At 43.0% G+C, this 144,179-nt stretch overlaps 1 protein-coding gene across 1 annotated transcript; it reads right to left on the reverse strand.

Moving 5' to 3' along the window:
• Positions 1-9,106: 9,106 nt before the first annotated feature.
• syndig1l (synapse differentiation inducing 1-like) lies at positions 9,107-86,749 on the reverse strand (the record flags this gene model as incomplete). Its single annotated transcript, XM_080744464.1, has 3 exons — positions 9,107-9,265; positions 27,042-27,179; positions 86,240-86,749. 3 exons carry the CDS (start codon positions 86,747-86,749, stop codon positions 9,107-9,109), a joined length of 807 nt encoding a protein of 268 aa, XP_080600590.1.
• Positions 86,750-144,179: the final 57,430 nt, after the last annotated feature.

The raw sequence follows: 144,179 nt of genomic DNA on the forward strand, positions 1-144,179 counted from the left end.
AGGCTCCTCTGGCTCTGGGGCGTTGGTAAAAAAGGATAGCACATTGTTATGGAATTCTTCCGCCTGTGTCACAGAAATGGAAGTTCGGTCAGTAGACCAATCAGAGACAGTATTCCTTCTTTCCCAGAGGCACTTTGCTTTGGCAATGTAAACATTTGTCTCCTCATGCCAATAAAGCTCCTTTGGATTGATTTAAGTCCCGCAAGACACACTTTGATTGGCCAGTAGTCATTTGAATGGCAGCGTGTTCATTGCAGTCGCTGCAGCGGCGGATGAAGTACTAGCTTTTTATATCTGTGTGTGTGTGTGTGTGTGTGTGTGTGTGTGTGTGTGTGTGTGTGTGTGTGTGTGTGTGTGTGTGTGTGTGTGTGTGTGTGTGTGTGTGTGTGTGTGTGTGTGTGTGTGTGTGTGTGTGTGTGTTCGGGAATATCATTCAAAAAGTGAAACTTTTATTCTCGATTCATTGCGCATAGAGTGAAATAGGATATTTATTTTTTGTGTTTGCATGTTTTAAACTTGATGATTATAGTAGACAGCTCATCAAAAATCCATATATATATTCGAATATTACATGAGACCACTAAAAAGCATAATGCAGAAATGTCGACCATCTAAAGAGTAAAGGTATGTGAATGTATGCACTCAATACTGGGTCTGGGCTGCAAGCCAAAGTTTAAATAGGGCTGAAGTGGTTGTATGTTTTGCAATACTAATCAAAATCTACAAAGTAAAAAGTCTACGGCGCTCTCCTCTCTGCGGTTTTATCAATTCATGAGGTTTCTGCTTGAAACAGAACCTGTTCACTGTGCTATGTATTTTGGCAAAAAAATTCAAGTCCCCCGAAAGCTAATGAGACTCTTTATCTGAGCTGACTATCTGTCCAAAACCAAATTCAGTGCCTCGAGCTATTTCATAAATACCCTAGTCTCCACATTAACATAATTGCCCTTTTTATGAGGCCGACGCGGAGCCAAAGCTAAGTCATGCACCAGTCACTATGGGGTAGGGCGGCGGAAGGCGTACATTTCATATTTTAACAATGCATTGCGTTGTTTCTTATTTTGGAGCTGTAAGGATTCATCACTGATGATGACCTCCGTGGGAGCAGGGGCTCGCTTGTTTTTTTTTCCCCGCCTGCTTTTCATTTTCTTTTTGCCTTTTCATTTTCTGCCCTGCTTCACTGCTAGTATGAGATTCTGACAGTGTAGCCCTAAGGCACGGTCTATTCCCCAAAAGAAACATCTTTCAGGGGGAGACGGGGAGTTTGAATCGTCAGGGGCAATATTCATTACTTTTAGAGGCCAGCTGACATGGCCTATTGGTTTGGTCAATATACTGGCCATTATTTGACTCTTTTTATGACATCAAGTCTTTGCACTTTTTTTGCAATATGTCGTTCAAAACATCGGCAATGGGTCGTCATCTAGGACTCTCCAAAATCGGGATCGAAATCTGGCATTGGTGGGGTCTCGGGTTGTAATTATTTTGCCCCAAATTCCATCTGCCAGCTGGGAAGAACAATGTGAGTCTCTTGCAACAACAATCAAAAATAAAAAAGGATTTGATTCAGTAATCAAACAGCGCCTCAGTATTCACGTCTTCCTTCTGCAATAACCAATGTTGCATAGTCTTCATTTAAAGCAGAGAACAGCAAACAACAAACAGACAGAATGTTTGGCAGCTAAATGAAAAGAACAATGGACTGCATTGTAGGCCCACTGTAATTAACTAATTGTCGCACAACAGGAGAGATGTTCCAAGCTTGTGTCTGGTTAATCTGCCTGTGAACATTCCAAATGGAGGCTTGTGCGGCTCCAGTGGCAGCTTGTGTTGTAAAGTAAATTGTCTCTCTCTAAATGGAGGTTTTTGTGAGCATTGTGCAAACCCAGGAGTGAAATATGCAATACAGCTTAAAGTTGGCCTGAGAGGAAAAACATTGCATTCCACCACCATACAGCCACACTTTTAGAAATGCAAGGCAAGCAAGAGCTCATTTCATTGTTTCCTCAGACAGTCTAACCCAACTGATCCTATATGTGTCTCTCCCTTGAAATCTTTGGGTTCTGTCCACTCATGTGGGCAGGCACAGTAGCAGCTCCACAGATCTGACACCTGACAGGGTTGATATTATTGTTGCTGTCAGCCAGCAACCTTTTATCTCCCTATTCTAACTTTTTCTGTTTACTTTTTTAGTAATGTTATGCCCTACTTGATCATAGCATCAGCATCAAAAGAAGGAGATCTGCAAGCTCGAAACAGCTTGTAGATCTGCTACTTTTGCACTTTTATACTTTTATTCTGTGCATGTTCTACATGCACAGAATAGGGATAGGGCTTTCTGTGCATGTAAATTCTGTGAATTCAACAAAAAGAATGAAAGAACATGCAATGAAAATTGAGGAACATAGGCAAAACTAGAACATTCTGCAAAAACACTAGAGCATTATAATAAAACGTTCTGCTAAAAACAAAATATTAGGTAGAATTAGAAGAACATTGGGCAAAGAATGGCCAAACTAACTTGCTCTCATGCAGCTACAGATCAGAAAGGCTACAAGAGGATATGTTTAAATATTTTCTTGCTGTCTTGTTTTTCAAGTAAACCCACAGAACACTGGAGAGCTCAACAGCGCTCCTTTGATCTTACATGCTTATTAATTCAATCTGCTGCTGTGTCTAGTCTTGTTGAGCATCGCCTGCTGCAAAAGACTTCAGACTCCAACCCCTGGAGTGCTCCGCGTTCCTTGTGTCACTTCTTGTTGCCTATCCATTTAGCTAAAAAAATAGAGCAGAAATGGCAGATCTAGAAGCTCACAAAAACTGCGATGTGAGGCGTTGTGAGCTTGTAGATGTGCTATTATTACTCTCTGCCTCTTTTTGTTTTTTAAAGCATTTCACAATAAGGGTGAATATTAACCAGAGGGCATGGCTATTTGCGTGAACATTTATCTTGTCGTTTGTTGACTAGCTAGGGTGTGTGCGTGCGTGTGTGTGTGTGTGTGTGTGTGTGTGTGTGTGTGTGTGTGTGTGTGTGTGTGTGTGTGTGTGCGTGTGCGTGTGCGTGCGTGCATTGTGCTGGAGTGGAGACATACTGACACTAGGTCAGTCAGTGACACACTTCCTTGTCCTGGGAAAGATTGGGAACCCCTGCACGGCGGCCATGTTAAGTAAAATCACAGAGAGACACAGGGCTTTGCTTTAAAGAAAGAAAGTTATTCCTTTATTTTTCATTACATCTTCATGACCATGTCATTATTTGCACTATGTACATATTGTATTGTCTTCACTCGAGTTAGGGAATGTCCGAAAACCATACATGGAACCAAATTTAAAAAACGTTTTTCTTTTTCTTTTGGCTGGAGAGCACGTCACAAAGATACCACTATCACCCAGGTATTGGGGGATTTCCTCTGTGACACTGATGTTACGGCACAACGTAGCCTATAACTGCATTGAAAACCACATAACTTGTAATATGTTTCACAATACCAGGTTCCCCCAGAAACGGCAGATAAAAACATCATCTGAATGACACGCTATGTAACACAAAGCATATTTTTTTATCATCATCATCATCGGTAGCAGCAGCAATGAAAACTGATTTTACACTCTGTGGAAAACACAAACACACGCAGTCCTTCAGTAGTCCTACTGTGCGGTGCTGCTGTGACGGGAGTTGCCACTGTAAAAACATTGGAGAAGGTTCGAAGAGAGTCCGTGTTGATAAGGAATCTACCAGCATGTAAATCCACAACTGGTAAATATGGTCATCTACACCTGATAATCACCTTAACCAGGCACGTGCACACATAGACATCAAAGGGGGCTTGAGCCCCTGCCCCTTTATCCTTCTGTAAAAAGCGCCCTCTCCAGTCCATGAATGCAGTTTTTACTATGGTGAAAGAAATGCCAATGCCTCCTTTCCAAGAGAATTGCCTTGTCCAAACTCTCCTGAACTTGAATGCGGCATCTTATGTTGAAAGTATTGCCCTCTCTGTGTAGAAATCCATACCATTAGGCCACATCTCCAGTAGTTCAGTGTGGTACCATGCACTGAAAATAGCCTTGGAGGACTGCTATTTTCGATATTTCCACCAAAAAGCCTTTTTGGAAATTTCAGCCCCTGCCTCTCTAACATTCTCTGCTCGTCCCTGACCTTAAACAGCTCAGGGTTTACCAGGTGTCATGTTTACCAGCATTGGTTGGCAGTTATTTCAACTTTTATTGATATATGTTGTACTTTGTGATTTGCACTTGAATAATTTACTTAGGTATTTTATTGAAGCATGTACTTAAAAAGTAAGTGCTCCAGTACTTCAACTCAAGTACGAATTTGACTGAGCAACCCGTTAGGGTTCATTAAGTTTCATTTTACTCTCAAGAGTTAAAGATCTATAAAGGTCCATTTGGTTACCAACTCTCCCATCATTTAGCTGGAACACCTGGAACCCCCTCCAGGACCACTGCTGGTCCCCGGACCGCTGGTTGAGAACCACTGTACTGGCAGAGGTAACTGTAAACGCTGTGGGAGAAGGAGAGGTCACATAAAACGGGGAAAAGTAGCAGCCCACATGACGCATGGGTTTTGTGATGTCATCTGTAGTCATAATAACAGCGCAGGGTGTTTACCCATCCCACAGCTGCTGTTGAGTGTCTGAGGCTGCAATGTTTATCGTTCCAGACAAAGTGCTCTGATGATCCCCCACCCCCACCCCCCCACCACCTTCTGGAGAATGTGGGCAACTCTTCATTATCGCTCTTCATCATCACGGCGGAAGTGTGGTTCGTGTGTTTATTCTAAATGGTTTCACAGCGCTGTAAGGGGTGTGCAAATGGGTTGTTTATTCTCAGGGGTTTGACAGCACACGGGTGAAATTCATCTGCTTGTTGTGCTATTTCAGGACTGCGTTCCACACAGAGCTCGGATGCTGTCAGAGAAAGGGAGTCGTTATACGGAGAGCTAATTGAGCACCATAAATGTCAGGTATGACTAAGGCAGGACCTGTTTCGGGGGCAACTAAGTGTGGAATATTGCCTCTTTAGGGCTTTGCTGCATACTCTGGTGGGTGTCTGGCAGAAGAAAGGAATATCACACGACACCTCCTATAGTTCAAAGTAACACAAAAACCTCTGGAATAGTACAGATATTAAACAAGCCCTTCAAGACGTGGGTCTGGCACAACATTTTCCTCCCTAAACTGGAGACATAATTCAATCGGTGAGAAGGGGAGACATAAACGTGGTGTGTGTCGATGCTTAACAATTTGAGATGCTCTCGGCTGGAAGCTGAATTGAGGAATGAGGGTAAAAGGCATCGGACAGTTTGTTCATTTATAATTGATTCTGTAATTTAATGATCTGACGAGACAAATTAGCTCTGAAAGGATGATGCCAATCATGCTTAGTACTGTCGGAACACTGTAGATGCTGGCATGCAAAGAAGAACTGCTTACCGCCAAACTTTAACTTGTTGCCCCCCCGCCCTCCCCCCGGGGGGCTGGAGGAAGCACCACACCGCAAAAAAATGGTACATTTTTCACACTCTGTGGCATATGGTTTGACGGCGGTAAACATTATTTGGAGAGCCACCGAGCCACTCTCTGGATCGGACACACAAACCGATAATAAAATGGTTGAAAAGAGAAATGCAATAAAAGCCAGTGTTATTGTGGTGGTGGGTCATTCCTTTTGATTAGATCCACCCATTAGTAGTCCCTTAGTGTCACTTGTCCCAACTCTGCTTGCTGATTGCACTGCTGGTAAACATTACCGCCCTCAAACTAGAGGTCTAAAGCTGATAATTCTGTTGTACGATGGTGCCGCTCACTAACAAGAGCTGGTCTGCAAGCTGACATTGCGTCACATCAGCTTGTAGATCAGCTCTTTGTTGGCAAAGAGTGGTGTCGGAGTGGTGTTAAGTAACTAAATACTGTACTCAAGTACAATTTTGAGGTATTTTTTTTACATTTCTTTACATTTCCAATTTCCAATACTTGCACTTCTACTCCACTACTTCTCAAAGGGAAATATTGTACTTTTTTACTCCAATACAATTATTTGAAAACTTTAATTACTAGTTGCTTTGTTGATTTTGATTATTATTACAAATCATACAATTGACCACTTGAGCCCTATATAAAACGCGGTGTAGTGCGACGGGTTGCGAGCTTGTAGATCTGCTGTTTTCTATAAGATCTTTATACATTTTGGACTTTTGAAAACTTGAAATGCTGGACATTCTGCATATTGATCACTTTTGCTTTTGGTGAGAATATTTTGATGCCTATACTTGAATACGTGAATACCGGACCTTCACTCTACATTGCAGTATTGATACTTTTACTTAAGTAAAATTGGAGCATGTACTTTTTCCCACCAATGCACCGTCATACGGCAGAGTATAACGTCACTGTCGGGCAGAAACCTTGTATCTCCAAGTTTCAAGTTTGTATGTTTTTTTACCAAGTAAAGCCCGGGGACTGCACATAAATCCGAAGGTTCATTAGTCTGAAGGTTCATTAGTCCGAATTTAGTTAGGGTTACTGAGGTTAGGGTTAGAGTTAGGGTTATAGTTGGTCATTGGGACTGCCCCATAGGTCGAACTCCAGTTGGGTCGAACAGCGTCGGCAGGTTAGATAATCACCCGCGTCACGGTTACTGAGGGTAGGTTTAGGGTTAGAGTTAGGCATTGTTTTACTGAGGTTAGGTTTAGGGTTTGGGTTAGAGTTTGGTGGTCGATCCAAAGGGTGTTCGACCTAATGGCCGTTGGGCATAGTATTCTTAACAAATTCGGACTAATGAACCTTTGGACTAATGAACCTTCGGACCAATGCCATGGCACCGTAAAGCCCTGCTTCATCATACAAGGCTGTCGCACAAAAGTAGTGAAAACAGCCGATCTACAAGCACACAACGCCTCGCACTCGCATGCTTGTAGATCTACTATTTTCACTAGTTTAGTTCATTTTTTAAATGCTAAATACAAAATGAACGGTCTTGGACATACAAGGTTTCCACCCGACAGCATGATAAATTAGGCTCGAGCGTTGAATGAAAGCTCCAGCTGTTGCTGCGCAGGCCTGCCTCCATCTGACAGCATCTCTCTGATCGGAGTCCTAGACGGCGTGCCGCAGCAGGAACACTCTTATCATTAGAACAGATTTGTGATTCTTTCATAATATTCTGTTACAGCTCCTTTTGTCTCACTGCAAACTGGAAGTGTGACCCTGTCCATCTGCTCTGGTCAAAACTGTCCAGGTTCACGCTGAGCTGCCAGACAATGCAGAAATCTTGTTTTGGAGACATTTGAGCGAGATCAAAAATTGGTGCAAGTCTTGTTCTTTGTTGTGTTGGCAATAATTGTCATCGTGAGACGTGAACTTCTGAGCATCTTCTGTCCCCAGGGCATGTGTGGTCCTCATTCCAGAGACAATTATACACCCCTTTAAGCAAGGTTAGAGAGGTCTACAGACGGCACACACACACACACACACACACACACACACACACACACACACACACACACACACACACACACACACACACACACACACACACACACACACACACACAGTTCTCTCAAGCCAGGCAACTCTGCCACAATATTCAAATGCTACAGAGTCTGCAACTGCTCCTTGCAAAAGTTGCTACAGGAAGCTGCCATCTGTTTGTCCTTGTCCCATTCACAAAACAACTATAAAATAAATTAACCAACATACTGTACTTCAATGACCCGGGATCTCATTAACCCTGACCCCCCCACTACACCAAATGTAATCTTAACCCTATGGACTGCCAGGGTGAACTAGTGTCAAATTCTTTCAGCACTTCCAAAGTACAAACTGCTTGGGTGGAAGCGTTTGAAAATTGTGTGAGACAACAGTCTGTCTCAAGAGACACACATAAACATGAAAACAAAGACTTGCTAACATCGATGGAGTCAGCCTCTGTTGCACATGAATAGACATTGTTAAAGGTTCAGGACCATGTTTTTGTCAGTGGCACAGTCTAAAATACAGGGTTCACCGTTGTTCTCTCGACCCACATAAGCCTGTCTGTTACGCTTGACAAGATCTGATACCGGTACCTGTTGATTTCTTTTGACAACCTCTCCCCTTGAATCCTTCTATATAATGATGCGCTCATTGTCAATAGTTTGTTGATCAAGATGCTGCTGGACATGAAAACCCTCCCTTGACAGGGAGTGTCGTGGGAATTCCATGTTTCATTAGTTTCCTCAATATGTTCAGATGGAGAGCATTGGCCATGTCGTGTCACATGTAGGACCATCTGTTCTCTCTGTGTTCTTGGAGTTCATAGAGGGACAGCGGCTTTGTAAACTCTCTGGACATTCAAAGAAAAGCATACAAGGGCAAATTGACATGAGGGATTGTGACTTAGGGAAGGCTTCCAGTTTTTGAGAGAGTCTGTGGTGCCAACGACTAGGGCGGGAGAGGCTGGAAAAGCTCTAAATCCTCAGAGACTGTCCTCTATCGCTGTGTCGTCCCTTGAAGTTTTTGCTTAAGTTCCACTAATTGGCTGCCACATTTTATTCTCTGCCTTCCCGACTCAGAAGTCTCTGGTGTCACTTCGGATGCTAAAAACACCCCCGAGATGCGACGAGGGGAACATTCAGACAAAACGGCTCTTTATTTCCGGGTGGGCTGTGTTCTGAGACGCCGCATGCCAACTGGCAGCCAAACTGAAATGGCGCCGTCGCTCAGGTATACCCAACCATCCCCCACCCACCATCTTAAAAGGAAAAGTTGCACCCTCTCCCCCTCCCCCCATCGTATATACCCCCATCCCCCAAGCAACCGCCCTCTCTCCCCTCTCCTCCTTCTTACTTGACCTTTCTCCAGTCACTGTAGCTAATCTCGGTTGACAGGGGGGCTAGAGGGATGGAAAGAGAGAGGAAGAGAGAATGGAGATGATGGGGGGGCGGAGGAATGTACATCCCTAAAAAAATCCAGTTGCCCTACAGCAGCAGGAGTAGTAGTAGTCTTAGTAGCAGTAGAAGGAGGAGAGCTTGCGGTCCCCAGAGGACTGTTTGTCTCTCGATATCCCGGGCGGTGCTGGGAGGCAGGTGGAGCCTGGCTGGCTGCTGCTATATGTGTCCTGGTTTTGAGAGGTAGGCGATGAGGGCTACCACCACCCCCACGTACACCCCCGTTCCTATGGTGATGGAGAGGGCGGCCAGGAAGAGAGCCCGTCGGGATGCGATGTTGGCCAGCGGGAAGTCACCCTTACTCACTGCCTTACTCGTCTGGAAAAGAGAGAGAGAGAGAGAGAGAGAGAGAGAGAGAGAGAGAGAGAGAGAGAGACAGTGGCGTCAATTCGGAAAAGCTAAGGCATGGCAACATGACTGGTGTCTTGCACGCGCGCCTTAGCAACAGGCATGATACATTTATTTTAAGAAGTACATTGTATTCCCCCCCCCCCCCCCTACGGTTTCTTGGGCTGTATATGGCAGCCTGGAACAGTTGTTCAAGTGCAGCTAAACTTGGCATGTTAGTAAACGTGCCACAATTAACAACAATGCATTGCACCTGTAGCTGACCTGCAGAACCTGGGAATATACCATCTTGTCAAGATGGGGAGAATACAAGTGTGGAGAATATAATTATAATACCTTGTTAAAGTGACCATTTTGTTATATGGCAGGTGCATACCTGTGCCATATCCAATTGACGCCCCTGGAAAGGAAGTGAGTGAGTGAATGGGTTATGGAGGGGAAAAGCGACCCATTTTCCCGGAGGAAAGATAATTACAGAAGCTATTTATTATTTCCCCCTGTGGTGTGCAGGAAGGGGATTGGACTGGGAGAAAGGGACCACATGCTGAGGGACACAATAGAATTGAAGAAGGGGGCTCATCGTGTATTGTTAGAGAGAAAAATGGCAGTCGCCGCGAAAATGTCAGCGATAGGAGGAGGTCAGGCCCCGCATCTGAGCCATCGGTATGATGACGCACCGCCACGGCGTGGCAGCGGATAAATTCGTGATGTGTCATTCGTTTCCGGTGAGAACTGTTTGGATGTGATAAGTGTTGGCCCTTTGAGACGGCATGGAGACAGGAGGGTGGGACGTCCTCTCGGTGTTAGGAAGAATTCACAGCCACAAAAGAGGACATTTTATCCTACTCAGCATCAGTCTGCAGTCTGCACAGGTTACTCTCTCTCTCTCTGTGTGTGTGTGTGTGTGTGTGTGTGTGTGTGTGTGTGTGTGTGTGTGTGTGTGTGTGTGTGTGTGTGTGTGTGTGTGTGTGTGTGTGTGTGTGTGTGTGTGTGTGTGTGTGTGTGTGTGTGTGTGTGTGTGTGTGTGTGTGTGTGTGTGTGTGTGTGCGCGTGCGTGCGTGCGTGCGTGTTTCACAGCCCACTCAGCAAACTAGCAGCAGTAGTCCCTATTTTTAAGCACTTAAACCCTCTATTCTTAGTGAAACGGACCTGAGTTACAACTCTACTGTTCTTGGTCTGCTCTTGTTTCATTCTATGTCATTAGGGTTCCAAGCAAGTCTAACATATATGGAGATCCCTGATGTCATCAATAGTCACACTTGCAAAAGAATTCCGTCCTTGTCCCTTTTAAGCCCATATATGGAGATCCCTGATGTCATCGACAATACATATCCGGGAATGCCCATATATGGACATATTGTGTAAAGTTTTGTGATTATAGGTTAACCCTTCAGTAGGGATGGGACAATACACGATATTATCTTTTATCGTGATAAAAACCACTCACAATAATCGTATCGTGGAGATTTAATTTATCGTGATATCGTCCTCCGTCATGCACTGGGATGAATTCACCTTTTATTTGCTGAACTGCATATCCGGTACCACTTAAACCCTCTATAATTGGTGGGGGGGAGTGGGACTGAGTTACTAGGGCCCAAGGTGGAGGGGGCCTTAATTATTTTATACTTTAGCTATTGAGAAATAGCAGATATACAAGCTCACAGCGCGGCACTGCGCTGCGAGCCTGTAGATCTGCTATTTTTGAAAAGTATGAATATATGTTCCACGCCCTGTTCAAAATGATCTCCCCATTTTTAATTTGGAAGAAGTCACAGAAAACGAGGTGACAAACATTGTCAGATCACTAAAAGCATCCAAAGCTAAAGATGCACATGGGCTTGACACAAACTTTCTTAAAACAAATATTGACTCTCTGGTGGCACCAATCACACATCTGGTAAATCTGTCCATAAGAAAATGCACTGTCCCAACTCAGTGGAAAGCTGCTGTTATAACACCTATATTCAAATCTGGCTCAAAAACGGACATATCAAACTATAGACCCATAAGCATCTTACCTGTTATATCAAAAGTGGCTGAAAAGTGGATTGTAAAGTCTATTGTTAAACATCTAGACAAAGGCTACACCCCTCTGCATCCTATGCAGTTTGGGTTTCGAGCCTTCCACTCCACTGAGTCAGCAAATTGCTTATTCATTGAAAAGTTAAAGTGTGCTTTAAACAAAGCCCCATGCGCAATGGCAGTATTTTTGGATTTCAAGAAAGCATTTGACTCTGTCAGCCATCAGGTCCTCTTGTCCAAACTAACACATTTCAACTTGTCCCCAGAGGCCATCAAATGGTTTACATCATACCTATCAAATAGAGAACAGTGTGTTAGTATAAATGGCATCAAGTCTCCTTATCACACTTGCTCGGTTGGTGTCCCCCAGGGATCAATAGTAGGACCAATTCTGTTTTCTCTGTTTATAAACGATCTACCTGATGTATGTAAAGATGTACATATTCAGATGTACGCAGATGATGCTGTTATACTGACTCATGGAAAGAGCTATGCAGAGGTGTCAACGGTTTTAACTTCTGTTCTGACCAGCGTTCAGGACTGGCTTACAGACTCATGCCTGCTCCTGAATGCAAAAAAGACGGTCTGCATGGCTTTTTCCAAAAGACCAGTTGTGATGGAATCATCAAATGTGTTTCTGGGTGGAGAGGAACTTGAACTTGTGTCAGAGTTCAAGTACCTCGGGGTCATGTTAGACTCAACCCTAACCTTTAAAAAACATGTAAAAAAGGTTACAAACACAATCAAGTTCAACCTTCAGAACTTTAAACAAATCACACCTTTTTTGGCAGTTAGTGCTGCTAAATCGTATCTCCAATGCATGATCCTATCACACATTGAGTACTGTTTCACAAACTGGTCTTGCGCAGGTATAACGACTCTCAAACCCATTGAACAGCTATATATGAGTGCGCTTAAGGTATTCGATTGGAAACCCCACTCATATCACCATTGTAATATTCTTCAGAGGTACCGTTTTTTGAGTTTCGCTAATTTTAAGGTTTTTAAACAGGTCAGTATCATATATAAGACACTAAATGGTCTATGCCCACCTCCCCTAAAGGAATTCATAAAAAGGAAGCCTGATAGAGGACTCAATACTAGAGCAATCACTAGAGGGGATTGCGAAGTACCGTACCGGGTAACCGCTTTTGGAAAAAACACCCTTTCAGTGCAGGGATGTTCAATCTGGAATGACCTACCTCTAACAATAAGAGACTGTTTGTCATTTCCATCCTTCAAGTTCAATCTAAAAAAATGGTTAGTTGACAATCAAACCTGTGACCATGTATAGTTCTAAGAGTACAGCTCATGCCATGTACGTATATTTTTAACTATCCTTTTTTAATGTAGGGTACTGTTAGTAATATGTGTTGTTTTTTTTTTTTTTTTCTTGGTTCAGGAAAAATAGTATTTGTATGTATGTTCTTAGGCGCCCTCTCCTAATGTAGGGTTACTGTTTGTTGGTATGTATTGTTTTGTCTTCATGTGGGGACTACGGATGAAATTTAGCATTCTTGCTAATTCCGGCTTATTTACATTGCATTCATGTAGTGTTCATTAATATGCATTGTCCCGTCTAAATAAACAAATAAAGTAAAGTAAAGTAATGTATTTTTTAAGCAAACTTTTGTAACTCAAATTTTGCTTCTGGGGGGGGGGGGGGGGGGGGTTTGAGATGGGCGTCCGTGGCCAAATACATATAATTTTGGGGGTCCTTCATATGAAAACGTTTGAGCACCACTGACATAGAAAAACCTTAGAAGGTTTTGAAATATTCAAAGACTTTCCAAAAAAAAAATGAACTTTCAAAAATAGCAGATCTACAAGCTCGCAGTGCGGCAGCTTGTATATCTGCTATTTTTCAATAGTTAAAGCACAAAATAATGCGTTGTGAATCCTTGTACCCAGGGCCCAGAATCTGGTGCGACGCCCCTGCACTCAGCTAGGGGTGGAGCGAGGGAAGTGACTCAGAGAGCCAGTGCCATTGATTGCCGCGTTTTCCAATTGTCTAATTGTGCTCTCTCCTATTTATAGTAGCACGCTGTATATCTGGGCCCAGGGCTACAGCATACACGCCACAGAGATAGAGCTGTCTTCAATGTTGCAAAGTTGTAAAGGACTTTGATTTAAAGGCATGTGCAAGCTGCAGACCCAGCAAGGCTGGGCCACATGTATATAAATTAGACTTGGAGCACCATATAATCCTGTTGTTGTTGTTGTTCATGTACTGTTAGCCTGCGTGTGTGTAGTAAAGCTGTGCCCGAGGAGTCTTAAATAGCCGATTGACAAGCTAAGCTTTCCCCACAATATGGATGCTGGGGTTTAAGTGGTTCGCAGTCTTTTTACAATAAATGCGATAAATCTCTGTGAGTATGTAACCCGCGTATCTCGAGAACTGTTCGTCCCAACCGGCTTCAAATTTGGCACGCGCATTCCCAGCCGCAGCGGGGAGTGCAGTGCCCGGCCTCGACCCAACCCGATACAGCGTTTTCCTGGAACCGGCACGAAAGTTTGGAATCTCCGTATGCAGAGCTGATGTCTGACAACAGGGTTTTCCGGAACCGGCACAAAAGACTCTGACATGTACGCCATATGAGTCAGCTGACTCATGGGCACAAAAGGGACACAGTCAGAGGCACAGACAGATACAGAGATCTCCAGGTCTCCCCAACTCTCCAAGTCTTTAGTAAACAGAAACTACATTTTGGTGGGACACCAATTTCATACAATCAGGAGAGAGAACCCATTTATCAATATAGACTGTGTTTTATTTTATTGTTGCATTGCCTGTTTTATGCTGTAATGCTTAGTTTTTCTCAGAGAAAGGACCAAAATGGAAATAAGACTCAACTGATGTTACGGTGTTTATATCCTTGACGTTTCCCTGAGAAGCATGCAGGTGTTTTTCTTTCCACCATGACGTCTAATAAATCTAATCAAAGCGTTGCAGTTTGCATGGTTTGTTTCATCACGTCCAATTTCACTTGTTTATCCCGTATCTTTCTGATTGGATGAAATTGGTATCACGACCGTAAAGTCTGTTTACTAAAGAGCTGGAGAGAACTCCTGTTAATGAACACTTTAGTCTACAGCAGTGATTACAGCTATTTGACACTCAATTTAACAATAGCAATTAGGGATGTCCCGATCGGATCGGGAGATCGGAAATCGGGGAGGTCGGGGCCGATTTCAAAAGATCGGAATCGGGAGAAAAAGATCGGGAAACACCTTGTCTTTATATATTTAAAAAATATATAAGCTGATGAGCTTTATTTTGAATTTCTTTTGATACAATGCTGCACTAAGTGAAAAAAGAAGCTTGGATAGAATATGTGATCGGGATGAGGATCGGGAGCAAAGAAATGTGATCGGGACATCCCTAAAACAAAATACCATCCATTAGATAATGTTTATCTCTCTCTTTTTGACTTTTTCTTCTTTTATTTATTTAATAATGGTAAAAAGAAACATCAGTAACCGGTGATGTTACTGATGTCTGCGTCAGGTTCTACAAAGGGAACATTTTATTGCACTCAGCATCACCCAGCCAGCATCAGAATATACAGTGTGTTTCACAGCTCCTCAGCAAACTAGCAATACATAGAGTACACTTTGACAGGTCTAGTTATTAAAAATACATTATCAAAAGACTCCAGTACGGGTTCCATAATAATATGCTCACCTTTGTGAATTTCACAGACTTTCTTTTTCGGGAGGACTTGAAAACTCCAGCTATGCACTATACACTGATAAGTGTGTCAACTTTTAAAAGTTTAAACAAAATGTGACAAGACGAATCACTATGATTAATAGTGTTATTTATTATTCATTTGAGAGGCCATGTGATGTGACATTCGTTCCGTGTGACTTTCACATCTAGTTTTGTCAGCACAGTCTAATAATCACATCAACAGCTATTAGCGTCTGCGTGTCAAATAGCTATTAGCAGCCACTCCACCGTCTGCATATCGGAGTGTGTTTATGACGCATCTGGAACATCTATGGAACCTTCAGTGAACACCAGGGACCTTGATGTACTTTTTGACATTCATATTCATAATTTCCACTTATGTAAAAGCAGACAGTATGCGCGACTCACATGCTTCTCAAAGAATTAGGGAATCCGTACTTTGATTTCCCCTGGTTAAAAAAACAAACAACCCCTAGTGTCCCCATTCTGTCTTCTGTGCATTTCATAGACTAATAGGCAAATTAAATGAAAATAACAGATACGAGCTCACAACACGTCGCAATGCTTTGCGAGCATGTAGATCCGTTATTTTTAGCCAGGAGATTTAGAATAGAGCGGGGAGAAAGGAGGGGACCAAGTATAGGCCCCTTGGGGACCCCATGGTCAACAAAGTATCTAAGGTATGTGAAGTGGTCAAATGTCTGAACTGCATCAAATGTAAATTTTGTGACACAATTTAGCACTTTTCCACAGACATGGCCCAACACCACACCACTCCACACCGCCCACTTGTGCCAGGTTTTCCACTACAAGGACCTGGGTAGAGTGGTGTGAAAGTGGTACTAAAAAGTATCCAATCCAGAGTAGGTCTGAGCTAGGCCAAACAGGGTCAAACACTTCATAATGACTGATAACTCATTGACTTTTCATTTAGATCACCAGGGTATAGTTGTAATACATGATAATAGATTATATTGTGTTATAATCACTGTTATAATCTATTATAGTGTATTATAATTATCATAGTAATACATTATAACAGTTTATAGTGTATCATAATCACAGTTATAAACCATTATAGTGTATTATAATTAGGATAGTTGTAAAACAAATTTATATTGTATTATAATCGCAGTTAAAAGGGGGTACTTTTGTGTAATGGAAAATGAAAATATTTTTATGTGGTGTGGTGTGGTGTGGTGTGGTGTGGTGTGGTGTAGTGTAGTGTGGTGTGGTGCTAAAGCTGCAGTGAAAAGGGGGCTTTGTGAGACAACAGAACAGTTTTGTAAAGACATCTTTCTCGTATCTGTATCTTTCGGACATGTAGGCCTACGCCAGCTTCTCTATACCAGTGGTTGTCAAACATTTTAAGTTCCATGACTCAATGTCATTTGTACACTCTCAGGGTTAAAGACCCATAGCTGTATAAGGCTCCCGTTGGACCCCTTCAAGTAACCTGGGGGTCCGTGTGGACCCCCACTTTGAGAAATGGAGAGCAGCTGTACGGATGCTCTCTTGGGGTCGGTGGGATTCGGTGGGTGAACACGACCGCATGGCTGCGGTGTCTGTCTGTCTGAGAAATACTTTATTAATCCCCGGTGGGGAGTTTTAAACGACAGCTGCTCTGATCAGCAAAGCACACCCATGGTAGCAAATAATATAGTCAAACATATAAAGAATTAAAAACAACATACGAAATGTGCACATCTGTAAGCTTTCGTCAATCCAATCGATTACACGCTCCCTAAGCGTTTGTCAAATGCATCGAAGGATGGAGTGAATAAGTAAACACAGACAGTAAATTATTCAGTGTATTTTTCCCTCCCAGGTGTTATAGCCGACGCATCAACAAAGTAATTATTAAACAAACCCTGTTATGGAGTTCCAGGAGACCTCGAAGGTAGAAAGCAATATTTCTTTTAAATTCACATTACGGCCCTCCGGCAAAGATTTCTGTTAAAGAGAACAGACCCAACCATCTAAAGGAACCTTAATGTGACGGTGCATGGGCTTTAATTGGTCTCTGTATCACATGCAGGACAGCGAGTCGAGTTGAAAGCTCTCGGGGCTCAAACGGTGTTATTGAACTTCTTTTGTTAAACACCCCTGCAATTAATTGATTAATCGTTCCATTCCAACCGCTTCTTCACGCGGTAATTAAGTCAAAGCCCGTTACCATGTCTCCTGCAGACTGGCAATTGCGAGGACTGAATGCAATTAATGTCGATGTTGAGGATGGAATTGGAATAGATAGACATGTGCTTGTTGTCTTTCGTTTCGTGTGTACGTTTGTTGGCGTGTGTGTGTGTGTGTGTGTGTGTGTGTGTGTGTGTGTGTGTGTGTGTGTGTGTGTGTGTGTGTGTGTGTGTGTGTGTGTGTGTGTGTGTGTGTGTGTGTGTGTGTGTGTGTGTGTGTGTGTGTGTGTGTACGTGCTCGCGTGTGCTCTTCCTCTTTGAATGCGCCTGAAAGGCGAGAAATGGCTTGAGGCATTCATCTTGCCAACCTTGACAAAATGATTGAAATGTGTCGTCTTGGTAGCAGATAAGACATTCCACCTCAGAAGGACGGAGGCTCATTTCAACTAATAATTCCATGCTGCTTAACAGCCTGAGAAAACACAGCCAAATTCATTCATTCAACTGCATGAAACAAACCCAACATGGACCCCTCTCTCTCTCTCTCTCTCTCTCTCTCTCTCTCTCTCTCTCTCTCTCTCTCCCTCTCCGTGTCTCTCTCTCTCTCTCTCCCTCTCCGTCTCTCTCTCTCTCTCTCTCTCTCTCTCTCTCTCTCTCTCTCCCGCTCTCATTCATTAATTCATTCATCACACACACACACACACACGCACACGCACACACACATGGACATGCATTCATCCACCCACTCCCACTCCCACTCCCACACACTCCTGCCTGCCACACACACAAACACGCGCACACACGCGCGTGCGCACTCACACACGCGCGTGCGCACTCACACACGCGCGCGTGCGCACGCACACACACACACACACACACACACACACACACACACACACACACACACACACACACACACACACACACACACACACACACACACACACACACACACACACACACACACACACACACACACAGAGGGTGGAGTGTCCGTTCAGCTCCATCCTCGGTGATGACTCACATCCTGCTACGACTATACAGGGGAGACCTCATTAGCATAACTGTGGGATGAAGTACCGCAGCATCTCTCAAATGTAATGCCTAAACCTAACCTTTTTACTAAACCTAACCTCAGTAAAACTATGCCTATATACCTAACCTTATTCCTAAACATAATTCCAGTAAAACTATGCCTAACCCTATACTTGTTCCTAAAACCTCAGTAAAAGAATACAAGAATACAAGGACCTCTGCGGGGGGGGGGGGGGGAATTAAGTTGAGTGTGCTTTGGGGCGAGCTTTCCGGTTCCCCTGGAACCCCCTCACGGACCCCGTGGAGGACCAGCGCTCCACGCTCTCCATGGAGGATGGGTTGATCTGCATGAGGCACGAGGTGAACATTTTTTCATTGCAGGTTCCAAGCAAAGGAGTAATCTTGCTATTTCTACGTGTCATTATTTCGACTACCAACGTCGGCAGGTTAGCTACTCACCCGCGTCACGGTTACTGAGGTTAGGGTTTGGGTTAGGTTTAGGCATAGAGGTTAACATTCACCCACGTCGGCAGGTTAGCTACTCACCAGCTTGGGCAGGTTAGCTTTTCACCAGGTTAACATTCATCCGCGTCGAAATACTGGGACGTAGAACAAATGTTATGTCGAAATATCGACACGCTCCCCCAAGCAAAAACCCTCAGCCTATCAACTGCCGAATATTGAAAACCCATTTCCCCGTTCTCCGATCTAAGGCTCACACAGCTCATTTTCTGCCTCAGACATCGACGGTATTCAAGTCCTTATCAGCTGCGTTTGAGGGCGGCCGCGTGGTGAATCTTTAAACTCAAGCAGAAAACTTTTCACAGAAGCCTTTGTGTTTGAAAATTGACTTCAAAGAGCTTGGCAGAATGGAAGATGGAAGTCCTTGCAAGATAAGTAAGCTTGTGTGTGTGCACGCACGTGTGTCTGTGTGTGTGTGCGCGCGCAAGCATTAGGTCTATGTGTGCCTGGGCCTATGGGCAATATGGATTGAATATACATTTTTACAATGTGCTTAGATATTGATATTGTGGGGATGACTATTGATGTTTTCACAAAACATTAACATGTGACGAATGATTAAATGTTTTTTGTCAATAATCATCAGTAATGCCGGTGTAACTATAAAAAGTGCAGGTTAGGTTATTGCGGGCCAGCAATATTTAGAATGCACTCTCTGTAGGCGTAATATACTGTATTATAAATTTTTTTAAAAAAAGCCTGCTTGTGGCTATAATAGGCCAATGTGAATTTCTTCCTCTGCCTAGTGGGAATGTGCGTGCACAATTTCATGGCAATCATACCCTGCATTCATGATTTGATGCATTTTGTATGAAACGGATCACTGCTGCAAACTTCAGATGCCAATCCTAGGCAATCAGGATGAATGAAAGATCGAACAGATCCGTCTTGGTCACATGACTATAGAGATAACATGTACCGATTTGCATGATGTTCGGACAAAACTCTGTATAGTAATAATGGGCCTCCTGGTGGCGCTATAACAAGCCGATGTTAAAACCTTCGGGCAAAGAACAGAGGTTCTGCTCTGACATCCAGGGAGTAGTGTGTGTGTGTGCACAGTTTTGTGTCGATCGGGCCAACTGTGCTGGAGATCTGCTGTTCACGGACGGACGGACGGACGGGCCACATTAACTAAGTGGGAAAAGAAAGAAATATAGAACAGCATATTATAGTAAGAGGATTGCATCACGGTGCTGTAATGCAGCCTTTGAAACCAGGAAAGGCAACACATTTCCTCACAATTTTACGATACTTTCCAAGGTGACGCCTGCATTTCACTATTTCCTCAGTCAAGTGCTGTCTGTCTGTCTGTCTGTCTGTCTGTCTGTCTGTCTGTCTGTCTGTCTGTCTGTCTGTCTGTCTGTCTGTCTGTCTGTCTCTCTGTCTGTCAATTACTCTCTCTTTCAATGTTTCTGTCAAAATGTCTTTCCTTCTTTCTATTTCTCTTTCTTTCTGTTTGTCTCTTTTGTTCTATTTCTCATTCTCTGTATCTCTCTCTCGCTCTCTGTGGGATTCCTCGTCACTGTCCAATAGAAGGACAGCTCTATTGATCTATTAGCCACAGACTCCATTACCTGCACTAAGCTGTACTGTTTGTAAAAATGTCCAGGGCCATCAAAACGTCAGAGCTGATCCGCCGTTATATCCACGTTGTCCTTGCAACAGTTCCCTTGATTCCGTCAGTTGAATAGTCTCATATTTTCATCTCAGTTCAGTTATCATTCAGAGCTGGGTTTGCTTTGCTGAGCGGAAATACGTGCCTCTTTATTTTTTTCATGGACATGTTTTATCCCTGCTTCTGGTCAGACTGAATTAAATACGTTTCCTTCTGGGAAATGTAAAAACTGTCAGACATGTTTGATATTTACATTTGATAACAAGAATTTACATGAACCCAGGCATCCACATCTTTTGCTAAAAGAAAATCTTTTATAGAATAAATAGTCGTTGTTTAAACTCAGAGCTTAAGCTTGTAGATTTGACTATGTTCACTATTTGTTGTACAACAAAGTAGAGGAGGGGTCTTCAACAGGGGGTCCGGGACCCCTAGGGGGTCCTCAGAGTTACTACAGGGAGTCCTCCAAATCGTTGTGTGATAGAAACCTTTTTTCCTCCCTTTTGAACCCTAATGTCCATATTCTGAAAACTTTGCCAAAAATAGCAGATTGGCTATTTTTGGCAAAGCGGTTTGGTGTAGAGGGGAAAAAGAGCAGACCAGGGGTGTCAATTGGGTATGGCAGGGGTATGCAGCTGCCATACCCTAGGTCCAGGGGGGGAAATACAAGTTACCTTTATTAAATATAAATCCATGAGTGTCTCTTTGTCTATCTGTATTGTTGTTAAATTACAGTAAAATAACTACAAAATGTAACAAAATGGTCACTACTGTAGCTGCACTTGAACAACCATTCCAGACTGCCATATCCAGCCCAAGAAACTGTAGAAACATGGGGAAATAGAATGTACTTCTTAAGGTATGGCAACATGATGACTGGCTTCGCGCGCGTGCAAGACACCAGTCATGTTGCCATACCTTAGCTTTTTCTGAACTGACGCCACTGGAGCAGACTAAGTACTGAGTGAAACGTCAAGTTTATTAAGTATTGACGGTTAAATATCTGAAAACTAAAATTTACATGAATCCAAAATACACTGATGATTTTGCTGTCAAAATGATGAAACAATATGGAATCTATGAAAAGGTTGTGCGGGTCCCTGCTTCAATTCTCTCTCAGGTAAGGGGTCCTTGGCCTGAAAACGTTGAAGACCCCTGAAGTAGACTATATAGACCCATATAGTAGGACTTAAATGCCCCCCTCGCTGTGTTTTCATTACAAATCGAACTCTGCTACCGAGGCAGGCAAGATGGTCGATTGTGAGTGGCAGGTAGGTTAAAAGAATACGCCTGTGTTCATCTTTAAAAGTCTGGATTATTATACCTGTTGACCTCTTCTTGGCACTGCTTTAGTGAGTTTAGTCTTAACTCATTGACTGCCAAGGCACGAGTTTCACGAGTTATTACAGTACTCCCAGGCTGCCACAGCCCGAGTTTCCCGAGTTGGAAGCCATTTTGAAAAAAAAAAAAAAAATGTTTTTTTTTTTTTTTTTCAAAATTTTTTTTTATAAAAAAATTTCTAAAAATGCCTCAAATGTATTAGGCATGATCGCAATTGCGAAATTGCATGTTTAGCCCCATAACAAACACATCTTTCAAAATGTCAAAAATGGCTGTTTTGTCTGACTTTGAAGGCTTGTATCTCATGAATGCCTGAACGGATATCCAAGCGGATTTTTTTGTTTGAAAGCTGTTAAAAAGTACTACACATATGGTGCATGATCTAGGCATGGGCGTGCACGATCCGTGCACTAAAAATTGATCCGTGCACTAGAAATTTGGAAGGTGGCAGTGTTTGTTTTGTCTGACTTTGAAGGCTTCTATCTCATGAATGCCTGAACGGATTTCCAAGCGGATTTTTTTGTTTGAAAGCTGTTAAAAAGTACTACACATATGATGCATATATGGTGCATGGGCGTGCACGATCCGTGCACTAAAAATTGATCCGTGCACTAGAAATCTAGGATAGTGGCAGTCTGGTACTTGGGGGCCATCTTGAAATGGCATTCAATGAGTTAAAGGAGTAGTTCACCCCCAAAATGACTTTTTTTCTATTGATTACTCATGCCATGGAGAGTAGAGTTCAATAATATTTTTTGTTTTTTGTCACATTCCTAAGACAAAAATGTGATAACAGTAAATTTACCCCCATTGTTTCTGGATGGTGACCCGTTTCGAAACGGGTCACCATCCAGAATCAATGGGGGTAAATTTACTCAAATCAAATTTTTGTCTTAGGAATGCGACAAAAACCAAAAAATATAATTGAACTCTACTCTCCATGGCATGAGTAATCAATAGAAAAAAGTCATTTTAGGGGTGAACTACTCCTTTAAGGCTTCTCAAGTGGCAGTGAAATGAAGCCGAGCGGACCAGGTTATTGGACGATGAAATTACGCTGCTATATCTTAACCTGACAGATCTGGACTGTTCCCTCTTCTCTGAGAGTTGAGACAGGCAGAGAGGAGAGCCGTTTGTCCATCCATCCATCCCTACACTAAAGCATCACTTCCACACAATTACCCAGGAAGAATCAAATTAGCTCCGGACAAGATAATTCACTGACTGCCTTCATCTCTCCTCAGACTGCGAGCTCCCCTGCTGATAAGCGGGCTAAACTCTTCAGCCATTTGATGGACTTTATCCTCCAAGATACATTATGAAGCTCAACAGCTGTGTGTGTGTGTGTGTGTGTGTGTGTGTGTGTGTGTGTGTGTGTGTGTGTGTGTGTGTGTGTGTGTGTGTGTGTGTGTGTGTGTGTGTGTGTGTGTGTGTGTGTGTGTGTGTGTGTGTGTGTGTGTGTGTGTGTGTGTGTGTGTGTGTGTGTGTGTGTGTGGCGGTAGGGGCTCAGGAGGTAGAACAGCAGTCTTGAAATATGGAGGTTGTTGGTTTGATTCCCGGCTCATCCTTGCTAAATCCTCCTTGAGCAAGACACTGAACCCATGACTGCTCCCCATGAGCAGGTTGGTCCATTGCATGGTTCCCTCCGCCATCGATGTGTGAATGTTGAAGTACATTGTAAAGTAAAGCGCTGTGGAGAAAAGCGCTATATAAATGAAATCCATTTACCATTGTGTGTGTGTGTGTGTGTGTGTGTGTGTGTGTGTGTGTGTGTGTGTGTGTGTGTGTGTGTGTGTGTGTGTGTGTGTGTGTGTGTGTGTGTGTGTGTGTGTGTGTTTGTGTACAGCAGTGGTAGAGTTGTCTGTGTGTACACATGTACAACACATTACATGTTACTGTAAGGTGGCACATGGAATTGATTGGTGGTAAGACTTTCACAGCCCTCAGAAGAGATTCTGAGGGCTGTGTGCCTGATTGCAGTGGAGGGGGAGGGGGGTGTATAGTAAGCACATTTACTCAAGTACTGTAGCCTACTTAAGTACAACTTTGAGGTACTTCCGTTTTTTGTTTAGAAAGATGTTTACACAGACTTTTGAAGCAAAAACTTTTAGTTACTATTACTACTTTTACTTAAAAAATAAACCTGAATCGGCCTACTTCTTCCACCAGCGACTGATTGGGAGTGGTGGAAAGTAACAAGCGGTAAGTACATGAAGTACTGTAGCCTACTTAAAGGACAACTTTATTTTTTTACAACAAGGGTTCATATTTTAGATTGTAATTAAAGAATATAAAAGATGAGTGTTAAATTGATTTAATTTACTTCTTTCTATTGTTTTAGAGATTCTTATTTCAGTGGTTGGGGGCATGCGTGCAAGTGGCTAAATATGTCATTTCACACAGAATAAGCCCATTCCCAAGATACAACGCAACCTTTCATGGTTGGGATGTGACTTATGGGGGCTAGAAGTGTTACTGTAAATAGCAATAAAGAAACTGCTGGTTTATTGTGTCTAAAAAGACATATTTAGCCACTTGTACACATGCCCCATGCGTACACATGCCCCATGCGTACGCATGCCCCATATTTTGGCACGGTAAACGTGATAAAACAATAGAACGAGGCAAATGAAAACATTTTAACACTCACTTTTTCTTTTCTCTAATTACAATCTAAAATATGAACCCTTGTTGCAAAAAAACTAAAGTTGTCCTTTAAGTAAAATGTAAGTACAATTAAAATTTTGGCTATTTGAAAATAGCCGAGCTTGTAGATTTGCTACAATACTTTTGTACTTAACAGAGTATTTGCAGTATTGCAAATTTGACATAAGTAAAAGAAAGTGAGTACTTCTTACACCACTGACAGATTGACATTCACTTACTGCTAAAAAAAGAACAAAACAGGTGGTATAGAGTCAGAAGCGATTCAGTGTGTGTCCATTATGCATGCCTGCCTCAGAGCCCCATATCGATCCTGAGGCTTCACAATAAGATACTGTGCTGCTGTTGTACATTGATTGAAAGCAGCAGGGTTCACAGGGCCACTTCTCAACGGCAGAGGAAACGCTGTCACTGTGAGACAGAGAGAGAGGAGCTCAGCATCGCTGCAACGGGTCAATAGTTTCTCATATTGCACTTCCAGTTATATATGACTGGTCTTTGAGGACCTTGTGGAGTGTCTAGGAGACAATCTATAGTCTAGGCTAGCGCTGCTGCTGCTGTCAGGCAGGTGAAGCACCCCAGGGGGGACTTCCATCCACAACACAACGGGGCTGTCTGTATGATGGCCTGCAAATTAGGAGTTTTATAGCTGGGAATTGACTTAACTGTGATCTAAAGCGGGGGTCTGCAACGTTTTCAGGCCAAAGACCCCTTAGCTGAGAGAGAGATGAAGCAGGGACCCCCACAACCTGTTCATAGATTCCATATAGTGTCATCGTTTGACAGCACAATCATCAGTGTATTTTGGATTCATGTCCATTTGTGTTTTCAGATATTTAACCACTTGAACCATCAATACGTAATAAACTTGACCTTTCACTCTGTACTTACTCTGCTCTTTTCCCCCTCTACACCAAACCTTTTGCACCCTGTATCTCTCCAAAGCATTAGAGTTTATTAAGTAAAATCTGGAGACTAGTACAATCACTGAAAGCTGGTTTTATAGCAACTACACTACACACAACTCAGATAAGGTGCGATGACACACACACACCGAACATCGATGGAGTATTCTCTGCGGATAACCCACATTCTGGAGGATAAAACATACTTGTTTTATCCTATGAATAGTGTATACATACACTATTCAATAGTGTATACATACACTATTCATAGGATTGGATACAAAATGAGGGCAAAAATAGAGCAAAGGAGGGAAACTGTAAAGCTCCTTTTCGGACATATTTGGGGGGATATAAAGTATAATTGACGCGTGCATTTATAGAACCGAGGAAATCTTTCTGAGGATTTAAACCACACCACGATGTGGGACATGTGGACAGGGACTTTAGCTTTGTTATGACACTGAGTGCTTATTGAGTACCATTACCACGCTGTGTTGAAGCCTATTCCCTGTCCGTCCGGAGCCATACCCAGGCCTCGCATGCTGTCAGTGCAGACAGAATGTGATGAGGTCTAACATCCAAGGCCAGGAGGCTCGGTTGAATTCTTCAAGCCTAACCGCATGAAAAATACTTTCCCATCTGGACGTCAGTCAATGTATGAAAGCTTCAGACTCCACCTGCCCCAGCCTCCCTCCTGCAACTGTCTGGAGGTTTCTTACTCTGTGTGTGTGTGTGTGTGTGTGTGTGTGTGTGTGTGTGTGTGTGTGTGTGTGTGTGTGTGTGTGTGTGTGTGTGTGTGTGTGTGTGTGTGTGTGTGTGTGTGTGTGTGTGTGTGTGTGTGTGTGTGTGTGTGTGTGTGTGTGTGTGTGTGTGCGTGTGTGTGTGCGTGCGTTTCCTCGCACGGCAATTTAGATGCTGCAGATTAGGGTCGAGCCGATGGGCTATGGCAGTGGTTCTCAAACTTTGTGGGGTTTGGTAACAACATTTTGATTCGAAAATACTGACAGTCCAGTGTTTATGTCAATATGTTGAAAAGTAAGTAGTAAGCCTGCTTTCTATTCAGTAACAGTTGTGCTAGTCAAAATTTGTACTTACGGGTCTGGCCGATATACCGGTCCGACTCTTCAGTTACCTGACAGGTTCACCTTCTACCTCACAACACCTGAAAGCAGGTTCACCTTCTACCTCACAACACCTGACAGCAGGTTCACCTTCTACCTCACATGGCTGTTTGAGAGCCAGTTTTCCAACCACCTCTAAGACGGGGTGGCATGAAGATAAAGCCTGGACTGTGATTTACAAGCACTCCTTAAAGGAGGCTTTCAAGCTGCTGGCAGAGCGTCAAGCTGCTATTAGAAATTGGCCCTGAGTTATTGACGGTTTGCACGGTAAATAAGTGGCCCTGAGTGGATGTTAAAAGAGTCAAAGCTAAGTGCTTTTTATATATGATGCGCGTGATGTTTTACGTGTGTACGGATGTGTGTGCTCGCTGGTGTGGGCATCCGATTGTGTGCGCACCTGGGTGGGTAGCTGTATGTATTCGTTTTGTAAATGTGTGTGTGTGTGTGAGAGAAAATGACATTTGCTGTAAGGCCAGATCTGTGTTGTGTAGTTGTTTTAATGGTGTGCGTGTGCGTGCGTGTGTGTGTGTGTGTGTGTGTGTGTGTGTGCACGCGCACGCGCATGATCGTGTGCGCGCAAACATGTGCTTGTGTGAGAATGTCCTTTGCTGCAAGGCCAGATCTCTGATGTTTTGATGTTGTGTAGTTGTGTTGATGTTGTGGTGTGTGTGCGTGCGTGTGCTTACCCCCTGTGAGAAGTAGAAGGCTGCTATTCCCAGAGGCCAGAAGCAGCACAGCATGGAGAAGATAGCGAGCCCCAGGTGGTCTCTGGGTGGAACCACTATGAAGTTATCTTCACTCTCACTGTCGCTGGAGCAGTCTGTCTGCAAAACAAACAACAACACTGTCACTGGAGCACTGAGCAGTCTGTCTGCAAAATCAAATCAGTACAATTCAGAGTAGACCCTGGCCATATACTGTAATATCGTCTCTGTCGGGTGTAAATGTCGGGAAAATCGCGCTCTTTCGATGGGTCATTCTATCGACAACCAGCGTCGGCAGGTTAGCTACTCACCCGCGTCACGTTTACTGAGGTTAGGGTTAGGGTTTGGGTTAGGTTTAGGAATAGAGGTTAATATTCACCCACGTCGGCAGGTTAGCTACTCACTTGCGTCGGCAGGTTAGCTTTTCACCAGGTTAACATTCACCCGCGTCGATAATGGACCGTTGAACAGATGCTATCTCCCGTAAATGTCATAGGTCAAGACTCAAAACTTTTCAGGATTCAAATTCGAAAACTGCAAAAGTAGGAGATGTACAAGCTCAAAACGCCTCGCTTCGTGCCATGCTACTTTTGATGCTTTTTTACGCTGTATTATGATCGTGTAGGCCTTGTAGGGCGTTAATTTACGAGTTTAAATCTCTCCCGATTTTAACTTTTTTTCTCCACCAGCCGAAGGCAGGGGGAGAGTATGTTTTCGCCCCTGTCCGTCCGTCCGTCCGTCCGTCCGTCCGTCCGTCCTCCGAGTTTGTTACCAGCTAATCTCCGGCACCGTTGGCCCGGTCACTGCCAAAATGAGCACACACACACTCCCTGGATGCCAATTCAGAACCTCTGCCCCACATTTTTCAAATGGCCCTGTTCTAGCGCCACCATGAGGCTGATGTTTGCAAAACACATTTCTGTACACTACTCCTACAGATTTTGTCCAAAAATCACGCAAATCCGTAGACAGTATCTCTACAGTCATGTGATCGACACGGATATGTCCGATTTTCCATATTCCATCCTGATTGGCTACAATTGGCTTCCAAAGTTTGCAGGATTGCTCAGTTTTGAACAAAATGCTTCAAATCATGAACACAGCGTGCAATCTTGGTGAAATTGGGCGTGCACGTTCACACTAGGCAGAGGAAGAAATGCCACCTCAAATTTCTCAAATCAGCCTCATGGTGGCGCTATAACAGGGCAATTTGTGTGGCCTGGTGGAGACCTGTGCTCGGAAGAGAACTGCTTCTAGTTGTGTATTTTTTTTATTATTAGATTTTTTCCAGTTATTTCTGAGGTTATTGCCCAACAACAACGATCTAATATGCAGTCTACTGAATGTTTTCTGACGGCCTGTTCCTGCCTGCTGGGTGATTTGTCCTGCAGCCTCTGGTGAGTCAAATGCAAGGTGAAATGGTGCTCTTCTATCTAGGCCAGTGGATTCTGCCCCAGGCACACCAATGGGCAAGTCACAATCACACCTGTGTTCCCATTCATATTCATGTTTTCACTCTGCAAACATTTATATTTTATTTACTAATGCCAAATAAAAAATAAATACAAAAATAAAAATAACCATGAGCCCTATTTAATACTTTCGTAAATTAAAGAATAGATGCTATTTTCAAATAAGTAAGTATAAAATATGGTTTAATTGGCCAAATCTAAATCTGCAAACTAACTTTAAACAAAAGTTCAAAATAGTTTGGAAGTATGGGAAAATAAGTTGAAGTAAAAATACATAAAAACTAGTAGGCCTACACAAGTAGTACAGCACTTGAAAAAATGTACTTAGTTACTTTACACCTAAGCAGCACAGGCTTACTTGATTTTTTTCTCTGGCAAAACCTGGCCATGTTGACTGATTCAGACCAACCAACTATATGTGATGTTAAGATGGTGGGTCTGACAACATTAGACTACTCATACTGTAGACTGCAGTTAACGGTTAATGTGTGTGTGTGTGTGTGGGTGGGTGTGTTTTGATTCAGCACCTGCTGGTGGTGAAACAACTGGTTCAAACGTAACAAATACATTCACCTTGCTCGGCTTCTTTGCTGCTCACTGTGGATAGACACACACACACCGTGCCAATTTTAATGTATTTAGAATAAAAAACAGAACCTAGAGATGTTGATATAATTATAGAACAACTGCTAAAGACAAGGAAAACAAAAACGGCAGAGGGAACATAAGTGTTATTATTACATAAACGAAAGTGTATGAAAGAGACAGACAGATGTGTTTTAGATATAGTCCTTAGATCTTTAGTTTGAATGTAATGTAATGTACGAGTTTACTACTACTTTCATCTAAGGCTAGCGCCAGCTGAAATACTTCCAACATAGTCATGACGAGTTACAACTTAAATCTTACACCTCCCGTTGCTGTTAGTAGGCGTAAAGTCCTCCGTACGATAGCTGTTGCACGGCACGTCACTTTGAAAGGTGGCATAACTTGGAGGAGCGAATTATGCCAGCTGTTTTGTGTCGGCACCGCGCTTTCCGTGATAGATTACACCGCTTGGACATTTATGAGGACTAAGATTTATGCTTGTGCTTACGTTTTCCACGAGCGGAGATACAGAGGATTACCGGCCTGCTGGCAGCAGACCTGGAACTTGAAACGTGAGACGAGCCTCTCAGTCCTTTCCCTACGAGTGTGTCTGGCGCTAACAATTTTTTGCTACAGGATCATTTCCAAACTTTGGTTGGTGATTGGAGTGCATAAATATAATGCATGTAGAGCTACAGGAGCGGTCACACTTTAATTATGTCAGCGCTTTATAAGACTGTTATGTTTTCCAACTCAGCGATCAAATATGGCCATGCAGGGCCAAAGCATGACGGCTTTATCCTCGAGCAGTGTAGCACAGTGGTTCTTAGACATTTTCATGTCCAGGAGGACCCACAAATTAATATGTATTCGGCCGCAGACCCCCATCTGAAAATGCTTTGTTGCAAGGACCCCCCATATGAGATTTTACGGTGTTGTTTCAAAAGTATTCCAAAATGTAAAAAATATATATACCGGTATATATAATTTTAGAAAATAGCTGCAAGCTTGTAGATTAGACAAAATAGCTGATGTACTGTCTATAGAAAGTGGTCGAAATGATTAACCAATTTCACTGGGGACCCCCTGGAACCCCGTTAAGGACTATACTGGGGGTCCCCGGACCCCACTTCTAGAGCTACTGCCTGTGGAGAGACTTTGAGGCATGCAGGAAACCAGAAACCCCCGGGAAGTTCCTGGGAGGCTGAAGGTATCCCCTGAGAAAAGCTAATGACCCAGTTACGTTAGCTATAGTATTTTAGCTTTACTTTGAGCCATTTAGGCGTTTGATCTCATCGCTATCACGTAGCAAAAGAGTTCAAAGATAATATGGGCATGAGAGACTTGTTTTTGCACACTTTCATGGAGCATGACAGGCTCTAACCGACAAAATAGCATTGCATTAAAAAACCATTAAACTGATTGACAACAAAAGCGCTTTATTTTCTGAGAGGATCATAACGTGGTAAATTACACTGCAATTATGATGAGGAGTGCTCATCACAGATTAGCACTCTACATCAACCTTACACACTGTAAGTTTTAGTCCTTGAACAAATAGTGTTATTATTTTGCTAGTGCTAATGAAATACGAAAGCCCTAATTTGCGGTAGGCAAACAACCATGTCCCACATTGATCAGCTTGACTGTTTTCATTCTGTTTATGTCATTTGATGGCACGGTAATAAACAAGGCATGGCGAATAGATCTTTTCACTGATTGGACTCAGAAAGTGAAAACATAATTTTCCGTGAAAGTATTTTGTTTTGTGTGGACTTTACACCAGTGTAACTAAGATTAATCTTATGTCTCTGTGGTGCAACCAAATCTAAACAGCTTCAGTATTTAACTGTAGTATCTAAACTAGTTAGATACTGAAGATTAGAATAATTTTGTCCCCATTGATTTCGGATGGGGACCAAAATGCATTTGGGTCCCCATCCGGAATGGGGGTACATTTACTATAATCAATTTTGGGGGTGAACTACTCCTTTAAACCACAGCATCTGTATTATTCTGGGTGAAACATTTGCAGAAAATTGCAAATCTATAAGCTCACAGTAGATGGGCTATTTTCTGATGTGGAGAACAGAAAATACACTAGTATAGAGCCCATGAGGGACTCATGGGCATGTCAACTACATTTTTCAAACAATACAGACAATTAAAATGTACCTTTGCCGAAAATAGCCGATCTACAAGCACACAAAACGCTTTAACTATCCAGAATATGGACACTAGGGTTCATGCATGGTTAAAAACTGAATGAATGATTGAATAAATGAATGAATGTATGACAAGCATTGCTTCTATATCATCTGTGCAATGTTGCTAAGTCTTGTTCAAAGTAAGAAAGTAATAGCCAGCACTCCAAAGTACTTCTAGGGCTTTTTAATTCATAGATGCACGGACAGTATACACGGACACGTTTCACCATCAAGCCTTCCTCAGCGTGTATGAATAAGTGTTGTTCATGTGGTGTGAGTGATGGCTCACACTGCTGGAACAAAGTTAATTTTGTACTACTTTGTTCTGCTCCTTGGGACTAAAATCCTAAAAATCCACAAGGAAGGAGTTGAAATTCACTGTGCAGTGGGTGGGTGCCAGGAAAGGCAAAAAGCGCACCACCCGATGCACTGTGGCACGACAGCTTAACTAATAACACTGTAGAGACCCTGATGTTAGATAGGAGAGTGTGGAGGGCAGCGATCCAGGAGTCCCGAGTTGGTGTTGGCTAGACCACACACTACAGTATACTGTACGTGTGTGTGTGTGTGTGTGTGTGTGTGTGTGTGTGTGTGTGTGTGTGTGTGTGTGTGTGTGTGTGTGTGTGTGTGTGTGTGTGTGTGTGTGTGTGTGTGTGTGTGTGTGTGTGTGTGTGCGTGTGCATGCGTGTGTGTGCGTGTGCGTACGCCCGCAAACACTGTAACTGTGAACTGTACAGGGAGGATGGGTTAAGCTGTGACTCACACCGTTTAACCATTCGTTTCAGAGAGTTTATGTTCTTTATAGATAGGTTTCCAAACCGTGACACACAAAAAAGAAAGGTTAAATCGACTCTCACTCAACACAAACATGATAGAATAAGGTCATCATGCTTTGGTGAATGTGGAAATAGGACACTTTCCTCAAACAAAACAAACGCACGGCTAAAAAAGTTTGCTGCAAAGTACAGTTCTGCCCCCGGGGGATCTTGCATTCACCTATGTCTGTCTGTCAGTCTGTCTGTTTGTCTGTCGGCTAGGCCAATCATGCGTTACATTTATTGTGCATGCTGCCAAAATGACGTGAGAAAAATCATAAAACGGCAAAAATCATAAAACACTTAAACTATCTATACTTAGTAAACTAATACTTTGTTGATTGGGATCAGCTCTGTACTTGGTCCACTCTCGTCCCTGCTCTACACCAATTCTCTCTCAAAATAGCCGATCTACACGGTCACAACGTGTTGCGATACATTGTTGATCGGCTTTTAGCGGTGAATGCTCCTTCCATTATAGGGCTGCTAGGGTTCAAGTTGGCCTAGTTAAAAGTTTTGAACAGAGTCTACCACAGCATCCTTCCACACCGTAGAGCCGGGGTCCTCAATAGGCGGACCGCGGTCCATGTCCGGACCCAGGCGCACCTCCGTCCGGACCGCGGCACATTTCTGAGAAATCTCCGCACAGTTGTATCTGACAATCGGACTGACTGTGTGTGATTTGTGTTTGTGTGTGCGTGGGTGTGTATGTGCTCATTCGCTCAAACACATACACAGGCTCACAAGACACACCCCTACGCCAATTTGCAAGCCCACAAAGCGTAGCGGGTGCAACGTGCTGTGGACTTGTAGATCAAAGGTTTTCCTTCCCTCCGAAGCAGCGCTCTCCATGCTGCTCCCCCCTCCCCTCCCCTCTCCACACACTCATGCCGCTCGCTGCCTGAAAAAGTTGCTAAAACCTCTTGGAAACCATTGCTCCCACTGGATTAATAACTTAGAGATCTTCTACCTTTGGCTGTTCAATTGGAGAGGACAACAGCAACACATTAATATCCACGATGTAAGGCTCCAACTGCTTGCATTAGACGAGAAATGGTCGCGAAACTCGCGATGCGTGATGATGCGTCTTTAACAATGTGATGTGTCGTCGCATATTATTGCCAGCTATCCTAGGCTGTGTTAGGTTAATAACTATGACTCGTTGACCCTGATTTGACTGGCCATTTGACATAGGCAACCAGCACAGTCTGGCTTGTGCAGTACGTGTGTCAACTGAATGTCAAGTAATCCTCTCCCCCTCACGCTAAGTTTCACTTTATTTTCCATTCTGAACGACAAGCCTAATATTGCATTCATGCTCTTTAGTTTCCAATAATTAAACTATAAGCCAGTGTTTTTTGCTACACAATAAATGTAAATAATGTAGCCTACTCTACATGCATAAATAATTATCCATTCATCCATCCATCCATCTTCAACCGCTTATCCAGCATCGGGTAGCAGGGGTAACAGTTCCAACTGAGATTTCCAAAGTTCCAAATAATAATAATAATAATTAAAATAAACAATTCTAATGATTATAAAATAAACATACATACATACAGTACATACTGTATAAATGTATCCGCCTTATTTCGCCTTCGCCTTTTTTTTCGGACCCGGACCTGTTTCAAAAAAATATTTCTGGACCTTCAAGATTTGTATTTGAGGACCCCTGCCGTAGAGTATGTACAGTATATATGCTGTGCCTGTAAAGATCCAGTCCTTAATCAGCAGCCTCCTTCCCGACATTAGAACAGTCTGAATCCATTCTGCTAAGGGTTGAGCAATGTCCTTCAGGGTGTTGGGGTCCCCCAAAATAAACAGACTAGGGTTGAATGGAATAGTCACCCCCTGGGTAATCATTTTCTTTTACCAACGGAGCAGCTATTAAGATATCTCGACAATATTTGGAGTTAAATCATTAAAAGGTGACACAACCTGAACCTCTGGCCAAAGTTAAATTGTGCTTTACTGTAGTTAAACAACCACAAATGTCAGGTCCATGACTCTTATGTACTCTTAATGAGAGCCTTTTCAGCATCCACAGCTGAATATGTTCAAGTTTGTGACTCAGTCAAAAGTATTAAAATGAAGATGAAAACAATTAAGCCCATTCTATCTGAATTGAAGCCATTGAAAGTGACATAACTGCTATAATTAGGATTCTGGAGGACTGCTATAGTTGGCATGCTATCAAGGTGGTTTGCTATAATCTAGTTCAGATTTTATAGTTCTGTTTTTCTTTTTAAAATAATATCTACATTCATCTGCTTGATAAGTGCTATATGCAAATCAGAGGCCACTGTTTAAAAATGAGTTTCTTTTTCTGTATGCTGGACTTGCTCACCCATGGTTTGTTAGGGTACATTTTAAATTGCTTACAAGAAATCGTCATTTCTCTAAAACAGGCAGCATAATGTGTTCATATGTGAGCATGTTACATCAATAGGGTTGACCAAATCATGACCACATCACTGTGTGGGGGTCCCTGCTTCATCTCTCTCTCAACTAAGGGGTCCTTGGCCTGAAAGCGCTGAAGACCCCTGATGTATACGGTATATTAGTCGTGGCAGCATGTTTGTGATTGTGAAGAGACCAAAACAATTGTCCTTGTCGCTGCGGCACATCAAAGTGTCATGCAAATCATGCTGTGTTACTGGCAAGGTGACCTGGCTGGATGGGAGACTCCCGGCCAGTCTGGCCCTGCTGTTGTCTGACTCTGGATGTGTAGTTGACTTGGCCTCGGTCCAAATCCAGTGTGACCTGTCCCCTCTGCTCTTTATTATTTAGACAGAGAGCTGCGTGACTTCTGAAGAGGACTGTTACTTTGTGAAAGTCTCTGATGTGATGATAACTTTCTTGACTTTGGCATTCTCAAAATATAAGGAATTCATTGTTGATTTGATTCTGACAGCATAGTAATACATCAAAAGCCTGCATTATACACGGCGAGGCCGATCAAAGAGTTGACACATACCTTACAAGTGTAAAGAAAGTGTTTTATGTGAATAGTTGGTTGTCAAACTGAAAAAACAAAGAAACCACTTCCATCCTTTTCATGTTTGTGAGACTATTTTATGTAATTATTCATCAAACATTAATTTAAGAATCCAAAAGATTAGTTTTGGGGCTTTTATGCCTTCATTCATAGGACAGTAGACTGACAGGAAATTGTCAGAGAGATGGGGAGTGACACGCAAGAAAAGGACGCCAGGAACGGGATTCGAACACACCACTCGCTGTCAGGCTGGCATTGTAGTCTAGGGTGCCCGGACCGCCACGCTGGCAGCTCGGGACGATCCATGCTCTAGTTCATGGGTCTTCAACAGGGGGTCCGGGACCCCTAGGAGGTCCTCAGAGTTACTACAGGGTTCCTCCAAATCTTTGAGTGATAGAAACTTTTTTTATCCTTTTTTATACAGTATTAACCACTTGAACCCTTGCGTCCATATTCTGAGAATTTAGCCAAAAATAGCAGATCTACAAGCTCACAAGATCTCGCCCTCCGAGGCGTTGTGAGCTTGTAGATCGGCTATTTTCGGCAAAGAGCTTTGGTGAAGAGGGTAAAAAGAGCCGACTAAGTATAGAGTGAAAGGTCAAGTTCATTAAGTATTGACGGTTCAAGTGGTTAAATATCTGAAAACACAAATTGACATGAATCCAAAATACACTGACGATTGTGCTGTCAAACAATGAAACTGTGGAATCTATGAACAGGTTGTGGGGGTCCCTGCTTCATCTCCCTCTCTCAACTAAGGGGTCCTTGGCCTGAAAACGTTGAATACCCCTGCTCTAGTTAAGTGGGATGTCTGTGGAAGACAAGAACTGCGTAAATGTTATTGTGTTTCCTCTAAGATAATCAGAGCCCCGCGAAGAAACCTGTGCTCCCTTTGGGAGAAACAGGTGGCCCAGAAAGCATAAGGAATTATTAGCCAACCTGGTGTGTCCAGTCATTTCACCGTAATGTAACAACCTGACCATGTTGTGTCTACTGAAACAAGTAAGACACCCTAAGGGCAAGAAGCGACCGTCAGGTCGTGCTGAAACAACACACACAGACACACAGGGGTCCATTAAACAGCATGTTATAGAACTGCAGCCCAGTTGACAGAGCTGTGTTCCGTTAAACAGCGTGTTAAACAGCAATTCCCCCCAAAGAAGAAGACATGAACTCCCTAAACAACAACGTGTTATAGAACAGCGACAGGAGAGACACAGCTGACTGAGCAGCGTTCGGGTAAACAGTGTGTTAAACAACAATCTGAGCTGTCTGTGAAAGCCACAACCTTTTGTGACCTGCCTTTATGGATGGACTCTGCTGAACCGCCTGAGAACTGGGGTCGGATGCTTCAAAGCGTCCATGCAAAAGTGGGGCTTGGCGGACGGAGCAGCATGTGAGTGTGGGGAGCCGGAGCAGACCGCTGACCACGTAATCAACGCCTGTCCTCTGTATAAACACCCTCTGAGGCCAGCCTCTTCAATGTGGGACCTGAGACGAGGGCGTGGCTGTACGCTACTGATCTGGACATCTGATGATGGCACACGAAAGAAGAAGAAGGATGGAATGGGAGGGAAGAACTATGGGAGGGAGGAACTGAATTCGATAGGTAACGAAATGTTGTGTATTAGCGTGACTCACTGACGACCTGTGTGTGTTTGTAGTCCTGCTGCTCCAACTCCAGGATGAACATCTCCAATGCAAAGTAATTATGTTGGTTAATAATAGGTTTAACATACTGTTCTGTTAGAATAGAGGGATGGCGTGGTTGTAGCCGGTGCATCTGTGGCCATCAGCTTTGATGAGCAGCTCTGAATTTGTGTATTGTATTGTATTGTATTGTATTGTATTGTATTGTATTGTCTGAATGTGCAGTCTAATTGTATGAAAAGTGTAGTCTAATTGTATGAAAGTGTAGCACAATGAAAGTTTAGTGTAGTCTAATTGCATGTCTGTGTAGTATAATTGTATGCAGGTTTAGTCTAATTGTCTAAATGTGTAGTCTAATTGTCTGAATGTGTAGTCTAATTGTCTGAATGTGTAGTCTAATTGTCTGAGAGTATCTAGCCTTTAAACACAGGGTCCAATTTTCCACACGGAAACTGACAATAAATGATTGTCTCTATGACCTCATGAACACCTGTTCCAAATTTGTTGACAATATTGTCCAGTTTATCCACACGGAAAATCGGACCATGTGTGCAAAGGCCTTCATTGTCTGAATGATTATCTATCCTTCTTATCTCTCTCTCTCCCCCCCCCCCCCCCCCCCCCCCCACACACACACACGCGCGTGCGCAGTGCCTTGCGTGTTCTCCATTTGCTTGAGGTGATTTCTACAGCCTTGCTGTGTGTCAGCGTGCAGTGGTTTTGCTTCCCTGATAAAAGTACTCCTTGACGAGAGCACAAATTCATGCGGGCGGGGCCATTTTCCCCTCTCCAAACCTAGGGGCGGAGATAGCGCATTTCTTTTGTAGATAATGGGACTGGATGGGGAACGGATGTTTTGTTTCTGGGTTATTTCGTCTCATAGCAACTATTAGCAACGGTAGCTTGATCGAACGATAGACAAGAGCGATCTTAATACGCTGATTAAAAAAAATAAAAACGCTAAAACAGAGATCTCCTTCTTAGGCAGAACTTATTTACCAAAATCATAAACCCCTGACAGGAAAAGTGTTAATTGTGCTGAATGTGCAGTTTAATTTTCTAATGCTTTTCTAAGGAATTTTATATCAGGGCCACTCGGATATTGACAGATCCTCTTTTTAACTCTAGGAGATAAGTGTGATTTGGTATTCAATAGAACTGCATAACTGCTTCTGGAAACAAAGGAAAATACCTACATGTTGGGGTTGCAAAGTTATATAAAAAAGAAAACGAAGTGTCATTGTTGTGTCTTCAGGAACAAGGCATATTTCACAGAACATTGTTTTGGATATGGTGGCTCACTGGCTCATGCTGTTAACAATACAGCATTGAGTCACGTTCCTTGTAGGCACCAACATTAATGTTGAAAAGTAAAGGACTGTATGCAGTATATCCTGTGCCAACACAAAGTTAAGGATAAGGATGTGTGTGTGTGTGTGTGTGTGTGTGTGTGTGTGTGTGTGTGTGTGTGTGTGTGTGTGTGTGTGTGTGTGTGTGTGTGTGTGTGTGTGTGTGTGTGTGTGTGTGTGTGTGTGTGTGTGTGTGTGTGTGTGTGTGTGTGTGTGTGTGTGTGTGTGTTTTAACTCCTTGTGTGCACTATATATAGGCTGTTGGTAAACCTATAGGCAAAGCTATAAGCAGCCAGGAGGATCCATGGATGATGACGCCTTTTCAAACAGCTCCAGAATGCAGTGCAGATATTATCATGAAAGCTCCAAGGCACAGCAGAGCCGGCTGTGCAGAGATATTGTGGTGTGTGTGTGTGTGTGTGTGTGTGTGTGTGTGTGTGTGTGTGTGTGTGTGTGTGTGTGTGTGTGTGTGTGTGTGTGTGTGTGTGTGTGTGTGTGTGTGTGTGTGTGTGTGTGTGTGTGTGTGTGTGTGTGTGTGTGTGTATGTGTGTGCGAGAGAGAGAGTAAAGGATTGTGACTGTATAACTATAAACAGTATACGGATTGTGACTATATATAAGGATCATCATGACTGTATACGTATGCTGTAACAACAATAAGTAAAGGATTGTGACTCTATCCTGTGCCAGCAAAAAGTAAAGGGTCGTGACTGTAGGCCTATCGATGGTGACTGTATACATATCCTGTGACAACAAAAAGGCAGAGCAGCCATGTGCGCAGCGAGCTGTTTGTGACAACCCCGTTGGTTCTGAGATATGCAAATTCTGCACATATCAATAAACAACAGATGGTAGGAGCAAAAAAACCACAAGAGTGTTGCATTTCAGACGTGAAACGCTTGAAAATCGAGCACCCACCATCATCGCCGCCACCACGCCGCGCGTTCCCCGGAGCCTTGTGGAGTCATTTCATGCTTCACGCAGCGCTCGCTACGCGGCAGGCAGGGTTACAGGATCGCTGTCGGCCATGCTGGAGTACTTTTACTCCATAGTACTCACTTCAGTACAATTTTGTTTATGAAAGTATATTGTAGCTGTCGGGCTGAAACTCTAATCTCCATATTTTCTTCTCTGTTCTTTTTGTAAATGAATGCCCTACTTGATCATACTACAAAGTCACACAAAAGCATCAAAAGGAGCAAATCTGCAAGCTCAAAGCGCTGTGCGAAGCGACGTGTTTTGAGCTTGTAGATCTGCTACTTTTGCAACTTTTGAATTTCAATACCAAAGAGTAACAGTTTTGGACATATGAGGTTTTCACCCGACAGAGACAATATGCTTTATTATACTCCACTACATCTCAAAGGCAAATCATTGAGCTTTTTATTTGACAGCTTTGGTTTTTAGTCACTTTGCAGATTTAGATTATTCGTATGAAACATATTAAGTAATAATTGATGATGTAATATTATAGGTTAACCTAGCCAGCGGCACATTAAGTCATTAAAACCATTCCCACCTTTAATTAACCATTAATACATTACTAATTACAATCCAGTAATGACCTTCTTCTGCATAATGATACACTACTTTTACACTTTCTATATGCATGGTATTGCTAGTTTTCGAAGTAAAAGTAGTATATCGTAAGTTATTCCACCACTGCTGTTTCATACAGCTTCACATGCAGTCTTGAGCAGCTACTTTATCTACTTAAACCCAATACGGTGTTGAGCAGAGTACCTCAGGGCTCTATACTAGTGGATTTACTCTTTTCGCGGAAAATAGCCAATTCACAATCTTATCGATCTGCTAACCACCAGACCAAAGGGGTATCCCTGTGCATGGCGGGAGATACTAGACTTTTGAGGCCATCAAGCTAGGGGAGTGAGTCACTCTGCTACCCTACTCACCCCTCTTTTGACCTCCACTCACGGGGAAACCAGATCGAGGTCACAGCACCATTGTAACCCCCGGGATTCGAACCCGGGTCTCGCACGTGGAAGTTTAAAATAACCACCGACCAAAGGGATACCCCTGTGGAACGGGGGAGATACTAGACAAAATAGGGCCCCCCTGAGTAAAAGTACAAAAGCATTGGCGTACAACTATATTACAGTGAAGTGTACTTTTACTCTTTGAAAACTTTAGTCGCTAGTTACATTGTAGATTTAGATTATTATTACAAAACATACATTAACCAACTTCAGCCCTATGCGTCATGATGCAACGCATTGTGAGATTGTAGATCTGCTATTTTCAAAACATTTTATACATTTGAAAACATGAAATAATGATACTTTCTACTTTTGGTATTTTAAGTACATTTTGATACCAATACTTTTGTACTTAAGTACATTTTTAATTCCGGACTTTTACTTGAGTATTTCTACATTGCAGTATTGATACTTTTACTTAAGTAAAATAAATGAGTGTTTCCACCACTTGGGTAAATGTACTTAGTTACTTTCCCCCTACTGCCCCATGTGAATGACAACCAGGCTCCAGCTACAACAGCAGTTGGTTCAGGGACGTGCAGGGCATGTTAGAGAGGCAGGGGCTGAAATCTCTAAAAGGGCTTTTTGGTGAAGATATCAAAAATAGCAGACCTCCAAGCTCACAACGCGTCGTGCTGCGACACGTTGTGAGCTTGGAGGTCAGCTATTTTCAGTGCTTGATACCACACTGAACTAAGCATAATCAAGTCAATACTGGAGATGTGGCGTATGGCATGGATTTCTAGAGGGCAATTCTTTCAACATAAGATGCTGCATTCAAGTTCAGGAGTGTTTGGAATTATTGTAATAATACATTCTTGAATGCTGCCTTCAGGTATGGCATGGAAAGGGGACATTTGCATTTCTTTCACCATAGTAAAAACAGCATTCATTGTCTGGAGAGGGCACTTTTTACAGATGGATAAAAGGGCAGGGGCTCAAGCCCCCTTTGATGTCTATGTGTGCACGTGCCTGACAAGTGACAACAGCGGTTGGTTGTACTGCTAGGTGGAGCAGGGACCATAAAGGAAGCAATGCATGCTGGGTAGTATGTTGGCTGTGGGTCAACGAGATGGAGGAGAACGAGACGAGAGAGGAGGGGGGAGAGAATGAGGGGGTGGGGGAATTATGCCGTGAAAGAATATTGTTGATGTTGGGCAGAAACCTTGTATCTCCATATTTAAACATTTAAGACCTGGAAAAAGCTCACAGCGCGGCACCGAGTGCTGCGCTGCGAGCTTGTAAATCTGCTAATTTTGAAAAGTCGTGAAAATGTGTGCAAACCTCTGAATATATATGTGTTTTTAGAGCGAACACATTTGTAACTCAAATTTTGCATCTGGGGGTCCCTGGAACTAAATATTTTGAGATGGGGGTCCGTGGCCAAATACATTTTGGGGGTCCTTGACATGAAGAAGTCAAGGACCCCCAAACATAGAAACATAGTTTTTTTTTTTTTAAACATAGAAGGATTTAGAAGACATTTATAGAATCGGGACAAAATATTCAAAGACTTGCACAAATCTTCAAGATTTTTCAAAAATAGCAGATCTACAAGTTCGCAGTGTGGCACTCGGTGCCGCGCTGTGATATTTTTTAATAGTTAAAGCATAAAATAATGCGTAATAATGCGTTCCCTGTCTAAATGGGTTAAACATTTTATACTGTTGCTATCCAGCAGAAATATCTTATCTCCGTCTTTTAACTTTTGGTGTTTTTTCATAAATGAATGTGCTACTTGATCATACTACAGGCTCACACAAAAGCATCAAAAGTAGCAGATCCACAAGCTGGAAACGCGGCGTGAGGCAAAGTGTTTTGATCTTGGAGATCTGTTAATTTTGAATTTGAATCCTGGGAAGTAACAGTGTTTGACATATGAGGTTTCCACCCGACAGAGACGATATACATTGAGCTACTTAAGCCATACTAAAGAGCCATAATACTCGGCACTGCAACCCGCCGCTAATCTGAGGAAGAGAGCTATTACCGCCCTTCCCCCCCATACTATACCCAACATTTCCACTTTGGCAAGCTGCCAGTGCCTCACTTAAAGCACATTATGTACAAGCGTTGTAACTTTGTTGTTTGTAAAGCCCCTAGGCGTGGATTTCTGGACTTTGCAGTGTACCTGACCAATTTGGAAATCCATCCTTCCCTCCTTCGTGATAAGTTCCAGTGATGGACAAATTGGTGCTCAAACTCAGTACTTGGGTACTATTGAACACTTGAAACCCTATAGCTATCCCTCTTCTGGGGGAGTACATTCGGCGAAAATAGCAGATGTGACATGCTGTTGTCTGTTTGTAGATCAGACATTTTCGGTGAAGATATTTAGTGTTCGTGTAGACGCTACATTCCCAAGTGCTCTCTCTACACTGTAGAGTGCTCTACAGTGCTCTACACATAACCCTCCCCACACACATATGACATCAGTAAATACATTGGAAAAACACTGCACATATACACATTGTCATACACACAATGTCCTGTAGCAGCAGCTAGCACCGCTATAAAAGAATAATACCCTACATGCAATCATCACGACACAGCTCACACTCCGCATAATAATGGCAGTCTGACTCCACTTCCCATGGCCTTAAGCGAAGACACACACACACACGCGCGCGCACACACACACACACACACACACACACACACACACACACACACACACACACACACACACACACACACACACACACACACACACACACACACACACACCACAATCTCTGCACAGCCGGCTCTGCTGTGCCTTGGAGCTTTCATGATAATATCTGCACTGCATTCTGGAGCTGTTTGAAAAGGCGTCATCATCCATGGATCCTCCTGGCTTCTTATGGATTTGCCTATAGGTTTACCAACAGCCTATAGTGCACACAAGGACCCCCAGTTTGATATGCATTAGACCAGTGGTTCTCAACCTTTTTTTTTTTCTGTCAAGGACCCCCAACATTATATGTATTTGCAGCAGACCTCCAGAAGCAAAGATTTGAGTTAAAAATGTATAAATATATAAATATGTATTTTCAAAAAGATTCTTCACAATTTGTCTAAAACAATATCAGTTCTACAAGCTCACAGCACGGCACGAAGTGACAATATTTAACCAATGAAAAGCATTAACAAGAAGCGTGTGGCTAAATGATAACTACTGTACACTGGATCCCAGTGGCGTCAGTTCAGCAAAAGCTAAGGTATGGCAACATGACTGGTGTCTTTCACGCGTACCAGTCATGTTGCCATACCTTAGCAACAGGCATGATGAATTTATTTTAAGAAGTACATTTTATTTTTCCCCCCCTGTAGCCAAGGTATGGCAGCTGGCATACCTTCCCATACCCAATTGACGCCTCTGATTGGATCCTTTCCCCCCTTTCTTGAAAAGTAACCGTTTTGGACATACAAGGTTTCCGTCCGCCAGCGGCGATAATGTGTCTGGTATGTCATCTTTACAGGGTCTAGCGCACTGCAGAGAACCTCAAGCCGTGGTACAGACAGACGGACAGCGCTGACAGACAATCGGACACGCCGGAGGCCCCGCGAGGTCGACTGGATCTACAGCGAGGTCATTGCTGTTGACCTCGCCGCGCGGCTCGAGGAGATGCGGAGCTGATGAAAAGAGAAAAGCCATGCTCGACCCCTGACCCCTCGGCAGAGCTGTTTCCCGGTATGATTTATTCTCAGATGATTACACCGCCGTTACCAGAATCCATCTGATGCTAAAATGATTCCAAACCAATACTCTGGTTTGAAAAGCAGCAAAGCCAAAGGTGTCAGTTTGTAAAGCTCCATGGAGCATCGAGAAGGCTCTTTCGGGATTAAAAATTCACAGCTGATTTGTAGGGTCGTCTACTCTATGTGTTTTTGTTGAAATAAGTGTTAAATAGCTCTCTATTCCGATAGTGATCATTGCTATGGAGTGTTTAACAACAACAGGGCTCTCACCGTCTACCCAGCTATTTAGCAAATAGAAAATACCTTTTCAGGTCAGGACACCAAATGGGGTTTCTCTCCAGTGCATGTATTTTCTGCTTATTAAAAGACCTGGAGCGATGGGGGGACACCCCTCTTACTGAGCTAACACTCTATAGCAGGGGTGGGCAACTTTGATGATGGAGAGGGCCACTATATTTTACCACTCACTCCAGAGGGCCACAATGCATATACATAGCAAAAATAGCCGATCTACAAGACACGTTTTGAGCTTGTAGATCGGCTATTTTTGCTATTTTTGAATTGGAATCATGAAAAGTAACTTTTTTAAATTATTTTATTTTTAAATTTCAAATGCATTCATATGTTCGTATGTTCATTTTATGAATTTAAATACAAATACATTGGACATCAAAAATACAATAACATTTTAATACTAGTCATTAAGCTACTAATATAGACAAGTAATTAAAGCGGGTAATTCTTCCATGTTTGAAATTGAAATCAATAATATATCAGTATTCCGATAGTAACCTGCAGGCCGCATTAAGTGGAGGTGGCCCCTGGGCCACCACAGTTGCCCATGTATGCTCTATAGCAATGATTACTGTCATAATATAGATATTAAACTTTTAACAAAAACAACTTTCAGTGCCTTTAAAACCTGTTTACAAAGCGTCGGCCTGCTTTGTATGACTAGCTTGTTTATCCTTTACACACACACAGCCTCCCCCCACTCCCGTCCATACATTAATGCCTAATGAGTATTTGCGCGCCGCCGGTGTGAGCTGCTCTGCGGCTATGGCTCGCGGCTCGGCGTGCGTCCTGTCAACACGGGGGCGCCGCGTGCTGACAGCTAGCGCAGCGCTAATGGATGGCTTCAACGCTCCGTCGTGACAACGTAACGGGGAAGAGGCCCTGTGTCATTTATCTGTCACTAAATTGCTTCGCACAGCAGCACAGAGGAAATGTGCTATTTGCCTCTGAGATGAAGTGTGGAGTAGGATTAAAAGTATGGAGAATTGGAACATACTCCAGTAAAGTAGAAATACCTCAAAATTTTACGTAAGTACTGTGCTTGAGTACATGTACTTAGTTACTTTACAACAGGGGTCTTCAACGTTTTCAGGCCAAGGACCCCTTAGCTGAGAGAGATGAAGCAGGGACCCCCACAACCTTTACATAGATTCCATATAGTTTAGTTTGACAGCACAATCATCAGTGTATTTTGGATTCATGTCAATTAGTGTTTTCAGATATTTAACCACTTGAACCATCAATACTTAACTCTTTGCGTGCCAGCGCCCTCTAGGGGCCAAAGAATGCCAGCGCATCTCTCATAGGCGAGCGCTTTAGCTTCCAGGACTTCAGCTTCCAGGACCTGACGTGCTCACGTTGATGCACTGCATGGAAATGTCCCGGATGAAGATGCTAACAGAATGGCTATTCCCATTTTGTCATCTAAAAGATCATTTTTGGGCGATTTCGCCGTAAATAAACCTCGCGCCGCTTTCCTAAAACACAAAAAAGAGATATAAGCCTTTAAAGATGCGGTCCTTCATTGGATTAGGCGGAGATTGGCGATTGCGTTCGCAAATTACGGCCGGCTGGGACGTTGTTAGCTTTCGGCTAGTAGCTACAAAAATCAAGCCAGGCTTCAGAAGGCCTCTTATCATTTTATTCATTTAATTAAATAAAGCCGAACTACTTCGGGATCGGCACACTCGTGTACTCATCGGAAGCGGCGCCGAACATCGGGTGAACATTGGGGAGCTCAAAAATGTATTTTAAACCATTTTTAATGGAATATATCGTCGGACAGAGTAGAATGGCTAACTGGCTAGCGGCTAGCGAGCCAGGACCACCCACGACTCTACAAGCAGCTCGGGGTAAGTGAATTAATAAAAAAAAGATTGTATTGGATTGAAATAAAGCCGAACTAGTTCGGGATCGGCACCAGATGAGTTAATAAACTTGACCTTTCACTCTGTACTTAGTCTGCTCTTTTTCCCCCTCTACACTAAACCCCTTTGCCAAAAATAGCCGATCTACAAGCTCACAACGCCTCGCAGCGCGAGGCTGCGAGGCGTTGTGAGCTTGTAGATCTGCTATTTTTGGCTAAGGTTCTCAGGAAAAAGGTCAGGTTTCTATCACACAAAGTTTTGGAGGACCCCCTGTAGTAACTCTGAGGACCCCCTAGGAGTCCCGGACCCCCTGTTGAAGACCCTTGCTTTACACCACTGCCCCTATCTCTTTTCACCCTCATGCATGACGTTGTCGCGCACCTAAAATAGCAAGTCCTGCAAGCTCACAAAGTGTTGCGGCGTGAGACGTTGAGAGCTTGCAGGTCTGCTATTTTAGATGTGCGACACCAGCCGCGCGACCAAGCATAAATCAGGCCTCAGATCTTTTCGCTTTATTTTCAGTTCTCCATTTTATGTCGCTGACAATGGCCGCTAGTCCTGCGACTGTGGCTGCTCTGGTTGGCTTCTGTTTGATGTATTGCAGGTAATCATGTTCAGATGAATTGTGGGGAGGGGGATGGAACATGCAGGGGCGTCACAATTGTTCTCCCCTTTAGAAGTGGGACCAAGTTACTAGGGCCCAAGGTGGAGGTGGAGGGACCTTATTTTATACTTTAGCTATTGAAAAATAGCAGATCTACAAGCTCACAGCGCGGCACCGAGTGCCACGATGTGAGCTTGTAGATCTGCTATTTTTGAAAACATACATATGTATATTTTAAGCGAACATTTGTAACTAAGATTTTGCTTCTGGGGGGTCCCTGGAACTAAGCTCCGTGGCCAAATACATATCATTTTGGGGGTCCTTCACATGAAAAGGTTTGAGCACCACTGACATAGAAACATAGGTTTTTCAAAAAACCTTAGAAGGATTTGAAATAGTCAAAGACTTGCACAAATGTTCACGATTTTTAAAAAATAGCATGAAATGTGAGTGAATCCTTGTACCCAGGGCCCAGAAGTTTGTGCGACACCCCTGGGAATATGATTGATGATGGAATTTGTTCCATGCCAGTCTCTAGCTACAGGTTCTCCCGCTTGTTGGTGTATTACTGTTGATGTTGTTGTTGTTGTTAATGTTGTTTTTGTTTTTACATTTGTGTGCTGCAGACGTTATAGCAACACACAGCGAAAATCTGGAACGGTCATTTAAATCAGTGGTTCTCAACCAGTGGGGTCCCCAAATTATTTTTGGGGGGTTCCCAGATGTTTAGCTTAATGTGAAACATTGTTTTCTAAACTAACAGTAAACAAACCAACATAAAGTGTAAGTGTATGCACATTTCTAAAGTGACAATTTAAGGACTTTTTAATACCTCTTAAATGGCCAAATTGTCAAATATTAGAGGCAGAAATTGTGAAAATAGCCGATCTACATGCTCACAACGCCTTGCAATGCTTGTTAGTCTGTCTACTCTGTCTACACTCTACATCTCAGAGGTACGCTGGGGACAGTTCAGAAAGGCTTTCTCTTCTTGGAAAGTTTGCACCCTGAAACAGAAGCCATTGCTGCTTCAATGATAATCTGTGTTAATTTACAATGACGTGAACATTCACAGCGTACAGTTCAACTACCACTGTTCCTTTGACGGCACGTCGAGCTCACACTTGTGCTTCTCCAGGCTACTGTGAAATTATGTCATGTCTGTGCTGTGACTGTTAATGTAAGCACATTTAATGAGGTGTCACCTCTTAAATGAGATTCCGCAGGCCCTTCGCGTGACTGAGGTGTTTTGTGTATAAGGGGAATGTGCATGGGGAATTGTATGATTTTCCACCACCATTTTAGAGAGATAAAACATATATATATATATATATATATATATATATATATATAGCCCTTGATGAGGCCCAAAGCCCAAACAAGCCTTCATCCTAAAAGTTTGTTCCCCATCTCTGATCAAACCAGACAGCTATGCTCGCAGCTTATCTATAAATTATCAATACATTTTCAGGTAACACATATATATGCCATACTCTTGATAACTTCCACATCCACAGCTTTTTTCTTTTCTTTTTTTTTGTGCAATATTTGGTAGGGTCTTGAAGTCTGTCACAGTCAATAAATAATAAATAGGCTACATTAAAATGTAAAACAAATTAAATATACATTTCATTTTGAGCAAAAAAAAATGCCTTAGACAGCGTTTCTCCTTCATAAAAGGCAACTAGGGTGAACATGCACTTAAGACTGTACAGTACCTTATGTCATATTTTTTCTTTATCCCCAACACCAAGAGAGCCAAGCAGTCCCCAGTGGCTGACATCAAGCTAAATGCATTGGCTACAGAAACATAAAGCATGATGCGTTTGATACAAATATATTCCCCAAAGCAGTGCTTCTCAGATTACTTGATTTCAAGGACCCCCCAGTTAAAGTAGGTGTGCATTATGCCACGGACCCCCATTTGGTTCCATTTTGTACAGTCTTGGAGTTACAGACCTGTAAGGGTCCCTTTGGTTACTATCAATCATTTAGATGGGGAACCCAAGGGGTCCCCAGACCCCACTTAGAGAAGCACTGCCTTTGATTGTACCTTACAAAGTAAGGTACAATCAAAGGCAGTGCAAAGGCAGTAAGGCTTACTTTATGTCATCTTTTATCTCCAACACCCAGAGGCTAACATGAAGCAAAACGCATTGGGCTACAGGAACATGTTACTGGTTATTTCATAACGCTCTCAGGATACACAGCCTGTCCCTCCCTTCCCCAGAACACCCTGAACAACGCTCCAAGCATCCTTGGCATCCTCTCCACCCTGGCTCCCAAGCTGTACAATGACCTCATCCTCTTCCCGGAGCTCTCCTCATTCCTTGTGCAACATTAAGCCGGCATCATAGTCGCCTGGGCGGTGGAAGGCTTTAGACCGCGGTGTAGTCTTTTCGAGTCTTTTTGAGTCATGAAACTACAACGTTACAGCATTCCTCGCGGTGGAGAGCTTTACACCGCAAGTCCCAACACATCTCTCTGTTTTTACTATCAGACAGACAGGCTCTACACCCCGTTCACTGATTGGTCGATCTAGACCAGTCAGACTCAGTCACAGTGTACAGGACTCCACCGTGAGTGACTATGATGTCCTGCACTTATTTTCTGACTTGAGGTGGAAAGCTTTCCACCTCAAATTTGCGGTGGATAGCTCTCCACCGTACACTCTGATACGGGCTTTACATGCCTATTAGGGGTGTGTGTCTCCCTTCCAAGACGATACGATACGTATCCGAAACATGGGCTACGATTCGATTCAGAGATGCTCCATATTTGTTGAAATATAATGTCCATGCATTTGCTAGATAATCACAATTTTTTACACATTTTACACAGCTTTAATTTCTTAGCAAAATCGTTATGTTATCGATTTTAAATCATAGAATCGAATCGTATCGCCATGAATGAACCAATATCGTCCATGTATCATATCGTTTACCATGTATCGTGATGCGGATGGTATCGCTGTTAAAATGTATCGTTACACCCCTAATACTGTATAGACAGACACAAGGTTTACTAAATTGTTTTTCTTTGCACTCAACTTACATGACCAGCATTTACCCTCTTGTCTAAGGTTTACGCCATTTATTCTGTTCTCATACTCTGCAACTCTGGATAAGTGAGTCTAAATTGTGAATTTTCAATTGTCGGTATAGAGTGCTAACCGTGAGAGGTTTGCAGGACAAAGGAAAACGGAAACTACTTCACAACCCGACAGCAATGAATTGCTTGCCTGAATACATAAGAGGAGTCAATCAACAAAGGCTGTGTAGATGGAAATCACAAAGCAAGGAACGCACACTTTAACCGCACTTGCAGCCCAGACGACGTTCACCTGAGAAAACCCGAGATCAAGCATACACATGTCAACTTTTAGAGCCGGTTCCACAGGGACAGACAAGTGGAGGCACGGGTCACAGACCTGTCAGTGGCCTCTCACTGGTCCTCCCAGCACTAATTACATTTCAACGACAGGGGCCGCATATCCACACACCGCTCAGGACTCAATACCAGCCCTTCTGTATAGACAAGAAGCAGTATACTGCCTTAACCACTTACACCCTGCTAGACTTTCAATGTTTTTCAGACCAAGGACCCCTTGGCTGAGAGAGAGAGAGAGATGAAGCAGCTAGGACCCCCTAATACATTTTGTATACAATTGTGTAGCAGATTACACTTTTTCACAGATTTTATGAATAGCTTTATAGATTGTTTAATACCACTATCATCATTGTTGCATGTAAAGCGTCTTTGGGTACTTAGAAAAGCGCTATATACATTTGAGATATTATTAATATCTCCATATACATGGATCTTCATGTATGGGTATCAGAGATCTCCATATATGGGTAACTGGTCCGATATCCTGACTACTAATTGAAGCCGAGGCCGAATTGACCCGAATCGCATGAAAGAGAGTTTAGTAAGCAGAACATGTGCTTTTAGGTCAGACTAGCAATTTTATAAGACCAAGTTTACAGAACAAGTGAAATTGAACGTGATGAAACAAAAATGTGAATTGGAGCTGGGGCACTATACATTTGAAGCTGAACAGTGGGTACTCTCTCCTGACTGGAGAGAATAATTGGCAACCGAAAATTTATTTTCTGTTTACTTAAGAGTTGGAGAGACAGGGAGACCCTTGTTACAGAACAAACACTGAATCGATTTTATCCTACTATAGGAGCATTCACTTTTTCCACACACAGAGAAAATGAAAAGAAAACTTTGTTTTAACAATAAAATATCACTTGCACTATCTTTAACTGTGATTCATACTTCATAGAAGTTGCATATCTACAAGATCACAACTTATGAGCTTGTAGATCGTCTATTTTTGGTACGCGGCATCATGGTACGATGGGGCATAAATTAAGCACCACCTGCATTAGAATTCAACCCCACTCCGTGTCCCGGCAGTCTCCAGATGGCGGTGTTAAGTTATGCCAGGCCGGGGGGTCCACGGGACCCCCGAAGGTTACAGGGGTTCCATCTTAAGGGTCTCTAATAATTTATCAAGCACAGTGGCAGGGCACGCAGTAATGGAAAAGGTGGGCATAAAACACAAGGTTTATTGAGCTGTTAATGAGGCCGTTTGATTTATACAGCGGGGCAGAGCTTATGGGAACCGTTGCACTCTCAAGAAGCGCCAAAGGAAGCCTCCATCAAGACCAGGTCAGATCATGTTTGACAAGACCTCAGAACTGCTCTGTTGTCTATGACAGTGGTTCTCAACCTTTTCAGGCTGTGAACCCCAAAATAATCATATTTTAACTGGGGACCCCTCCCCCCACCCTACAAGCGCTAAGAGTTGAGGCAATACATTTTGTGTAACACGGTTCTATTGTGAAAATAGCAGATCTACATGCTCACAACGTCTCTCGTTGCGAGGTGTTGTGAGCATGTAGATCGTCTATTTTCAAAATTTCTGCCTCTAATATTTGACAATTTGGCCATTTAATTTGTCATTTTAGAGGCATTAAAAAGTCCTTAAATTGTCACTTTAGAAATGTGCAGATACCCTCTATACACTTAAACTTTATGTTGGTTTGTTTACTGTTGAGTGAGAAAACAATGTTGCACATTAAGTTAATCATCTGGAGACCCCCCAAAATAATCTGGGGACCGATCCACAGGTTGAGAACCACTGGTCTATGACAGTAGTTCCCAAACTGGGGGACAGGAAATCTATTTTTGGGGGTTCCCAGGATGATTACCTTAGTGTGCAACATTGTTTTCTCACTCAACAGTAAACAATCCAACATACAGTATAACTGTATAACAGGGTACCTGCACATGTCTAAACTTGAATGACCTTTTTAATACCAAGTTGGCAAAATTGTAAAATACTACGTAAGAAAGAGCTAAAAATTGATCTATAAGCTCACAACACCTTGCAGATCTGCTATTTTCACAAATTATCACAATATATTTCTGTGGAACCGAGTCAAACAAAATGTAATGCCTCACTGCCTATATTCCAAGTGCTTATAAGGGTTTGTTGGTATAGTAACAAATTACATTAACATTTTTGGATAAGTTGTAGTTTTAAGAGTAGTTTTAAACTAAAGCAACATGCTATTGACATTTACCTTTTTTTTTTCTCTCAATGTTTGGAAACATTTGAATATAATCTTTTTTTTTACACAAATCTTCTCTTATGGGGCCCCTGGAACATAACCTTTTCAGATGGGAGTCCGCGGCCAAATACATATCAATTTGGTGGTCCTTGACATGAAAATGTTTGAGAACCAGTTAAAGGATGACATGTTTGTTTTTACAACTATAAAGGTACCCCAATGTGGAATTAGTAGTGTTGCAGGCAACCATGCATGCTGCAGGTGGCTTTGGGACCGTGTAATACTTGTAATGGTTTGATTAGGAAACACGTCACACTACATTCACACCGCCATTCAAACCAAATTGGCCTGGGGGAACATGGGGAAACGGTACTGTCTATAAGCGAGACGGGTCGTCTTTATTAGGACACCATAAAACTGAAATGGTTTTCATTTGTGTTACAGTGTTATGCCGACTCTGCACGTTCCTCCAATGATCTCATCATTTAGGCCATTTGCTTCAAATGTAAGATAAGTCACGGGTAAACCCTGTCATTAAAAGTGGAATTGGTTTCCTCTGCCCGGCTGCCCTGCTTCTCACCTCAATCACATTTTGATAAGTACTTAAAGGAGTAATACAGACCAAAATAGGACCCCCCCTGAATGAGAATGTTTCCACAGACGTTCTTACCTGGTTCGGTTGATATGTCTCATTTCTGCCCCTGTTCTAAGATCTGTAGTTTAGTCCCCACTGCTAAAACGGGCGTATCGCCTCTATCCAAAAGCGCACATTTCGTCCGCTTCCAAAAAAAAATATTTTATGAATCGTCCAGACATGCTTCCTACAGTCACCACACACAGTGTTTTAGCGAGACGCTCTGTGCATTGATGTAAACAAAGCAATGCCACTTCCTACCTCGGGTCTGAGAGCTAGAGCGGAAGTCTCGCGAGAATCTCGCGAGAGCTCGAGGCAGCATTGCTTTCCTTAGCCCTGGTAAACAGGCTATTAACCTTTCACAGACTACAACAGCGTGTCTGGTATGTCTGGATTCATAAAAAAAATTACGCCCGTTTTAGCAGTGGGGACTATTCTACAGACCTAAAACAGACCTGAGTTGCAAATCTACTTGGACTGATTTCTTTCCCTGTCTATACCAAATCTATTTGGTATCCCAAACATAGCCGATGTACAAGCTAACAATGCGTCGCGTTGTGAGCTTGTAGATCGGCTGTCTTTGGCGGACGTTACCCCCAAAATGAGCATGCTGGAGTTCAGGTGGTTAATTCAAAGTTTGTAGTATCTAGAATCATTCATTCTTCTTATTCAAATACATATATAAAATTCCCAGCCACCCCAGAAATGGCTGTGCGCTTATTCTGCCAGGAATATTCTGTTATTTCAGGAATATATTATATATTTACAGTGATATGACTGCATTGATTTTACCACACCACCAGAGAGCGCCACGGCCTCAGTGATTCTGATATGCGGATGTAATAGGCTCAATATCCCTATTGACTTGTGTAAGCGAAAATTAGCAAAAACATCGTTCCCGCGGGGCGCTCCACGTGTGCGATTGGTGCACACCGATATAAGCGTTCGCATGCTCTCTATGCACACTCCCTAATAACGTTTTACCGAATGAAAATACGACCTACAGGAGCAGAGATGTCGACTTGAAATTGTAGTGTGTCGCTATGATAAAAATAGCTATGGCGACCCGGAAGCGATCGCGCATTTCTGGTTTTGGTTCAACGGCCGTGATCGTTTGGGATATCGTTTGCGGTGCTGCGATACGATAATCATTTTCGTTTTTACGCAAAAGAAATCTAAAAAAAATGTTTTTAATTACAGAATACGTTCGAATACATTCATGGCTGATTTGGACTGTTGTCTGGGATGTTGTTTTGGCTGGGGGTGAGTTAATCTCGACATGTTCTGTTTAGTGCATGGGTGAAATAGGCTCTCTCACCCCTCTCCCCTCCTCCTCCTCCCCCTCTCTCTCTCCCTCTCAGTATGTCAGGGATTAAAATAGCATCCCCCCACACATTCAATCACCAATACCACACTGCAGTGCACGCAAACACGCACGCACGCACGCACGCACGCACGCACGCACGCACGCACGCACGCACGCACGCACACACACACACACACACACACACACACACACACACACACACACACACACACACACACACACACACACACACACACACACACACACACACACACACACAGAGAGAGAGAGAGAGATAGGGTTTAGCATTTTAAAGCTATTAACCTTTAATACGAAGATTCAAAGTTTAAGTAGTTTAAGCCATTTACTTTCAAAGTGGCTATCTGGGGTGCTCCAGGGGTCCTTGAAGTTTGTTATGTGTAAAACTGAGTCAATTCAGTTTAAACCGCAACATTTATGACTGAATCATTTGAAACAGGGTCTATTTCCTAAAGAAAGTACATTTGGAGGTCCATGACAAAAACAACAACAACAAAAAGTTTGAAAACCCATAGTTTAACCTCTGCTGTCTCTATTTTGGGTATGTCATTATAAGCAAAAATAGCCAATCTACAAGCTTACACGAAATGTTGTGAGCTTGTAGATTGGCTGTTTCCACTCTTCTCCGTACAACCAAGTATAACGCAGGGGTTCTCAGAGTGGATTCCAGGGACTCTGTGGGTTCCTTTATGGGGGTCTAAATTGACCCATACAAGTCTGTAACTCTGACATTGTACAAATGGAACAAATGGACCCTAATGGGTCCATTTGATTCCATTTGGACACTGTCAGAGTTAAGGGAAGACCTTGAAATTTGAAAGTTTGAGAAACACTGGTATAATGTATAGAGCTTAAGTGGTTACGCTGACATTAGTACAGCACACATCAAAGCCAACCTGCCACACTAAATATTTGTCTAGTCGCGAGCGGAACAAGTGATGCAGCTGACACTGTATAAGCAGTTGAGTGGCAGCGTTCGAGACACCTGGGATTTCGTCTGTACCCACAGCTCACAGCTCATATCTCCTCCTGTCTGCTGACTCCAGACCAGACTCCCCCGACTGAAATTGCAGTAGCATTAAGGCTGAATCGCCTGGCATCAATAATTGAGCGGGTAATTGATTACCCTGCGGTCTGCGGCCGTTTAATACTGAATATGATGAGGCGGCGTGGCGGTATTACACGTTCACACCCATTGAAGAGCCGTCAGCCACTAATAGAGACGGACTGAGAGGAGAGGGGCCGCTGACAGGCCCACAGGCATGGATCTTTATGACGTTAAACGCGTCAATCACTCCTCTGCCAGGGGGGGTGATTCACATCTATAGGGAAGTGGTGTGGGAACAGGGTTCGAGTTATGTGGGTGCCAGTAGGGGCTTAGCCCCCATAGATAAAGTCTGGGACCCCATAGTCAAAAACCCCTATGGGGTCTCTTTTTTTTCCCAAGTGTGTTTTTTTTTTTTTTTTTTTTTTTTTATTATTATTTTTTTTTTACTGACAGTCCCACATATCATACCTAAATGTCCAAATAGATAAACGTATTCCCACCATACATTGCCGGCAAATATCGAATTTTCATAACACAAGGATTTTCAGTTTCACAGTGCAAGGAGTGCAGTTAACATAGGTGCAATACAGCCAGCCGCCTGCACTGTTTGTAGCGGGGGCGCTAGCGAGATAGAGATAGTTGAGAGGACTGAATTTTGCACAGTGAGGAAGAAGAGAGACGAACGCTCCGTGCAGTGAGCAGCTGAGGAGAGGGGACTGGAGTGGACTAGTGGAGGAGAATACGTTGAATCTTGTCTTCATTTTACAATGTGAAGTTAATTTGAGCAACACAGCACTGTTTGTGTTTAGTGGACACACATACTGTACACATGCTGTTACCCAAACCACGCATGCACACCCACATTAATAAATAATTATGAGAATAAAAGTAGGCTATGTAATCATTATTAAAATTATAATCATTATAGGCTTCACTAAATGGTCAGTCCATAAATGTAGGCCTATTTGCAAATGGAAAGGGGGGAAAACAGCTCGTTTACAATTCACTTTTGCTACCTCTGAAAGAAGTAAATATCATGGAATTAAATTTATATTGGAGGTGAGTGAGAAAAGGAACAAATATTGATGGTTAAACTTAAAACTTAAAAGTAAGACTGAACAATGACATCACACCGTTTAATCCTACTATTAAACGGAGGGAAGTAGGGGTGCTGGGGGTGCGGCCGCACCCCCTCCCCCACGTCCCACCGCACCCCCTAAAGGGGGGTTGGGGGGAAAATATTGCCGATCGGCAAGTAGAGGCTCTGACATCAGTGGCGTGAAGTAGGAGCTATTGGCTACTTCTATTTCCAGTACAATTTCAAAATAAACATGTGTTGAATGATCGATTGTATAGACAAAAAAAAAAGAAAGGCTCTTGTTTTGAAATGTGCTTCTGGGCACAGGAAATGGCTTTCAAAGGACTTCCCTTTTAACTTGTCTGTCTGAACGTCTGTCTCTCCGTGCGTAACTGATGCGTCATGGACTCGGTGGATTATAACAATACGGCCATAAAGGAATATACAGAACACCAAGACAACACAACCTAGGCTTTGAAGGCATTAAACATCGCCCTCTGCTAGCCCTGGCGTCCTCACTGGTGAGTCGTGGGCTCGTGGCTATAGACTTGTTATGATGAATGAATGCTATGTTGTGCTGCCTGGCTAGGCTAACGTTTGGGCTAGCTAGTGGCTAATGGCTATGGTGTACCAGAACCATCGCCAATGAAGCCTGGGTTTCCGAGGCTAGCTGTTTCCTAACACTGGGGTCTGGACCGATGTGGCGGACACGTTGTATGGGTCACAACGCACTGAACACAGTGCGAAGCAACTCGTTGTGAGCTTGTACATCTGCTATTTTCACTACTTGTTTGGTACAAGGTAGTAATGTCTCTTGGTTCACGGGCTAAAAAGTTTGGGAACCATCATACTTGCTGTTGTAGACAGGTTCACGGGCTAAAATGTTTGCTTGCTGTTGTAGACAGTGGTGTAAAGTAACTAAGTAGATTAACTGAAAAGCTCTGGGAACTGAATGATTTTATGAAACTGGCACTTGTTGTCTGACTGTTGGTACCAAGAAATCCAGACTATATACCGAAAAATACCTGATTTAATATGATTTAATATAGGAAAATACTCGTTTTAGCCGACTTTATACCCGAAAAATAGGGCCCCCATAACTATGGGGGCCACCCCCATAACTATGGGGGCCCTATTTTTCGGCGGCGCCTTAGGCGCCGCTAGAGGGACCCCATAGCTCTCGGAGTATAACTCGAACTCTGTGTGGGAACCCCAGAGGCCAGGTGATATCAGAACCTATAATTGCCCATCAAATGGAAGAAATGGAACTCTTCCGCTTTAATCTTTGCATATGGTCGTGTCGGGCGCAAACCTTGTATCTCCATTTTTCATTAATTAATGTCCTATTTTGTACTTCCGCGTATTACGGTGTCACACAAAAGTAGCAAATATAAAAAAAATTATGATAAACTGATACCAGCCGGCTGTGTTCTTCTTCGTGTGCTGTATTTGGGGAGGCTCCGACCACATTCTCCCATGTATCCCTGCGGTTGCATGTGACCGTTGGCAGCCAATAGCATTCCTTATGATTCCTGGGGTACCATTCAAACAATGATGGCGACACCCATACAAGGGACAAAAAAGCACGATTTTCGCCGCATAGAAACCAATGGCTTCGCGTCGTCCATATTTTTTTTAAAGTCTATGTTCCAAACTCTCCTGAACTTGAATGCAGCATCTCATGTTGAAAGAATTGCCCTCTCTGTTTAGAAATCCATGCCGTTAAGCCACATCTCCAGTATTGACTTGATAATGCTTAGTTCAATGTGGTATCACACACCAAAAATAGCCAACCTCTGTCCTTGGAGGTCTGCTATTTTCGATATTTCCACCAAAAGGCCCTTTTCGAAATTTCAGCCCCTGCCTCTCCAACATCCTCTGCACGTCCCTGATCGCAAGATGAAGATGATTGGAAAAGGCTGCCTCTCTTGTTTGTGATATACGATCGTCCTACACCAGCTGATATGAGGCAATATTTGCGTTACCGAAGCGCCTTTCTCATTATTTACTTTTAATAATCGGAGCTGCTGCCAAGCCGACGATCAATAAAGCTGTCTGGCAGGAAGCCAATATACTTTGCTAGTGCTTTGTTCCTCTCTCAGTTACTTTATTATAAAATCCGGCGTGAGCAACGTCTCTCTGCAACCAGAGAGTTACAGTGCCTACACTTCTGTCGCTTTGGTTCTCTTTATCGTTTCATAACTTCCGTCGCAGCAGGACACAAACAGGTGGAAGCAGGACTCACTGACAGGATTTCAAGGCATTCCAAAAAACACATGGTGTGAATTTTCTGCTGCCGGTGTTTTCCAAACAAGCAGGGGTGCAACACATTTTGAGTTGTGGACTGGTTCGAATAAATTATCCTGTTTTTTAGTACCTTTCTTTAAAAAAGAAAGAAAGAATAATTAGATATTTCTTGTGTACTGTCCAAATCACAACATGTCTCAACGCGATGTGTTGTGAGCTTGTAGATCAATAATTGTTTTCAGCAAATGTTCCTCCCCAGCATATAGGGATGCTGGCATTCCATTGGTTTAAGTTTGGCAGTGCAAGAGGAACACACTGGCCCGTGAAGCCCGTCTCCTTCTCATTAAAGCAAATTACCACCACAAACAATCAATACTCTCGCCTGCACATATTTTCATGCTTTTTTTTTAATAATGTTAACATGTATTGTTTGTTTTCTTATTGTGCAAATAAATAAATCAAATACAACTTATTCGGGAACCATAACCAAATCTACTGCAGCTCATTATTCCTTTCAATAACAGCAGTGCCAATTAAATCACTATAGTCAACATAATTACTATAACCACACCCCAGGGAAAGAATTAATTTCTTCTGTGTTTAATTAGTTTGTTGTGATAGAAGTGAGGAGTGCATGACCCTCCAACCGTGTGGTAAACACAGCAACAGGAACTGATGTAGTTGTACAATTATGAGCACTCATGTGAACTCATGTCTCAACGTCGGGTTCGGGGACCACCAGGGCTCCAAATGAACCCTTATGGGTCTGTAACTCTGAGAGTGTATACAGTTCCAATTACTACGGGTCCATTTAGATCAATTTGTACACTCTCAGAGGTAAACTAAAATTGAGGATTAGATTGGAGTCCATAAAAGGTCCACATGAAAAGTCTAAATATGGAGATGCAAGGTTTCTCCCGGACGCGCAATTTGGAATCGCACATGAGTTCTGGGCAGAGCCGTTCGTTTTCACCCCCGTCGGCAGGTTAGCTACTCACCCCCGTCGGCAGGTTAGCTACTCACCCCCGTCGGCAGTTTAGCTACTCACCACCGTCGGCAGGTTAGCTACTCACCAGCGTCGGCAGGTTAGCTACTCACCACCATCGGCAGGTTAGCTACTCACCAGCGTCGGCAGGTTAGCTACTCACTTTCTCATTATTTACTTTTAATAATCGGAGCTGCTGCCAAGCCGACGATCAATAAAGCTGTCTGGCAGGAAGCCAATATACTTTGCTAGTGCTTTGTTCCTCTCTCAGTTACTTTATTATAAAATCCGGCGTGAGCAACGTCTCTCTGCAACCAGAGAGTTACAGTGCCTACACTTCTGTCGCTTTGGTTCTCTTTATCGTTTCATAACTTCCGTCGCAGCAGGACACAAACAGGTGGAAGCAGGACTCACTGACAGGATTTCAAGGCATTCCAAAAAACACATGGTGTGAATTTTCTGCTGCCGGTGTTTTCCAAACAAGCAGGGGTGCAACACATTTTGAGTTGTGGACTGGTTCGAATAAATTATCCTGTTTTTTAGTACCTTTCTTTAAAAAAGAAAGAAAGAATAATTAGATATTTCTTGTGTACTGTCCAAATCACAACATGTCTCAACGCGATGTGTTGTGAGCTTGTAGATCAATAATTGTTTTCAGCAAATGTTCCTCCCCAGCATATAGGGATGCTGGCATTCCATTGGTTTAAGTTTGGCAGTGCAAGAGGAACACACTGGCCCGTGAAGCCCGTCTCCTTCTCATTAAAGCAAATTACCACCACAAACAATCAATACTCTCGCCTGCACATATTTTCATGCTTTTTTTTTAATAATGTTAACATGTATTGTTTGTTTTCTTATTGTGCAAATAAATAAATCAAATACAACTTATTCGGGAACCATAACCAAATCTACTGCAGCTCATTATTCCTTTCAATAACAGCAGTGCCAATTAAATCACTATAGTCAACATAATTACTATAACCACACCCCAGGGAAAGAATTAATTTCTTCTGTGTTTAATTAGTTTGTTGTGATAGAAGTGAGGAGTGCATGACCCTCCAACCGTGTGGTAAACACAGCAACAGGAACTGATGTAGTTGTACAATTATGAGCACTCATGTGAACTCATGTCTCAACGTCGGGTTCGGGGACCACCAGGGCTCCAAATGAACCCTTATGGGTCTGTAACTCTGAGAGTGTATACAGTTCCAATTACTACGGGTCCATTTAGATCAATTTGTACACTCTCAGAGGTAAACTAAAATTGAGGATTAGATTGGAGTCCATAAAAGGTCCACATGAAAAGTCTAAATATGGAGATGCAAGGTTTCTCCCGGACGCGCAATTTGGAATCGCACATGAGTTCTGGGCAGAGCCGTTCGTTTTCACCCCCGTCGGCAGGTTAGCTACTCACCCCCGTCGGCAGGTTAGCTACTCACCCCCGTCGGCAGTTTAGCTACTCACCACCGTCGGCAGGTTAGCTACTCACCAGCGTCGGCAGGTTAGCTACTCACCACCATCGGCAGGTTAGCTACTCACCAGCGTCGGCAGGTTAGCTACTCACCAGCGTCGGCAGGTTAGCTACTCACCAGCGTCGGCAGGTTAGCTACTCACCAGCGTCGGCAGGTTAGCTACTCACCAGTGTTAGTTTCACTGAGGTTATGGTTAGGGTTAAGGTTAGGTTTAGGTGGTCGCACCTCCGCGTGGTCCAAGTGAACAAAAAGGACTGCTCCCTAGCTCCGGTTCAGGCTCCGTTCAGCCAATCAAAAGCTTTCGTGGGTTGGGGTTTGCCCAGAACTCATGTGTGTTTCCAAATAACGCCTCCCGCCCGGACAGCAACAACACACACTGTATCATTGTGTAACATTACATTATGTTGGACACACCAAGTGCACCATTGCTTTGTTTGTGTATGGCACAACTTCACTCTAAACCTGTAGCTGATGGAGAGATGAATAGGCACCCGCAAGGCAATGGGAAACATTTCCAGGAAGACTGATGACTAACGGCCGGTGCATTGATTTCACTGGCGGTTCCGTGGCTTGTGGCACGCTGTCTGTGTTAAATTGCTTTGCTAGAGAACGCGCTGTCTGCCTCATATGAGAAGCAAACACTTGGCACAACTAATTAATAACGTGCTTCCGGTCGGTGAGCGGCTGTCTTTGGAAAACAGAATGAGCACGCAGTAGCACTGAGGAACAATTATAAACACAATTAAAATGAGTTATTTTTTGTTTAAACAGTCCTAAACGGATGGGGATTTATTTTAATGTACCGGTTACCTAACGCAGTAGTTCTCAAAGTGGAGTCCGGGCACCCGCAGGGGTCCTTGAGGGAGTTCCAGGGGGTCCCCAGCTAAATGATAGTTAGGAACCAAATGGACCCTTATGGGTCTGTAACTCAGAGTGCACAAATACCATTTGTACATTTGTGTCAGAGTTAATTTACTTTAATTTTACAATATAAATTGGGGTCCCAGACTAGAGATATAAATACCATTAAATGGGGGTCCGTAGCCTACTGCATGTCAAACTAAAATACAATCACTGCTAGAGCTGTAAAAGATCTTCTCTTATGCCTTGCCATATCTTTTCAAATGGAGGTCCGTGGGCTAATAGGTGTCAATTTGGGGTTTCTTGACACGAACAAGTTTGAGAAATACTGACCTAACAGACAGACCAACCGTAAGCCTGATTCATACTTGGTTTACAGGTCACGTCACATACCAGAAATAGACAGTTTGCTATTTGTGAGCCCGTAAATCTGCTATTTTTGGTTTATGATACCGGCACACAGCTGATGAAGTATAAATCACTCTTTAGAGCCCCAACACGAGCGAGACAGTCTTTGAATCTGAAAGTCTGAGCCTGACCCTGGGTCTGCATTACAGCATGCATTTGTCCATCTTCTTTGAAGATAAAATAATAGTTCTGTCTGGTCGAAGCTGCAACTAATTGGTGTAATCTGCAGTCTCAAATGACTGATGATAAAAGAGCAGAGGACAGTGGGCAATTATTTACCATGGATTTTTCACAGTCAATTGGGGAACATTACTTACATGGTGGCCATGCTTGACGAGCTAATATTGATGGAAGAGCTCAATGGGTGGAAAGTAATTAAATAAGTACATATACTCAATATTGTACTGCACTTATGTAACATTTCGTCGTTGGTGGGGTGGAAACCTTGTATGTCCAAAACCGTTCCTTTTGTATTCATCATTTTTTTTTTCATGCTTGTAGATCAGGTATTTTCACTACTTTTTTGCAACAGTCTTATGATGAGGCAGGGTTTAAATTTGAAGAACAAATCATTCAAATTTGAAACTTGGAGATACGAGGTTTCTGCCCGACTGTGACAACGTATTCCTTTCCATTCCATTGTTCAATAATTCTCCACTACATCCCAGAGCCAAATATTGACAGCTTTAGTTGCATTGCATATTTAGTTATTAATATGAATCATACATCAACAGATACATTATTATGTATTATCATAGGTTACGGTTAAGCTACCCAGCAGCACATGAAGTAAAGGATGACCTCACATTTTCAACCATATCTTCATATAATCTGTCCTCACTAATGCTTATTATAAGATGCCACTACTTCTGTCTACTCAGTCTCTGCATCTCATTGGTGGGCTATGGACAGTTCAGAACTCTGCCTACCAAATCTTCGATTGGCATTGCCAAGCTGTAAGAAACTACCACGAAAGAGAGATTGGACTTTCTTTATGAACATTAGAGAACCAATTATAGGAAGACACGGTTATAAATGGGTGAAGTGCTCCTTAAAGATCAGCCACACCCTTTACCAAAAGCACAATCAAATATTAATTACAATCCAACAATATGAGTACTGTTTACGTTTGGTCCCGTAAGTACTGTATGTTTGTAATTTATTTTTTGTATTTCTACATTGTAGTATTGCCACGTTTACATACAACAATCTCTGTCTCGCATCTGTGTGCGTGCGTAAAAAAACAGGTATTTTCCATTTTTCATCCACCTACAGTATACAGCATATTTATGATCTTGTCACACATCCATTGCAGAACAGTGCGAGAGGTACGGGCCACAGTGAAATGGTTTCATTACTTTGTTTAAACAAAGGCTCCAGGTCTTTTGTTTATTCAGCCATTTATTTTGTGACTGATGTGTCGGGATGGATATTGTCTTCTCAGATCCACGCGGTTCAGCTTAAACTTCCAATGGATCAGACAAACCAACGGGGATAAACATCCACCACGAGAAAGAACACTTCCAAGGTGCCTTGAAATCCCGGGGACGTGCTGCTCGCCGAACGCCAAATCGAAGCGATCCGAGAGATTGGTTTGTCATTTACTGCTAAATGAGAAATGGAATACCCCCTGACAGATTTCACAGCAATACGGCCAGGGACATGCTGGGCCCCTGACTCAGCCCGGGAAAAAGAGTTGGAGAGGCCCTCATTGCGCGCTATAGAGAGAGATCTCTTTCTATAGCGCTGCTGCTACTCAAAGATTTGCCATTTCAGATCATGACAAGTGACGAGCCAGTGGGCCAATTCCTGTACATGAGTTATATTTCATCGTTGTCGGGTGGAAGCCTTGTATGTCCAAAACCGTTTGTTTTTTATTTATCATTTTAAAAATGATTTAAACTAGTGAAAACAGCCGATCTACAAGCACACAACGCCTCGCACCGCGAGGCGTTGTGTGCTTGTAGATCTGCTGTTTTCACTACTTTTGTGCGACGGCCTTGTATGATGAAGCAGGGCTTTGCTTTGCGAAAACAATTACAAATTTGAAACTTGGAGATACGATGTTACTGCCAGACAGTGACGATTTACTTTCTTGGCCGTCCAGCCCCCAAAATGGAACGAAGGCCGACATTTAATTATTATTTTTTTCCTAATGGCCGGCCTGGACCGGCCAGGAATGAACCGGCCGTTCGGGAGTTGTCCCACTTTTCCCAATGGCCAGCACGTCCCTGTTCACAGCAATACTGGGCTCTCATATCTGCTGCAGGACCATACTCGCGCAACGTACAATATGTGTGCAGTGGAGCGTGCCGTTTTAGTTTCAATGAAGGCATAGGGCTCATGTCATGTGATTTAGTGAGAATGGATAACCCATCCAATCAAACCGTCTTCGATCACAATCAGGGGTGTCGCACCAAATTCTGGGCCCTGGGTACAAGGATTCACTGCGGGCCCCTCATGAATGCTCTTCATTCTCTTTAATCCATTTAGACTGGGCTTTGTTTTGTGCTTTAACTATTGAAAAATAGCAGATATACAAGCTCACAGCGTGGCACCGAGTGCCGCGCTGCGAGCTTGTGGATCTATTTTCATTTTTAATTGTGAAAAAGTCAGTATGTCAGTGGTACTCAAACTTTTTCATGTGAAGGACCCCCAAAATGATATGTATTTGGACACGGACTCCCATCTCAAAATATTTAGTTCCAGACAGCTTAAAACGACTTTTCAAAAATAGCAGATCTACAAGCTTGCAGTGTGGCACTCGGTGCCACGCTGTGAGCTTGTATATCTGCTATTTTTCAATAGCTAAAGTATAAAATAATTAAGGCCCCCTCCACCTTGGGCCCTAGTAACTCAGCCCCACTTTTCCCCTCCTCGTGACGCCCCTGATCACAAATTCTGCAGAGGTGAGGCAGAGGGCAGTTAGCAATACATTTATTTTAAAACTGAACTCTCTATTGATTTAGCTCCCCTCACGCCTCAATGGTTTTTATTTTTCACCCAGTCTGTTCCAGAGAAAAGTATATGGTCCCAGAGGCTGCAGGGCTCACTTGAAATATCTCTGTGCTTTGGCAGAAGTAGCACATGCCCAAATTAAAATCTAAATATGAAATACCGATAAATGCAAATTGTATACACTAGGGGGGGGGGGGGGGGGGAGAGAGTAACAGATGGCAGACAAATAGAAAATGTTTTTTTTATGCAGGCAGAAATCCATGAAGTGCTAATTTTCTGGGTATTGCTTTGTCTGTTGGGCAGGTAGCTTTGTTTGTCCCGCTCTGGCACCCAGTCAGCCATGTCAAATTTTTGCATTTGCCTGATTGTTTCTTCTGTACCCAAGACACATTTTGGCTGACAAGAAATCAAAACATAATTTTCGAGATGCATGTTTTCGACCAAGCATGAACAGTCCCTTGTTCTAACTGGAATCCATTAAGGCCTACTGCTGTGGACAATGTATTAAAATGGACATGGTTGGTCCACAGGAACTTCATACAGTTCATAAACACTGAAAGCACGTTTTAAGTCAAATTACATTGTTTCAAGGTTAAAATGTTACAACACTCGCACTCACTTGAAAGAGACTCATATGTGAGTGTCAGTGAACAGAAGTTTCCGATGAACTTACAAAATTGACATCTGACAAGCGGGAGGGCAAGTTCTTTTCGTGGCCCCGTCCCGTCCCGTGTCCCCATGTAGGGGGGCCACGGCCCCTCAAGGGACGCAGGTGAAATGTTAACCTGCCGACGATACAGAGCGCCGGGAGGTAGCACCTAAACCAAACCTTAACCCTAACCCTAACCTCGGTAAAACTAACGCGGGTGAAAATCTCACCTCCCGCGATGCCCCGTCCCGCCAAGGGGAAAATCTAACCCTTTGCGATGCTCCTCCCGCCACGGGTAAATATCTAACCCTCCGCGGTTCTCTGGTCCACCATGGGTGAATATCTAACCCTCCGCGATGCTCCAGTCCGCCGTGGGTGAATATCTAACCCTCCGCGATGCTCCGGTCCGCTGTGGGTGCCGCAGGACGGGGCCGCAAGAAGACCTCGGCTACGGTCCGCCGCGGGTGCCGCGGGACGGGCTGGGGCCGCGAAAAGAACTCGGCCTTGCTGTCTGACAAAGTAAAGTACACGGAACAAGCTATTTGCAGGCAAAGCCATTGATTATCTACAGGCACGGTGGACAAAGGAGGTAGGAGAAACTGGACAAGCTTCCAGCGTGGGTCAGGTATCCAAGATGGCAGAGCACCAATTGCAGACACTATTGTCTGTGTCATTGATGCAGGCGCTGTGGACCACCATGCAAAATCTTAGTTTAAACTTGCCATGGAGGTAATGTCACAACTGCAATAAAGGACAAACCTGTCCTTGTACCCAAGAAGGCCAGAATAACTGACGTGGTGCCGAGGCACCCACACAGCCTGGCATGCACCATGGACAGCACAATCCACTCATGCAGCCTGAAGATACTTCAGCACCATGGACAGCTCCAGCTACTCTGACAGCCTGGACATACTTCAGCACCATGGAGAGCGCCAGCCTCCCATACTGTAAGAACACACTTCAGCACCATGGACAGCCACCCACACACAGCCTGCAGTGAAGAACCACACCACCAGCCACCTACTACTGTATGCCAGTGGTTCTCAACCTGTGGGGGGGTCCCCAAATTATTTTGGGGGGTCCCCAGATGTTTAGCTAAATGTTAACATTGTTTTCTCACTCAACAGTAAACAGACGAACACACAGTATGTATACAGTGTATACAGGGTATTTGCACATTTCTAAAGTGACAATTTAAGGACTTTAAAGAGCTTTTGACCTCTGGTTTAACATTGGTAAAATCTTCAAATATTAGAGGCAGAAATTGTGAAAATATCAGATCTACATGCTCACACGCCTCGCAACGCCTACATGCTCACACCCCTCGCAACGCGAGGCGTTGTGAGCATGTAGATCAGAGCATGTGCAATGCCAACTCCTACAATTCCAAATGCTTGTGCAGGGTGTGGTCCCCTGTTATAATATGATTATTTTGGGGGCATTTGTGTTAGGCATGATCGCGATCGCGAAATTGCATGTTTAACCACCATACCAACCCATTCTTTCAAACATGGCAGCCATGTTTGTTTACATCTGAAGAAAACATAATGGCTCATAAATCATGAATGCCTGAACGGATTTCCAAGCGGATTTTTTTGTTTGAAAGCTGTGAACAGCCTGCACACACGTGGTGCATCATCTAGGCATGGGCGTGCACTTTTTACACAATTGCACAATTACATGGAAGTCTATGGTAACCATGGCAACGCGGGACATTGGCCGGAAAAAATCATTGCAACATAAGTGTTAACTTGACCTTTCACTCTGTATTTAGTCTGCTCTATTCCCCCTCTACACCAAATGCCTTTGCTGAAAATAGACGATCTACAAGCTCTCAGAATATGGACACAGATTTGGAGGACCCCCTGTAGTAACTCTGAGGACCACCTAGGGGTTCCGGACCCCCCTGTTGAAGACCCTTGTGCTACAGTATGCAGGCTGCTGGGAAGACTTCAACACAGTTCGAAAGTTAAAAGCTAAAACATATTCTTCCACATCCGTGTGCAGATGGCCTTTCCATTCAGTCTGATATGTTTTAGCTCCGACAAGCAACAGTGCCAGTTCTCTATTGTTGATTTTGCTCAGTTGAACAACATTTTATTCCAAATTGGTACTTGTTTACAAAGGGGAGAGACCACACCCACAAAGACAAAGAGACCATACCCACACAAATTAGGTTTTGACTTGCCATTTCCTCAAGATTGAACTGGACATGCTCAGATGAGTAAAAGCTAGACCCGGGGTCTTCAATGTTTTCAGGCCGATGACCCCTTAGTTGAGAGAGAGATGAAGCAGGGTCCCCACAACCGTTTCAGAGATTCCATGTTTGACAGCACAATCATCAGTGTATTTTGTCAATTTGTGTTTTCAGATATTTAACCACTTGAAAGTTGAACCGTCAATCCTTTTCCCCGCTACACCAAAGCTCTTTGCTGAAAATAGCTGATCTACAAGCTCACAATGCCTCGCAGTTTTGACTAAAGTTCTCTGAATATGGACACTAGATTTGGAGGACCCCCTGTAGTAACTGGTCCCAGACCCCCTGTTGAAGACCCATGAGCTAGACCTGTATTGATGCCAGAAAGGGGAAATTCTGTTTCGGCTTCAGACAGCTGATGGCTGCTCATGATGAGCTCTCGAAGAGGAGCTGTTAAGTGTCTTGCTCAAAAATACTGTGTCGTTCTCAGGGATACTTTGACAGGCATATTGGACGGACCGGGGTGCGGCTGCGAATCAGTGACCTTCAGATTCCCAGGCGGCCTTTATGCCCGCTCAGCTATGGCTACCCCAACAAAGGCGGTATCAACGTGGATCCTCTGTCTAAACCTATGCCCTACAAAGCCAGGAAAGTCCCCTAATGCTGTCTAACCTTTGATTAAATCAGAGACACTCGTGTCAAAGGATTTAAGACCATTTATTGAAACATATGGTTATACGGTTCACAAGCCTTGCGGAAAAGGCTCAGCTCTGAGGACACTCGACTCAAGCAGCATGTAATAGATTCTGCAGGGAGCGCAATAAAAAACCCATGTCATCATTCTATGAATATGATTATGAAACCATAGCCCAAAACCAGACATAATTTAAGAAATAGTCTGCACAACAACCCTGTGGAAATAATAGCAGCATGAAGTTGGGTGGTGGAGAGAATGTGCAGCAAGCTCAATGATTAGTGATTGGTGAATGAGCTCGAGAATGTGTGAATGAGTCACCTGATGGGCTCTCAACAAGGACAGCTGTCTTCAGTGTTCTGCCTGAACCAAAACAATGCCTCGTTACAACTGAAGACGAAAGGTGTCTTCAGGAGACACAGCCTCTGTAGTGTGGCAATTGCGTGTCCTTCTTCTTTTTACATTTCAGTGACATGGATATATCTTGAACAATGCCAACAAATCACCAATGGTGAGCTAAGATGCTATCGTGAATGGAACATTGTGTTCTTAATGTTGTTGAGCTGTGTAGCTCGCTGTGATTGGTTAACCTTTCTGGGGACTGTGATTGGTGTAGCAGTGTCAGGTGAGCTGTGTAGTGTGCTGTGATTGATAGTTTTGTACAGATGGTATCATAGGTTCATGATTTGTTGTGCGCCCCCCCCCCCCCCCCCCCATCCAGTTATTACACTGGCCCAGTCCACAGAAAGATAAAAGAAAGAGACAAGGGAAAAGCATAGGACAAAACAGGAGTGAGTAAAAACTAAACACAAACACACACACACACACACACACACACACACACACACACACACACACACACACACACACACACACACGGAACAACAAAGTGAACCAAAGAGATTTTGTTACAGCGCACATTCAACTGTGTGTGTTTTACTCCTCACCAGGGGTTTACATACAGCCATCAGCTGCCGTTTTACTGGAGTGTTAAGTGGAAGATTTCCCCCATGTTGTAACACGTGTATGTATTTTGCCGGTACCGTCACTAATATACCAAATGTCACTGTGAGCTGTCCCTGGTGTATTTTCTGTACAGCAGTGAGAAAAGTCATGTAGCACAAAAGAATGCTTCAGCCATTGTCCCCTGTGGCGAGGAAATTCTCAGACGCTATAAAGGCACTTGGTTTGTGAAGAGGATCATCAACTGGGCCAAATGCTCAGGATGTCATAACATCACAGAAAGATAAGAAAATGCATTCCAATTCATATAGCAAGATGAATATATTTCAGATTTACCTTTCAAATGATATACATTATGCATGTATGTATAATACACCCCAGAATAGATGAATCCACAGATTGCCGTGTAGTTGGGGTGTTGCGGTGAGCCACTTGACACCGCAGTGTGTATGATTGCCACTTCGTCTAGGATTGCCATTGCTTATTATTATTCAACAGCATCACTACAGTGGTAATCGCAGTTATTTGAGTGACAATTAATCGTCATGTAAAATGTCATAATCGTGACAGCCCTATTCATGGGTTGCATTTGTAGTCCTATACCGGCCATATTGAGGACCAACACAGGTGTTCAATGTGTTTGATTGGCATAGAACCAATGTTCTACGTTAATCAAAACACCTGTGTTGGTCCTCAAAATGGCTGGTGTAGGACTACAAATGCAACCCATGAATTGAGAACCACCGCTTTACTCAAGATCTGCACTTAAATGCAACTTTGAGTTAACCAGTAACTTTGTGTGGGTCAGGGTGATAATCAGATGAATCAGTCTCAATTCCCTTTCACCCTCTGTCGTGCTCCACGGAATGACTTTAGTGCAATTCAATAAAAGGCCTGAGCTCATTAGGTGTAGACACACCACAACAATCTCCAGAGGCCAATGACTCTGGTCTAGGCTATTGATCCTTCGTAAGAAAATCACATTACACATTTCTCTCATTCACTTCACATGTTAATGCTGTCTCAGGCCACTAGCATTAAAGGGATATTTCACTTTAATTCACAAAAGAAAGGTAATTTTATTGTCTACTCTTGTCTACGCTTTTGTGAGCCCCCAGATATTGTAGATATTGGATAATAATTTTATCAGACACGCCCAATTCCTATACAAACCCCTTCTGGTGACTGATATTGTCCTTCTAATGCGTGAAAACACAGCCCCTTCACATATTAGGAGTATGATTCACCAGAACCAAGGACAGGTGTTTTCAATGAATCTACCTTGTGTGAAATGGAGTTTGAAGTTACAATGGGTTTGTATAGGAAGGTGCCATGTCTGATAAAATGAATATCAAATGTCTAGTAAATACTGAATTGAGCAACTTAAAAACTGTCTGTGGGGGCTCACAAAAGCCTGAGTAGACGATAAAATGAAAGTGAAATATCCCTTTAATATGTGAAGTGAATGACAGAAATGCGGCTGTGATCTAAGGAGGGAACAGACACACACATTCACACACTCACTGTGCGCTGCGGGGGCAGTCGCAGCAGCTTTTTAACCCATTCAGAACGGGTACACTATATTGTGTATCATTATTTTATGCTTTAACTATTGAAAAATAGCAGATATACAAGCTCACAGCCGCGCTGCGAGCTTGTAGATCTGCTATTTTTGAAAAATTGTGAAAATTTGAATTTTGACCCGATTCTATAAGTGTCTTTTGAATCCTTCTAAGGTTTTTTGAAAAACCTATGTTTCTATGTCAGCAATCTGGCTAGCCATCGTCAAAGAAAAGGTCCTTTTTCACTTAACTGGAGCTCAGTTAGTCTGTTCTTGAGAGACTACTATGTCAGTGGTTCTCAAACCTTTTCATTTGAAGTGACCCCCAAAATTATATTTATTTGGCCACGGACCCCCATCTCAAAATAGCTTGCCCAGAGGCAAAATTTGAGTTACAAACGTTCGCTTTGAAAATACATATATATTCAAAGATTTGCACACCTTTTCACGACTTTTTCAAAATAGCAGATCTACAAGCTCGCAGTGCGGCACTCGGTGCCGCGCTGTGAGCTTGTATATCTGCTATTTTTCACTAGTTAAAGCATTCAATAATTCTAGGCCTAAACTGCTTATAAAAAGTGTCCAATGCCCAATACAACCCCTGGCTATGGTAAAACAAAAAACACACACTGTTCCAGCTCCATAATTCATACAGTAAGCTATTAGTTTTTTTTTTTAATATTACAAAGCAACTGATAAGTATTCATGAGCTGAGCATCGCTCCAAGCGTCCCACGCTCTTCTCTCTCCTGGCTACCCAAGCTGTGGAATGACCTCCGACCTCCCCGCCAGTCAGGACTGCAGACTCGCTCTGCATTTTCTGCCGCAGTCTGAAGACGGAATGCAATTCTTTGATAGATACTGACTAATTATACTGGGAAGATTTGTGTTGGTTTGATTTTTGCCTGGTATTCTATAGTTACGTTATAGCACTTTGTTGTTTTCTTTGCACTGTATGCTGATTTGTGCTGTCATTTTGTTGAGTGTTCGTAACATACGATTATGTATTCAAAGTCTGATAAATATTCAAAGTGCTATAGGCAATGCATTCAAAATATTCAATTCCTATTCATTATGTTATTCTGTTTGTTTATATTAACGATTGTACATTATGCAAATTATATTCCTTCATTAGGGAAAATGCCAAATCTGAAGCCGGTGGGATGAACGGTTCTCGAGATTCGCGGATTACATACAGACAGACAGACAGACAGACAGACAGACAGACAGACAGACTCACAGAGACTTCTCGCATTTATTGTAAGATATCATGTATCAGTTTAGCATACAGAATTTCAGAAAGTGACATTTTATCAGGTCATGTAAAGCAGACTTGTCAGAGAGATTTAATGAAGATGGATTAACCCATTAAGACCTGAGGTCTGCAAAGATCCTAACAGGTTTCTGAAAAACTAATGTTACTATATCAGTGAAAACGTTCCAGGGACCCCCCCAGAAGCAAAGATTTGAGTTAAAAATGTTCGCTTCAAAGAATATATATATACTGGTATGATGTTAACGATTTAAAACATGATTTCCTGGTTTTAATGGGTTAAAAAAACAAAAGGTGGTATTTTTGAAGCCGTGTTACATAGTGGTATTGATTTGAGGGCATATCGCCTAGTCCTTACTTTAACCTTTCTTTACAAGCCCAGTTGCAGATCCTCTGACGAGGCTTCCTGAAACTCTGATAAAGTTTTAAATTCCATCTTCCTTTAAATACATATTATTTTAAATTTGCTTTAAATTTGAACTATTCTTTTGTCAAGTTTCTTGTGCCACAGAAGTACAGTACATACAGTTTTTCCCTGTGCACCTTTATACTTTTATAAACGTTGAACATGAAAGTGTTTCATTCAAATTGATGCCTTCATTAATTTTGCACCTCTTTATTTATTGAATGTTTTATTTCAGTTGCGTAAAGCTTTTATTTATTTTATTTTTTCATTCATGGTTTTGAACAAGTGCTATGCAAATTAAGTTAGTGTTATTCTAGCTTCCTTTCCCAGCATGCCTTAGGGGGGCACACACTTTGTGTATTGTTTTAATAATGTCATGCTATTATGAATTTATTTGCTATGGAATATAGGGGGAATTTGTGTTTGTCATTTATGCCACTGGGTTATGTTCAGTTTAATATGGTGGTGTTTTTATAGGGGTAATTACAAACAGCAATCCCCCCCGCCCTCTTCTGTGCTTTGGGTCGAGTTGGTTTTGAGACACAGTTGGATATAGAAAGTCAGGAATCTAACATTAATAAACCAATTTTAACCTGGCATCCCTATTTTGGGTCACTGTATAATTTATTTTTCCATAATAGCTTATCTACCAACTCAAATCGCAAGCTTGTAAATAGGCTATTTTAAGTATTTTTCATTCAAATGAAGTATTATGGCTTAAGTGGTTAAGCGGAGGGGCGCCCGCTGGCCTACCGGTCCAGGCACATACCACATAGGCTCAGTGTAGCCTGACAGCGTGTTGCTGGTTCGATTCCTGATTCCCGACTACATTTGCTGCGTGTCACTCCCAATCTCTCTCCCCAATTCCTGTCAGTCTACTCTTGTCCTATCAATAATTAAACATGGAAGACCAGAGTCATAATAACGACAGATTTAGTCTAATATACCTTACTCATAAGACCGCACACACAATTGCAGTCAAGATGCAGGACCACACAAGGCAAATGTTTTCAAAACATTTCCAACAAATAACAGATGTACAAGCTCTCAAGGTTGTGTTGTGCGATGTTTTGTGAGCTTGTCGGAAATCTTTGCCATTCATCATATGACGAAGTATACCAGGCTTAAGTAGTTAATATGAAGTTAAGAGTTGAACAGCGTGCTCTTGGTTAGAATGTAACACCTTTGGCCTAAAAGAGCTGTGCGCTGGCTCGTTCAGCTGCTGTGTGGGGCTGCCAGGGTTGCTTGGAAGCCCTCCACCGCCTGCTGTACGATTGATAAGACAGCGGGCTGATGGGAAAAGATGAGATTGTCTGGACTGTTCATTCAGCTAGAAGCACAGAAGCCAGGGACGTGCTGGGCCCCTGATTCAGCCCGGGAAAAAGAGTTGGAGAGGCCCTCATTGTGCGCTATAGAGAGAGATCTCTTTCTATAGCGCTGCTACTTCTCAAAGATTTGCCATTTCAGATCATGACAAGTGACAAGCCAGTGGGCCAATTACATGAGTTATATTTCGTTGTTGTCGGGTGGAAACCCTGTACGTCCAAAACCGTTTGTTTTGCATTTATCATTTTAAAAATGATTTAAACTAGTGAAAACAGCCGATCTACAAGCACACAACGCCTCGCGGTGCGAGGCGTTGTGTGCTTGTAGATCGGCTGTTTTCACTACTTTTGTGCAACAGCCTGGTATGATGAAGCAGGGCTTTGCGAAAAAAATTATACATTTGAAACTTGGAGATACAGGTTTCTGCCCGACAGTGACAATTTACTTTGTTGGCCGCCCAGCCCCCAAAATGGAACGAAGGCCGACATTTTATTTTGAATTTTTTTCCTAATGGCCGGCCTGGACCGGCCGGGAATGAACCGGCCGTTCGGGAGTTGTCCCGCTTTTCCCAATGGCCAGCACGTCCCTGACAGAAGCCCCCTGGAAGCAGGAGCCAGGTGCAGGACAGCAATGCCCGCTGCTAAAATGGAAAGTGACAGATGCAGTCAGTGGGAACGGTCCACTTTCTCTTCCGATAGGTCACATAGAGGAATTGGAACACCACGCCACGGAGGCTGTGTGCAGGAACGCCGCGCCACAACGTGCCTGTGGTGTAGACAGAGCCTACATCAGGATATGTATGCAAGGGAGAAATGACACCGTCTTGAGACTAAAAGTCTATTCCCACGGGCAGCGACTGACGCGTCAAGTAATTCATTTTCAATGAGAGGAGAGCGGGCAGGTATGGAGGTGACAGGCGTGGCGACCAGCGGGCGCGATCTGTGAAACTGTCAGGTTCGTGCTCGTCTCACGCACACGCCCATCTGCTGCCAGAGTTTAATTTACAGTGTGACTCCGCAATCTGCAGGAGTCTAGCCGACTAGAAGAGGGTATCTCTCTGTGTGTGTGTGTGTGTGTGTGTGTGTGTGTGTGTGTGTGTGTGTGTGTGTGTGTGTGTGTGTGTGTGTGTGTGCGTGTGCGTGTGCGTGTGTGTGTGTGTGTGCGTGTGTGTGCGTGTCTGGAGCTAATCACACAAATGACGCTAAGCGCCAAACCCAAAATGCTGCCATATATATAGACCACAGAACTACCACCACTAATGTGATTCACACATGTATTATACATATTGAACTTTCATATAAATCATAGATATGCCATTGTTGTCATATTTAACACTCTATTGATGTGAGGAGAGCAGTGTGACCATGGATCCAAACGAACAGTACTGCTTTCGAGGCCGGACGTGACCGGACGCCGTCAGGCCAATATATTTCCCACATGCACACGAGGAACAGCACGGAACAGTGCATGCTAGAACCATAGAGTTATAGGCTATACGAGTGACAACGCGCCATAGCTTATCTAATCAAATGGCTATTTGCATAACAAGTTTACCAGGTTTACCAGTGGTGGGCTTGCGCATCCCCCCTAGATTCCCAGTAGGCTATCCTAATCATATGGATAGGTTACTTTAACACCCATTGTAGGTTTCCAGCGGTGACTTTATGTGCATTGTGCGTGCGTCCATCGTCAAATAAAAGGGAAAAACAGCACCCTCTCTGTGCGTAGCATCAGTCTGTTCTTGAGGGACTACCTCATAGGCTACATGGCTCCAGGTACAGTAGGTACTCTATGAGATTTGTTTAAACTTTAAAGCAAGCTTTTAGTTTCTCTACTGCAGCGCAGTATTTTCTATTTGCTCCATGCGCACATGTAGGCACACGGCACGCACTAACAGCGCGTGTGCATGTGACGTCAATAAATGACCGTCCCCCCTGAAAAGAAAACACCAAAGCACCAGCGCAAATGAATACGCATGCAGGCATTGTTTCGCTCTGTGTGAAAAGACCTTCATACCTAATGAATGAATACTATGTATGTAGACCAGAGAATGTATTCTATATACAGAGCTCTATGGGGAAGCTCAAAAAGAATGGATAATGGTGCGAGTTTCAGTTTGCTAACTAGAAAGTTGACCTAAAAACGTTGGATGCTGGCAGATTTATACTGAATGTCATTCAGGAAACTGAATCTGTAAGGTGCACAAAACATTACAATACTATAAGGACCGCAATGGAAAAAGCGGTAGGCTTTTTTGCGTTATCCTTTTGATTATGGTGGGTCAGATGTATGTTACATGGGACATATGTTTACTTTCATGATCAATAAAGATCAATCAATCAATCAATCAATCAATCAATCAATAAATCAGCTGTGCTGGTGCTGTGAAATGGCCTTTGGGAATCGAGTAGAGCTACAGCTATGAATTCAGCTCTAACATAAACATAAATCTGTCAGATTTTGTGTTTTCCTTTGTGACTAATGTGTGTTGCATTGAAGACGTGGTGCATTATTGTGGACAGTCTACTCCTACTCCTATAGTCACCTACTCACTAAGGAGGCTAGGGAGGCTAGTATGAATCACCTGCATGTAATTACAACCCGGCATTCAGACATTTTACACAATGCAAATACGATCCAGATTGTGTCTTTGGCTTAGCCAACTGATTTAGAGCCGACCGTGTTCCACCCACAGATCATGGTCTAATCTTTTGTACACAATCACAGTATTGTGTAGGCAACGGCAAGCGACCCATCGCATTTCACATAACGTTGCATATCCGAGCCTCCCTCTGTAAGGCTCCTTGTGCCTAAAACAACAACACATGGGGAGAGAAGGTGTTTACCGCCTGGCTGATAATAATAGCCATCTCAATCATCCCTGTAATCATGTTTATATATGAGAGAGCTCCTGTCTTGCCATCGGAGGATTCCAAAGTGCTTTATGATGCTGCAAGGCACATAGAACTGCGGCTTCAAAACAAGAACCATTAATTTTGTGTGTAAGTCAATAAGGCGTGCTTGAAAACAATTTCAACTTATCAGGCATTAGCATGCTTTTTTGCCCCACCCACCCATGTTCTGTATGTTGCAACATGGTGTGAAGCGTTTTCTGTCACTGGTTCACTTCTTCTTACAATGAAAAGTGGACTTTCCCAGAGCAATTCATCCCACTTCTTTGTTGATGCATCCCCAGAAAACCAGGACAGTACCATAGCAACAGGTAAACAAACAAGAGAGTCTCTCCCACAGTCCTCGTTCCTCTTTTAGACCCTTACAGTTTGCTTACCAAGCTGGCAAAGGTGCGGAGGATGCAAAATGTTTCATTCTCCACAGAGTTATAATAAGCACCTCGAACGAAAAGCCAAATCTCGTGTCACATTTTTTATTCGCAGATTAGATGCTGCCTCACACTATTGATTTATTGTTGTAGTCGGCTGACTGTGAGAGGACAAAAATAGCCTAAATGGTATTGCGAAAGTCTGCTCCAGATAATCGGAGCCCAGAACCCGGGAGATAATCAGAGCCCAGGAGACTTGTGTTCCCTTTGGGAGAAACAGGTGGCCCAGAAAGCAGAAGGAATTATTATCCCGCCTGACCATGTTGTGTCCAGTCAATTCAATGTAACGTTACAACCACAGACTGGACAACGAATGGACAACGTGACGCCATTGGTTTCTACAGACTCTAAATGAAGACTATTTTAGAGTGATGAAATGAATCATATTGGCCGGAGGGCCGGTCTTCACTCAGTAGAACCAGTAGAAAGCCTAGAAACACTTAAACAATTTCATTATCAAAATTAAAGGGACCATAATTTACTAGACGCAAATCATGAGGATTTAAAAAAGACTTGAGCGATTGAAAACAAAGCCTGTGTGTATGAAAAGGTTTACTAAGGTAATAAAATCAAGTGTAGTTCAAGTTCACCAAACCCTCTTTGAATTCCATTGAGAATATAATGTATCGATACCAGTAGAAGGTGAAATAGCTAAATCTGCTGGGCAATTAATAGGAACAGCAACTTCGACGAAAACCCGGAAGTAGCCTTCATTTCCAGCAAACGAAGTTAACCCCTTGGTTACAACCTGACCATGTTGTGTCCACTGACTTCCCTGTAACGTCCCCAGGCCAGTGTTAGCATATTCTATGTCAGGAGTCTTCAACGTTTTCAGATCAAGGACCCCTTAGCTGAGAGACAGATGAAGCAGGGACCCACTCTACATATTGTATAAATGTGTTGCAGATTTTCATCGATTTCATAGATAGATTCATAGACTTGTTTGACAGCACTGTCATCAGTCTGTTGCATTCATGTTAATGTGTATTTTCAGACATGTAAGTAACCACTTAAATCGTCGATCTTTTGTCAACTTGACCTTTCACTATGTACTTGGTCTGCTCTTTTTTACCTCTACACCAAACCTATTTGCAGAAAATAGCCGATCTACAAGCTCTCAATGCCTTGCAGCGTGAAGCGTTGAGAGCTTGTAGATCTGCTATTTTTGGCTAAAGTTATCCTCGGAATAGGGATGTGAGGGTTCAAGTTGTTAATTTAAAAGAATTATCCAATCACACAAGGATTTGGCAGCCCCCCTATAGTAACTCTGAGGACCCCTAAGGGGTCCCCGCCCCCCTGTTGAAGACCCCTGTTCTATGTTATGATTAGGGTTGGGATCCGGAAACCGGAGGAATTGGAGGAGCCTGATCCGACCTTGAGGAACAGGAATCGATTCCATCACATTTGGAACCGTTTCTGGAACATGGATTTACCACACTGTCAAGAGCTGATCTGTAGATTCACGCCTGCTATACAAATTCAATACCGGTGGTTCACAAACTTTTACATTTCAAAGGCTTTTGTTGAAAGAACATCTTGTTCTTCTCTCACTCCTCCGCTATGCTTGTTTTCTCATTTCCTCCCACATAACCCTGTTCCTGAAACCATCTCAGTTTCCTGCTGCTCCAACCGTCTCGGTCCAAAGAGGGTGTTTGTTTGTCTCTACCTTCGGTCCCTTCAAGGAGCCCTGAGGGTCCCTGGACCCCGCTTTGAGAAGCACTTTCACAACAACAGTGTCCGCAGAAAGTGGTTCTTGCGCTGCCAGTACCTTGTGCTATTCACTTCTATGGTAAAGACTTTGTCCCATGCACTTCTGTAATAAAGACTTTGTGCCATGCACTTCTGTAATAAAGACTTTGTGCCATGCACTATTATAGTAAATTAATGCGGAGGGTTCAGGGGACACACCCACAAGTGTGTAATTAAGTAAGTAAGAATGTCGGATTGTCTATCCCCTTTTCAATGCACTAGAAGCCTGTGAGATGGATTGCTCTCTGTGCTTTGCACACAACTTAGTTACCCGAGCAGTGCTATTCATATCCTGAGTTGGCGGTGCCCGGGATCTAACCCATGACCTTGCAGTCTAAAGGCGAGTGCTCTACCGACTGAGATGCAGACACAAGCGTGTCACTCGGTGCATTTATGAGAGGGGGTGTGGCTGGAGCTTAGTGAGTAGAGAGGCCAGTAATCAGAAGGCCACATACCGGTTTGCCTCTCAGCCCACCCTGTAATAATGTGTCAAAGTGTCCCTGAGCAAGACGCTTAAAGCTACTAACTGCTCACCCCCCGGCACTCATCATGTCCATCTCAGCAGCCGTGATGGCTGCTCAGAAGGCTGAAGGCTGAGGCTGAAGCTGAAGCTGAATCTTGATTTCCCCTGCGGGGGTCTAAGGTCTACACATCCTATCAAAAGGGAATGTGCAGCACTCCGTACACGAGGACCAAAGTGCTCCGCCGCTCAAAAAAAGAAAAGAAAAAAGCTTTATGTGGACACAGCCCCTAACAGTGCTTTGTTCTCTCTCCTTGAACCAAGCGCACTGTCCTTCTCTTTGTATCAGAAACGTTTTCATTGCCAGTTGCTCTTTTCGTCACAGTAAAAAGAAGGTCGTCTTGTCCTTCATTTGAACAATAGAGACAGATGCCGTCTCGCAGGTCCTCTCTGCAGCTTCAAAGGACTCAGCAGTTGAACTTTGATGTCTGCTCACAATGGCTCGTATTAAAGCATGTCCAATCCCATGCCTTCATTACAAACCTTCTCGGAACGAATCGCCACCGTCCAAGCCTGTTAAAGGACAACTTTGTTTTTTTACAGCAAGGGTTCATATTTTAGATTGTAATTAGAAAATGACAATTACAATGTTTTAACTCTCATCTTGTCTTTTTCTCTAATTACAATCTAAAATATGAACCCTTGTTGTAAAAAAAACAATGTTGTCCTTTAAGGCCGATTTATACTTGGCTGTGTTTGACACACAACACTGTTGTACGATTAAGCATTAACTTAGACAGCTCACTCCCAAAAGATAGACCATTACTGATTGCTGTGTCTAACCTGGAAGAATGAGCACAAAAGACAATATAATGAAAATGAAGAGATTGGGATTCTTTGTCGCAGAGCTAGGTCTTACTCAAGTTGTGGACTCCAGTGCAGGTCAATAAAAAAAATAGATATGTTTCTCTTCATACAGTACAGTACGGTATATTCTGTATATATCCTATGAAATGTTACTAGTAAGACGACTCAGGGCTACATGCCAATTCTTGGCCATCTGGCCAGTGATGTATATCGGACCAGTTACCCATATATGGAGACCCCTGGTACCCATATATGGAGATCCATGTACTGTATATGGAGATATGCTGTGAGAGCCCAAACATGGGCTCTCACAGTTATTCAGCTATTCGTTATGTGAAAGTCCTATGACGTCTATGACATCTGACATCATACCCTTTTATGCACATACATGGAGATCCCTGTCTGTAGAACCAGCCACACAGATATGGGCTGTCTTGGCCATATATGGATTTTGTTAGTGTGGTATGTGGCCGATGTGGCCTCCATATATGGGAATTCCCATATGAAGTCCTGTTAGATATGGGCTTAATATTGATGACACCAGGGAACTCCATATATGGGCATAAAAGGGATTCTGTTAGTGTGACATGACATCACAGTGAAGCCAGAGCGTGATGTCAGAGCAGCAAACCCATTCTGTTCAGAGTGGTTCCCCTGACATCACAGTGACATCAGAGCATGATGTCAGAGCGACAAACCCATAGAACCACAGTCAGGCGTGACAGACAGACACATACGGACAAGCTGTTCACATACTATTCTGTGACCTACAGTCGCAATTAATTATTTCCTTTTCATACTAGGCAGTGTAAAGCCCTTCTAGTCATTAAGGTGTGAACTTTTAAGTACATTTCATTGTGCACATTGGGACTCTTGCTAATGATATCCCACATGTCCAGAGCTGTGGGAGAAGCTAGCCAGTTGAATCTGAGTAGTATAGTATAAAACTCTCAACTCTACATATTTCCCCATATTTCCTTAATGTCGGAAGCCAAATGTAATTACATTGCAGGATAGACTTTCAACCCCGCACAAACACACACACACACGCGCACACGCACACACACACACACACACACACACACACACACACACACACACACACACACACACACACACACAGCAGCTGCAACTATGTACCAAAGCTTTGAGATTTGCTCGAGAACAGAACACGGCAATAAGTTATATACAAAACATAAATCATGATAATGGTTGCCTAAGCAACAATCTTCACGGATACAGACTGAACGCAGCCCTAATGAATATTGATATTTACCTCGCATTGAACTCCCAAAGCGATACGCATGCTCAGGCAAACAATGCTTCAGAGGAATGAGCAAATCACTTATGTTTGTAGAATTGACTTCTTTCCACGTTCAACCAATTATTAAATCACTTTGGCGCCACGCAGGCTCATTAGAGTTGGACAATTTGAAGTGCCGCAGGGCCTTTGTGCACATATCCCAGGATGGAATTCCATGTGTGAGATCTTTGTATGTGTGCAGTAAAATCTCTCTCTCTCTCTCTCTCTCTCTCTCTCTCTCTCTCTCTCTCTCTCTCTCTCTCTCTCTCTCTCTCTCTCTCTCTCACACACACACACACACACACACACACACACACACACACACACACACACACACACACACACACACACCCACACACACAGCTAGCAGCACCCTTGACTTCCGGTCAGTGGACTTCAAAATAAGAGTCCAACTTGTTTTCGCACGTGCCACGGGGGAGGGGGTAGCGGGGCAAAAAAATCTACTTTGCTGGGAGCCCCCCGTTTGTTAAATCAGCCCATGGGCCCACAGGATCCAAATGTCTCAACACAACCACCATAAGTTATATTATATCAATATATTGTTGGGCAGAAACCTTGTATCTCCATGAATTGTATCAAACTAGAGGGTCGCGGCCCTTCGGACCGCTCACATCTAGTTAAAAAAAAAAAAAAAAAGTAAAAAAAAAAAAAAAAAAAAAAAAAAGTAAAAAAAAAAAGTTAAAAAAAAAAAAAAAAAAGTAAAAAAAAAGAAAAATTGGGGGGGGGGGAACTGTTGTGGCGGAACTATTGTGCCGCAGCGCACGTTTCCGGTCGGACATATTTGACCGGCGGACTATTTTATACAGAGGCAAAATATGAGGGTAATAACGAATACAACTGTAGAGGTTTGGAAAGGACATCTTGCAAAGGTGACATGGGTGTTTGAATTTTTAAGCTATATTTAGTACATATGTAGTACATCTTGGCCAAGTGGTTTGCTATTTAAGTTAGCGATACATGACCCGGAAGTAGATCACTTACTCTTTTGTAATATAAAGATGAATTGCCTTAATACTTCGTCACACTACAGTGTCACACAAAAGTAGCTAAAATAGCCAATCTACAAGCTCACAACACGTTGCGACGCCACAATGCGTTACGGTGTGCCCGCAGCTTGGCTCTATTTTTGTTATTTTTGAATTAATCGTTTTTGTGAAGTCTATGTGTGAGTTTTATAAATATTTAACCAATGAAAAGTATAAACAAGAGCTCGTTGTGACTAGATAATAGCTATCTATGCTGGATCCATTGGAACGCGTGAAAAGTTAAGGGTTTTGGACAAAGAAGGTTTGGCCCGACGATAACACTCTACCATACAGATTGGACAAAAAAGCATTTTATTCACTAAAACCTGTGCCATAGTGCAGCTGTTACACACCGGATCTGTCCGTGTGGTGCCAGACAGACGCTGTTGTGGATGAATCCTGCCCTTTGTTGTGCCGTTGGTCTGTAGCCGCAGGCCTGCGGTAATGAGTCCCCCTGTGGAGTTCATCCGTTATGCCGCTCTCCAACTAGCTACAGGGGTTTTTCTCCTTTCCACGTGTGTGGAAAAAACTCAGAGCTGTATGGTAACCCAGCCACTTAATCTTTTGAACGCACAGCCATGCGCCTTCCAGCATGATTTGAAAAAGTACTGGATATCCGCTTACTTTGTCTCTAATAGCAAACAGGTGCTGTGAGGCTATGGATTCTGCAGGGCCGTTTGTAGTGTAATATAGTTTTCCTTATACGACAGTAGTTGCGTTTCCATAAGCTTATTCGAAAATAGGAAGCGAATTATCAGGAATTTGCATTAAGACAAAGCGAATTTAGCCTGTTTCCATTTGCGGGTGTCATTCGAATTAGCGACGGTCGCATGAGCCGACTCAGCGCCGTTACCGAGTTATGTGCCGTTATGGACAGAATAGTAAATCTTCGATCCCCCGACTTTCGGCACCTCCACACGGTCCAGCTGAACACAGCAAAGCAATTAATTTATTTGCATTTATTGGCTGACCCGTTTCCATTCACTAATGCGCTTTTTTTTTCTCGATAAAGCCTCAAAATCCACCTCCTCCAAGCGCATAAATAATAATAAAAAGAATAATGAAAGTTTATTCGAATTTTGAAGTGTTTCCATAAAAAGATTTATGTGCAAAAGCCACTAGTGCCTCAGGCCCTGTGCCGGAGAGCGACATAATTATTTTTTTATTCCTAGTTAGTGGAGTTAAGGGCTGTCCAAAAACATATTACTGTAAAGAGAACTATAATTATGCGAGCGTCTGCCATCGACACTGATGCTGTACGTGAGTGACTGATGTGTAAGTAAATTCGGATGGATTTTGATTGGCTGTCGGTGTTTCTATCAGTCACTGTCATCGTTATAGTACTGCATGTGTAGATCAGCTATTTTTCGTTAAGAAATGTTGTGTTGAGGGCAGGTCTCGGATTTCGTCATTTTAGGGGCAAGGCCACTTGGCCTTTGATGTTGTTCAGTGTTTGATGACACAAAAGCCAAATGCCAGGGCAGGAAGGCCATCAAATAAAACAAGATTTTGGTCCACTGAAAGAATTAATTGAATTTAAAGGTTAAGATTTAAAATTGTAGACTATCTGCTGTGAAATAAATAAATAAATAATGGTATTTACAATCTGATCCATGCTCAGCCCTGCACCAATACTGGATTGGTTTAAAAATGGGGACTCAACAAAAGACACTGGTCTACATGACAAGTAAGATACACTGGTGTGTTGGCAAGACAGAGACAGAGGAGAAAGTGGTACAGTCAGCTGGGGCATTAAGGGCAATGTGGCACTCAGGGAATGCCATTTTTGGAGGGGCACAAGGCCAAACTGAGGAACAAGTATTATAGGAAACCCCAGTCAACAAAGTATATAATAAGGTTTAGGTGCTTAATGATGCTTTGGATCGCATGGTCCTTCAGCAGTGAGTTGAGGCCCCTATTAGTATGTGTGGACAGGTTACATTTGTACATGCTCAGTGATGTAAGTGGATAAATGAACATTTTGCTGTGTGCCATTTCAACAAAAGTAGTGTGTTCATCACAGCCGTTCAGGTTAATTCAAGTGGACTCAGAGAGTGTCCATAACGTCCTTTCATTAATGCTGGCCATATCGGTCACAAGCTCGAGCCACACTTAATTCCTCGCGCCGGTCCCCCTACGCGCTTACATTGTGCCGTGGGCTGTTCTACAGAGAGTGGAAATGTCACACAGGCGAGTGATGCGGTCCCATAGGTAATGCAGACACGGCTGATTGGCTTTGATCTACCGCTGCAGGTTTCCTACCAGAGTTCAGGATTCAGGTCAAGGTCGGTCGATTACATGGGATTTGTAGCTGGGGACTGTCACTCCCATTATGAAGCCTGATGCCTCGGTATGACCATAGAAGCACGCGCACGCACACACGCACGCACGGCGCACGACACACTCACATACGCACACACACACACACACACACACACACACACACACACACACACACACACACACACACACACACACACACACACACACACAATACAGTGGACATGTTCTCCTTTTCTTTCTATAGTTCTCTCTTTGTCTCTGTCTCGCTATCTCTTTCTTCCTCTCTCTGTCTCTCTCTCTCTCTCTCTCTCTCTCTCTCTCTCTCTCTCTCTCTCTCTCTCTCTCTCTCTCTCTGATAGTCCATATTGCTCTTCCTCTCCCCTCTATCTCTCTGTGTCTCTCCCTGTCTGTCTGTCTGTCTGTCTGTCTCCCTGTCTCTCTTTCTTTGTCTCAACATGTCTCCCTCTCAGTCTCCCTGTGTGTGTGTGTGTGTGTGTGTGTGTGTGTGTGTGTGTGTGTGTGTGTGTGTGTGTGTGTGTGTGTGTGTGTGTGTCTCTCTCCCAGGCACACGCAGACATAAACATCAAAGGGGGCTTGAGCCCCTGCCCTTTTACCCGTCTGTAAAAAAGTCCCCTCTAAAGACCATGAATGCAGTTTTTACTATGGTGAAAGAAATGCAAACGCCCCCTTTCCACGCCATACGCGATGGCAGCATTCAAGAGAATTGCCTTGTCTAAACTCTCCTGAACTTGAAGGCAGCATCTGATGCTGCCTTTCTCTGTGTAGAAATGCATGCCGTATGCCACAATGCGACACGTTGTGAGCTTGGAGGTCTGCTATTTTTGATATTTTCAACAAAAGGCCCTTTCAGAAATGTCAGCCCCTGCCTCTCCAACATTCTCTCCCTCCTCTTACCTCGTACTCCACGTACTCCTCCTCCTCCACCTCGTAGGAGACCGTCTGGATCTTCACGTGGTCCAGGTCGTCGGGCAGCTTGTCCGGGGGCGGGGCCTCCTCCCCTCCCCCGCCGCCGCTCCTCTCCTCCTTCCCCTCGGGCTCCTTCTCACCCCCCTTCTTCTCCGTGAAGGTGGTCTCGCAGCACTCGCCGCCGCTTTTGTATTCCTTGGCGCTGTCCTTGCTGTCCTCCTTGTACAGGATGAAGTTGGGCTTGTAGAAGGCCTCCACCGCCAGGTGCAGTGAGGTGGCGTCCAGCACCTGCTGGGACTTGGTCTTGTTGCCGTTGGCGTTGTTGACCCCACCGCCGCCCCCTCCTCCCCCTCCTCCTCCCCCGCCGCCCCCCACGAAGTAGTTGATGATGTTCTGCTGGTACTGCTGCTTGCCGGGGAAGTCGCCGCCGTAGCCGTTGACCGCGTGCTTGCTGTTCTTGTCCAGCAGGGGGTTCTGCAGCTCGCTGAGGTTCTCCATGGTGGTGGTGGTGGTGGGGGTGGTGGGGGTGGTGGGGGTGGTGGGAGGAGGTGGAGGAGGAGGAAGAGGGGATGGGAGGGTTAGGGGGGTGGGGGGAGGAAGGGAAGGGAGCGAGGAGGCGGTGGCACGGAATGAAGTGCTCGACGAAGGCAGCTCGCTGGGGCGTTAACGCTGATTGTCACTCCCGACACCTGCAGGGAGAGAGAGAGAGAGAGGGAGAGAGAGAGAGAGAGAGAGAGAGAGAGAGAGAGAGAGAGAGGGGAGAGAGAGAGAGAGAGAGAGAGAAAGCAGGAGAGGGTGATTGATTTGAGATGCTTCAGGAGTTGACATTTTGCCAAACAATTAACTCATCTCAGATCACAGCTTTAGCAGCAGCAACGACTCCTCGCGGTGTTCCTGCATGGAGTCATTCACCTTTGCAGGTGCTTCAAATTCTGTCCGTGAATGTATCGTCGCTGTCGGGCGGAAAGCTCATAGTCCAAAACTGTTACCTTTCAGAATTCAAATCCAAAAAGTAGCAAAGGATTTAGAAGATCTACAAGCTCAAAATGAGTTTTGAGCTTGTCTATCTTCTATTTTTGCTACTTTTGTGTAACACAAGTTAATTTACGAAAAAACATAAAAATATGAAGATACAAGGTTTCTGTCTCGACAGCAACGACATGTGCCACCAGTGTAGTGTCACGACACATCAAATACTTGTCACCAACTTGAAAAGCCCCATTGAACACTGAACTCTGCAGCTCAATCAGGAAAGACACCGAAAGTGATGGTAAAATTATAATATTCATAGATAGATGGCCTTGGAGGTGGAGGGGAGGTACAAGGGTGGAATAGCATCGACCGAAATTACGACAAAGTTGCACATCAGAAAAAGAGACCTACGGTAGATAGCTTTCAGCTATTATGGTAAAAAAAATCCAGATTGTATTTGCACAAGAAACAGAGGGAAGTGGAGCTCTGTACACTTTATGTGTACATTTTATATTTGTGTGGTTTTTGATATTTATTGTTACTTTCACTCTCATTCGTTATTTAAAATATAAGCTTGGACAAATATGTATTTATTTCCTTCCTTTATACCTGGCGTGAACGTGTGATATTACAATAAACTGAAGTTATATGTATACTCAGGGCTGTATTTTGAGTTCCGGCTTTCCGACATGCAGATTTCCGAACTCTAATTCGGGGTGATGCTGCTCAGAAGATGCAAGTGACGTCATTTTGTAGTTGAACCAGATTTCACAGACAAAATGTTTGGTGTTCGGAGACAATATGGACAGGCCTTTAAGTTAAGGCATAAGAGCTGGTACTCAAGACAATCAAAATAGAGCCTGTGACATGTGTAAAGAGAGACTGAACAAAGTTGTCTTCGCCTTGAACTCATAGGCTTAGACAGGGGTTTTCAACATGTTTCAAGTGAAGGACCCGCTAGCTGAGAAAGAGATGAAGCCCCCACTATATACTTAATATACCGTAGATATTGTGTTGTAGATTAAACTTTTTCATAGATGTCATAGACTGTCTTACTGGTTTGATAGCACTATCATCAGTGTTGTGTCGGATTCACGTTTATGTGTATCATGATTTAACCACTTAAACCGTCAATAAACAGTCTTAGCGCTTAGACTTTCTGTGCACAGGTGTGCACGTGCGTGTGTGTGTGTGTGTGTGTGTGTGTGTGTGTGTGTGTGTGTGTGTGTGTGTGCGCGTGCGTGCGTGCGTGCATGCGTGCGTGTGTGCGTGCGTGCGTGCGTGCGTGCGTGTGTGTGTTTAAATGCGTACACTACATTGTGACAGCCTGACAGGTGAGTGGGAGCTGTGTTATGTTTGGTGGGTGTGGCGTTCATGTCAAGTTGTTTTGTCATATATCATTATAGAAGATGAACTCTGCGTCCTCTCTGCCTGACAAGCCTCAAAGACACGACTCAATTTCACTCAGCTACACTCAATTTCCCCGTGACAATTACCATTATGATGATAATGGAACTTTTATCTAGTCACCCATGTGCGACTCACAGGCCTGTTTCCCACTCTGCATTGCGACGCTCGGCTGCGTTGCCCCAGCTGCCTCTTGCAATGCGTTGCCACCCACTAACAGATTTATAAATCCGCAATTAATCACAAACAACTAAAGCAGATTATTTGTTTGGGGGGGGGGGGGGGGGATCCTAACCCAGTTGTCAGTGGATTGGCTTACGGTAATATTTTGAGAAGCGTGGAGACGGAGTTTATTGCTGACGGCAGGCGACATGATAATCCATAATGCAGATTGGCGGCGTGACCATGGATTGTGGATGATGATGATGAGCTCCTGGCATGCGAAATGAATGAACAACTTTTGGTTGATTTTTCATTTTCTCCCCAATTTAGTCCATTGACAAGTCCCACATGTGTATAATCCCTGTCACCGCCAGCCACTACTGTTGGTCATGTGGGAGGGAATTCAAGGCACGTGCACACGAAGACATCAAAGAATTTGTACTCTGTGAAGAAATCCATGCCGTACGCCGCATAGTTAAAGAGTGCAGGGTCGAGCACTGAAAATAACTGATCTACAAGCTCTCAACGCGTCGTTCTGCGACATGTTGTGAGCTAGTACAGTAGATCAACTTTTTTCTCTGTTTTTGCCCAAAAGTGCCCTTTTAGGAAATGTCTGCCCCTGCCCCTTTAACATTCTCTGCACATCTAAAGAGCCGTTCTCAAACTATGGGTCCCTTTTTTTCTAGCTTTCATGTATGGTCATTTGGGGGTCCGAGCGAACCAGTCGGTAATGTTACATCGCGTCGCAATCGAAATGTAACACTGCGATGGTACAGATGGAACCAAATGGACTAGTGGTCCATAAATGTGTACCACCCGCTGATATTAAACATATACGTAGGAAATCGTTTATGAACAGTTAAAATCAGTTTGTGTTTCACAGCCTCTGCTTACAAGGGTTTGTGAATGCGTGTGTTGGCTTCAACGGCTTCATGGCTTCTGCACTCTTCTGTAACTTGTTGGGGGCGGAGCTGTGTGTGTGTGTGTGTGTGTGTGTGTGTGTGTGTGTGTGTGTGTGTGTGTGTGTGTGTGTGTGTGTGTGTGTGTGTGTGTGTGTGTGTGTGTGTGTGTGTGTGTGTGTGTGAGCCCATAGCACTTAGCGTAGCACTCGCCAGACAGACAACCAGAGTCAGATCAGTTATCAAGATTCGGATCACGGAATTCTTGTTGTTTACTATGTTAAAGTACTACTAGCAACTATGGAAGGCCGAAGGCAGGAGGGGTGCTTTGATCAGGGTCGCCAAAAACAATCCCTCATAATATGTGGTCGTGCTAGAAAAAAGTTTGAGAACCCCTGCTGTAGTAGAGTGAAGACAACCACTTGTCCTTCGATAACACATGGAGCCGCCAGCTGCTGCTTCTCACCGGATGTGTTTTACTGGGAGGACATAACGAGCATTAAACTATATAAGAACTGGAGAGGGCACAGAAGGTCCCTGGCCGCTAATTTCAATGAAAAATTGCTCACCGAGCCAGCGCATACTGTCCCTGGAAGTAATTACCTATCTCCATACCAGAAGGGCATATGTATATGACATATTATGTGCATTAGTGCAGTGGTTCTCAAACCTTTTCATGTCAAGGACCCCCAAATCAACACATGTTAGCCCACACAGACCCTTGTGTGAAAATATATGCCAGGCAGGGACCCCCATAAAAGAAGATTTTTTTTACTGCCATACCAGTGATTCTCAACCATTTTCATTTCAAGGACCCCCAGTTTGATATGCATTAGCCCACGGATACCATTTTGTATAGCACTCCTCTCATTCAGTCATTCTAACTCCACCTCTGCTATCTGCTGATTCATAATCATGTGATAAAAGATTGTTGTTTTGCCTCAGCCTTATCTAGCCGGGATAGGGTTTTATTAAGATAACCAGCAGTGTCCCCCAGGGGGAGACAAAATCTCTTTGCCAAACAATGTCAATCTAATTAGTAGGGCAGGAGAGAGGCGCCACCACTGAACGACATGTTTTCAATACCTATTTTTTAGGACCCTTATGGTGTCTAGTTATGATTTCTTCTTGTTGCCGTGGTCAACTAATGTCCCATGGGGTTCATTTTGAATGATTTCTTGCACCTACCCATTCGCTTACTATACAGGAAAAAAAGACCACAGCAACAAGAAGAAATCATAACTAGACACCATTAGGGTCCTAAAAAAACTGTTTTAAAAAAAAAGTGACGTTCAGGTGCTGGTGGAGCACTCCTGTCCTACTAAATAGCTCACAAGACTTTTTTGACAAATCATTGCCTGTTTGCTGTTTCAGCCGAATGTTTGTCTATAATGCCCCAGTATAGGCCAGGGATGCTCAGGTTCACATGGTTACCATGCTGGATGGGTTAGACAGGAGGGGGAGAGACTGCTCTGTATCCTGGTCATGTACATATCGTAGGTATCACATATTATCCTCATCCGTCAGATGCCAGCGCTGGTATACATCATGGAACTCATTGAGATCCATGTAGCGTGTTGGTTATGTAATTTCGTTCCACTGTGGAGAGATTGGAAAAAAATCTCCTGGCGGGCATGGCGGAACATGCTCAGCAAAGGAGAAGAATTGATCAAGCGTGGAGCGGCCTTTCTGCAAGGTTTCATCAACACCATCACATAACCATCACCATAATCAGCATCACCATCACAACCACCACCACCACCACCACCACCACCACCACCACCATCATCATCCTCATCATCATTATCATCTCCATCTCTCCCTTGCTCCCTCCACCAATTGTTCACAGTGGTGGAAAGTAACTAAGTACATTTACTCAAGTACTGTACTTAAGATTTGGAGTATTTCCAATTTGCAATACTTCTACTGCACTACATCTCAGAGGCAAATATTGTACTTTTTACTCCACTGCAATTACAGCTACACTAACTAGCTACTCTTTACTTTGTTGGTTGTGATTATTATTACAAAACATACATTAACCACTTCAGCCCTATATATACTTTGGCTATTTGAAAATAGCCGATCTATAAGCTCAAAACACATCACGGCACGTTGTGTTGTGAGCTTGTAGATCTGCTATTTTCAAAAGGTTTTTAGACATTTGAAAACTTGTGGAATGAGGCATTCTGTATATTCAGTACTTTTTTATGCCAATTCCTCCCTACTTTTACTCAAGTACACATCTTGAATACTGGATTTTCACTTGTAAGGGTGCCCTCACACCAAAATACCTAGAGTTGAATCTGCCAATGCATTTCAATGAGAATGGAGCGTTTGTTGCCACTTGCCAGTAGAGGATTTCTGCAGAAAAAAAAACAAAAACGCTCCATTCTCATTGAAATGCATTGGCGGATTCCACTCTAGGTATTTTGGTGTGTGGGCACCCTAACAGAGTATTTCTACATTACAGTATTGATACTTTTACTTAAATAAAACATTTGATTACTTTCTCCACCACTCCTTGTTTACTCCCCTACGAGAGCATTCTTTCCATCGTTCTCTTCTTTTGTATCTCTTGTTCCCACGCGTACATCACGCATGCTGATAGGCTGTAGTCCTACACCGTCTCCATACAGTAGGGCTCTCCATCTCTCTGCCTGCCTTGCCTGCGGCACACAGCAGCAGCAGCCTCAATCCGTACATGTACTGTCTTTTTTTTCCTGTTGCTTTTCCTGGTCTCAGCTCCTTGTCTCACTGCTGCACAATCCATCCTCTCTCTCTACACTCATGCATAAAACAGCATCCTCTAAGTCTCACACCGGGGCTCAACTTGGACCACCGTGGGCTGCGAAAGGTCAGGAGAGTTCTACCAGAACATGCTCTGTCTCGGCATAACCGAAGGAACTGACTTCCTAATGATTAATAAAATGTGCATGAGCACATCCTCATACGTGGCCTCCCTGGGCAAGGTGCAACGTAGAAGACAAGTGCATTCCGAGGACAAACACTCCTTCAGTCTGAGTTGCGAAATCATGCAAAAAATGTGCTTTTGCAGATTATTCTGAAATGATGATGCAGCATAGCTAAAAGCAACTTTACCAAACTCTGTGCTTAAAAAAGAATGAGAGAAAGAAAAGAGCCTGTTTTGTTGAGATGATAAATATTGCATCATGAATTAGTCCGAGAACTACTGCTGAAAGTGTCTCACCTGGGGGTATAGGAAGAACAGGCATAAAGGAAGTTCTGGACAACGTGTAGCCTTGTACCTTCTGGCTAGACACTTTCGGCTCTAGTTCTTTTCCCAGACTTCATCTCCTCGTGAGATGGAGATACAACTGGGAAGGAGGTTACAGCATGTTCACCTGGAACAATTTGACTCTGCTATTGACGGTGACATAATAAAGTGGATCTTGTACACAAACATCCAAATGACCACTGTCCCTATTTTGACATCGCTATTGGGTATGTCATTATAGACAAAATAAAATGTCAAATTATAAAAAATTATAAACATTTTAAAAATATAAATAATTCCAAACTATTGGTCTTAAATGGTTTTAACAACATATCAATATCCTGGACAATTAAGCCACTTTCCACTTTGCCCTCTAAAGGTCAAATTAAATCTCATTTTCCTCTGTATTCCCCAAGGTGCCAAAACAACACCTCAAGCTGCACGTCAGCTTTGACATATAGATGAACACTAATGAACCCATCGCTGTTCTTCACCCAGAGATGACACGGCCCTAACAGCCTGTCAACGGCCCCCTTGCAGCACAGTGTGGCGTCTACAATCTGACACAGGAATACCACAACACTCGACCCAAAACAGTCGCCTCCGGCGTCTGTCTCTGCCTGGTATTCCTAAACGTAACCTCAGTAAACTTTACCTAAGCGGTTAAACTGAAACGTATTCCTAACCTTAATGTCAGTAAAACGTGTAACGTAAAAAAAGAAGAAAATAAAAGAGTTAAAAAATTATAATCTTAAAGACTGTTTTCATTGTGATACTGCTAAATAGGAATTTAAAGTGTACTACGTTCCATTGATCCAAGCCAGAACACAATGCAATTGATTGATCATAACATGCTGTGAGAATGCATGCGGCCCTTCATCTGACCACTCATGTTAAGTGGTCAGATGGGTGGGCCGCGAACGCTTTAGAGGTTTTCAAGTGGACCCTGATCCAGAAAAGGTTGAGAACCACTGTACAAACACCTCTAAAACCAATCCAGAAGCTTTACTATTTCTGTCCCTGCAACAGTCACCTTTCCTCTCCTTACTCTCCTGGTGTAGACACTGGCTGCTTTGTTCCCATCCTGTTGCACAGAGATGCACTACAATAATTGCTTTGTTTTGTTACCATTCTCGCAAATAGGTCTCTGTTGTTGTTGCAGGGAAATGGAAATTTTAGTGTGAATAACTTCTAACTACAGTATATCACGCATAATGAGCTATATAGGACACTAAACAGTCAATGGGGACAAGTGTCACGGGAGAAAACATGGTTCTCTTTGTGTGCTTGCGCAGGCACATGCTAACATATGTATGTGGGCGAGAGAAAGAGTGAGGGAGAGATACATCATCCTTATATTGTTTTTCTGCGTCTAGCCTTGCAGGGAGACATATGGAGGCCGAACAAACAAAAAAAGCCAGTAGGCACAGCTGAGAGGAAGAGAAGAGAAATGCTTTGGCCAGCAGAACAATTCACAGAGAGAGAGAGAGAGATAGACAGACAGAGAAAGAGAGCGCGAGAGTGAGTGCACGCCTGTGCACCTCGCTGCTGTGCTGTTGTGTAACAGAGATCGCAGACCTGTCTGACACGAAGAGAATAGATCGGCGAACAACCAGGTGTGGGAGTGAGGTTGTCATCATCACATGACATGTGTGTCCATGGGATGGGCTGCGAGCGAGCTTGTGTGTGTGTGTGTGTGTCTTAAGCCCATTAGACTCCAGTCAGCACACTATCCGTTTCCCTGTGTCAGCCTCGTTGCCAATCAGCCGGCTGGACCCTTGACCTTGCACGCCAAGAGCTGGCATCGTAAGTGGGGAGGGGGGGGGGGGGGGCTGGGGGCCCGGCGATGTGTCACACGACAGAATACCAATGTGTATTGTTATCCGTCCGCCATGCTTACAAAGTTGCGTTGGCCCTGTGGCCGGGACTCCCGACGGGGGGAACACTACAATGCCAAACGGTGACACCTGCTGTGTTACTCTGGAGCTCATTATTTCCTCGTCTGTGGTCTGGTATTTCTGGAATCTGTGTTTTCTCTAGCGGACCCGGTTCGTCTTATTACCTTACCTTAACTCGCTTTACTTTTGCCTTATCTTATCCTGCCTGCGTCTGACTGTCGGGATCCAGTTGAATCGCAGGACTGTTCCCTTGGTAATGGCACCAACTTAATAACCACAAGAACCGTAGTGTTCCTATTATGGGGCAGACATTCTGTCGAATGTCCGCCCAGTGTGATGCGAATCGCCGCGTTGCAAGCTTGTAGATCGGCTATTTTCTGCAAAGGCAGACCACACTTTTATAAGTGCCCTTGGGGACCCCAGTCAACTGGGTACCTAGGGTTTAAGTGGTTAATCGTTCTGCAATCACAATTCTAAAGTGGTGACCACACAGCAAAACTCCTGAGTGCTAATTAATCCCGAAAGGGGGCATTTTTACACTCCCCAGAGTTAAATTAACACAGGATTTTCCAGTGCGAGGCTTCAATCTGCATATCAAGGTTAATACCTTATGCCAAAGTAGTTACAGATTATCATTATATTATGCGTTCAAAAGGGGCTTACAAGTGCAGAGATTATCAGCTCACCGCACTAAAGCTGCACAACGAATCTCTGAGGCAAATCTCCCCCGCGTGAACCTGAGCGGCACGAGAGACCAAAAGAAAGATGAAGTGCCTGAGCAGATGACGTGACTAATGGGTTTTTAGGGCCACGCTGGCAGATCCTTTTATGCAGAGACGACGTTATCATCAAGGAAAAACGGGGGCCGGGGGAAAAAATGGCATTATCCACTTGAACTGAGAGTGACTCCGCTTTCCTCTGGTCACAAAACGTTGAACCCCTTAGCGTGATCTCTCACCACAGAGCTGATAAAACATTTAGCACTTGAACCCTAAAGTGTCCCTATTCTGGGCGTGTCATATAGGAATATTCAGCGAAAAATGTGTGATTGCAGCACTACAAGCTCACAGGGCATCAAGCTTGTAGCCTACTGTAGTTTGGCTACCTGTGGTAAAGAGATTAGATGTAGAGGGGGAAAAACTGTTGCTTTTCAGGATTAAAACGCAAAAATAGCAAAAGCAGCAAATCTACAAGCTCAAAACACATCACTTCGTGCCACGTTTCAAGCTTGTTGATCTGCGACTTTGGATGCTTAATGTGACGCTGTAATATGATCAAGTATAGGGCGTTAATTTACAAAGAAACACAACAAGTTAGAATATAGAGATAAAAGAGCTTTCTGCCCCGACAGCAACGATAATATGTTTTATGTGATTAAAGCTTTTTATATTTGCACAAGCATTTCTCCTCGTATCGCCTTTTCTCCTCCACCTCCTCCTCCCCATCTCTCCTTGATGTCTGCTCCCTCTCTCATCTCCTCCCCGGGCTTCTGTGTTTTGGTCTCCTCCAGATGATTTACAGATCTCCTTGATGCGTTAATGTTCCGCCTCACATCTCCATCCTCAGCCCATGCATAATTGAAGGGGGGGATGATGTCGATGGCGTCCATACACATGGCTGGCTGTCTGTCTGTCTGTCTGTCGCCAATGTTACAATGGGGGTTTGTTTTCGAAGAGGTGCGGGCCCTGCTTGACCCGCTGTTATCGATTGAGCCCTCCCCTCATTAAGGTGATGTACTGCAGTAATGACAAGGTTTGATTGCTTTGGTTTGTTCAAAAACCACAGCCTTGCAGATGATGGATCATTGAGGCCTCAGTGTGATCTTTTTGTTTTTTTGTTTTAACGATCTGGTGTTGTGTGAAACCATTTCTTCTGACAGGTTTAAGCGTTTAAACTGCTGCAAGAGTATGAATATGATCCTTAAATATATTTTCCATTTGATCTCCTTTGTAAAGACCTTTGTTTGTTCTGCGAGTTATCTGTTGTTCTCAATACTGTAAAGCACGAATGGCATATTTATTTATTTACACATTTTTAGCAGGTGGACATGTCGTCCTCAATGAAACGGGCACATAATAACAATAGTAGGCTAATACAAAACTGCCTATTCAACTGCCTTGAATTGGTTGAGAAAAAAGAAAAGAAAAGAAGGGGGGAAAAAGCTCTCTGTAACTCTGTTACCACAGTAGCCTATATAAAGTAAAAGTAAATCCCATCTAATACTGTATAGGACACATTTAAACTGATTTACATTGCGAAACTGGCAAACTGCACGCCCCCGGCCCCATCCCCATTCCTACCCCCACGCAGTCTAGGTAGGCAAACTCCCCTGGGCTCTGGGGGCAGATAAAGGAGTTGTGAAAGATAGGCTGACAGGTGTGGTGGCGGTGGCGGTGGGGCTGCGAGCGTTCTGGCTTTCCAATCATCTGCGCACGTTTTGATTTCATTTGACCCGCGCTCCACCATTCCACGATATTGTACGCTTTCACATCAGAGAGGCAGAAAGGTTTAATTGAACAAAGCCTCTTGAAATTGAAAAGCCTATGAAAAGAACGAATAGAAGAAAATACAAGACAAATCCAATTCCACGTAGCCAGGCATTTCTAGACTCTGGATGTACGGAGTGGTTCTCTCTGACTCTCTGACCGAGACCGTTATTTCAGGAATACATATTTAGCCTAATCTGTCATAATCTCCCGATTCTAGGCTACTGGACAACAGATCTCATCTGTGACTCCACGACCGAGCATCTAAATAACAACTCAAAACGCACTGTTTATTACAGAGAGGAAGGGAGTATGTAGCCTTACGCTCCATCACTCTCCATCACTTGTTAGCAGCGCAGAGACGCACAGAGTTCTTTGTCAGCGCCACACTCCCACACCTCAGACTCAGTCAGAAGAAGCAATATAATCGGTAATCTACCATTTAAGATGAAGAAGTAGCCGATCAATTCTGAGTGCAGCGGCCGTGAAATTCGATTAAAGGCACAATTTCGCACCAAAAAAAGAAAGAAAATGCCACACAACAACATACGACCCGAATCCAGCAGCCCAACACCTCACGCACGCCAAATGCGATGTTATACAGGCGAGTTCAAACAAAAAATAAATAAAAACACAGTAATGCCTCATTCACACTGCAGATATATAGTTGAACGTTTTGCTTGCTTGGTCAATGTTATCTCAATGGAAACCAGCTTTAAAGCTTTCAAAGCTTTGTTCTGTGTAGCCTATGTCCTGTATCTTTAAAGCTGGTTTCCATTGAGATAACATTGACCAAGCAAGCAAAACGTTCAACTATATATCTGTAGTGTGAATGCAGCATAAGGCTATTGCGGCTAGATTATGGTGCCCAAACTGCCCGTGTGATCTTACCTTTCAATTCCGTTCAGTCCAAATGTTTGGCAGACGCGCGACTTGCTCGTGTTTGTCCGTGCATGGCTGTGGCGCTGATGATGATGATGGTCTCGCCCTTGAATGGAGACACATGTTTGAGACTTTCTCCTGTGGATCGAGGCTACAGTTAACTGACTCCATCCAAGTCCTCTATAGCCTGCCCTACGGCTACGATATCTCTCCAGGTCTGACTCCTCGATCCGTGCGTCAAATATGTTGATTCAAGTCTCTCTCAATTTCTGAATCTCGCTCTTCTAGACATCAACATTCGTCTATATAGCTGTTAGCCTAAAATCCGACTTCATATAAAGTCGTCGTCGGCTTGCCGTTATGGATTTGGAAAGTTAAGGCGCGCCGCCTCCCCTGAATCACCGATCCCAGCGTGTGGAGGTTGGAGAAGGAGGAGAGAATGAGACAAGAGGATAAACAACGCGCGCCCTCCTCCCGGGAGGAAAATGAGACTAGGCAGAGATATTCGTAGACCATTACATGCTTCTGCGTTCTTACTACTTCTTACCACGTTTTAATCCTAAAAGAACGGCTTGATCAGTCCAAGTCTTAAACAAAAACATATAAGCGAGTGGTCATCACCGTCCACCAGACGTGCCACAATGCGTCTCGTTCGGACCGTCACCCTTCGGTGTCACACGTCAAGCTCGCAGCCAGGGCAGACAGACAAAAATGGTAAACACACGTTTTCTAAAACGAAGATTTTAATTAGCCTATTGTGAGTTTATTGCAGGGTATTTCGTTGTAAAAGGCAGTCGCAATTGGCCAACATGGATGAGGTGCGCGGTGTTACGCATGTGATATGGGACAGCAACAGCATATCTTTTCTTTTTTTTTCTTTTTTTTTTTAACTCTTAACTTTTATGGAATAAGATAATAACAATTTTAATCCTGGGTAGACCTAAAACTATGTTCAGTGCATGTGATGATGTTTGCTATTGTGTTTACAGCAGGGTACAGGCAACCTTAGGCACGGGTGCCAACATTGCCACAGGGGAGGGTGATCTGCATGGCACACTGGCAGAAGTGTGAGAGGGAGGATTTTTATTTTAAAATCAAATATTGTTTTAAACATGGTCAGTTAAATTGAGTCAGCAAATTACATCCTGCACATAATTCTACATTCATTAAAATTCTTAACTTTGACTGGGGATGGAGGGGGAGTCTAATGGATTGTTATAACAATGTCCTGACAATCAAAATAGCCTATGTCTGAATTTCTGATGGGGTGTCATTAAAATTCATGTTGACATGGCACACTGACTATCTAGAAAATAAAAACATGGCACTTCATTTCAAAAAGGTTCCTGCAGTGTCCAAAATGTCCAATATGTTTTACAGTAGCCAGTAGGCCTACAACATTTAAAAGAAAGTGTCAAACACAACTAGATAGGCCTTCATAAATACATGCTGTTACTACAGTAAGCCTAGGCGACCACTGCTGTTGCTGCTGCTGCTACTACTACTAGGCCTACTACCTTCTACTGCTACTGCTGCTGCTGCTGCTGCTGCTGGCCTTCAGAAGGTGTCAGCAGGATAGTAGTGGTAGTAGTAGAAGGCCGCCTTCTACTACTACCACTACTAGTCTGCTGACACTACTGCTGATACTAAAACTACCACAGCTGTTGTTATAACGTAGCCTAGGTAATTTTGTCTCCACAACCGTATCGCCTAATGATAAAATGAAATAATTCTATACACCAACATACGTATTTGCTTCAGAGGCACACATACACTCAAACACGCACAAACGGGCGCAGGCACACACACAACGTGTACACACGCATGCACGCACACACGCACGCACGCACGCACACACACACACACACACACACACACACACACACACACACACACACACACACACACACACACACACACACACACACACACACACTGTGTTTGAACTTTGAATACCCCGCCCCCCTCCCCCTTGCATATAATATTGCCAGTATAAATCTATGACATTGCATGGAGAAAAACAAGAAGAGCCATTTGAGAAGATGTAGGCCTGCGGCACAATAAATTGCTGTTAACTTCCACTTGTCTCGGACAAATCAGATTGTCCTCAGACAGACTCGCTGCCGTTTTGATGTTCTCTCTGCGCCGAGGAATCTGCAGACTTTAGAGCCACTTTCTGGTGTTCAATCAAAACTCGGTTAGATGTCGAAGATTGAAGGGACTTGTTATCATCAGGGAGGGGGGGAACAGAAATATGGGACATCACTGCCAGAATTTAGGATGACGATGCAAAATCCTATTACTGCCATGTGGGTGGATGAAAAGTGAAGGCGAGGCAATTTATTACTGCTGTCTTGAAGGTCCTCTACTCTGAAAATGTAACTGTCAAATCAAATCCGTCCTCCGCGGTAGCACCATTAGCAGATTATGATATCTGACAAGAATATAACACAAAAACAAAACAGATATCGGGGACATCGTCGCTGTTTCTTATTTGTACAGTTGATGTGGCTGTGATCATTGTTCTGGGGACCACAGGAATAACGATTGGCTCTCTGAATCAATACTATTGATCGAGTTTGTTTAGACATGCAAGGTAATTGACTTGGTTGGGTGATAACACGCAAGCACGCACACACACACACACACACACACACACACACACACACACACACACACACACACACACACACACACACACACACACGCGCACACACACACGCGCACATAATGTCAGCACTGACATCACGTACACCCGCAAGCACACAGTAGTAAATAAACAGAAATGTAAATCTGTCGCATGCATTATGAATGCCATAAGCTACAGGTATGTGCTGCTATATGCCATAGTGTATACAATCTATTAAACCAGGGATCTTCAACAGGGAGTCTGGGACCCCTAGGGGGTCCTCGGAGTTACTACAGGGGGGGGCACCAAAGTCTTTGTGATATAGGATCATTCTTTTAAATTAACTTGAACCCTCGCATCCCTATTCTGAGAACTTTAGCCAAAAATAGCAGATCTACAAGCTCTCAGCGCCTCGCAGCGCGAGGCGTTGAGAGCTTGTAGATCAGCTATTTTCGGCAGATATAGGTTTGGTGTAGTGGTAAAAAAGAGCAGACCAAGTACAGAGTGAAAGGTCAAGTTAACTAAAAACACAAATCCAACATAGACTGATGACAGTGCTGTCAAACAAGTCAAACAACATCCATGAATTCGATGAAAATCTGCATCACAAATGTATACAATAGTGGGGGTCCTTGCTTCATCTCTCTCTCAGCTAAGGAGTCCTTGGCCTGAAAACATTGGAGACCCCTTTATTAAACCATCAGTGCTTTTGAAAGAAAAGACTCAACAGGAAGTCAGTGGGATGTTGTGTGTCTGATTAATAAGTCGTAACTCCTCTAATGAAACCACATTCTCTCGTCAAGCTTTTATCTCTACTGTTAAATGAGGGTCATTACTCTTTGGAGGTTTGAGGACATGCTCAGCGGGGTTAATGTGAACCATAACAGTCTGGCCTGTAGTGTTAGTGAAAGGACTTCAATGAGAGCAGCAGCCATGCCAAAAGCTCTGAATCCCCATCATCGTTGCTATCTAAATGTGCTTTTAACGGCTCCACGCACTCACCTGCTGATGGAGCCCCTGGATGAGGACTTGTCACTTTTGATGTGCACAAGAAGAGGGAGGTTTTCCATCTTTTATTTTTTCCCTTTTCATTTTTTTTGTTGCATTAACAGCTCTCTCTCTCTCTCTCTCTCTCTCTCTCTCTCTCTCTGGGTGTGTGTTTGTGTCAGCAGCTCCTTACAAGACAGTGTTTGATCCTCCTCCTTGTGGAGGTGGTTGACCACTTTATTAGTCTCTTATTCTCTGTAGTGAATAGAACACGCACGCACGCACACACACACACACACACACACACACCCACGCACGCACGCATGCACGCACATACACACACACATGCACATACGTATACAACACATGCGTATACAGGCAGACAGACAACAGGCCATTAGTGTCCATTGTTCATAAGCCCATAGCTGCCTGGTGGGAATAGCTGTGTCCCTTAGTCTGCTGGTCTGTGCCTGTGGGCTGCTATAAGGCTGACCATACAGTAACAGCATGGTTGAACGCCAACTCAACCCTCTTCAGTCATCTGATGGTAAAGAGACATGTCAGGTTAACCAGCATTGGCTACGTTATTGCTTGGGGGTGATGGCTCTCTTGCCCCTCCTTCTCTCTTGAGTCCTGGTCTGACATCAGACATCACATACGCCAGAACCATTACCTAACAATGCTGATTTGCATGTGCCATACGCACACACACGCACGCACTCAGACATGTCAGCACAGTCACATCAGGCATGGTCATATACTGTATTATCAGTCAGACCATATGGGAATATTTTTCCAGACACCCACAGACAGACTGAGAGACAGACATATGCGCTATATTGGCGCAAGTAACAACTTGAAACTAACTTACTTGCTGTAACTTAACTTACTTATTACTGAACTTTAGATGAACTTTAGACCTGAAATGTTGGAGCCTTTCCTCCTTCATACTTTCACCCAGAAACTCTGTTCAGCTTGTTTGGGAATCCTTTGGCCTTGCACACAACCTTTTGAAATGTTTTAAAGTTCTTGAAATGTTTAGCTTTTTAAAACTTTAATAATATACTGGTCAAGTCAAGGAGAGGCAAATATGGAGCCCTGCGAAACTACCTATTTGGACATCAGTATGGCATCACACTGAGTGAGCCCACTGTGTTTCTTCAGGACTCTCAAGTTTAAGCATGTTACCCTGCTTTTTCTGGCCCTGGAACAATGGTGGATGATTTGAAGTAGAAAGCAGAATGATGTCTTTGAAGACACCAGCAGGAGAGGACGAAGAGAGATGGACAGCGAGGGTGAAGGGGGAGGAGAGAGGGAGAAAGATAAAGGAGAGAGGAGGTATGGAGCATAAGGGGGGGGGAGAGAGAGAGAGAGAGAGAGAGAGAGAGAGAGAGAGAGAGAGAGAGAGAGAGGAGATGTGAGGAAAGGCAAGTTTATTTCACATTTCAACAAGGCAATTCAAAGTTTTTTGACATAAACATTAGACAGTTAAGGCAAAGCATTTTGTTGCAGATATGTGGTGCATAAAATTCTGTTTAGTTTTGACATTGTGGCAGAAAGTATGCCTGTCTGAAACAAGGAAGCCTAACTTTTAATCAAACAGGGGCGTAAATGAATAATAAGATAATGAAGATAAGATACAGAAACTTTATTTTTGATGAAGATATCATAAAATATATAGCTCTGAAATGTGAGGGAAAACTGGCTACTCAAAAGGCTTCACATATTTTCAATGGCTGGATAGGTATAGTGTAGAACCCTGTAAAGTCATCTTATACAGGTATCAGGAGAGGGGGGGGGGCGGGGATCTATAAAAGCTGCTGTGAATATACAGATTTAATAATCATAACTGTTCTTGCATAGGCAAGAAAAGGTTGGCAGGTACATTCAAATTTATCACGAGAACCCTTTAAGGAGAATCTAATTTTCTTCTGTTCGAGGAAATGAAGTGTGTCTTTGATCCATTTGTTATGACATGGGGGTGAGGCATGCTAGAAGGGAAGAAAAAGCTACCACCCACTGTATTTCTAGATTGAGCGAGCTTCTGGTAAAACTCCAAATAACGCATTACACTTTGGATAAAAGAGTAAACCCTTAAGTGTTCAAAATACTCACCCAGAATGCTGAGTTGAGGACATGACCTGAACATGTGGCAGCGGGAGATCCCTTTGGTATAATGAATATGGCACTCTAGGGTGAAACATAGATCTAAATCTAAAGTAATAATATTTATTGCGACCGTAAGGTCGCAGTTTAGTATGAAAACCTCCACCGGCCGTCCGTCGGTCACACGTGCGGTCGACCGCACGTCACACGTGCGGTCGACGTGTGATGAGGTCACGATGAGTCATCTATGCCCAAATATAGATTTCTAGGTCAGATGGCCCATAGAGTTTGTGATGTCAAACCTAGCAACCCAATATAAACAAACCTGATGTCAGACCTGAAGTATCCTTTTATACCCATATATGGAGATACAGAGATCTCCATATATGGGCATATTAGAAAGCCCATATATGGGCATATACGGATGACATCAGGGATATCCATATATGGGCATAAAAGGGACAAGGGCTTACAGTTAAGAGATCTCCATATATGGGCATATCAGAAAGCCCATATATGTTCATATACTGATGACATCAGGAATATCCATATATGGGCATAAAAGGGACAAGGACTTACAGTTAAGAGATCTCCATATATGGGCATAAAGGGACAAGGACTGTTACAGTAGATATAGAGATGTCCATATGGGCATAAATGAACAAGGACTGACAAACACTGAGATCTCCATATAACCTATGGGAATATAAGGGACGAGGACTGTCAGCTTGTAGACCTATTTTCTAAATATTGTTGTACATTAAAAACTTGAAATGGGTCGTTCTGCATAGTACTTGGGATTTGTTGATGTAAATGTTCACATAGAGTGTAATAATTGGTAAAACAAACTTTTGGCCTATTTGTGGAGATAAGCGACCAACGGTCGCTTATCTCCCGATTAGGGAGTCTTACTGGTTATTGATTAACTATTCTCATTTGAGACCAGAGTAGTCTGGATGTCATGATGTGGCACAAGATCAGATGCATTTCTTCCCTAAACCATTAATAAACCAACAGTATTTTGGATTCTATTCTTTGACAGAGAGGAAGCCAGCATAAAGACGGAGTGATATGATCCACTTTCTTGGTATTAAGAACTTGAGCGACAGCGTTCTGAATCAACTGCACCTGGCAGATCTTTAGGGATACCTGTAAAGAGTCACTTGTTACAGTCATCAAGTGAGTTATATGCATACCGATAGACAAGTTTCCCCAAATCCTGAGGCAACGAGGCATATGATATATTCTTAAGGTGGTAGTAAGCTGACTTTGTAATTGCCTTAATGTGGCTGTTGAAATTCAGGTCTGACTCCATAGAACAAGGTTTCTGGCTTGGGTTGAACATTACAGATCGGAGCTTGAGCACAGAATTTTAATCGTTCTTCCTCGGCTCCAAAAACAATTACTTGGGCTTGGTCTTTGTTTAACTGAAGAGTATTCACTTCATGAGAGAGTGAGAGGAGCAGAGGTAAGGAGAAGAGATAATCTAAGAGGTATTCAAGAGATTCAAGATTCTTTATTGTTAGAGCCAATTATACGTATACATAAAATCACATTGGCAATATAGTTTCAAACATTCATGCCAATGAAACCAATTGAATTTAATTGATGAGAGTGAGAGAGATAGAGAGAGAGAGAGAGAGAGAGAGAGAGAGAGAGAGAGAGAGAGAGAGAGGGGGAGAAGGGGAGAGAGGGAGCAGAGACAAGGAGAGTGGGGAGAGAGAGGAAAACGAGAGGAAAGCACATAGGGAGGTGTCTCTGACAGAGTGTGTAATAGCCTGTGTGTTCTGAATCACTGATCTCACCTCCGTCTCTGCCCCCCTTCATCATTTTCACACTCTTCCTCTTTCATCAGACCTATTTCCCCTCTTCCTCGCCCTGCTTTTTTGTCTCTGCCGTTTGTCTGCTCCGCTTAGCGTTTTCCCTGCTTTACCTGCCTTCATATTCTGAGTTTACTTAAGTGATATTTTGAGGTTAAAGGAGTAGTTCACCCCCAAAATGACTTTTTTTTCTATTGATTAGTCATGCCATGGAGACTAGAGTTCAATAATTTTTTTTGTTTTTTGTCGCATTCCTAAGACAAAAATGTGATAACAATAAATGTACCCCCATTCATTCCGGATGGTGACCCGTTTCGAAACGGGTCACCATCCGGAATCAATGGGGGTAAATTTACTCGAATCAAATTTTTGTCTTAGGAATGTGACAAAAACCAAAAAATATTATTGAACTCTACTCTCCATGGCATGACTAATCAATAGAAAAAAAGTCATTTTGGGGGTGAACTACTCCTTTAAAACAAACAGTGTTTGCCAGGTTAAAACACTATATTCTGATTGTGATACAGTAATCAGGGTGTTTGTTCAGTAACAGCGGTCTCCCCGTCTTTCTAGCTCTTTGACACATTCTCCGTCAAAGGCATAGATCTACTACATCATCATGTCCTGTTAGAAAAGTTGACCGCCAAAGATGTAGATCTACGCCATGCCGTGTTTTCAGTGTCATCATCACACTGCTTTTTTTTCTTCCTTTGTTCAAAAATAGCTAATATTGACAGATCTACAAGCTCACAATTGTACAGTAGATCAGCTTATTTTAGCTATTAAAACAGGCTAAAGTGGTCACTTTTTTCCATCTCTAGTTGTTTTTTTTGTTAACACGCTATATGGAACCAGCTACAGCTACACATATACGCACGAGCGCCGGCATGCAAGCTCATCAATCAATCAGCACCACCGCAAGCTTCTTTCCGTCTCATTGTCCTCTGCTCTGCTCACTTCTCCATCCAATTGCGTCCCCGAACCAATGCACTCACGTCGTATCATAGCTTTCAGTTTCATTCCTCCACGGTGAGTGCACGTGTGTGTGTGTGTGTGTGTGTGTGTGTGTGTGTGTGTGTGTGTGTGTGTGTGTGTGTGTGTGTGTGTGTGTGCGTGTGCGTGTGCGTGTGCGCTTGCGAGTGTGTGTGTGTATGTGTGTGTGTGTGTGTGTGTGTGCGTGTGCATGTGCGTGTGCGTGTGTGTGTGTGTGCGAGTGCGTGTGTGTGTGTGCGTGTGTGTGTGTGTGTGTCTGTGTCGAGGCGGAGGAGGGCCCCTCCGGCTCCCCATCCCGTCCTATAGCACTACCTGCAGGCATGTCTTGCATTGCAGATGAGCCGCAAAATCCAATTTGTTTGTGCGGAGATGACTTCAATTCCTTTGCCACAGAACATTAGGGCTGTAAATTAATATCCCCGAGCTCAGCGGCTCGCAGGTCTGTCTCCAGACAGAAGACATAGGCATGCTGGGATAATGGCAGAATTTTTTTTGAAGGCCTCCGGGAAACTATGTCTCTCCTCTCCTCTCTCCTTCCTCTGTCACCTTCACAGTCCCTCTCCCAAATGAGTTTGGAAGGCGCGGGTTTCTCCCACGCCGCCACGCTCTGAGATTCTGCAACCAGGGGTGTCGCACCAAATTCTGGGCCCTGGGTACAAGGATTCACTGCGGGGCCCCTGTGCTTTAACTATTGAAAAATAGCAGATATACAAGCTCACAGCGCGGCACCGAGTGCCGCGCTGCGAGCTTGTAGATCTGCTATTTTTGAAAAATCATGAAAATCTTTGAATATTTCAAATCCTTCTGAGTTTTTTTTTTGAAAAACCTATGTTTCTATGTCAGTGGAGCTTAAACCTTTTCATGTGAAGGACCCCCAAAATGGTATCTATTTGGCCACGGAACCCCATCTCAAAATATTGAGTTCCAGGGACCCCCCAGAAGCAAAATGTGAGTTACAAATGTTCGCTTAAAAAATACATATATTCAAAGATTTGCACACATTTTCACGTCTCTTCAAAAATAGCAGATCTACAAGCTCGCAGCGCGGCACTCGGTGCCGCGCTGTGAGCTTGTATCTGCTATTTTTAAATAGCTAAAGTATAAAATAATTAAGGCCCCTCCACCACCAAATGGGCCCTATAACTCAGTCCCACTTTCCTACCCCTTGTGATGCCCCTGTCTGCAACTCCGCTCCCTCACTCTGCCCTAATGAACACAGCACACACATGGAGAAGAAGGGCTAAGAGGAGAATGCAAATGAGAGACACATGCAGCTTTTTAATCATTTATCTTCGTTTAATGATCATCGCTTAATCATTCATCTTCAGCATGTCTCAAATCACATGGGTTGTCTAATTAATTAGCATCAGGAGAAAAACACAGGCAATTCACAGCGCAAATCTCTGCAAGAATGAAGGCATGGCCTGCAAGTTTTTTTATGGGGGAAATGTAACATTTGAAATTTGTTTACAGGGAAGAAAATCGTCATTTTCAGTTATAACATTTTCTGAAGTTTTTCAAAAATATATAATACAAAAACAGGTTAATTTATGATGCAGTTTTGGTCCAGTGGACACATATCAAAAATCTCCTTCAGGTCTTGAGCTGAAAACCCGTGGGAACCATAATGCATGCATGAGCACCAATTCTGTGCACCGACCCGAGCGTAATCGAACATAAAATAATTTTTAGTTCCACTGGATTGCTTCTTCACTAGTCAGTATAGTCGACATTTTAGTCTAGTTTTTATCTATTGACGAAATTATCGATATATTTAGTCTAGTTTTAGTCATCATATTAGTTTTTATATGGTGTTTGTGAGTGAAACATGCACGCACGATCAGATCTTCTGAGATGACAAATAGCCTGAAATATGAGGAGTCACTATTTAATAAATACATTTTTTAGCAGGTTTCAATTCTTTTTGGCTTGGTCCCAGGCTTAAAATAATTGATATGAATATTTTTGGGAATCTCTGACTTTGACTGTAGTGCTATTCTCTTTGTTTGGTAGGCTACAATTGGGAGGAAAAAATACAATGTGCTTAGCTAGCTTGCTTAACATCCAAAAGGGAGAATATAGGTTTGAAAAAACAAAAAACTAATTAGACTTTAGACATAGACTAATGTGTTATTGTCAGATACCCCCTAGAAAGTAGACACTCTGTGAATGCAGGTTATTGGTAGACACTCCCTAAGCAGGCTTCAGGCGGACTCTTTAAAACCCTTCGGTTGCCCCGCCCCTTTCCCCCCCACCTGCTGTAAACAGACACGAGAGGTCTCAAACAAACTCCGTTGTATTTTGAAGAAAAGAGTGATTAAACAACGTGTAATGGAACGTTCCACCTCATGGAAGTTGAGTAGTGTTCTCTTCAATGCATGCTACAGTATTAACAGCGTGCCTGTGCTGTGCCCCATACTGTATGTAGCCACTTAGTGGAGGCTCTAAGCCCGAAAAATAAGCTGTTAACTTCAAGTCATGATGCAAAGGTCCCCTTTGGTATGGAAGTACCTTAGGGCCATAGGAAAGAATTTAAAAAACCAATACTTCACTAATTAACATGACAGCGGGGGGTAAAATATGCAAATTCCAATACGTTTTAACAGGGTAACTTACCCCCCCACCCCTCCCCCAGTCCCCCTAAACTTTGATTCAATTTTCCTTTGGTATGGAAGTACCTTGTGGCCATAGGAAACAATTTATCCAAAGAGACAATTTTGATCACCCTTCATTTTCTATCTATAGCCATTTTAAAAATGGCCGCCAACAATAAACCACTATTACACCAGACCCCAACTTTGCTTCTGTTAGAGCTATAATAATAATATTGGTGTCAAAGTGTACATTTTTGGGGTCTAGGAATTCAACTAAACAGGTTTCAATTAAAAAAACAATATGTTTCAACAGGAGTAAAATATGCAAAGTAAAATGTGTTTTAACAGGGTATTGTTCTTTTTTCTCCCCCTTTGGCAATGAAGTAGGCTACCTTAGGGTAATAGGAAAGAATTTATCCAAAGAGACAAGTTAGATGACCCTTCATTTTCTATTTATAGCCATTTTAAAAATGGCCACCGACAATAATCCCCAATACACCAGACCCCATATCTTTGCTTCTGTTAGAGCTATAATAATAATATTGGTGTCAAAGTGTACATTTTTGGGGTCTAGGAACTCAACTAAACAGGTGTCAATGCAAAAAACCCAATACTTCACTAATTAACATGACAGCGGGAGGTAAAATATGCAAATTTCATGAAAAATAACACGTTTTAACAGGGTAACTTACCCCCTCACCCCTCCCCCTAAACTTTGATTCACTTTTCCTTTGGTATGGAAGTACCTTAGGGCCATAGGAAACAATTTATCCAAAGAGACAATTTAGATCACTCTTCATTTTCTATCTATAGCCATTTTAAAAATGGCCGCCGACAATAAACCACTATTACACCAGACCCCAACTTTGCTTCTGTTAGAGCTATAATAATAATATTGGTGTCAAAGTGTACATTTTTGGGGTCTAGGAATTCAACTAAACAGGTTTCAATGCAAAAAACCCAATACTTCACTAATTAACATGACAGCGGGGGGCAAAATATGCAAATTTCATGAAAAAGAATACGTTTTAACAGGGTAACTTACCCCCCCACCCCTCCCCCTAAACTTTGATTCAATTTTCCTTTGGTATGGAAGTACCTTGTGGCCATAGGAAACACTTTATCCAAAGAGACAATTTAAATCACCCTTCATTTTCTATCTATAGCCATTTTTAAAAATGGCCGCCAACAATAAACCACTATTACACCAGACCCCAACTTTGCTTCTGTTAGAGCTATAATAATAATATTGGTGTCAAAGTGTACATTTTTGGGGTCTAGGAATTCAACTAAACAGGTTTCAATGCAAAAAAACCAATACTTCACTAATTAACATGACAGCGGGGGGTAAAATATGCAAATTTCAATACGTTTTAACAGGGTAACTTACCCCCCCACCCCTCCCCCAGTCCCCCTAAACTTTGATTCAATTTTCCTTTGGTATGGAAGTACCTTGTGGCCATAGGAAACAATTTATCCAAAGAGACAATTTTGATCACCCTTCATTTTCTATCTATAGCCATTTTAAAAATGGCCGCCAACAATAAACCACTATTACACCAGACCCCAACTTTGCTTCTGTTAGAGCTATAATAATAATATTGGTGTCAAAGTGTACATTTTTGGGGTCTAGGAATTCAACTAAACAGGTTTCAATTAAAAAAACAATATGTTTCAACAGGAGTAAAATATGCAAAGTAAAATGAGTTTTAACAGGGTATTGTTCTTTTTTCTCCCCCTTTGGCAATGAAGTAGGCTACCTTAGGGTAATAGGAAAGAAATTATCCAAAGAGATTAGATCATCCTTCATTTCTGAAATATACACGTTTTTTAAAAATGGCAGCCATCATTTACACTTACAGCAATACAACACAGCCTATATCTTTGCTTCTGATAGAGATATCATTTCTGGGGTAAAATAATCCGATTAAATTGGTTTCAAGACAACAAAAAAACAATAGTTTTCTCATTACCTTCAAAATGGAGGTGAAATAATTAATCACATTTCATTAACAGTTAACAAATCATTTACTGATGCAAACTTGGACACATCATCAGTGTTGTTTCCTGGAGTCACTGGGTGTTTTGGGTCCTGCAAGAGTCAGCCTCCTCAGGCGACCAGACTGAAGCTGATCAGACCTCGTTATGTATCCAAGTGGCATGCTTCTGTCCCCACTGCTCTCCCCTCTTAATCTGGAGGCTTTTTCTGCTGCATCCCCAATGTTGCCTATGGCTCTTCTTTGTTGGCAACTGTTATGCACAGTGGCGTAGCTGTGCTTAGGGAGTGACTGGCAAATTCCAGACTGCTAGATGTCAGGTCTCAATCTGGACAGGGAGATGTGTGGTGGAATTTTCAGCTGCCTCTCCAGGTCAACTGTCATCACTCAGTCTTGGGCTGTGGAGAGCAAACCAGCAGAGCAGTTCTTTGGTGTTTTCTCTGACCTTTTCCCTTCCTTGACACAGTGAATGGCCTTAGCTGTGGCTTGGGAGTATTGGATGCCCTTGATGCCCTTGCTGATTGCTTAAAGGACCAGGTCACCTCTGGGACAACCAGATCTTATTTTATTGTTGTGTGGGACACGATCAACACAATCCTGAATTATTTTTTGTGTTCAATCTGAGTTTTTAGATATGTTAGTATTTCAGCATGCTACAACTGGTCATATGATGCATTTTGCATCATATGACCAGTTGTAGCATGCTGAAATCTGCTGAAATACTAAAATATCTATAAACACAGATTGAACACAAAAAATAACTCAGGATTGTGTTGATCGTGTCCCACACAACAATAAAATAAGATCTGGTTGCCCCAGAGGTGACCTGGTCCTTTAAGCGATGGATTTCAGGACCTGGTCGTTCCTCAATAGAAACCGGCCCTCAGGCCTCACCCAGCGCCTTGGAGCAGCTGCTCAGGATATGTTCAGGATATGTACGGTACCTGGGTGCTCAGGATGTGTACTGCAGATATTCCTGTGCCCGTGCCACAAACTCCTCCCTGACTGAGCTGAAACAGAGCCTGAGTTTATTGGTCTTCCTGTACAGCCTGATTTTGCTTAGGCTGCGGCCACAGCCATCTTCATTCAGCCATCATAGATGAGTAGAGGCCAGAGGATTTTTGGGTGCATTTCATGCTGGTAAACACAGGCCTTGAATCTTCCAGGGAGCCCCCTCCAGGTCAGCACTGGTTGCCTTGATGGAATCTCTGTCATTCAGAGTGCGGTTGAAGACGTTTCCAAGGCTCATCACCGGCTTCTCAATGACTGATGGGATCTGGTGTTCTCCCAGACTGAAGCGAATTTGTCTATGATATTCCCCTTCTTTTGGATAATTTTTCCCTTACCAGGTATATTCCAGCACATGCCATTGCTCACAGTCTTGGACCATCCAAGGCAATGGCACTGCCAGCATTCCATGCTTTAATGGGGAGCAACACAGCCTTTGGCAACGGCAAGAAGACAGTCCGTGCGGCAGTCCTTGCCTGAGCTCACCTTACCTCTTCAGCTGCCCTAGCCCCACCACTGAGATGATCTCCACCCACACACCCATTCTCCAGAAATCTCTCCAGAAGCTGTATGGTGTTTCCGGGGGGGAGAGTGTTTTCTGCTGGTGTTTCAGTCCGAGCGTATCAAAGGGTGCGTTCAGAAATGCGCACCGGGTGTGTGCTCAGTGTAGTGAGTGCCTAAACCCAACCCTAATCCTAACCCTAACCTCAGTAAAACTATGCCTAAACCCAACCCTAACCCTAACCCTAACCTCAGTAAAACTATGCCTAAAACTAACCCTAACCCTAACCAGACCCAGTGCACATTTCCGAACGCACCCTTTGATACACTCGGACTGAAACACGAGCAGAAAACACGCTCCCGTTTCCGGGGATGACATTAGGACTGTGTCCTAATGCTCGACTCTCCCTCTTCCTTCACAAAGGAAGCTACTTTGATCACATGCCACCAAGCAGTGATGCACTCCATTGGAAGTGCAAGACAGACTGTATTATTGTAGCTATGGGTTCTGGTGTAATAGTGGTTTATTGTCGTCGGCCATTTTTAAAATGGCTATAAATAGAAAATGAAGGGTGATCTAACTTGTCTCTTTGGATTTGTTTTTTCCTATGGCACTAAGGTACTTCCATACCAAAGGAAAAGTAAATCAAAGTTTAGGGGGAGGGGTGGGGGGGTAAGTTACCCTGTTAAAACATATTATATTTTCATGAAATATGCATATTTTACCCTCCGCTGTCCTGTTAATTAATGAAGTATTGGGTTTTTTGCATTGAAACCTGTTTAGTTGAATTCCTAGACCCCATAAATGTACACTTTGACACCAATAATATTATTATAGCTCTAACAGAAGCAAAGTTGGGGTCTGGTGTAATAGTGGTTTATTGTTGGCGGCCATTTTTAAAATGGCTATAGATAGAAAATGAAGGGTGATCTAAATTGTCTCTTTGGATAAATTGTTTCCTATGGCCCTAAGGTACTTCCATACCAAAGGAAAAGTTAATCAAAGTTTAGGGGGAGGGGTGGGGGGGTAGGTTACCCTGTTAAAACGTGTTATTTTTCATGAAATTTGCATATTTTACCCCCCGCTGTCATGTTAATTAGTGAAGTATTGGGTTTTTTGCTTTGAAACCTATTTAATTGAATTTGTAGACCCCAAAAATGTACACTTTGACACCAATATTATTATTATAGCTCTAACAGAAGCAAAGATATGGGGTCTGGTGTAATAGTGGTTTATTGTTGGCGGCCATTTTTAAAATGGCTATAAAAAGAAAATGAAGGGTGATCTAACTTGTCTCTTTGGATAAATTCTTTCCTATGGCCTTAAGGTACTTCCATACCAAAGGAAAAGTGAATCAAAGTTTAGGGGGAGGGGTGGGGGGGTAGGTTACCCTGTTAAAACGTGTTATTTTTCATGAAATTTGCATATTTTACCCCCGCTGTCATGTTAAATAGTGAAGTATTGGGTTTTTTGCTTTGAAACCTATTTAATTGAATTCGTAGACCCCAAAAATGTACACTTTGACACCAATATTATTATTATAGCTCTAACAGAAGCAAAGATATGGGGTCTGGTGTAATAGTTGTTTATTGTTGGTGGCCATTTTTAAAATGGCTATAAAAAGAAAATGAAGGGTGATCTAACTTGTCTCTTTGGATAAATTCTTTCCAATGGCCCTAAGGTACTTCCATACCAAAGGGGACCTTTGCATCATGACTTGAAGTAAAATGTGTCTTAGAGCCTCCACTAACTGGAGGAATGTGGTCCATGTGTGAGTATGTACCTGTACACACTGAGAAATGTCAACGCAGGAGGGAATAGTGTTATGACTGTATATGGAATTCATGGAAAATGTATAGCTATTCTAAATAAGGAAATAAATACACTATGTGTTTTGGGGTGTCACAGTATGTAAATCTTGAACTGTTTACCAATTATTGGAGTATGTGTCACAACCTGACTAGCATGTCCAGATTCATTTAATCTCTCATTCTATTTCAAGGGTTAACCTAGTCATATTTCTACTTTCTAGGTATAGCTCTTTTATAGCCTAATGTTGGGTGCATGTTTAAAATGCTACCAGATATTGAGAACAAAATACAACTTGTGTAAGGAAGAGAAACAATGTTTACTGTTATACCCTTTATTTTGTTTGATTAAATGGAAAACATGAATGACTTTTTCGAGGTCCGCAAAAGTTGACAAAAAGGACTTGATTTTAGCAATGTTTCCGAGCATGATTTTACAACCCTTGTCTCTTTGGCTTGACCATTGAAGGACAAGTAATAGGCAGTGGTGTAAAGTAACCAAGTACATGTACTCAAGAACTGTACTTAACTTTAATTTTGAGGTATTATTTTACTTTACTGGAGTATTTCCAAATTTCTGTACTTTTACTTCTACTCCACCACATCTCAGAGACAATTATTACTTTTTCCTCCACTACAATTATTTGAAAACGTTATAGTTACTAGTTACTTTGTAGATTTAGATTATTATTACAAAACATACATTAACCACTTCAGCCCTATATACAATTTGACCAAATACAAGCTGACAGTTGTGAGCTTCAAAAGATTTGTGTCCACTTGAAAACTAGTGAAATGGGACATTCTGCATTGAGTACTTTCTACTTTTGGTACTTTTTGTTACCAATACTTTTGTACTTTTACTCAATTACATTTTTAATTCCAGACTTTTACTTGTAAGGGTGCCCTCACACCAAAATACATATGAGAGTGGAATCCGCGTTCCGCCAATGCATTTCAATGAGAGTGAAGCGGTTTCATGCCAGCAGAGGATTTCTGCAAAAAACGCTCCCTTCTCATTGAAATGCATTGGCGGAACGCAGATTCCACTCTCATAGGTACTTTGGTGTGAGGGCACCCTAACAGAGTATTTCTACATTGCAGTATTAATACTTTACTCAAGTACAAAACATGTGTACTTTTCCCACCACTGGTAGCTATTGTTGAATGTAGTTCTTGCGACAGTAATGTGACTGTATTGAAGTTTCTTTCTTTCTTTCTTTCTTTCTTTCTTTCTTTCTTTCTTTCTTTCTTTCTTTCGTATAGAAGCCCACACCTGTTGAGACCGGCGATCTAGCCAACATGTATGGGGGAGGATGGATGAAGGATTGACTGAAGATGCTGCTGGAGGGCTCATCCAGGGATGAACTAGAGAGAGAGAGAGAGAGAGGGGCTCTATCTCATCTCTCTATATATCTCTATCCATGAGTTCCAAAGTATGACCCTGGCCATCATTTACACAACACAACTGATGAAGTCAAGTAGAAGATGGCTCAAGGTAGGACCTTTTGACCACCTTTTCTTTTTCTTTGCTGCTGGTGCTTGTGTTGCATGCAACTACTAATGTGATTCAAGCTGTTGGGCTGTCAATGTGGGACCATTGACTGTGAGACAAACAATGAAACTATTTCTGGCTCTGGAATTGAATGCTGAAATGAATCTACACCCAGACTTTGTATGTTGTGTTGTGTCGGCCATTGAAGGTAGTGAGTTGTAACAAGGAACAGTAGAATTACTGTATGTGCATGTGGCTCTTGGTCACTTCAGTTGCCCTATGTGTGAGTGTGCTGCCTATTTCCTTTTATGTTCAAGCTAGTGTCTTTTGGGCTTCGACATGACCATCAATTCCAAATGTCCATTTGGAATTGAACACACCTTGTAGGCCTTTTCTTCATGGCCATCCTGATCCTCGTGGCCTTCATTCTTTCTTTCTTTCATTCATTCATTCATTCATTCATTCATTCATTCATTCATTCATTCATGTTTCTTTCTTTCTTTCTTTCTTTCTTTCTTTCTTTCTTTCTTTCTTTCTTTCTTTCTTTCTTTCTTTCTACTGATGAAATGATGACGACGACAATCATCATAATCATTGTTGTGACAGGCACAGTGACAGATGGAGGTCATAGCCCTGATAGCTCTGACATCGTACTTTTGGGAACTTCTGAATGTCAGCCTTCTTTGTTCTCTATGATCCACTGGTGCAGTTTAAATGTTTTTGATCCTTTGGACTAAATGCTGTGCTGGACGATAGCACCACCAGAGCCCAATACAATCACCCCGAGGCAACAGTGCAATGAAATGTTGGTTTTCTTTGGTTTCCGTTTCACGGCGATGACGGCGGTATAGTATATCAATTAGACTCAGGCCACCTGCACAGCTGTGGTCAATTTGTTGCGAACAGAACGTTGCAGAGATTCTCAAGCTGTGAAGAGAAACGGAATTGGAATCCACTTCTCTTTACTCTGTGTCAAAAAACATTCCTCTCGTGCCTCTGAATAGAGTGGTCTAGATGCATTCCTGTACATTGATTCCCAGCCTGTGGACCGGGCCCCACTGGTGGCTTGGGGGATATGGCAAGTTTGCCCTCAAATAATTGGTAAAACACTAAGATTTTAAAAATAATTAAACATCAATATTAAAACAATGTATCCAAACAAAGGTTATGGCATTTTTAAGAGCATTCATTGTGATTCCAATAATAGCATTCTGTTAGTTCCATTGATCCAAGCCGGAACACAATTGATTGATCATTTAAATAAACTCTGCTCTGAAAATGCATCCTGGATGCTTGTGTGTTCAACGAGTTTCATTTAACCACTTATAGCAAACGTAGTTTTGAGCGGTGCTAACCGCTCCTACGTCTGGCATTGTATGTCCTAGTGTTTAAGATTTTCCTGGATTTAGCTCATTTTAAATACCGGGAATTTTCAGAGCTTTTCCCGGGTTCCCTGGGAATTCCAGTTAAAAAAAAATAATAATAATAACAATTGTAATTAATTACCATGGAACGGCCTTTGACCAACCAGGGGGTGACATTGCTTAGCCTATCGACTGAATTTCCACGTGTCAGTGAAAACAGATGATCTGCAAGCTCACAAAACGTCGTAGATTAGACTATGTGAGCTTGCAAATCGGCTATTTTCAGCATGACGCAACACACTCGCACGACAAACTATATAATCAAGCTAATGGGAGATGCCTTCGTTGTTTGTTGTTATTTTGGGGGATATAACGCTTGCAAGATCATTCTTCATAGTTCACCCCAAAGAGAGCAAGGTAGACCACAAAACTTTTTAGGCCTACTTACAGTACAGCAGTTGGATCATGTAACGTGGATTTATATTCTTCACGGCATGATTGCCAACAACAGACTCGTTATCTATCATTTTCTATTATTTGCTGCTGGAAAACATCACATTATAAATAAGCATGCAGGCTGTCTAATGAGCTATACGTTTTTTTCCGGTGTCACGCCACGTTATATCTAATCAATTATGTTTATCTAGTGTATGGGAGAAAATGGGACGTGGCTTTGAATTCCACGGCACTCTCGCCACGTCCCGGTGATCTCAATAGCCAAACTAATTTCCATTAATTCTGAGAATGAGCCAGAAGAGATGTGCACGATGCGCACATCAAAGAGGCAGTGCAAGTCAGAGAGAGATTAATTTGTGGTTGGACTTGAGTTGGATTATTGTAGGCATATTGACGTGTTGATTCATTCTGATATGTATCTTTCCTGTTATAAAAGGAGGCGAGGATAATGTGGCAAGCAGCTTAAGCAGCTTAAGAAAAAAAGAAATCTCCGGGATGACGGGTCCGAAGCCAATTCCCGGTAGGGAAATTAGGTGCGCTCAACATGGGAAGCTCGGGATCCCGGTTCACGGCATTAAACACTAGTGTGTCCTTATGTCCGTAGTATGAGACTAACGTCACACAAGACTAACATCACACGAGACTAACGTCATAGAAAGAACGTACGCAGAGACCAACATCACCACAGCTGATGATGTCACGGACAGAACGGCCCATACAAGGAGATATGCACGTGTGTCGTGTTTGATACCATGCGAATTGAGCACAGGTGCAACACGTAAAAGCTTTGAAATTTGTGGTACTGCATTTGCTAGCATATGTTATTCCATGAAAATGTGAAAATGCCCTAATCAGAGACCTTATTTCAGGCATTTAACCCAACAATAAAATACAAGCCGCACACTGCCACTTGCAAGGTACATGTAGAGTAGGATGATTTATTTAATTTAGAGCAACATTTTGGTCACACATGACCTTCCTCAGGCATTTCACCCCAAAATCTATTCAAAATTCACATGGACTTTGTGCAATGCTATTTTGTATCCTGGTTGTACCGTACCTCACTCAGTTCAGAGACTGGACACCAATGCTGTGCTCGTCTCCTCGTTATTAATGCAAAGCCTTGGCCGTTTGTGAAAGCCTCTGCATGTGTCTGAAAGCCTCAGCCATGTTGTTGAGTTGTAGAGTTCATACTAGAAGCTTTTCAAACAAACAAAGCTTGTCTGTCCTGGCAGACGTGACATCCAAGGACACAGGTCTGACTGACATGAATGGAGCTGGAGGTGCTGCTGTCCTTGGTTCTGAGCGTCAGTCGGACCAAAGGCAACTTTGAAGGCCTTTCATCATTTGTTTTCCTTTTGTCTGAATGTGCGGAGAGGGTAGTCTTAGCAGATTATGGCAGAGAGCATTTGAAGCTGTCAATCCCACGCTGTTTGGAGACATTATCTCTCCACTCCAGCCGTGCCTTTAATGTAGACTCTCCAAGACACATTTTGATTCTCAGGCGAACCTTTAAATTATTCTGCCTAGAATAGTTGAGCTTGTTTTGTATTGGATCCACACCTCGCATGAACCAATAATATTTTTTTTTCTTTTCTTTTTTTTAAGGGAAGACCATTCAGACACTTGTAATCCTTTTCAAAATTCCAAAGCAGTTGTTTACCCACCATTGCAGAATAGATTTCTGTCATCCTCGTCCAGTGGTGCCCCTACTCTTGTTTGAAGGCTATCATAAAAGATTTGTTTATTGTCTCCTCTGAGAGTCAGATCAGTCACAATGAAAAATCCTCTCAAAATGACACCAAAAGAAACATAATAATTCTTTGTTCTTGAGTCTTTGTCTTTGAAGACAATAACAAGGAATATAACAACTAGAAAGGTGCAATTTGAGTTGCAGGAATCCTCCGGGAGGCATTGCGTTAGAGGCACAGCAACGTTGTGCAATTAGAATTTGGTGCTAATCGGATCCTGCATTCGTGACATATGGCGTTTTGTTTCGTTTTTAAGAAATAGGCCGCTCCCATTATTTTCCAACCAATTACGTTGTCACATACCCCCTGATCATGTCATTTTGAGGGGATTCATCCACCAAAAATCTGCGTTTTGTTTCGTGTCACGTGAAACATGTTTAAAGGAGCTATAGTCAACTTTTTCTTGAAAAACGGACGCCAAAATAAAAATAATGTTTCGAAAATATTTTATAAAAAAGATTAAGCTTCATATGTGTTTCTATTAAAAAATGGTCACAAAAAGCATAAAAGATAAAAAATAATGGTCACAAAAAGCATAAAAGATAAAATAATCATTTTGGCCACTGTCAGGCCACTCTAACCTAACGCGGACCAGTTTGTGTAGGCAGATGGGCGGGCGCGGCGAATCTCTCCGCGAGTCTCTGGCCAATAGCATGTGTTCTCCTCCCCCCACCCCCCTCTGCTCCTCTGCTCAGTGCAGAGAACGCTGCTGCGTCATGACGTCAACACATTCGGTGCAACGCTCTCTGCACTCTGATTGGTTAGGGAAATTCTACATTTCCTCCAACAGTGATCATATAACACGATCGCCCAGGCTTCTTTTTTTTTCCGATCGCCAAAAGAAGCCTGGGTTTCAGAGGCCACTGTCAGGCTGACTCCCTTATCAATCCATATAAAAGAATAGAAGAAGGATGTAAACAAAGTCAGCCTGACAATGGCTGACTTCATTATTTTACGCTTTTTGTGGTCATTTTTAACTAGAAACACATATATGAAGCTTAATATTTTTTATAACATATTTTCTACAGTCTACTGTGGAAGTCTGTAGTGCACATTGTTAGAGTATACTGTAATTTGCTGTAGACCACACCACATGCACACATTGCTAGAATGTGGTAGTTAATGAGGCCTGAAGTTGTTGTTAGTTCATAACCATCACCATCAGAGCATAGCCTCACAGAAACCTTTGCATCAGCCCCCACAGGGCAAACATCAAGCACTTTCGGGGAAACCTTGTATGTACAAAACAAAACCATTACTTTCCAGGAAATTGGAAACGAATAACTTGTGTTCCCAATGTTCCTAATGTTATTACTTAGCCACAAGCTATATTTTTCATTGCTTAAATATTCATAAAACTCACAGACATGTTTAACCACCCTTGGGCCTGTCTATATGTGTGTCAGTATGTCAGTTGCAGCGCTACGTGTTGTGAGCTTGTAGAGATACTGCAGGGTTCCCCAATAGGCGGTCCGTGGGCCATTTGCGGCCTGCGGGGGGCTACTGTCTGGCCCCCACCAACCCCAGTAATAATGGTGGTATAAGAGCAGCAACAACACTAGTATATTGTCGTTGTCAGGTGGAAACCTCGTATCTCCAAATGTGTATGTTCTTTTGCAAAGTAAAACCCTGCTTCATCATACAAGGCCGTCACACAAAAGTAGTGAAAACAGCAGATCTACAAGCACACAACGCCTCGCGATTCAAGGCGTTGTGTGCTTGTAGATCGGCTGTTTTCACTAGTTTAAATAATTTTTAAAATGATAAATGCAAAACAAACGGTTTTTTGGACATACAAGATTTTCACCCGACAACGACGATATCTGAACTGTCGCTGGAGTAGTGGGAACGCCACCGTCGCCCCCTGCAATGTTGTGGCCCTCGGCTTGGTACCCTAGACATAATTCGGCCCTTGGGGAAAACTAATTGGGGAACCCTGCTGTACTGTGTGTGTATATACTGTGTGTATGTGTGTGTGTCTGTTTATATATACAATATATAGACATTGTCATACGACATTGTATAAAACAGGGAATTCATTTATGACAAAGATGCATGTTTTCTGCCAGACAGGGAGGAAATATTCAGCACATCGCTTGTGAATATTCATCCGGTTGCTTCCTCTTTCCCTGTATGCTAGACAGACACTGCATCTCAGGTGTTGTCCTGCTCTGTCCTATCTTCTCTTTCCTTACTCCTGCAAGGGTTATGTAAAGAAAAGTAAAGTAAAGTAAAGAACATCTACAGTCTATGACGGACAAATGTAACCTGTAAGACATGTGCGTGCGTGCGTGCGTGCGTGCACGCACGCACGCACGCACGCACGCACGCACGCACGCACGCACGCACGCACGCACGCACGCACGCACGCACGCACGCACGCACGCACACACACACACACACACACACACAGATTTAGAGTTGCACAAGAATTGCTTGTTCTTTGTACAGATTTTCATATGCAAGTGCAAATATCAATGTACACGTGTATAGACAACATTTTACGAGTGCTCAAATCAAACAAGTGCTCACATTTTATTATCTCTACCTTCATATAGACAGCCTTTCCCTAGTTTACACTGTAGGAGTGAGGATACTGTATAAGAAGACAGAGCAAAATATATGGACCTGAGACGTTGGCTTCATATTCCAACCTTTATACAGGTTATTCTTTACTGAGACATTGAGTTATTTTCTTGAAAATAAAGAGCTGTTTTGATGGATGGAGGGCTGTGCATGAGAGAGGGCGTGCACATGAGACGACAGAAGCAGGTACACTCTCGGTACACACAGAATATCACTGTTCATGCATGTGTTTTTGGTCTGTGCATCGGATCACCTGGTTCTGTCCAGACAGTGGAATGGTTGGTTTATAGTTCTACTATACTATTCACTCATGTGGATCAGTGAGTGAGAGGAAGTGCACTATGCTGCAGCAATGCTGAGCAAGGCTGATATAATAATAGGCTATAATTTGTATGGACTGAGTCTTTTGTACAGAATTCTCGAGATTTCATAATCACTGGGGTAAAGGATATCAGTCTAAAATATTTGTTCTTTTGGATATGAATTTTTGGGTAATGGTTTTATATGAAGTTTTCCATGACATTGTGTGACTTTTACGGAAGTTTGAGAGACTGCTTGCCACACTGTAGCCAGCTCAGTTGAAAAAAGTTCTTCAAAAGAAAACGCTGCACTTACCTGGCCCAGTAGCTTTCTTGGTATTTGTACTGTGTGCTGAAATATTTTCCTGACATCTTCGACAGTGATGACAATTATGTCTGAGGTAGCATGTCTTGGTATTTCAAGCTTGGCAGATAGGTTGTAATCTCACCCACTACTCAGACAACTATTTACACAGTATATATACAGACAATTGGTGTAATAATAATACATTTTGGCCTATAACTTTTTAACATTATTATTTTTTTATTATCTTAAAATAAATGCGAGAAGTCTCTGCGATGCCAGTGACTGGCATCACCAGGAATGCTGGTCCCTCATTGGCTGTTAATGATGACGTTGCCAGAAATGCTGGTCCCTGATTGGGCTACGGGCTAAAACACACACGGCTACCTACCGACCTACATACCTACCTACCTACATATGTAGCCGAATGCAGTACTTGCGCATCCTGCTGGCACAAGTAATAATAAATAGACCAACATTGGCAACCGTTGGGCAGGCTGTCTAAACATACCCTGAAACAGTCATTCTAACCAGTAGGAGATGCTAAAACTGCATGAAATTGGCATGGCATAACATGAATGAGAATGTAAATAGCAAACACAACACGTGCATATCTCCTTGTATGGGCCGTTCTGTCCGTGGTGTCAGTTATTCATTTCGCACTATATATACTGATATCCTGTGACGTCATGTGTAGTTATAATCCCATAGGAAAACCTATGGTGAAAAAGCGCAAAGCCACATACTGTATAGGAGCGGTTAGCACCACTCAAAATGTGAAAGAAAAGTTTGTCTAAACATCACAAAACTCACAGGATCTCACAAAACTTTGTTGATGTGTATACAATTATTTTTTAAATCGCCCTCCTCACTTGAAAGGCTACCCCTTCCACCCTGTTGGAGTCGTTGACAAGGTCATAATCTCCTGCTGCCCTCCCTTCCGTGAACACTGCTAATTGTGTTCTTTGGAGCTCCAGTGTTTTACCTCTGCATCACCCCAACACCCCCTCAAGGACAGGAAGATAGCTTTTTTTCCACTAAAGAAGTTGTCTCTCTGAGGGATAATTAACTTTAAACCCAGGCATGCCACCCCCCAACACAGAGGGGCACTTTTTGCTCTAACCAGCAGTGTCACTACTTCATCATATTTCCGTTAAGATAATTAAATTAACATTCTAATTAATTGCCGGGGACATTCTGCTGCTGTAATGATCATGCAGCATGGTGGCTCATTTGGTGGTCAGATCGACATTAGCCTACGTTACATTACATTACACGGCCCTGGGTCCTGGGTACAAGGATTCACTGCGGGGCCACCCCATGAATGGTCTTCATAGGGGGAGAGGGTTTAACCCATTTAGACAGGGAACCCATTATTACGCATTATTTTTTGAAAGAACTATCTTTCTACGTCAGTGGTGCTCAAACCTTTTCATGTGAAAAATTATATGTATTTGGCCACAGACCCCCATCTCAAAATATTTAGTTCCAGGGACCCCCCAAAAGCAACATTTAGTTACAAATGTTCGCTTAAAAAATACATATATTCAAAGATTTTCTCACATTTTGACGTCTTTTCAAAAATAGCAGATCTACAAGCTTGCAGCGCGGCACTCAAATAATTCAGGCCCCTCCACCTTGGGCCGGTAGTAACCCAGTCCCCCCCTTGTGGCGCCCCTGCGGCACAGCTTGTTTACCCAGCAAACATCCCCACATGATGGCAGCCTGACAGTAGGTGGTGGGAAGCTGTGACTGGTGGTGTCAGCAGAGGTCTGTCCCTGTGTGACTCTGGACAGTCTCACACACACACACACACACACACACACACACACACACACACACACAGAGCGCCGCCAGCGCTGCATTAGGATCAAAGCACCATGGGGTTTAAACATGACTTTGGAGAGTGTCCCGGTTAGAGTGATCAAGGGACCAGCAGCTACATCAGTGTACTGTAGAACAGCCATTGATTCCCAACCCAGAGCTGACAGGCTCCGCTGCCGCGATCACTGCAGGGAGCACTCCCTCTGTTCTAATGACGGCGACTGTCTGGTCAGTGGTGGAAAGAGTACTCAAGTTCTTTACTTACTGTAAGTAAAAGTATCATTACTGCAATGTACTGTAGAAACATTCTGTAACAAGTAGTCCGGTAATCTTACTTTTTTTAAAGATTCGTTTTTTGGGCTTTTATGCTCTTATTGATAGGACAGTAGACTGACAGGAAATGGGGGGAGAGATGGGGCAAAGGTCGTCTGGATCGGGAATCGAACCGGCAACGCCGTCATCAATGCCTATGTGGCAATGCCTTATATGGTATGTGCTTGGACCAGTAGACCAGCGGGCACCGCCCGGTAATCTTACTTGAGTAAAAGTGCAAAAGTTTTGGCATCAAAATACACACTTTACCTTGATTATTGGCACTTCAGCCCTGCCTACAGAACTCGGCTATCGCCTTGTTCCTGCAGCAACGCTGGGGTGCCAACAATCACGGTAAAGCACACCCTCTTGTGTAATATTGCTTAAGTATTTGTTCCATTGATCCAAGCCGGGAACACAATCTAATTGATTGATCATTGAAATAAACATACTCTGGTCAGAAGGGCGAACACTTCAGAGATTTCAAAGTGGGCCCTGATCCAGAGAAGGTTGGTTACCACTGCCATAGTAGCAGTAGAAGTAGTAGCAGTATTTTGTAGTACCGGTAGTAGCCAAGATACAGTATGTAAAGCTACAACGTCAAATACTGTAGAAGACGGATCATCTCTCATCCTCTCTACTGCGTTGTGGGTGCTTTGGGGCGGCCGTAGCTGAAAGGGTAGAGACGCCATCTGGGAATTGAAAGGTCCCCGGGGTTTGACCCTTGGCTCGCCCAGTCTTATGGGTAGAAGTGTCCCAGAGCGAGACATTTAAACTCTAACAGCTCCCTCTCCCCTGAGCTCATCAAAGCCATCTGAGCAGCCATTAGCTGGATGAATCTGTACAAGCAATTCCCCCTCCCCAGCGGGGACCAGAAAAAAATAAAGAAAAACCTGACGGTGCCATGGCATTGGTCCGAAGGTTCATTAGTCCGAAGGCTCATTAGTCTGAATTTGTTAAGTAAAGTATACTATTCCTAACTCTAACCCTAAACCTAACCTCAGTAACCCAACTAAATTCGGACTAATGAACCTTCGGACAAATGAACCTAATGGGCACCTTATGGGCACTGGGCAGTCCCCAACCTGACACCACATGATTACAGATGTAAAAGAGTAGGTGAAATTCGTTTTCTCGATATTGCAGTTACATGAAGACTGGGGTTGTCACTAAGGTCTCAGAGGCACTTGCTCATCGGGCAAGTACAGGTCATGTTCTTCTTGCCCAAAGGTCATGCGAAAAGTAAATCGTCGATTTTAATTACCGCTCAATTTAACACGTATTTCTTTACTTTCTGGGGCTGTGCAATTCAACATGTCATACCTCAATACCTCAAAATCCAAATATCAAATACCTACATAGCTATGATTGAATATGTCTATGGTTTCACACTTATTTTATATTTTTAGGTGTAGCAACAGTAAAAACAGCACATTATAGGTGAACTGTGCCCTTATTTTACTTTCCACGGACCAGAAGACAGAGCACGCTGGCCACGTTCAGGTGTTTAGACAGATATCTTGTGTTGTGCTTATAAACGGTTGCGTCCCCTCTCAAATGAGCACTTGCCTGGTCAGGCAACCTGAAAGCAAACTCCACCTGCCCGAAGGTTTTATTTACCTGCTGGGGGCAGGTGGGCTAGCCTTAGTGTCACTGCCAGCATGAAGAGATAGAATATGTAAACGAAAGAATATAGACTGGAAAAGAACAGAAGAGGAAGGCACAGACCATTGTGCATGGTACTGCACTGAAAGAAGAAAAAGAAAACGAGTTGGTTCCAATAAAATATTGTCTGTGTGTAATAAAAACACCCACATACAAGAGAAATCTACAGTAGATGTGCAGCTTGAGTTGGACAATAAACCACAACCCATCCCTTTAGTTGAAAACTTTGTGTGCATACTGCAGTGTTGACGCTCTTGTCAATCAAATTCACACTCACAGGTATTTTTAATATACTGTAGGTGTTTACACAAAGTCCAGTAGATCACGGGTTCTCAAAGTAGGGTCCGGGGACCACTGAAAGGGTTCCAGGGGGTCCCCAGCTAGATTTGTTAATACAGTATCACAATAATAAGTGTAGCCCCTTTATCCATATTTTATACGTTGACTACTCAAAAATAGCAGATATACAAGCTCACAGCGTGTCACTATGTGCAGCGCTGCAAGCTTGTACATCTGCTATTTTTGATCATTTTTTGAAAAATCATGAAAATGTTGAATAATTTGAATAATCTTTTGGGGGTCCTTGGCACTTTCAGATGGGAGTCTAAATTGGCGTCCAAATAGCAAATACATACCAATTTGGGGGTCCTTAGCACGAAAAAGCTTGAGAACTACGTAAAAGGTGCATGATTTAAAAAATACAGTAAGTTTTGCAAAAGGCTGAAATGCTTATCGTGCAGGTGGGGAACATAAAAATAGCAGCATGGTACAGTATACACTATATCACAGCTTCGTGTGCATGATTAAAGGATAAACATATGAAAAACAGAGCATCGGGTTCAAAAAGAAAAAAAAAGAATACGTGCAGTAAAGTTTCATGTAAATGATTAAGAAGCAATACTTACATTGCCAGGTGAAAGCTGTGCAGTTAAATATCTGATTTGCCAATGTATATGCACTTGAATGCAGACATCTGATATGCACTAATGATGCCATGCATTTGCATGCAACACAGCTACACATGTAGCCTACAGTAGAGTACAGTATATGATAGGCACATAGGGAAGCCACAGCCTATATACGCCAGTGTCTCTTTTCTTCCATAGGTTCACCTGCAGGACAAACGCACGCGCCTCCTTCTTCTTGCATTCAAAAGAGGAGTTCCCACGCCAGCCAGAGCTGTCTGATCTCACCACAGAGGATGGTGTTTAATATTGTATGCACTTTATCTTTTTTTGTGCTTTTGCACAATTTCATCAAAAGCCACAGTCACCCCACTATTGCGCACACACTCTTTTTCCTTTCTTCCAGAAGAGCTGGCAGTATGTTTCCCCACGTCCCTTTGAATTTACTATTGATGGAGACAGACAGACAAACAGACGGCGCTGAAAGGGAGACAGTGAGACTGCACGAGGGCGACGCTGGTGAGACTTTGAACTGGGAGCTGCGTGCCAGCAGCAGCACACAGTACAACAGGGGTCTTCAACAGGGGGTCCGGGACCCCTAGGGGGTCCTCAGAGTTACTACAGGGGGGTCCCCTAAAATCTTTTGTGTGATAGGAACTGTTTTTCTCCTTTTTATATTAACCACTTGAACCCTAGCGTCAATATTCGGAGAACATTAGCCAAAAATAGCAGATCTACAGAGGCGTTGTGAGCTTGTAGATCGGCTATTTTCGGCAAAGAGCTCTGGTGTAGACTAGAGGGGGAAAAGAGCAGACTAAGTACAGAGTGAAAGGTCAAGTGTATTACGTTTTGACGGTTCAAGTGGTTAAATATCTGAAAACACAACTTTGACATGAATCCAAAATACACTGACGATTGTGCTGTCAAACGATGAAACTATATGGAATCTACGAAAGGTTTGTGGGGGTTCCTGCTTCATCTCTCTCTCAACTAAGGGGTCCTTGGCCTGAAAACGTTGAAGACCCCTGCAGTACAAGTGTTAAAGACCAACCTACTGTATCAACCTACTGTATCTTCATATAGCGACCGTAGGCAGGTTTTGCCATTTCAAACAAGATTTCAAAGGTTTATTTAATATTTATTGATAGAAGATCACATGGCTTCTATTTTGGCATGCTAATTTTCCAGGACGAGAGAGGCTGTGGTTTCTATAAGCTTGGAATCCCCAATCGATGATGTCACTGGTGGGCAGGTTTCTGAACTGTCCATTATAGCCCAACAAATTAGATGCAGAGTGAGTAGATGGAAATTATGCCATCTTAGGTGCCCTCCACACTAGACGCGGTCACCGCCTCCTAGCAATTCATTTTCAATGAGAGGTGGGCGGCTTTTTCGGCCGCGCAGCGAAGTTTTGGGCCGGCGAGGTGAGCGGGCACGGTCCCGTGAAATCCCCCGCGAGCGTGTTCGTTTGTGCATGCGTACGCGGGCAGTGAGAGATGGATTGTGTTCATCTTTGTGAAATGAAGCGAGTGTGTTTGTGTCTCACCACGGTGCGTCCACCGCTGATCCTAGCTGCAGCCCCGACGGCAACCGCGCCTAGTGTGGAGGGCACCTTAACCTGCTTGTGCCAAGCATTAAAATCTTCTGTGTCTTCCATTGCCAGAATTGCCAGAATTCTTACCTTTTAATGTGCACAATGTGCACGAGTCATGCACGGATAATGCACGGATGCACCACATGTGTGTACGCCATTCACATACTTTCAAACAAAAAGATCCGCTTGTAAATCCGTTCAGGCATTCAAAAGATGTAGGCCATAGTGTTTTCTCAAATGTAAACAAACATGGCTGCCATTGGAGCTGCCATGGGCTGTTCTGGGAGTCAAACATGCATTTCGCGATCTTGATCATGCCGAAACCGGAAGTTGGAAGTAAGGAGAGTAGGGAAAGTTTTTGTTTCAAACACGGCCAACTCGGGGAAACTCGGGCTTGGCACAGCTGTAGGGCCTATACAAACTCGGGAAACTCGGGTTCCGTGAGCATTAGTGAGGACCAAATTATATGAACATATGGTTGAAAATGGGTGAAGTTATCCTTTAATGTAACTCTGAGAATGTGCAAATGGAACCAATTGCACACTCTCAGAGTTAGATTAGCCTGTTCAGGCGAGCGTCCGAACAGGAACGCTGTCATCTGACAGGCATCGAGAGGTTGTTTTTTTTTACAGCCATTTGGTTCCACTGGAAAGTTGTCATCCTGCCTGCAGGCAGCCTTCCAGTACAGGGTACTGAAATCAGTCCTGTCTGCCTGTGTATCCCTGAGCCAATAATGGAGAGACAGATTTTCATGATACTCGGTGGGAGCGATCGATAGATCTAGCAATGCCCCGAAGAGATGATTAGCTTGGTGCCGTCTGTGACAGCAGCACACTGTACAAATCATCAAAAAGTTGAGATTCTGTCTCTTTCTGTGTGTACGTCCGTGACTGCGTGTGTGTGAGTGCGTGTGTGACAACAACAACATAACTTTTTTTTGATTCCTAGAGTTGTTAGCCTAGAGTTGTTCCTAGAGTTGTTCTGACTCTGATACCAGTATTGTATTGGAAAAGCTGCTGATACTGCTTAAAATGCTGGTATCGTTATCGCTGAGTATGCCAGTCTATGTCTATCTGATACCATGTTATTCATCACATGATATTTTATGGGTATCGGAATCGGTATCCGTAAGGGAAACCTGGTATGGGTTCTTTAAAGTGGTGGACAAACACTACGTTGCAATATTGTATTTTAATGCATAATAGAACGCTCAGTAATGAGAGAAAAAACAAAAACAAAAGAAGTAATTCTCTTGCCTAAACAAGACTTAAGGCAGCAGAGAAAATGCATTATTTCTTTTGACTTGCGGACATATTCAATGTTTTATTTAAAGGATAACAGATGGTCTATCGTCATTACACTCAAGTATTTATACGAAGATTATGGCTTGATTTTTCATTATGAATAACAACAGGGGATTTGTAGCAGTCTGATGTTGAACAACAATGCAATCTCTTCAGTTTTCTTTGTGTTAATCTCAAAACCACTTTGTTTACTTTAAGCCATATTGTTGGTGGTGCAGCCCAAAGCTGCTGGAGTTACACAACATCGATATTGGAATGTAATTTTCTTATTTTTGCTTTGCTTTTTTTTTACCCATTTTTCTCCACATTTGAGTCATTATGCCAATTAACTCCTCCCCACACACATTTCTGTGTTGTCACTACTGTTGTATCCAGCTACCAGTGAGGAGCCCCCATCGGGAGGACGTAAAGCAGGGGTCTTCAACAGGGGGTCCGTGACACCTAGGGGGTCCTCAGAGTTACTACAGGGGGTCCTTCAAATCTTGGTGTGAAGAGAAAATAGCAGATCTACAAGCTCACAGAGCTTGTAGATCGGCTATTTTCGGCAAAGAGGTTTGGTGTATAGGGAAAAAAGAGCAGACTAAGTACAGCAGACTAAGTACAGAGTGAAAGGTCAAGTTTATTAACCCATTCAGGCCGGATACACATTTTAGTGTATGGGAGGGGCTTACAGTACATGTACACTATGTAGCAACATATTTGTTTTTGTAGGCTAATTTCTGATTTGGGCCTAACTATAGGTTAGGCGTATTGACGGTTCAAGTGGTTAAATATCTGATAACACAAATTGACATGAATCCAAAATACACTGATGATTGTGCTGCCAAACAATGAAACGATATGGAATCTGGGGGTCCCTTCTTCATCTCTCTCTCAGCTAAGGGCTCCTTGGCCTGAAAACGTTGGAAGACCCCTGACGTAGAGCCTTATTCGTGCTACTCTTCCCACCCAACACTCCCTGCTGACAGGTTCCGCCCCCAGCCTGTAGGATTACGTGCATTGCCAGTTATCACCCTCTCTGCCCGGCTTCCCTTCCCTCCCCCGAACACGAGCCAATAGTATTCGTGTAGGCGCTCAACAAAGCTGGATGCGATTTATTTGAACCAATGACCTCTGTGGTGGTGGCTGGTGGGCAGGGACTTTACCACTGCACAGTGGTGTAAAGTAACCAAGTACATTTACTCAAGTACACTATTTCTACTTTTAGGGTGCCCTCACACCAAAATACCTATGAGAGTGGAATCCGCGTTCCGCCAATGCATTTCAATGAGAGTGAAGCGGTTTCATGCCAGCAGAGGATTTCTGCAAAAAACACTCCCTTATCATTGAAATGCATTGGCGGAATGCAGATTCCACTCTCATAGGTATTTTGGTGTGAGGGCACCCGTATGATGTAGTATACAAGACAAATATTGTACTTTTACTCCTTTTACTACTTTGTAGGTTCTGATTATTATTACAAAGGTTAAATGACACATTAACCACTTCAGCCCTATATACGTTTAGGATATTTGAAAATAGCTGATCTGCAAGCTCACAATGGGTCACAAGCTTGTAGATCTGCTATTTTCAAACGATTTTCATAATCTTTTGTGAAATGGGACATTCTGCATAATGAGTACTTTCTATTTTTGGTACTTTTTGATACCAATACTTTTGTACTTTTACTCAAGTAAATTTAGAATTCTGGACTTTGTTAGAGTATTTCTACATTGCAGTATTAATACTTTTACTAGTTAAAAAAAAATGTATACTAGAACTACACATACTGACAATGAAATCACACATTTCTTGAGGGTTACCACCAGGTCGGGATGGCAGTTGAGAGGGTTTTATTAGCCTTTACAATCTGCACTCAGTGAGAAAAGAGACATAATGAATCGAGTAGGCCTATGCATTCAATTCCCACTAGACCTTTTTTTATACAGCACTTTTTAAAACAGAGTTACAAAGCACTTCACACAGCATCAAATATTTCAACAGCAATACAAATTGTGCAAGCGACATAATAATAGAGCATAAAAGGATACTTGTGTAAGAAACACAATAATAAAAAAGCATGAAAGGACACAAGTGCAAGAACTATTTAAAAACAAGTTGTGCGAGAAACATAAACAAGTATAAAGTCCTTCATACAAGGATATGGACAAAAACAAACACAAATTCTGTTTGTAAAATCTAGAATTATATACAGTATACTGTAGGCTATATCCTGCATCCTCCCTGCTGACGGATGCAAAAGGCAACACAAAAGGTGGATGCTTGTCAAATCCGTCAGTCCTAATTGCACCCGACCTGGCCATGTCGGCCAGGCCTCCAGTGACTGCCTCCGTCGTTCACGCACCCTCTTGGCACGCGTGATTGGCAACCACTTAATGAGGGCCGCTGTACCTTAGATGACAAGGTCCCGCTAATGAACAGCGTGTCAGTTTTTTAGCCTATTAGTGAAGAGTGCAGCGCTGTGTATCCTGGATGCAATCGGCGTGCCGTCATGTTCCAAAATGCCGAGCAGACGGTATACACTGGAGATTTCACGCACTGTGCTTTCCAGCATGGGAAAACTGCAATCATGGTATCTGGACTCTGGCTTACCTGCAGTCTCTGGTGTGATGTCACCTGCTCTGTGTGGACAGATGGAGGGAGTTATTGTCACTGTCCGTCAGAAACCTCTTATCTCCAAGTTTAAAATGTGTACCTTTTTTTGTAAAGTGAAGCCCTGCTTCATCATACAAGAATGTCACACGAAACTATTGAAAATAGCAGATCTTCCAACACACGATGCGAGACGTTGTGTGCTTGTAGATTGGATATTTTTAAATGATAAATACAAAACAAACCTGTTTGGACATACCGGTACAAGGTTTCCACCCGACAACAACGTTATATTGTTGCTGTCGGGTGGCAACCTCGTACGTCCAAAACCGTTCTACTCTTCAGTAGAATAACCTGTGATTCCAAAGGATCCGATGTAGTTATTAATCGGTCACAAGCTCATATTAATAATTTTCATCGATTCAATATTTATTATAGCCCACACCTTTATAAATAGCAAAAATAGCAGAAGCTTACTGGGAGCTTGTAGATCAACCCTATTTCTGCCTGTTTTTCGTGATATTGTATGGAATAGGGCATTCATTTACAAAACAAAAACAACAAAAGAGTTGAAATATGGCTATACAAGTGTTCTGCCTGACAGTAGTGATTGTTATGCAGCTGGTATCTCACTAGAAGACTTTGCACAATTGACACATTGCAGTTCTCTCCCTCTCTCTCCCTATATACAGTATAATGTGTTTGACATTGAACACGTGTTCACATCACATTTTAGTGATGCTGTACAAGAAACAAGTGTTTGACCAATGAGGGTTTTTTCAGTGATATATGCAGACATTGACCTTTGCAGAGCAGGGTTGACCCATAGAGTTGTTTTATTTAATGACGTGACTCTGCAGGAGGCTAGTCATCTAGAAAAGCGCGTGCGTGTGTGTCTGTCCGGGGAAAACTATCAGCGACAAATGTCTTGTGCACACTGCCTTATCTATTTTTATTTTATTTTTTCATTTTTTCTCACAGACCAACGCCTGGTCTGTTGTGAGCTTGTAGATCGTCTATTTTCTTTGCCTAATTTTGTCAAATGTTCACCTATTATTACGAGCCCTGAATAGGGATGCTAGGGTTCATATGGTTAGTTATTGTCAACATTTTAGGAAACTATAAGGTACAGCCATCCCAAAACTCATTATGCATAAATAGATGTGTCAACAATGATATCCAACAAATGCTTGAAACCTGGAGGGATATTACTGCAACATTTTGGATATTTTGCAGCAATAATACAATCCTCAACCTGTCCTTGGTGAGAATTTTCAATTGTTTGTTGTCCTAATGGATTCAGCAGTTCTGTGCGTAGCCTAGTTATGATGAATGTGATAAGAATATGAATCCATTGCTTCCGTCTAGACATGCATTCACAAACAACACAATGCTGTTCTGCATTTTCTCTTGGAATTATTAATGAGAATGCTTCTTGTTTGGTAAACAACTAAAAATGGGATTGGCTTTCAAAAAAGTCAATGCGACTCTGCCCTCAATCCCCTCAATACCCGCATATTTGACTAAACACCTCCAAAAAATGTGCAACACCCACAGCCACAATACTAGAGGGAGCATAAAAAACGATCTGGTAACACCCACCCATAATACAAATATGGATAAATTGTCCTTCTACAACACTGCCACCCAATTGTGGAATTCCTTGACCCCTTCCCTTAAAATATGTAGTTCACTGGCTTCCTTCAAAACTACACTGAAAATCACCTTTCAGGAGGCCAAAGGTGGAGGTAGTTATCACTCCTCCCTTAGCCCTGTAAGGCCCAAATTAATTTCTACTTGCCCAAAAAAATGAAGATGGTGTTGTATGAGTCCTAATCAGAGGAAAATGTAATGTTTAAAAAAAAAAGAAAAACATTTTTTTTGTAAGGTTTTATAGCCATAAATCATAAATCATGCTTTAATTTACATATATATATATACAATAATAACATATGTACATGTTCTAGACATTCTAATGATCACCAAAAAAAATAGTACAGGCATTTTACTTGCCTGTTTTTGTGAGGAATAGCTTCCATTAAAAAGTGAGATGTTGTTCGTCAAAACTCTGGAATGTCAGCGAATGTGGCGGGTGTGACGGGTGTGAATGTCAGCCTCTGTGGGGAGTATTTATATGCAAATATTGTGGCCAATGGCATTGTAATACTAAACAATAGAATCCAATGGTGATGTTTAGGTGGTAGGGGGAGCTAAAATAAAATGATTTAAACCTTTTTTTGGATAAAATACAAACGTTGTAATATTACAACAGTGGGCTCTAGAGGGTTAGACAGGTGAGAAGTGATCACCCCCTTACTTTAACCCCACCCCCACTTTTCCCCCCTACTCTGTATGTTTTATATGTGATATTGAATGTTTTTCTTTATTATGTTGATGAATTTAATACCAAGGACCCCAACGGAAACAAGACCGCAAAGGACCTTTTTGGTGTATTCCTTTTAGACAGGGTGTTTTTTTGTATAATAAAATATTCAATCAATCAAGTACCTCTGCAAAAATGATTGCCTTTCGATTGGCTGATATTTGTGATCAATAATGAGACCTAATTGAAGTTTGTGATAACCATTTTTTTTATGGATTTCTACATTAGGGCCATATAATTCAAATAGTCACATGACAAAAGCCTTGTTTGTCTCTGTGGATAAATTCCAGTGTGTCAGCAGTAACAGTTTTCAGTAAGAGCTATTTATATAATAGGTACAAGTAAGTGTAGAGAGATAAGATTAAATTAATTATAATACATGTTCTGAGACCAGACATCTGCGCTTGGCCTGACTGTGTTAGCATACTGTACGTAAATTATATCTAAGTACAAATGTACCTTTATCAACCATGAATATATGAGCGACTATAAGTGAGTCTCACAGCTGTTATCCTTAACAGGCATGGGTAAGGGTTCTGGAGTGCAATGGTTCCCAAACTGGGGCTCGGGAGCCAATAGAGACACCTTGTGTGTCCAAAATTGCCCATTCGTTTTGCATTTATCATTTTAAAAATGATTTTGTGTGACAGTGACGATATGATCCTCATTATCTCCCTGGCCATTGATGAGGCACTCCCAGAGTTGTGCAGAATAGGGGTGCAACACAAAAAATATCAATAATGAATGAGATGAGTTACTGTAAGTTAAAGCGCTCGGGTGGCGTAGTGTTAAAGTGCCTGCCCACCAACACGGAGGTTGTGGGCTCGAATCCACCGTTGGAGCGTCCAGCTTAGTCGATTGTCTATTTGCGAACACAATTGACCCTTGTTCGGGGGAGCAGGGTGATATTGGTCATTCCATGTACTCCTATGGGCTGCGGTGGAACTTGTCAGCAGGGGGTGATGGCCAGGAGGAGTAGGACGAAGGCTCTAAGTCCTCCCAGTGGGGGCTCCTCACTGGGAGAGGTGAGCATGTAGGATACAACACACAGAAATGTGTGTCCGGAGGAATCAATTGTCATAATGACTAAATTGACTATTGATTATTTGATTAATTAAAACAAGTAATTGATAGAATAATCACCTTGTGAATGATCAATGATTGCAGCCCTACAGACTGTCAGTTATTGTTATTGGAGACACCTGAGGAAAATGTCCACACGCAGACGCATAGTCGGACAGGGCACGCACACACGCACGCACACGCATACACACAGAAAGTGGTGGTGAGTCAGATATCAAGAGTATGCTTAAGAGACACATTTGAGCCCTGTATGCTCTGTCTCTCTCTGCGCTGAATTCTCTTTGACATTAATGCATAATTTATTTCAGACTTCTGCTCCGCTGGTTCCACTATCTCTGACATTTCAGTATGTTTCAGTAACATTTACCAATGTACAATTATACAAGTCCCACTTTTTACATTTTCTCCGTGCCTCTGCTGGTGGACCTGTCCTTCGTTAAAAGTTTTCTGAAGAAGAGTTGAGGGCTTTGTAGCCTGACTCTTATGCCTGTTCAATTATGAACAACCTTTGCAAGTACATGATATGCTTTTGGTGTTTAAAGTTAACCACTATGAGGCCCAGGGGGGCCGCTCTCCATTCCGACATGCTGCCATTCCGACATTGACTTTTAATTGTCTGAGTGGCGGCACTTCCATAGAGGTTAGGTATAGGGTTAGTGTCGGAATGGGCGGATGTCCGAATGGCAGCATGTCGGAATAGGGGGAAGCACTCGAGGCCCAGCATGCCTATTCTCGGGGGAACATTGGCCAAAAATAGCAGATTGACTTTTACAAGCTCAAAACACGACACGATCGGCTAAAATATCCAACCCTCTGGACTGTTGAGCTCTGCTGTGGCAATCTTCTTATAATAAGCGTTGTCGTATTGCTTCGATTAGTATAATTCTTTTCCCACGACATTCTATGGAAATTATTATCCCCGCAAGTTGGCGTTTATGTCCATGGGGCTTACCCTTTAAAGTGGGTCCCATTTACATCTTTTTCATTGCACTCTGATTGCGTGGTCCACAGAGCCGGGTCACAGTCATAACAGAACCTTAAACACTCCAATTAAATTAAATATGGAGGGCCAGAATGGGAATGAATGGCTTGGCAGACGTATGCGTCTCGTTAACGCTCTCATTCAATTAACGGTTCATTTAGCATGGCTTATGAGGCCTAATCTCTCTGTAATAGATATGCAATTTTTAGGTACTTTTACTTTGCTTCAGTATGTCCATTTTCCAATACTTTTACTGAACTGCAGTACATCTCAGTGGCAAATCTTGTACATTTTACTACAAATATTTCAAAGCTTCAAAAGCCATTTGAAGTGTTAAACAGTGTTCTAGAGCCTCATCTATTTAGTAATTTGATCTGACTATGTTAATGGCAGACTCCTGACTGAACAATGTTTGTACCAGGTTTGGTGCGGATTGCAGCAACAGTGTGCCTGTGGCCCACAGGGGGCCCTGGGGTGGCCCCTGTGACCATTGTCATGGCACACAACAGTGTTTGTGCAAAGTTTGAGGGAGGCCACCCTGGTGTGGCTGTTATGATGGCAGCCCCCTTCAGTACAACGTCTGCAGTACATTGTCAACCCTCTCTCTAGCTCTCTCTCTCTGAAGTAGAAGCTGCTGTCCATGGTTCTAAAGTAGCAGTCATTGCAGCTGCTGTCCATGGTTCTGAAGTCACTAGTCTGTGACTGTAGCTGCTTTTCTTAGCCTGGCAAGCCAGCATCATACTGTGCATTCACTCACTCGTTCCTTCCCACAATATTAGTCTGGACTTTGGCCTATAGGCAACTTGAAAGGTGGGCGGGAGTACTTGCCAAGACAGACATACTCCTCTAACCAATCAGAGTAGCAAAACATCTGACGTCATCACAGTGCGCTAGAGCGCTCCTCTCTGACTCTCTTTCTGATACAAGGATACAACTAAGCTAGCGTAGCAGCCAGGCTTACTCACTAAAAGTATAGCTTTGTTTAACTCTGAAATAACTTCACTTATTGCTTGTTTTATCATTTCAGCGTTAACTGTAACACTTGTTGCATCGAGTGCAGCCATTGTTGTTTTGAAAATGCCATAGCATTTATTCTACATCCCCATCTACACATGGACCAATCAGGCGACGCTTTTCACTTGTTGTGCAGACAGCAGTTGAAACATATTAGTCACAGATTGGCCCCAATCATTTTCTTATTTCTCGTACTCGCTGCCTGTAGGCCGAAGTCCATACCTGATAATGGGGAAGGAATGAGTGAGCGCAGTATCAGGGCTGGCTTGCCAGGCTAGCTTTTGCTTACCATGTGTTGCCCACACATGGTCCCTGGCGTGGCTATTCTGATGGCACTCCCCTGAACCATGTTTTTGCAGAGTTTGGTGCAGATCAAAGCAACAGTGATTTTGTAGGTCTGCTATTTTCACAATTTTAATAAACAGGAAACAAAGTCTTATGCACACAACTGATCGACTCAGAGACGGGTGCGTAGGCAGGGATCAACGTATAATAAAACAAAAATGACCTGCACAGTGCACACCGTCTGCACTTGCACAATAGGAACACTTTTATTCAAGCAACGTTTCGGTCACAAAGACCTTCTTCAGGCTTCTCACAATCCCTGTCGGGTTTCCACCCAACAGAGACTATATTCATGTAAGTATGAGTATCACTGCAGCAGACTACAGAGTGACACGTTTTCTCCAAGTTGTTCTGGGAAGCGGCAGCATCTCAGAAATGTGGGGAAGATTATTACTGAGTGTCCGGGTGGAGACATTAAACCAACACTGCTGCTCACACAGGTCGCCTGCCGAGGGGTTTTCTCCCCCGTAAATTCAATTAAATTGCGTTGTTCCATGCAGAACACACAACGGGACGGACTGTATATCTTCAGAGAGAGAGGGAGAGGGAGAGGAGGAGAGAGAGAGAGAGAGAGAGAGATTAGGAATGGCTATCCTGCAAGGTAATTAAATGTAGACGTAAGGAAGTGTGGGGAAATATGGAGAGTTTAGAGTTTTTCTTCTTTTCAGTTTCAACTGGCTAGCTTCTCTTACAGCTCTGGACATGTGGGATATCATTAGCAAGAGTTCTGCAATATGCACTATGAAATGTACTTAAACATTCACACCGTAATGCCCCTAGTAGGACTTTAACACTGACTAGTTTGGAAAGGAGTTAATGAACAATGTTTAAATGGATGTATAGACTATATTTCAACCTAAGTTCGTCCTGCACTGGAAACCAGACTTAAAGGAGTAGTTCACCCAAAACATTACTTATTTTCTATCAATTACACACCCCATGAAGCCTTGAATTAATGGAGATTCTTTTCTGTCTGTTGTCTGTCTGTTTTCTGTCACATTCCTAAGCCAATAATTTGGTGACAGTCAGAGTTTCCCTGGTAGGAGACTTATAGGTGATACACCATGCATTTAAAAATTATTTATGTCATATTGTTTATGTCCCAAAAACGTTTTTCAAAAGGTTTGAGGCTAAATTACCACTCCTGAATAGAGAGCCTCTCATTTTTGAATCGGCTGCAGTACCACCTTTGGCCTGAACTGCGCTCCAAACTTACCGCTACGGCCCGCCAGGTACTTCAGTATCTCTAGCCCACGTCCCCTCTCTCTGGATGGAAGTTGAGTAGCAGGTGGTTCTTATCATAACTGTGCTCAACATCAACCTGAGTTCATGCTTGATTACATCATCAATGACATGACTAGTTTTTTTAGTTTAGTTTAGTTTTGTTTTTGGCAGAGAAAACAACGTTGATTAAGAGTATCTTTGATCAGCAGAAGCCTTTGAATTGTTTGTTTTTTTTAGTTTGTAGAGACTGATTAATTCAGCTGCTAGCCTATTTGGTCCTGTCAGAAGTTGAGTCTCTCTTCATCTTACATAGTTCTTTCTTTGTACTTCAGAAGTCAGAACCCATCAATATTCGTGTACAATGCTGACACGTATTATTATATTGAGGAATGAAATTTGAACATTGTATCTGACTATGCAATTCCACACCGAGATGAAAGTGTGATGGTATAGCTAACTATTTATACTTCAGCGTACAACCGTGTCACTTGGCAAACAATTGCAGATCTGCAAGCTCACAACTTGTCCTGGATGCGAGGCATTGTGATCTTGCAAATCGCCTATTTCCGCCACGCGCCGGAGCATAAATTAAAGGCAGGAGAGAGCAGCCTGTGCATAGGAAGCATACATTCTTCAGCACAACACTGATAGCTTTGTCATTATAAGCACCGTGTCATTAAGAACAAAGTCATTATGTCCCTGGAGCTGCCTGGTCTAAAATGTCTGCACAGTATCCTATTGAACTGCATCATTAGGCCTGAGTGTAATAGGCTCTCCAGACTGCACCGCGTGCATGGAGGTGCTGTGAAATACAATAGAATTCAATTCATTATTTCACACTGAGATCATCGTTAAGGCTGACACCCCTCTAACTAGAATGGTTCATGGATAGCATAAGAAGAAAATCCATTCATTTGTTCTGTCTGCTACCCTTATCTGCAGAACGATAATGAATGTTAAATTAAGCCTTTGCCTTTTCTCTATACAGTATGTCTGTTTGACAGACCAAACCACACTTATTATTTTCTGTCTATGATCAGGTCAGTGTACCTGGTATGTGTACTGGGATGTTGTATGTCGACATTAACGATGTTATCAAATGATCTGGTTTTCCCAGTCATTGTGGGAAAACCCTCACTTACCTGGTTGCACTAACACATCCTCTAAACATTGGACTACCTGTATCTCGTTACACATTGATGGTAAGAGTGTGTATTTATGAACATTTAGGTGTCATTCCAAATAGCTTTTTTTTTTTCAAGCCAGTTAGAGTAGAAAATATTGCCAACGTGATGAAAAGCATTACTAGTCCTAAGGCAACTGGGCTCAATAATGCTTAAGGATGCTGCCGACATGATTGCACCATGTATTACACACATAAATCTATTCCTAGAGCAGGCATTGTCCCCACTGACATGAAACATGCCAACACCATCCCTCATTTTAAAAAGGTCTGACCCTTGAAACTAAAGACATATGACCATTCTCTGTCACCTCTAAGGAATTGGAGAAGGTAATTCATGAGCAGCTTTATCATAAATGTATGTTGGCTAGCCTTGTGTCATGATTTTACTTGATATTCAAAAGGCCTTCGATAGACCACAGTTTTTGAGCGGTGCTAACCGCTAGAGGTCTTCACGGGGCCCCGACCCCCAAATTACCCGAGGACCCAAGAGACCTGTACGGGGTTCAGTCAGTGTTTTATCATAATCACTCAGAGCCGGGTCGGAATGGCTGCATTTCCCTCGGAACACAGGGCTGTCAATCATTATGTGTATTACCCGAGTGAACCCGAGAGGAGCCGTACTGTGTGTGTGACCTGACCTGTGTGTACGTTCTGCTTTTTTATGCAAACTGTTAATAAAGCAATCAATGAGTGTGTGTGTGTGTGTGTGTGTGTGTGTGTGTGTGTGTGTGTGTGTGTGTGTGTGTGTGTGTGTGTGTGTGTGTGTGTGTGTGTGTGTGTGTGTGTGTGTGTGTGTGTGTGTGTGTGTGTGTGTGTGCGCTTCTGCGCTCTGATCAGGATAAAGAACGAACTGTTTGACGTGTGTGGCTGTGTGCTGTGCTTTGGCTGACCTAGGATCAGGTCAGTTAGCCGTGAGGCGGCTGTGTAACTGTGGGAACTGGGGAAAAAAGAGCTTTTGAGTGTAATGCATGCGTGATGCGTAGCTACTCCAAGGCAAGCCAGGCTGCTGCCAGGCTGATGAGAAAGCACCTGCGTACAACCATGACAAACAAACTGAAAATGACTTACCTCTGTATAGAAAATAGTCTAAAAGCATTCCTTTCTGCCTGTCTTTTTTTTCCGATGTTAATATTATTATAGATTCCTTGGCAGCCTTCTTCTGCCTGTCAATCAGTTAACAGCGCATGGCTGCAGTGAGTGAGACCTCGGCACATGAAAGGCAGAAGCACGCAAGGCTTTAATAATCATTAAATGGTCGGGTATCTCGGAACCTCGGAAATAAACAGATTTCGGGACAAATGTCACGGGTCTGTAAAAAAAGAAAGAAAGTTGGAACGGGGCGGAATCGGACAAGAGCGTTACGGGGCCTCTTGGGTTTGGTTTTGTAATTTGATTATTATTTCGGAACAGGTCGGAATCGGACGAAATTTGATGGTCCATTTCGATTTCGGGTGCATGACACGTGCATACTAAAGTTGGTACATTTTTTATGTCTTCTTGGAAAGGTTTCATAGCTTTACTCGCTTTACCCTTTACATTATATGTCCAATCAGAGATCAGAAAAAGGTTAACAACAAATTATATATTGTGATGTCAAGCGAAGCATGACCAATCGTGTTTATTTGGACATTATGTTGGACAAAGTCTGTGCATTTCAGCCTTACAACTGAAATGCACAGAAAGTTTACAAAACACAGGTTCACTTTGCTGGAAATAAATGATTGGACCGAATACAATGGAGGGTATGCGCGTGATATCATCATACTGAGTGGCAAAAAACGACTTTCTGGCCTTGACAGCCCATACATCCAAACAGAAAAGTCCCTTCCGTTAAACGACGTTAAACAGCGTTAAATTCATTTTGCCACTCACTTTACCCTCGATATGGCATTCACTTTATGCATGTGCATACCCTCTATAGTGTGTTGCCTATAGCAACCACAATAATTAACTCATAAAAGGCACCGCTCACTTCACACTGGGTGTAATTTTTAATAAAACATTCTGCGCTTAAGCCCATCCGGTCTGGCTTATCTCCTAAATGTTGGACTAAAAGGACAGTCAGCCTGTGACTTGTGGGGTCTCACAAGGGAGTGTTTTTGGCCCCTTGTGGTTTTATTTGACATGAATGACTTGCTTTTATACTCTGATGACTCAGCCATCGAAGCATCAGATGAGAATGTGGTAAAGCTGCAGGGTCTTTTTTAGTGAGGAATTTAATCATATTAAGTATGGCTCACAGAAGGTTATCTCTTCAAAACTGACATCTTATTTGGTTCCTGCACAAATTGTCTTCACCCAGTATTGTCCTCTGGGCCAGACCTTTCCTTACAAAATCCTCAGTTTGGTAGCTTGGTTGCATGTTAGATTGCAGCCTGGGAGGTGAAACGATTGCATTAAAGACCAATGGGCAAGGTGAACAGCAGAACCACATTCCGGGCCAGAAAAGCTCTGTTTCAGAACTCCCTTGTTACTTGCTCCAGCAGAGCGTGCAAGTAGGGTGATGAAGGGTGTCTGTGGGTATGCATGTGGGTATGTCTTGTGTCTCATGTGTACTTTGAAACATCCATACACGCACGCACGCACGGTATATACAGTTGTTGTCGGGTGGAAACCTTGTATGTCCAAAACCGTTCGTTTTGTATTCATCATTTTAAAAATGATTTATAATAGTGAAAATAGCTGATCTACAAGCACGCAACGGAGGCTAGTTTTGTGCGACAGCCTTGTACAGTATGATGAAGCAGGGCTTTACTTTACGTACACACATTTGAAACCTGGAGATACAAGGTTTCTGCCCGACAGTGACGATATACAGTATGAATATATCACGTGATTCTCACCACAGTTCTCCTTGACAGGCATCGGTCAT

This window comes from Nannobrachium achirus, assembly GCF_963921795.1.
Source record: "Nannobrachium achirus genome assembly, chromosome: 16".
In the NCBI taxonomy this organism is placed as follows: Eukaryota; Metazoa; Chordata; class Actinopteri; order Myctophiformes; family Myctophidae; genus Nannobrachium; species Nannobrachium achirus.